This window comes from Gekko japonicus, unplaced genomic scaffold (assembly GCF_001447785.1).
Source record: "Gekko japonicus isolate JY-2015 unplaced genomic scaffold, Gekko_japonicus_V1.1 scaffold14, whole genome shotgun sequence".
NCBI classification, from domain to species: Eukaryota; Metazoa; Chordata; class Lepidosauria; order Squamata; family Gekkonidae; genus Gekko; species Gekko japonicus.
In genome coordinates, this window is record NW_015176452.1 from 2,142,464 (window position 1) to 2,268,632 (window position 126,169).

The following is a 126,169-nucleotide window of genomic DNA, read 5'->3' on the forward strand; positions in this document are numbered from 1 at the left end:
GAACTATTCTTACTGGAACCAAGGATGGCTGTACCTCAGTTTTGATATGCTTGTTAATATTAAAGAATTCTAAAGTAGATTTAGGCTTTTCTATCTGATCCACACTTCTTAAATCACATTGAAAGTAAAACCAATCAAACTGAGAATGAGATATTGGTGTAAGGACATCTCTTCATGTACTTCGAGTCATATCTCATTCCTAGATATGTTAACAGCAAAACCAGTAAAATTTTACGGGAGTGGGTAATATACCTAATTTTTTAATATTAATCTGTATTCCAAATGGACTTTTAGTAGAATTCTTATGTGCCATCCTAAACAGATGACTTCAGTGGACTTAGAAGGGTATAATTCTTCTTAGTATGACACTGTTACTGGTGTTATTTGACCTGCTGAAGAACTGTGACATTTGATATTTCAGCTTAGCTCTTGCAAGTTTCTCTATTTTGTTTTCATTCCAGTAACATTTAGTACATTTGATTACAAAACTCATAGAACAACATACATTTCAAAAGATGTAATGAAATAGATCAGTCCTAATACTGACAGTATGCCATCACCAATATCTCTAAGAGAGTTGGCCAAAGTGCTGGTTAATAGTGTCATCTGTTTCACAAGGACACGAAAGTTAATGTCTCATTTGCACAACTAAGGAAGTAAAAGTGGTAAGTTAATTAGAGTGCTGATATGGTTTCAATTGGCTGCATAGACATTGCTGGTGGTGGCAGTATTATTAGACTTTGTTGATGCTGTTCTAAATAAGAGTTTTGTCACTCAATTGAAGACCTCTTAGTCAATTAATTATATGAGTTTAAACCAATTAATTGATTAATTCACTAATTAAATCTACAACTGTAATCTAAGAATTGTCCCACAATTCATGACGGTGATTTTTGAAAAACACCTCCAGCTTTTGAGCATGTCAGCTACTAGTTGCTTGGCACAGCAGAGCAGCACAAAATGAAATTTCAAAGAAAAGTAAATAAAGAGGCTCTTTTTGGAATGCTCGCAAGGGATTAATTTTCTATTAAAAGGGTGTTCTGCAGGATTTTTAAAAGGGGAGAAACAAATGCTAAGTGTATTTAAAGTTTTACTGTGCCACATTCTCAAAAACTATAGGATGCTGTCTCCAAAGTGCACCTGTTTTCATAACCCTGGCTGCTTCTACATGGGGATTTTTCTGCAAACGGAACTCTGGAAGCCCCTGATTTAAATGGGAGCATTCACACTGTTCATTCAGAGGATGACTTTTGGGCCTCCTGGGGGTTTCTCCTTTAAAGTGGATCAAAGATAAATAATAAGTAATTAATAAGTTCTGTTTGGATAGTTCTATATATCATTTTTTTATGTGAACAATGTTATTGCATTGAGTAGTGTTGTAATGTTGCCTTGACATCTGGGGCTTTGCTGGTTCTTGTTGCACAGCTGTGAATTGGAGCAACAAGAACTGGAAGAGTTTCTGAAAAAGTGACACATCTGGTGTCAGAATGCAGAATGAAGCTATTCACCTGGGTTTTGAAATAGGTCACCAGAATTCCTTAAATATACAGTTCCCATTAAAGCACCCAGATTTTCTTTGTTGTCAGTTGTACTCTATGGTATGGAACTACTGTTTGAAACTGTTGGAATGAAGTCTTTACCATAGACAGGAAACCACAAGTCATACAGTTATACAAATTCTGCTGACCGGCCTACCTCTCTACCAAATATAGCACCTTGACTTGAAAAACAAAACTTCTGTAGCATGACAGCAAGCTATGGAACACATTTGTCAAGGATCTCTGTCAGCAACTGTCTGATCTTGCCCATGGCCACAGTGAACATGAGGGATTAGTAAGAGGGCACCTTTACGTTTGAAGTTTCCGGGAGATTATGAGTAACCTCCTATCACAGGCCATGAGACCTTCCTGCCAAGAATAACAGGAACTACTTAAACCAATGATTTTAATTAACATATGCAGTTTCTGCAGACATTATGCTCTAGTAATCCTTACGATTCCTTTGCCTCATGATGCACAGTACCGAAGGACAGAAGTCGATTTAGAAGGATCAATGGGGTCCAGTTTCCACTCTCAGCCTCTAGGTGGGGATCATCCACCAAAGCCAAAAGCTCAGTTTCAATGCCATGCCAAGGTCAGATGGCAGGGATCCAAAGACCATCCTGGTGCATTTAAAAGCTGCCCAGTGTTGAGTTCCACACCATCACCTGACACCCCCCCCCCCAAGGGAAATCTGTAAAGAAAATTATAACTGGCTAGTAAATCTGTATCAAAATTTGAGCAGCGAAATTAGCACTTTGAATTATGTCAATGTGAAACAACTTGGAACCCTGACCACTCTGATAAATGCCTCGTTAGCTGCAGCTAGTGTATTTCGCTACTGCATTCAGATACTGCAAGGGGTTATTTAGGCAGCCACAAGCATTAAACACAGGACAAAACCGACAGCCTGAGTCTAAATCTGGAATTAAACTAGCCTATCCAAAGCCATGCCAAATATCAGCAACATTGGCCACAAAGTAGATGGCAGACTTGTCACAGCAGGCAGGTGATGTCCGCAGAGACACGAACAAACAAAACTGCACAATTTAGCTTTTCCAAAATAATCTATGCCATAACCAGTCAGCTGTGGTATAGGTTGTATGCTTTCTGTGCTTGTAATCTGGGCTATGGCTTCATTCCTCTTGATCCCCATGTGAAACAGACACCTGCAATGAGGAAGTCCAAAAATGATCAACTGAGACCACTGTGTCAATGGCCTCTGGCAACCTGTAATTCCACAGATTGGCAAACTCATGGAGACAGCAGATTGACAAATTAAAGAGAGTCCAAGATTAGAACTGGATCCATGAGTCAGGGCACTGGCCAAACCACCAGGTCTACCTTCCCAGGAAGGCCATAAAGGACAAGAATCTTGGCCTTCAAAAATTCATAGTTCAGCCATAACAACAGTGTCTTTCCAGTGCACTTAATCATATAATAATGTGTAGTCCTGCTAATTTTAACTCATGAATTTGCCTATCAGCTGAAATTGCCATAAAAAAGAAAACGGTAAATAATAAAAGCTCATTTTCTCATCAACTACACTACAACAACTCTCTCTTTGATGGGAAGTAAAAGAGAGACAGAAATTTATGTTGGATCAGCCCAAGGGAGGTGCTGTAGGTCACTAGCATGGCCCATGTTTTGCTTTCAGGAGGCCTAAAATCCAATCCCTGGCACATAATGCATTGGACTTTTCTTTGCCTCAGACCCTCAAGCACTGCTGATAATATAGAGCCAGATGGACTGATGGAAAGGCAGCTTTATGTAGTCCAGAACACTATTCCCCACAGGGGCAAAACAGATGCCTTTGTGAAGCCAGTAAGCAGGGCAATAGCCCCCTGTCTTAGGCATTTTTTACCCCACCATTCCTTCAAGAAACTCAGAGAAGTATCCATGGTTCTTGCTTCCTCATTTGATTCTCAAGGAAGCCTGTGAGGTAGCTGAGGCTGAAAGAGAGTGACTGGCCCAGTTACCCAGGAATAGGATTGTCAACCTCCAAGTGGTGGCTGGAGATCTCCTGCTATTTCAACTAATCTCCAGCCGACAGAGATCAGTTCACCTGGAGAAAAGGGCTGCTTTCACAGGTAGACTCTCTGGTCTCATACCCCATTGAAGTCCCTCCCCTCCACAAACCCCACCCTCCTCAGGCTCCACCCCCAAAATCTCCAGGTATTTCCCAGCCCAGAGCTGGCAACCTTACCCAGGAAGCAATGTGCGGATTTGAACCCAGGTCTCCCAGATTCTCCTCTCATACATACTCAAACCAATACTCCACATTGGCTCTGTTGGTGCTCCCAAGCACCATACTACTTGTGAAGATAGATATTCTAATTAGCCAGTTTGGTTAATTGCCATTGATAGACAATCATGAATCATCACAGCACATATTCTCAGGCCAGTGGGGGAAAAAATAGATCCAATGTTTGTCCTGTCACATGTATCACGGATTATATTATCCCCGAATCTGTGTCCCCAGTGGGGACCCAAAACAGCTACATTGCTCTCTCCTCCATTTTATCCTCACAATAACCCTGCAAGTTAGGTAAGGTAGAGCAGGTGACTAGCCCAAGATCACTCAGCAAGGTGCCCTGTGGATTTGAACCTGGCTTTCCCAAATGGACCCTGGTCGGCTTCAGGAAGCTCTGCGGGATCCAGTGCCCCCTGGCAGCTCACTAGATGAGCTGGTGGAGGACTGGGAACACCGGCTCTCTGAAGCCGTTGATGAGATTGCCCCTCGGCGCCCTTTATGCCCTCATACCAAAGCAGCACCTTGGTATACCTCGGAACTGCGGAGGATGAAGCGGGAGCTAAGACTGCTAGAGCAAAGGTGGCAGTTGATTATGATCTACTGACCCATTGCCTTGCTGACATAGGAGTTCAGGGGACTGCCTTGCCATGGTTTTCCTCCTTTCTCCATGGTTGGGGACAGAGGGTAGCGCTGGGTGAGAGGACCTCCCTGCAATATCCACTGGAATGTGGAGTTCCGCAGGGGGCAATCCTCTCACCAATGTTATTCAACATCTATATGCACCCCTTTGCCCAGTTGGTCCAGAGGTATGGACTGGGTTGCCATCAATACACAGATGACACCTAGCTCTATCTGTTAATGGAAGGCCATCCATCCTCTGCCCCTGATAATTTGGCCGAGGCTTTGGAGGCTGTGGCTGGATGGCTGCGGCAGAGTCAGTTGAAGCTGAATCCATCAAAGATGGAGGTCCTGTACCTGATTCGGAAGGGAGGGGATATGGGTATCAGGCTCCCCGCACTGGAAGGGGCATCTTGGTGCCGGCCCAGAAGGTGAAGAGACTGGGAGTAACACTGGATGCCTCTCTTTCTATGGAGGCCCAGGTTACTGTAGCTGCCTGATCTGCCTTTTCCCATCTTCGGCAGATTAGGTTGCTGAAACCCTATCTCTTCCCCCAAGACTTGGCTACAGTGACCTATGCAATGGTCACTTCTGGGCTTGACTACTGTAATTCGCTCTACACAGGCTTACCCTTGAGGCTGACACGGAAATTACAGCTGGTGCAAAATGCAGCGGCGTGCCTGCCAACGGCAACGCCTATGTGGGCTCACGTTTGGCAGGTACTCTGCCAATTGCATTGGTTACAAGCCGAGCGGATGGTGAGAATGACCAAGGACGCACTAAAGCGGCTCACCCACGGGGACTGGAACCAATGACTGGTGATCTTTTTGTTCGGTCATCGAGTGACTCCAAGTGCGTCCACTGGCCGCAGCCCCGCAGAACTCTTAATGGGCCGCTGCCTCACAACGGCTGGACTGCCTGCACCCAGACTGAGCCCCAGAGTTGCGCCACATTCCAGTGAGCCAGGAGGCCCCCGGAGGGTTCTTTCCAGGGGACCCCATCTTCATGCGGAACTATTCCAGCAGCCCTGTGTGGATCCCGGCAAGGGTTACCCGAGTCACCAGACCCCTATCGTATGAGGTATTGACGGATGGGGGCCAGCTACTATGCAGACACATTGACCAGCTCTGCCGCCACCTCCTGCTCATGGAGCCAGACCTGTCTTCCGCCGAGGAGGAGGAGGATGGCCTGGAACCACCACCACCACTGCGGCGGACCGAGAACAGCCCCCCAGACAACAGCGTGCAGCTGGATGGCCAGGAAGAGGAAGGTACTGCACTGGCTGCTCTGGACCTCCTGGACTCTGTTCCTGACTTGCAGGACTCCAGGGCGGGTCTTGCTCCACCAAGCATGGCTCCAGAGTTGGGTCAACTCCTGCAGGAGCCCGACATTCGCAGAGGGGACCTTGCAAGCCAGTGTATCTTGAAGACTATGTCTGTTAAGGTGCTTTGGAATTTAGGGGGGGGCTGTTATATACTGGGATTGAATCATCCCTGATTGAATCATCCCAGAGACTGGCTGAGCTTGAAGCAGAAGAACAATAGCCTGTCAGGATTCTGAAAGTAACCAATCTAGTAGTAATGTTATGTAAATAGCCTATCACTGGGAGTGGGGTGTGTTTGGGTGTGGCAATTGCATGCTATTTAACAGAGCTGAGGCTCTGGAGTCTTGTCTTATGCTTGCTGAAATACTGTCCTTATATATAAACATGTTTTTGCATGGCAACATTCTATGCTTGCCAAAATCAGTTGGCTGCCTGAACTGCCCATCGGAAGGTGTGCCTGAGTCCCACCCATGGAGCCAGATCCTGCCAAAACTCCAATCCGAACGGTTTACCTCAGCAGCCGAGCAGCCGTTTGCCTGACCAGTCTTCTTCAGCTGTCAGGAGAAGATCAGCGGTGGAGCAGCCATGGCCGTTTGCCTGTCGACCATTCTTCAGCCCTCGGGAGAGCCTTGTAGCAGGTAGGGCCCATCTCCCCCCCCAGCTGGATTTTGAGGCAAACCGGCAGGGCCTGCCTGGGGAGGTGGGAGGGCCTACCTGGGGTGGCGGGGCCTATCTGGGGGGGAGGCCCATGGCTGGTCTACCTGGGCCGGTGGGGCCTGTCTGGGGGGGGGAGGGGCCCCCCGCTGGCCTACCTGTTTCCCTGAAACCATCCAGCCCTAAACCATCTTGCTGGAAAACATTCCTCAGCCACACTTCTCTACCATAAATGACAACTTTCAAAACTATAGACATTTCACAACACTCATTTCCAAAGACTCCTCCTTCTCATTCCCACGTAACCTACTGAGACTTTCATCATGACCACTCACTTTCAACCCACCTTCCCTTGAGACCTCTGCTCTAACAGGGTGGACAGTGCGACCACAACCACATTGAATGACACGGACATCCAACATAAAACGACTTTGCAGACTGCCCAGTTGTTGACAGTACTCCACAGACCTCTGTGTGCAACATTTTCTGGCCCACATTGTGCTACCTTGGACACCGGCTATTGTGTAACATAAGGTATGTGAGACTTTACTTCCACATTTGTATCTTTCACTTACAGACTGCTAATATTTACTTTACCTCCTTCCAGCCTATGCATTTATTACACATCACATCTTTCTAGAGTACATTGTATTGCTTTCACAACGGGCTTTACTGCCAGTCACTAAAAAAGTAGAACTGATCACTAGGCTTGTGGTCTGTTCATCCATGGAACCCACTATTTAACGCCGGTAGAGTTCCAAATCTGCTTCAAGGTAATAACCTTTAAAGCCTTACACGGCCTGGGACCAACATATCTGAAGGACTGCCTCTTCCCATATATGCCTCAAAGAGCACTATGCTCTGTGGATCAACACCTCCCGTTAGTCCCCGACCCAAAAGACGTCCATCTTGCCTCGGCCCGGGCCGGGGCTTTTTCCACCCTGGCCCCTGCCTGGTGGCACATGCTCCCCATTGAGATCAGGGCCCTGCGGGATCTACTTCAATTCTGCAGAGCCTGCAAGATGGAACTGTTCCACCAGGCCTTTGGCTGAGGTAGTGGACGTCCATATATGGCCTCCCTAAGGTGTTTGGCTATGGCCAGGAACCTCCCACAACCAGAATTTTTTTTGTTATTAGCTGTAACCACCATTTTAATATTTATGATGTTTTAAATTTTAATGTTATTACATTAATATATTTGTATAAATGATATGTTGTTACCCGCCCTGAGCCAACTTCTGGGAAGGGCGGGCTATAAATGTGAATAAATAAATAAATAGTATAACACTAACCACTGGCTAGGAGGAGGAGGAGGAGGAGGAGGAGGAGGAGATTGGATTTATACCCCGCCCTTCACTTGGAGTCTCAGAGCGGCTTACAAACTCCTTTCCCTTCCCCTCCCCACAACAGACACCCTGTGAGGTGGGTGGGGCTGAGAGAACTCTGACACAAACTGCTCTTTTTCAAGGACAGCTGTGCCAGAGCTTGTGACTGACCCAAGGTCACATCAGCAGGTGCAAGTGGAAGAGTGGGGAATCAAACCCAATTCTCCCAGATTAGAGTCCGCACACTTAACAAAGCCTTATGCTTTGATCTATCAAGCTTAGTATTGCTTACTTTGACTGGCTGCTGTTCTCCAGAGTCTCAGCTAAAGGTATGCATCTCATCACCTCCTGTCTGATCTTTTTAGTTGAAGACACTTGGAATTGAACTTTAGGACCTTCTGTATGCAAAGCAGATGTTCTGCCACCGAGCCATGGTCTTCCCCATCTATTTTCTCTTCTCATGGACCGCAGTTGACCTTGGGGACCACACTAACACATCCAAGACCATATATTTGCCAGAAATTCTCCTGTGCAACAGAACTTAACATGCTATGAGTTCTTGTAGTTAAACCTCTGTCTGTCTCTCACTAGCACACCCCAATCTGGGATTTTTCTGTAATAACTAGAGTTTGAACTTTTTTCTCCTGAGGAAGGTTCAGTTTTGGCAACATTTGGGTATCCTTGATCCTGAAGTTAAATGGAGTATAGAAATATGAATACACAATAAGTCTAGTAAGACTATGAATTGTTGCAAGAGGACTGAGCAAAAAGAAAAGAGAAAGTGAGGGGTGGAATACAGAAGAATAGTCTGTCTCTTCAAGGCTAGATTCACTTATTGGGCTATGCATTGAATCTAAAGGGTTCCCATCAGTGTCTACAAAGCTGCAAAGCACTCAGATGGTTTCCTACTTAGTGTGGGTGGTGCAGAGGCACAGACAACGCAGTGAATGGAGAGGTATGTACAGTGCAGCTTTCTCACTCTGAGCTGGTTGATTTTTATGAGGAAGTTCTCCTCAGCTCTGTTTCCTTTCCCTCTCTGCACCATTGAAACAGGAAGCTGAGCGAGCAGTAGCTGCTGCGCGAAACAGAGAGCAAGTTCGGGGATCTCCACACATTGCTGGCTGTGTGGTTATTGTTATTTTAATTTACATTTCATTTTTGTTTTATTTCGTAGTGTTTTTTTTTTTTGTTTTTTTGGCACATAAAGGCATGGATCAGTGCTGGTACCATGGAACTATCACCCGCTCCAGGGCGGAGGACCTGCTGTCTAAAGTGGGCAAGGATGGAAGTTTCCTTGTGCGGGCCAGTGAGTCCATCTCCTCAGCATACGCCCTCTGCTTGCTGTAAGTATGGCTTTTGCCTTCCAATAGACCAAGCTGCCCCTATGCCTTCTTAGCTGCATGAAGAAAGCTACAGGATTTGTAAAAGTGCACTCTGTCCGTATAGGGCACCCATATCCAGTCAAGATTGTGGTGGAGGCAGTGAAAGAAGTTGGATACAAGCCATCTGAAAAGAGTCCCTAAAATGAAGTCTAAAGGGAGACAATAGCAAAAGAATAATTATTCCAAAATTAATAAAATATCATCTTGTTACATCTTACATATGTAAGTGCCATCAAGTTGCAGCCAACTTATGGCGATACCAGCAAGGGGCTTTCAAGGCAAATGAGAAGCAGAGGTGGTTTGCCATTGCCTTCCTCGGTGACGTCCCATCCAAGTACCAACCCTGCTTAGCTGCTGAAATCTGACAAGATTGGGCTATACCATGCCCCTTTCCCTTCCCTATTACATCTTAGCCTGTATTTGTTTCAATCATCCCATTCTTCCATAGGGTCACTAAGGATAAAGGCAATAGGAAGGAACCCACCAGTTTTCTTAGTAAGGGTATATGTGCTAGGAGTGCTTCAGACACAGCAGTTTTCTGACTGCTTCATCAAGCATGCCCACAGGGCAGCTTCTTGTACTTCTGGCATAACTGGGAGAATGTAGAAAATGCTTGATGACCCCCTCTGGAACCTCCTCCTTTATTGGCTGTGGGAAATCAGTGATGAAGACTGTACCACAGCTGTCCTTGTCAGGTGTGTGAATTAGTATGAGCCAGTCGAAGCACAGATTCAGGCCTTCCCCAGATCAAGGTCCTAGCTGTGCTATGCATGTTGAGATAAAGCCCTCAGAAGAATGACTTGTGACACGTTAAAAATGAACACCTTTATTATAGCGTAAGCTTTCATATCAAGAGCTACAGTACATTTCTAGATGCTTAAGATGCCACACTTCTTTTGTTTTTACTGCAACAAACTAAAATGGCTACCCCAGAGGAATACAGCTGAATTACAATTTCACACAAATCTGAAATTTGACAAAATTCAAAAAAGTTTTAATAAAAATTCAATATTGGGTGATACATTTAAAGACATGCACCTTAAGCCTTGTTTATTCATTTTTACAGTTTGTGTTTTCCCATAGTTCATAAATCTAGCATCCGAAATTGGTAATGCTGAAATATTGGTAATGGTGAAAAACATTCTAATTAAGTAAATATGTTCTTGAATTTTACAGTCAAATTTGAATTGGAAAATTTGCTAAGGAATCCCCCACCATACAGTAATTTCAGCTGTACTCTGTAGAAATGTCTAGTTCTGAAAAGAAGATTTTGGGCTGGAGGGGGGGGCTTAGCAGCCCTTTTCCTTGGCAATAGAGTTGCCAGCCTCCAAGTGGGGCCCTAGAGGTCTCCTGGAACTGATCTCCAAATGACACAGATCAATTCCCCTGGAGAAAATGGCAGCTTCAAATGGTGGACACTATGGCATTATGCCCTATCAAGGTCCCTCCCCTCCCCAAACTGTGCCCTCCCCAAATGTCCAGGAATTTCCCAACCCAGAGCTGGCAACCCTTCTTAGCAAACACTTTCCGCAGTATGCCCAAGTAAAACACATTTGAAGAATCAAATAGGAAAAACTGATGTCTCTGCTTTGTTTTGAGAAGCTGTTGAATTAGGGATAAGAAAAAGTCAAGGAGACTTTGAGAGACTGAAGGAATTTAATAGAGGATTAAGATGGTATTATTAGTTTAACAGTCTTAATTCCTGTAAATTGGCCTTTCATTGGGTAAGTGGAGAATAGTCAGGGACTATATAAAAGAACATAAATCTTTCTTAACATTGTGGCATTTCTCTTTGTTACACTCTAAAGATGATCCTCTGATTGTAGCTGTGAGGTGAGGCAAATAAGATGTTTGGAGCATATTAGAACTGAGAGACAGTGACTGCAATCTTGTACACATTTACTTGTGAATACAACTTATTCAACTTAGTGGGATATTTGTTGTTCAGTCGCATAGTCGAGTCCGACTCTTTGCGACCCCATGGACCAGATCACGCCAGGCCTTCCTGTCTTCCACCGTCCTCTGAAGTTTGCTCAATTTCATGTTCGTTGCATCTATGACACTGTCTAACCATCTCATCCTTTGCCGTCCCCGTCTTCTTTGACCTTCAATCTTTCCCAGCATCAGGGTCTTCTCCAGTGAGTGCTCCCTTCCCATTTGGTGGCCAAAGTATTTGAGCTTCAGTTTCATTATCTGGCCTTCCAGGGAGCAGTCAGGGTTGATTTCTTTTAAGATTGACTGATTTGATATTCTTGCAGTCCAAGGGACTCTCAAGAGTCTTCTCCAGCACCATAGTTCAAAAGAATCTATTCTTCGGCGCTCAGCCTTCCTTATAGTCCAACTCTCACAGCCATACATGACTACTGGGAATACCATTGCTATGACCATGCGGACTTTTGTTGGCAGGGTGATGTCTCTACTTTTTATCATGTTGTTTAGGTTCGTCATCGCTTTCCTCCCAAGGAGCAGGCGTCTTTTAATTTCATGGCTGCTGTCACAGTCTGCGGTGATCTGGGATCCCAGGATATACCTCCAAGTAAATATGTGTAAGATCAGGCAGTATACTAGCTAGTGCTAGCGGTGAAAGTTTATGAGCTGGAATGTGAACAAGAAGTCATGTGACGAGGTGAATCAGCAGTTGCTTGGGGACTCTGAAGTAGAATCAGCAGTATTGTTATCTGCTGTAGGAGCTGGTTTGCTTCTGTCACATTATTCTTGTATGTTTGAAAATAAAGCAAATGTTATGAAAACTCTCTAAGGCTCCAGTGGTCTAAAAAGACATTAAACCTTGTATTGTCTCTTTGTGGAATAAAGAAGCAATTAATAGTACCTCATATGTCATCATAATAAAACATCATACCTTGTTAAACTGTGGTAACTAAAATTGTTCCCTTTTAAAAATGCAAGTTGGGCTTCTCAGCTCTGGTTTTGCAACATTAAAACTAGTTTCCTAGTCAAGAGACAAAGAAGACCCAAATCAACATCCATTACAAGCTGAGCTTTGCTTACAAGGAAGGTTGGCCTAAAAATCTAATAAAATAAATAAAGCTCTCAAATATATGGTCTACATACGATCTCTAATGCCTCACAATTTCTTGACATATAAATGATCAAACAGAAGGCCAACTTTAGTTATCTACACTTAAAATTCTTGATCTGTGAGACCTGGCAGTCTAAAAATTAAATTATATCTATACATTCTGTATGGATTTGAAGTCTGGTACTTTTGTGTTTTTTTCTCAATTGAAATGATTTTGAAACAGTTCTAAATGCTATTTTAAGGAACCCGAAGGGAGTGGCTTTTCATACTGATTGAAAAGTGGTACTTCCAGTAGAGATGAAAGTGTCTTTAGGAGAGCAATATTTAATGGGATTGTAGCCTTTGTCATTTTTATTACTGGATAAAACTCATGCATATGGCAGAAGGTAGGTGTTCAGGGATTTGTCTTCATGAAAAGTTGAAATGTAATTGCCCAGAATTGCCCAAGATTTCAGAGATTTCAGAGAAGAGCTCAGTTGGTCCAATCATTTAGCTTTTATCTCGATTCTTTTCTAGGTTCTGATGAGCCAGCTAGGATACTGTCATTTAAGATGATGATGAGAGATATCTTTCATATGCTCTTAACAACAAATGCTTTAAATTGCTCCCTGGAATAGAAGGATTAGCTTTCTTCATGGGCTGGAAAATTAGTTGACTGACTGGTGTAGAATTGCTCTAAGAAAATCTTTTTTATACTGAGTGTTAAGATTTATTTATTTAAAATTTTATATCCCAAGTCTCATCACAGGTTCAAGGTAGCTTACAGAAAAATGGATAAAAAGCAGAGGAATAAGATAAGAAACATGGAGATAGTATTTTAAAGCAAATTAAAAACTCAATGTCCAGTCAAAAACAGCTGACAAACAGGTTACTTACCAAAAGTTCTTCAAAACAATAGGGTTTCACAGTCACTCTGAAATGCCAGCAAAGAGGGTACCTTCTGTGTGTCCATTCTTTAAATTACATAAAGCTAGAACAGCTATCAAAAAAGCATGTGCTCCCTCCAAGAATGTACATATCCAGTTAATACAGGGCATACATATAGGAATACAGGATACCTCCAAGGAAATGGGATGGATTAGGGCCAATAAACTGAAACTCACTCCAGACAAGACTGAAGTGCAGTTGGTCAACATAAAAACAGTTTGAGGATTGTGGAGTCAGCCTGTCTTGGTTGCATTTTTCCTGAACGGGCAGGTTCATAGTTTGGGGATGATGCTGAATCCTGACCTGCACCTAGATTTTGCAAACAGTCCAGAAACTGGAATTGGTACAAAATGCAGCAGCCAGGCTACTGTCAGGGGTGGGATACAGGCACTGTATTACTCCAGTGCTGAAAGATCTGCACTGGCTACCCATCTGTTTCTGGGACCAATTCAAAGTGCTGGTTCTTAGCTTGGGACAAGGGTACTTGAAAGACTGATTCATTTCATACTGTGCTGCCTGCCAGTTAAGATCCTCCTCACAAGCTCTGCTCTGCCCTACCTTCAGAAGTGTGGTAGGTGGAAGGACAGTGCCTTTTCATTGCTGGCGCCTTGCCTGTGAAATACCCTTTCCCTACAACTACTTTCTCTTAGGCACCAGGACAAATGTTTCTGTTTACTGAGGCTTTTAATTAAGGGAGTGACATTTAAACATTGCTTTATAGCCTGTTTTTAGCCTGAGACACGGTTGACCCATTTTATGTTGTTTTGTGTTTTATGATGTTTTATGCCCTGCCTGTGTTTTTGAATGTTGTGTTTTAATAACTTTTATAATGCTCTATTTTTCATAATGTTTTATTTTGCAAGCCACCTTGCACAGGGTATAGAAATTTTCCAAATACATACGTACGTATGTACATACAATTCAATGAAACCGTTAGGCATTGAGTTTGTGGCTTAGGAACAGTGGGAGATGCCCCACATTATTTCCTTTGGTGCAAAAATGTGCAGCAGACATCTATTCTGCCTATTAGCTATTACACTTTTATTCTGCCATTCATCCAAGGAACTGAAGGTGATGTGTATGATTCTCCTCTCTTCCATTTTACTTGTCAGAGACCCTGCTACCCACAATCAAGGAACAAGCCAACCTGACTAACCAGTAGAAATTAAGTATTTCAGTAACAAAGAAGCACTGGTTTTACATTTGGGGTGGAGCTGTGGCTTAATAGCGGACTGCCTGCTTTGTATCTCCAGTTAAAAGGCTCGGGTGATGTGAAAGACCTTTGTCTGAGACCCTGGAGAGCTACTGCCAGACTAGACAATATTGAGCTTGATAGACCAGTGATCTTACTCAGTATATAAGGCAGCTTCATGCATTCATGTCAGTGTTAATGTGCTTTGGCTGTCGCAGCCAAAAATTGACCAACCCAACCCCCGCCCCCCCCGGATGATTCTAAGCTGAAAATATTATACCTTATTTTAAAATTTGATTGTTTCTTTACAGTTAGTTTACTGTAACAACTTTTATTGGTATGGTGAGTGGCTGAAACAAGTAAATTCTAATTGTCTAGTCATTCAGCTTTTAAGATATAATGAGCACTGTGTGAATATAGTCATCCTTGAACAAGCTTACAAGCATAGTATAGGCCAAAATGTGGTTTTGTAACACATAGTCACTTACTGGTAACCCAAAATAGAAGCAACAGTCAAATTTGTAAATAAACATTTTGGTATGATTAGTTTGTCTAGATGGAGAACATTCATAGCAACAAGCTAAATTATTGGAGAAGAACAAGGGCTTATTGTGTTTAACAAAGTATTAATTTTCTTAGCATGATATCAGAGGGAAATAAAAATTTGAATAAAGAACAGATGGGAGATATGCCTGTTTTCCCCCACTCCAGTACCTTCTTGTCTTTAATGGAATCCATGGCAGTTAAACAAGACATACTGGGTTTTAAAAATTGGCATTTAATTAGCCCTTCAGCCTCATGCATGCTGTTAAGATCCATGTGAACATTATCAATGCAGAAGAGAGCCACATTTTAAAATTTTGAGGAATTTCACATTACCCTTTTTAACCCATTTTGAAGCCGCTTTGATCTGTCATGGAGTAAACCGGTATAGGGCTGCCATTTCACACATGGCTTTCCCCTTCCGGTAAAGAGCTGGATCTGAAACGGTTTGCCATTTCAGACTGCACCGCTTTTTCCTACTTTCCCCCCGCCGTTTTTCGCCCACGCGGGCGATCTCCGGCTTTTTTTTTAATGTTCGCTTTATAGCGCTATGGCACTATAACAAAACACTCCAGGCATTCCAATGACATTGATATGCTGCTGCTCCTTTACAGCGCTATAGCGCTATAAAGCAAACATAAAAAAAGCTGGAGATCGCCCATGCAGGCGAAAAACGGCGGGGAAAAAGCGCATCGGAACCGGGAGAGGAAACTGAAGACTACTTGGAAGCGGTTGACAGGTAAAACGCTTCAGCCCTGTTTCCTAAACGGGACAGAAGCGTTTGTGTCTGAAATTACAAATATATTCCGGAAGGGAACCGGTTCTAAAATGGTTCTGTCTGAAATGACAGATCAGAAACCGTTTGGGAACCATTCCTCTTCCAGATTATATCATCTGTCTGAAATTCCTCATAGTTATGTTCCCTGGCAATCCAGTCTTTACATTCAAAATAGAAATGTAGTAAACTTAAAAAGAGATTTAATTCTCCAGTGTAAATATGCCCACAGAAAACTGTGGGAAAGCCCATCATCAAAAGAGCACTGAGATCGGAGATGCTCCATCGTCTGGTAGTTCCAGCCCCCCGAGCTGTGAGGTTGGCCCATACGAGATCTAGGGCGTTTTCGGTGGTGGCTCCTTCCTGGTGGAATGAGCTCCCGGAGGAGATCCAGGCCCTGCGGGACCTGGTGCAGTTCCACAGGGCCTGCAAGACGGAGCTCTTCCACCAGGCCTTTGGGTAGGAGCCGCCGCCACCACCATCGCTACACCACCTCCGCTGTATCGTCCATCTACCAGACCCCATGGAGGCCGATTAGTTTGTTTCTGCTGGGACGCTCTCATTATTAAGATCATAGGTAGCAAATAAGTCGCCGAGCATTTTGTAAATGGTATAGATCGTATAGATTGAAGCACCAGTTTTTATTGTATGTAAAATTATTTTATTGTTTTAGTATTTATATGTTGTTGTTAGCCGCCCTGAGTCACTGGGTAGGGCGGGATAGAAATCTCAAAATAAATAAATAAAAAGTGGAAGTCAGGGCTTTCTCGGTGGCGGCTCCTACCTGGTGGAATGAGCTCCCAGAGGAGATCCAGGCCCTGCGGAACCTTGTACAGTTCCGCAGGGCCTGTAAGACGGAGCTCTTCCACCAGGCATATGAGTAGGGGCCGCCACTACCATCATTACCATCATGCTCCATCTTACCCTGGCCCTGGATGAGGGAACGTCAGCGCCCCCGGAGCAGAACTGCTGAACAGTGTGAAGTACGCCATCTGTGAACATCGAGAGCACTTTAGTTAGTTAATTAATAACTATTAAGAATGTTTTGTATTATATGGATTTTAAATGGTTTTAAATATGTTTTTATATTGGCGTATGCCCTTATGTAAGCCGCCCTGAGCCTGCATTGCGGGGAGGGCGGGGTATAAATTGAATAAAATAAATAATAATAATAAATACAATAGCCCACACCCCATACAATGTCTGTGCCAGAAAACTAAACCACTCGTTTAATTGTCCTTGTAGAGACTGGGTATCTTGGACCTTTCCACTTACTGAACTGAAAATGGCAGTTTGGAAATTAGGATGGAAATTATTCAAAATGTATTTCTGGTGAACAGCAAGCTCTCTCTGATTGGTGTTATTTTCAGCATGGGTTCTCTGTTTTATGTGCTTTATTATGCATGCTCAAAAATATGAAAAGACAGAGATCATATTATGGATGGCATCTTGCTTCTGTGTTTAACAGCTTATTTCATTGCACAGCAATTCCCCAGGGAAAATAGCTATTATGTAAATACAAAGGCACCATAACATATATTGGCTTTTAAAAAAGCATTAATATGTCTTTGAAAACTAACAGAAGAAGAAGAAGAGGAAGAGATTGGAGTTATACTCTGCCCTTCACTACCCAAAGGGGTCTCAGAGTGGCTTACAAACTCCTTTCCCTCCCCCTTCCCACAACAGACACCCTGTGAGGTAGGTGGGGCTGAGAGAGCTCTGACAGAAACTGCTCTTTTTCAAGAACAGCTGTGCCAGAACTATGGCTTGCCCAAGGTCATCCAGCAGGTGCAAGTGGAGAAGTGGGGAATCAAATCCGGTTCTCCCAGATTAGAGTCCGTGCACTTAACCACTAGACCAAACCACTACACTACACCAAGCTTCTTTCAAAATTTCAGCCAATAGATTATGGGGTGTACCTTGTCCCTGCTACCAATTTTGGAGTAGTATTGCCTACTCTGGCTTGATAAATTCATGGAGCTTGGAGAGGGGAGGGTTTAGGGAGGGAGGAACCTAAGTGGGGTATAATGCTATGGAGTCCACTCTTCAAACAGCCATTTTCTCACTGTAGCCTGGAGACCAGTTCTAATTCTTTTTTTTTTTGCCCCCGTGGAGGGGATTTTTATTGCATTTTCTATAAACTACAAACTACAATGAAAAAATAGGGAGGGAACATCTACATCTATGGAGAAAGGAAAGAAAACCACTACTAACTAAAACCCCAAGTATAGGAGATCATTACATCAGCTTTTAAAAGTGTTTGTCTAAAATGCTTACATTACATTGAACATAGTCGATTAAGCTAAATTATTTATCTTTTAAACCATTTTAACTGTTTAAAGAAAACCCCAAGAGCATCATTTATATCACATGCTTTAAGGCACCATTCAGAGTCCTTCAGCCTTCACTTTGCTTTATCTTTTCTAATCCTCAATTGGTATTCTCGTTTACGGGCAGCCGCCCCCTTTTCTGAAGCATAATCCTTGCCGGAAGACACAGAATCCAGTTCACCGCTAGATTTGCTGCCATCTTCTTCTTTAGCATCCTCAGCTGGTTCTCCCAGTTGCAATCTCAGGAACTCACGTGCTTTGGAAACAGAGTCAATGTTTTCTTTTTTGTCCTGCAGTTTGAAAATGACGTCTTCAGGGGTTAACCATCTGTAGGAAATGCTGTTTGTTTGTAAAAAAAAAAAGGATTAAGTCTTTGTACTTCTTCCTCTTCGTCCTTATTACAAATGGAATGTCTTTTAAAATCCTGATGATGTTGCCTCCAATTTTCAAGGGTGTTCCTGTAGTTGCTTTCAGGATAGAATCCCTCACGTGTCTCTTCGAGAATCTAACTACTATCTCGCCAGGCAGATTATTTTTCTTGATATAGACGGAATAGGCCCTATAGACCACATCCATTTCGCTTATAAGGTATTCCACTTTTAAATCTGTAACTGGAGCTAATGCATCGCTCAAAAGTTGTTTTAGATTCTCATCTTTAGATTCAGGGACCCCTTGGAACCGGAGGACCAGGTTAGCCTTCTCCATTTGCAGTTGTAAAAGTTGAGATTCATCTGAAGCTTGCTTCCTTTCCAGCATTTGCATGTTTTTCTTTACTTTTTTAGAGTTGGCATCTATTTCCTTTACTTTTTCAGCTGTTTGCTCCATTTTTTTTTGTAGTTTCAGACAGTTGGAGCTGCTGAGTTGCAAAGTTCTGATTTAGAGTTTTCAGCTGCTGATTAATGTTAGACATCTGGTCCAGTAGAGGGTGCAAAGAGTCCGCCAGAAGTTTAGAGAACTCAGTGGTCTCTTCCGGTCGTGGGCTCATGCGCCCCAGTGCTTTCACTTTTGGCTGTTTGTCTCTCTCCGCTTTTTTCCACGCCATTTTTATAGATTGTTTACTTTTGTCAAAACTTGCTAAAGTCTCTGAAAATCGCTCAATGCCTATCCGCGCTCTGGTAAGGTTCTTAAAACAGATTTCAATGCTTCTAATTCCGTCCCCCCCTTGCTAAATCGCTTTTTAGTTCATGTGTATGGGAGGACGGGGACGACAAAGGATGAGATGGTTAGACAGTGTCATTGATGCAACGAACATGAAATTGAGCCAACTTCAGAGGACGGCAGAAGACAGGAGGGCCTGGCGGGAGCTGGTCCATGGGGTCGCGAAGAGTCGGACTCGACTGTGCGACTGAACAACAATGGGAGGAGCCCCTCCCCGCTCACTTTTCTCACTGTTCTCAGGGGGGGGGCCTTTCTTTTTAATTTGCCGGTGTTTCGCTTTCACTCGACTCACTGTTCGTTGTTGGTCATACGACCTCGCTCAAAATGCATTTTAAACGCTCGATCTCCAACGCTTGTCCTGGTCAGCAGCTCTAGTTCCATTCAGACGCATAGCGGCAGAACCGTTGGGGAAGAAGAGTGCCTCAATTCCCCACCATTGCGCTGGTGAAGAGGCCCCCCTTTAAAAGCCCCATGGCTAGGAGCCTTTCACAAAGGCTCCAGGGGGGGTAACGAACAATCGTCCCCCCCCCGACTGCTAGCGCATAGATCGCACCCCCGGGAGGTCCGGGAGGTGTGTCTGCCAGTGTGTCGCCATAAACTGGCTCTGAGACCTTATTCTGAGAGCACTCCATGCCCCACCTGGACAGTGGCAACCCTAATTTGATGTGTTGCATCATACATTACAAACTCTGTATGTCTCCCATGTGGCCGCTTCAGGGACTTTTGATCAGACATGGTCTGTGAGTTCCATGGTTAGAACTTAATTTCCAGGCATGAATGAGTATGTTTGAGGTCAGGGAAACAGCACGAAGGAGAAGGCTCAAACCACTTCTCCCTGCATGCCACAGTCCCGATCTGAATTAGACTACTGTGTGCCTGGGAATTAATTTCCCAGCACAGAACTCCCAGACCATGTGGGGAGCACAAGAATTTTAAAACACGTGAATGATCCCTTCAAGCGTTCTCTTAAAAAGCCCTTTCCCCACATGCCACTGAGCAGCTGACTTGCTAGTTCAGTTTCAGGGTTTCTTGCTTCAGGGATCCATGTGAATTGTTTCCATTAATCAGGAAGGCCCTGTGAATAGCTTGGTCTTCAAAGGAAAAGTGGGGCACAGAGTTGTTATTAATGAAAGATCTACAATTATGTGGACATGGCCTACGGTGGCTGAGGGGGAAGCACAGGAAGACTGAGGGGGCGGCCTTCATGTAAGAAAGAAATATCAAGTCTGTCTACCTGCCCCTCTATCCCTGAAATAAAATTTTGTTAGTCTTTAAAGTACATAACATGGCTAACCCTCAGGAATGACTTGCCTTCATCAGCTCTTAAGAAAACGTTCACTTTTGCATGTCAGCAGGAGGAAATGATGCAAAAAAAGCTGCATAGATAGATTGAGCAAAGCAAAATCTGACCACAAAAGCATTGCAGTCACAATGGATTATCTCAAGAGTGCTTTACATAACTCAGTAGTACGAATGTGCATTTGTTTATTGATTTATGAAAAAAATGACCTAATTGTTATTATCTTGCTGTTATAATAGGAAAACTAACAATACTTCTTAATATTCTGGAAACTAGCTGTTGGCTTTAGAGAGTTTGAGCTGAGTTCAGACTTAGAACATAAGAACATAAGAGACGCCAATGTTGGATCAGGCCAAAGGCCCATCCAGTCCAACACTCTGTGTCACACAGTGGCCAGAAATACCAGTGCCATCAGGAGGTCCAGCAGTGGGGCCAGGACATTAGAAGCCCTCCCACTGTTGACCCCCCCCAAGCACCAAGAAGACAGAGCATCACTTGCCCCAGAGCCCCTAGCTATACCTTGTGGCTAATAGCCACTGATGGACCTCTGCTCCATATGCTTATCTAATTCCCTTTTGAAGCCATCCATGCTTGTAGCACCCACCACTTCCTGTGGCAGTGAATTCCATGTGTTAATCACTCTTTGGGTGAAGAAGTACTTCCTTTTATCCATTCTAACCCGACCGCTCTGCAGTTTCATGGAGTGCCCACGAGTTCTTGTATTGTGAGAAAGGGAGAAAAGTACCTCTTTCTCTACCTGCTCTTTCCCATGCATAATCTTATAAACCTCGATCATGTCACCCCTCAGTCGTCTTTTCTCCAAGCTAAAGAGCCCTAAGCGCTTTAACCTTTCCTCATAGGGAAAGTGTTCCAACCCTTTTATCATTCGAGTTGCCCTTTTCTGCACTTTTTCCAAAGCTATAATATCCTTTTTAAGGTGTGGTGACCAGAACTGCACACAGTATTCCAAATGAGGTCTCACCATTGATTTATATAGGGGCATTATTATATTGGCTGATCTGTTTTCAATACCCTTCCTAATAATCCCCAGCATAGCATTGGCCTTCTTTATTGCAGTCACACACTGTCTCGACATTTTCAGTGAGTTATCCACTACAACTCCAAGATCTCTCTCTTGCTCAGTCTCTGCCAGTTCAGACCCCATCAATGTGTATTTATATTTAGGATTTTTGGCTCCAATGTGCATCACCTTGCACTTGGCCACATTGAACCCCATTTGCCATGTTGACGCCCACTCGCCCATCCTTGACAGATCCCCTTGGAGTGCCTCACAATCCTCACTGGTTTTCACCACCCTGAACAACTTTGTATCATCCGCAAATTTAGCCACTTCACTGCTTACTCCCATCTCCAGATCATTAATGAACAAGTTAAAAAGCAGTGGACCAAGTACTGATCCCTGCGGTACCCCACTGCTTACCACCCTCCACTGAGAAAATTGCCCACCTAAACTCACTCTCTGTTTTCTATGAACTAGCCAGTTTTTGATCCATAAAAGGACTTGTCCTTCTATCCCATGATTTTTGAGCTTACTTAGGAGCCTTTGATGAGGAACTTTATCAAAAGCTTTCTGGAAGTCAAGGTAAATAATATCTATTGGATCCCCCTTGTCCACATGTTTGTTCACCCCCTCAAAGAACACTAACAGGTTAGTGAGACAAGATCTTCCCTTACAGAAACTGTGCTGAGTCTGCCTCAATAGGTTTTGTTCATCTATGTGCCTACTAATTCTTTCCTTAATAATGGTTTCCACCAATTTACCCGGTATCGACGTCAGACTGACTGGCCTGTAATTTCCCGGATCTCCTCTGGAACCCTTTTTAAAGATGGGAGTGACATTAGCTACCTTCCAATCCTCAGGAATGGAGGCAGATTTTAAGGAAAGATTACATATCTTTGTCAGGAGATCTACAAGTTCACATTTGAGTTCTTTCAGAACTCTCGGATGTATGCCATCTGGGCCTGGTGATTTTTCAGTTTTTAAGTTGTCTATCAGTTTTAGAACCTCCTCTCTCGTCACCTCAATCTGACTCAGGTCTGACTTCATGGGAAGGACACGCACTGTTTTCAGTCCAGAAGATCTGAACCAGATTTTCCCCCCTGATTTTCTATCAGTGACGTGTGGTCTCCCAATGGGTCAAATAGTGCCCCCCCCGGAGCCATTTTGGCTTAGGAAAACGTTATGGGGGTTGGGAAGCTGAAGCCTTTTGTCCCCCTGCATTGTGGTACCTATCCAAATCAGGGTGGTTGGGAAACGATTTCCCTTGCACCTGACATTTGAATCCCCAATCAGCTCACTGGGTGACCTTGGGCTAGTTACTCACTACCTAATGGGATTGTTGTAAGGATAAAAATGAAGGAGGGGAGGATGATGTTGTGAGCTGCACTGCACATTGTGGAGAAAAGTGGGATATAAATATTTGAAAGAAATGAATAATGGAAAGTCAGGTCGGGGGACCCCAAACACTTCATGTTAAAAACTGTACCCCTTAAGATACCATACAGTGTACAGCCAGCCTTTCATAGATGCAGATGCTAAGACTTGGGATGTCATTTCACAAAATGTGGGACTTGTCATGTCTGACCGAGAGTCACCTTCAAAATATTTGGGGGGATTGGCTGTAGAGCACTGCAGCAGGAGGGGATTCAGCCTTCCCTCCCTTATATCCCATGCTGCTTTTGACAGCAAAAAATGGTGGTGCGGAGGCTGTTTGTCCAGCTTCTGGTTCCATATATATGTCCACATGTCCTGGGGTGGTAGAACCTGGAGAGGGTGGGGTTTGGGGAACAGAGGGACTTCAGTGGGGGTAAAATGCTGTAGAGTCCACTTTCCCAAGCAGCCATTTTCTCCCAGGAAACTGACCTCTGTAGTCTCAAGATCAGAGCCAGTTTGGTATAGAGATTAAGAGTGGTAGACTCTAATCTGGAGAACCGGATTTGATTCTCCAATCCTTCACATGCAGCTGCTGTGTGACCTTGGGCAAGCCACAGTTCTCTCAGAGCAGTTCTCTCAGAGCAGTTCTCTCAAGAGCAGTTCTCTCAGCCCCACCTACCTCACAGGGTGTCTGTTGTGAGGAGAAGAAAGGAAGGAGATTGTAAGCCACTCTGAGTGAAGTCGTTGTCATCTTGTATTGTAATTCTGGGAGATCTCCAGGCCTACCTGGTTCTAGTAAATGATTTTGATGGTAGTTATGGTGCCTTTGTCCTGTTTCTAGGCTGAGAATCAGAAAGGGCTTAGGCTACATAATAATTGCAGAGCTATAAAACTTACCTCTGGGGATTGATGGCCAGAAAAAACTGCAGGCTTCTGACAGTGCAGTCCTAACTTCCTAAGTACAGTCCTAACTTCCATTGACTGCAGTGCAAAACTAGCAGAGGACAGGGTTGCTTTACACAAAATTAAAGCAAAATACCCAAACTCACTTCCTGAACATTCATATTTCTTATTTTAATTTCAAGTCTACAGTGCCCATGTTTCACTGACGAAGTAACCACTGCAGCACTGCTGAAAGCAGGGATACACTTGTAACATCTCTATTTTCATTCGAAGAATTACTTGGCAAGCCCCATCTCCTCCATTATTCCACATTGCTGAAGGCTTTTCGCCACTTGGCCGTGTTCACTGTATTTAGCAATAGCTTGTCCTTTGCTGATTTAAAAGCAAAGAGAGTGTTTTTCATCTTCTGATTAAAGGCCCATCAGAAAAACTCATCTTAAAATGGGTTAACAGCCCTACTATATTTTGAACCATGAGGCAGGCATTGTAGAAACTTGGAATATATGGGGAAGTTTACCACCCCAAAAGTAATCGCAATGCCAAATACAAATAAAACAACAATAGAGTTATAACATTACCATAAACTAAATTAGGGAGACTTCATGCATATCGACACACCTGAATATGTTACTGGGACACTTATTTGTTCCTCAGAAGTCTATGGATTATACAAATCCCTGGCATACTGGCTAATCTGATACCCACATCGCACTTTGCACATGGAGCAAAAGGGTTCACTACATAACTCAAATCCACACAACTTTTTAAACAAAAAGAATTCATTATGGAAAACACACAGAAATCAGCAATGCATTAGGAAATAAAAGCATTAGCAGTCCTCACACTATCTGAACCATGCAATCAACATCTTTTGATAGCTTAAAACAAAAATCCAGGACACAGACTCTAGCTGTGCAGCAGTTTTAATTTCCCATTTTACTTTTATTCTGTGCCCAGAGATTGTCACAGCAGCTAAAGCAACAGTATAAAGTCAAGTTGGCAGCAGTTAGTAGTTTCTAAAAAAAGACAAGTGCCAAGGCCCAAGCCAGCCAAAGGAAGCCATACCATCTGTTCTGGAAGCTCTCCTCCTTAATTCTCAGGAATTCACTTCACACTGTCAAATTCCTCCACATAGTGTATATACAGTAGCATGGATAAATGCTAGTGTAAACCTGGCTATACTTGTAAGAAGTAGGGCTGCAGCCAGTGGGAGACTGACCTCTAGGGCTGTCAGCCTCTAAGTGGGGCCTGGAGATCTTGCAGAATTATAACTGATTTCCAACTACAGGGATCAATAAGGCAGCTGCTTTGGAGGGTGGACCCTATGACATTCATTATATCCTCCTGAGGTCCCCTCCTCAAACCCCACTCTCCCCAGGCTCCACCCATAAATCTCCAGGAATTTCCCAACCCAGAATTGGCAATAGGGATGCCAGCCTCCAGGTGGGACCTGGGGATCCCCTGGAATTACAGTCTATCTCCAGACTACAGAGGTCAGTTCCCCTGGAGAAAATGGTTGCTTTGGAGGGTGGACTCTGTCGCATTCTACCCCACTGTGGTCCCTGTCTTCCCCAGGCTCAATTCTCAAGTCTCCAGGAGTTTCCCAACCTGGATCTGGCAACCTTACCCCCCCCATCCCCTGTCAGTGGCCGGGGGGGGGAGACCAGACAACCCTAGCTGGCAACTCTACTTACCTCCTGAAATAAGCCCTGCCAATGATATAATGACATCACCAGCGACTTATTGGCATTAGGCAAAACTCTATGATTTAGCCATAGAGTTTTGTATAATTGCTAGAGCATCACCAGTGTTGCACTGACACCACTTCTGTTTCCACCAGAAGTTATATCAGCACATCAGGACACCAATGCTCCCTCTAAGCTGTGGAGTCTTGTGAACAAAAATTCTACTTTGTGATCTACTGGCATTAAAGTTGTGAGTGAGCGATTTGGCTGCTGTGTAAATTAATTTGCTCTGGAGCCATCCTTCCTGAGCTAAGACAAAAATCTGTGAGCTGGAGGCTAAAAAACTGTGAGCTAGCTCACACTATCTCAGCTTAGAGGGAACACTGCAGGACACTAACATCCATCTTCTGCCGCCCAGCAGAACAGCTGCAGGAAGAGACAGCTGGAGGCAGTTGTTCTCCCACCCCCCCGAAGACATATGGCAACCCTAAGCCAGCCCAGCCGCCATCTTACTATTCATAGCTGCTTGGAAAAGGGCCTATAGATGTTAACAGAGATGTAAGAGAAGAGAAGAAAGGAAATGCTTCTTCTCTTGCTGGTAATGCCTAGTTTAATGGTCCCCCTACACCAGCTAAGGTTAGCAACCTCCAGGTGGGACCTGAGGTTATTCCAAAATTAAAAATGACCTCTAGACCTCAGAGAACAATTCCTTTAAAACTGGTAGCATGCTGGGGTAGGGTTAGTTTGGGATAGTTTCATTACTCAGAAGTAGTTCTTATTAAAGAAAAGGTTGGCAACACCTGGTGTAAAACTAGATGCTATTAGGATGAGAGTGGAAAAACAAAGAGTAGTAGTGGGTTCATATCTCTTGTAAGCATACAGTTAAGTCCTTAGACTCAGTATTAATTATTTTGAAATAAAGTTTCTGTTATAATGACATCTTTCCTTGCACTGGTTCTGCCCAAAGGATCAAAGTCAAGAAGCAGTCCTTTGTCAGTCTTTTGACTGACTGAATAATTAAATCCAAAAATATAATAAAATGGGTGTCTTTTCATCATGGTTATGATAACATGTTGACATGAAATTCTTTTGCTTATCTCTACCACCAGATGGGCCAGAAATACATTTTTAAAAAAACAAGGCTAAGATGTCTTAGGGATATAAATACGAGTCTTCATTGTGCATAAAATGCTTTATCCCACAGATTGTCAACACCGGAATAAAGACGACTGTCAACAGCAGTTTTTCCAGATTTAGCATATCTTCACGTAGAGCAGAAATTTCTAGCCAGCCTAACACCGTCTCTTCCAATTTATTCCAGGCATCGGAACTGTGTGTACACCTACCGGATTCTACCTAATAAAGAAAATAAGCTGGTTATCCAGGTAAGTCACAGTTGAGTATGGAAGCATAGCTTTAAATTATGTAAGTCTTATACAACAGGGGTGTTTGAGAAATGGAGCTCCAGATTCCAGCAGGATTCCTAGCAACGCTATCACAAGCCCTCACATTGGAAACCTATTTAGAGCAGCACTTACCAGGGGCATAGACCTCTGTTTCCCTTGCCTCCTCACAGCCTAGCTCACGCTGGCTCCTTTGGTTTCCCTCATTTGATTGGTTGGTGGTAGCTTTAGACCTTTAATTAAAATGCCACAGGCATATAAAGATGCTGTGCCATAGCTGCTGCTGTACCATAGCTGCTGTTCCAGCTATCCCCTGGAGGGTTCTTTTCTTGGAGATCACAGCCTGTGGTAAAATAAAGGAACCATTTAGGTTCCCAGGGAATCAGGCCAAGTCAAAAGGCTGTATGTTAATCAAGTTAAGGTAACGTGAAATGTGACCAATTAGTTTCAAGTTTGCTTTTTAAAATTATTGAGTTTATGGTTATGCTTGGATAGCTCTTTACCTGTATGCTAGTTGACTGACCTGCTGAATTACAGTACCATGTACAAGGTAAAAATAAAGCCCCTTTCAGGCATTGCAGTTTTGGTGATCCAACTTCATGCAACAGGCATGAAGGCAACTACCTTGATCCTCCCAATACATGCGGTTGCCATTTTGTGCGAATTGAGCAATGTGCTTATTTCGTAGACTTAATATACATGAATCCTTCCTTGACTCAGGTGGAGTGCCGTGGGAGTGGAGGTTTCTCGAACAAGTTAAGATAATGGGAGAGTTAGCTGTGTGTCCAATCCCTGGTGCGAACTGGGCAGCCCATTCAAGCTCAAATTCATTGGTGGTTTAGTTAGGTTGCATGAACCCTTCCAGTAATCTGGATTTCCAATCACATGTACCTGGAGCTACAAAATATGCATTTTCCTCTATTCACACAATATGGTGACTATGCATATAGGGGGGAATCACAGGTAATGTACTCTCCCATTACACAAGGTCAGAACGCTAGTTTGGTGTAGTGATTAAGTGCGCAGACTCTAATCTGGGAGAACCGGGTTTGATTCCCCACTCCTCCACATGCACCTGGCTGGATGACCTTGGGCAAGCCGTAGTTCTGATAAGAACTGTTCTTGAAAAAGAGCAGTTTCTGTCAAGAGCTCTCTCAGCCCCACCTACCTCACAGGGTGTCTGTTGTGGGGAGGGGAAGGGAAAGGCGTTTGTAAACCGCTCTGGGACACCTTTGGGTAGTGAAGGATGGGGTATAAATCCAATCTCTTCTCTTCTTCTTCTAAAAATGTAATGACTGAAAAGGGCAAGCAGGTGACTGAGCTGAAATATATTTCCACAGTATTCCATTGGGGCCAAGGAATTATCTCAAGAGGCAACATCATAACTACTTAACTCATTTGTGTGTTCAGTTTTTTTGGGTTTTTTTTAAAGCTAACTTAAAAACAGTGGGACAGGACAAGTTATTTTCATGGGCTGACCTTGTCAAGGGATCTCAAACATATAAGTGTCAGAGGGTCACAGTTTAGGACTGACTGAACTGTTAACATCCTGTATATATGTTTGGCCTGAAAAATCCTGCCAATCAGAATAATAGTATTTTGTACCAGTTAATTTTATGTGGTTGGTCACACCACTTCAAGCTGTAGCTTTTTCCAGCTAATATTATGTTGTACTTTGGTCTGTGGCTATACCTTGAGGAGTGGAGGAGTAAAACTGTTATCTTACGAGACAATGTGAGCTGTAGTTTCTTGGACAAAGGCAACTCTTTTCAATGATTTGTTCCTTATCCCCCATCTTCACCAGAATAACGTATTGTATTTTAAAAAGTCTATTGTGGCATACAACAACAACAACAATTTATTAGTACGGTCATTGACCAAATACGTAAAATAAATGAAAAGACATCAGCAGGTAAAACAGTAAAATGCATACAGATGCTATCCAGAATATCAAACATTAAAATGTTAGGAATAAAATTAAAATATTATTAGATAATTTAAAAACTCTATTTAAGTATAATATTCACTATCTAACTGCTAATAGCTTGTCTCCGGATGTTGCTGGCCTGCATGGCAAATTTTGCCATGTTTAAAGTAGTTTCCTGCTCTTTGTCAGCCAGCAACTTATCTAGGTAAAATCTTTCATTTCTCCCAGGAAATCGAGAACAAATCGGGGTTATGTAAATATCTCTAATACTTTGATACATTTTACATTCGAACATCACATGTTCCCTCGTTTCTGCCTTCTCCTCTCCACAGATACACAATCTTTCCTCATAAGGTTGTCTTTTGTATTTACCTTCTAAAACTGCAGATGGAAGCATATCAGCTCTGAGCAGGGTAAATGCTCTTCTATAGTCAGGTTTATCTAAGTTTTGTAAATATACCATTGGTATTACCTTATTTTGAGCTGTGGTGGCTCAAGTGGTTAAGACGCTGAACTGCAGGCTGTGGAAGGTCAGTAGTTCAGCAGTTCGAGACCCGGGTACCGCATGAGGGGGTGAGCTCCCGTCTCTAGTTCCAGCTCCTGCCAACCTAGCAGTTCGAAAGCAAGAAATTGCAAGCAGATAAATAGGTACCACTTTGGTGGGACGGTAACAGCGTTCCATGCGCCTTGGTGTTTAGTCATGCTGGCTACATGACCACGGAAATGTCTTCGGACAGCGCTGGCTCTTCGGCTTTGAAACGGAGATGAGCACCGCAACCCTAGAGCCGGATTCGACTGGCTTTCGAGCAAGGGAACCTTTACCTTTTTATTACCTTATTTAGTCCCACCCTTCCTGGCAGATATTGCTTTATCGAATTCAAATCATGTTGCCTTTCAACATACATGATTCTTTGCTTAACAATTTTTTTCACTCGATTATAATCCATATTAATCAGGAATTGCTTAGAAAGTCCGTAATAGCCCAATTTAAATTCTATTCTTTAATCCAGGGTGGCGCTATAGAATCTCTTTATATTAAACCTGTTAATCCAGTGGGATTTGTAAGTATTTTAAACCAATGAAGAATGGCTGCAATCCAAAGGCGTGCTTTTACAGTGACCATACCTGTTCCTATGTGAATAACTGTATTGGGAACACATGAATTAACTTGTAATATATATCTTAAAAATTTGGATTGAATTCTTTCCATAGACTGCATATGGGATTGAGATGCTGTAATACTTAAGGGAGCTCCATATAATAATTGGGCAAGTGGTTTGGCCTTGAAACTCCTAACAGCTGTCATTACATTGGGCAAGAATGTTCAAAGCTCTCTTCAAGCCAATAGGCATCCTAGAAATTATCACTGCGTCATCTGCATACATTTAGAGAGGTATATGTCTGTCAGCCATCTTTGTTGCATGCACCTGTGTCATATGCTTACTTGTTAATCAGCCTTCATTAATGGACATTTTTTCAGATTTGCCTATCTCCATACATTTTATAATCCCACAATGCTATTTTTTCATCCCCTCCTGTCCTTTCTTTTTTAGATTTAGAAAGCCCCAGCAAAGTTTGCTATATGTCATAGAAAAAGCTCATACGGTTTTGGATTATTTAATATTTAAAAATCCCAAGGCAGTAATCCAAGGAACAGCCCAGTGCCTTGTGGAGAAAGAAGTCTATTTAAATCCTGCTTTCAGTTCTCCCCGCTCCTCCAGGTCACCATTTTAGGATATTTATGATAGTGGTAGGGATAGGAGTGATTTGTCAAATCAAAGTTCAGAATGTGGACTGGACTTGTTGGAAAGTAAAATCTTTGGCAATTTGCCACAAAACCCATAAAACCAACCACCTACTAAGCTATTGTGATGCCATAGATGGCCCAAGAGGAGTGCCCAGAATTCTGCCTTCAGTTTATGTGCATGTTGCAGAGATCCAATGAGAGGAAAGTGCAGAAGATGCTACAAAATTACAGTGCTGAGTGACAGCTGTTATTCGGAAGTAGGATACTGTCTTCCCATTGTATTCAGTGAGGTAGGATACAAGCCTATCCGATTAGTAGAAGACAGGAACTGCAGAAGCCAGGATTCAGCAGATGAGCACAGAAGACTACAGACAAGAATGTGAACACACACGTATGTGAACACACAAGGAGACACTTCAGGTGTTTCTAAAAAGGCTGACACACTCTACCAATTTATCATTATATCCTTCTGGCACAAAGACTACCTGGCCTACCTAAAGCCTGCCCAGCCACTCAGATGAACAGAAGTGTCTTTAAGGGGGTAAAAAAAATTGTCTGGTGCTACGTTATTTTGTTAGCAGTATTATGAATTCATTATAAAAGCTTATCCCTGCACCCTCAAAGTAGCAGAAAGGATTGGGTAGGCTCCAGAGACATTAACAGGGGCTGACTGATCAATGACAGTTTAGAGTAATAAGGAGCAATGAGATGGTAAAGAAAGTGTGGAGGATTTTCATGGCAGCACACAGTGATGTGGACCATCTTGTTCAGATGTGACATTTTTGGTGCTCCAACCTTGCATAATGGGAGAATTAGAGACATGTGATCAATGCTCCCTCTTAGTTGTGGAGTCTTGTGAGCAAAAATTCTACTTTGTGAGCGACTGGCATTAAAGTTGTGAGCGAGCAATTTGGCTGCTGCATAAATTAGTTTGCTCTGGAGCCCTCCTTCCTGAGCCAAGACAAAAATGTGTGTGCCAAAGGCTAAAAAACTGTGAGCTAGCTCACACTAACTCAGCTTAGAGGGAACACTGCATGTGATCATCATTTTGTATGAATAGGGCAATGTAAATATCTTCCAGCTTTGGTATGTTTGTTGCAGTCATGTGCTTGCGCACAGTGTAGCTTAAAAAGCCACTTGATTGCCCTGTTCACGCAAAATGGCAACTGTACACAAAAAGAACATTGCACGAAGCACACTGTCCTGATACACAAGGTTGGAATGCCAAAAATGTTATGCCGGAGCAGGGGCTACAGTCTTATTGTCAGTGGCTCCAACTGTCTTTCATTTGCAGTGGATCCAGCCAGATTTTACACTGAAGTCTCACCCAACTCCCCTCTTTGCTAAAGCCCCTGCCCCGGGTGGCTTTTGTGCATGCAGCTCCCATGATCCCCACAGCACATGCTTATTTGATGTTCAAAGGGAACGGCTCCTTTTTTTCACCAGCAGAAAAGCCGTTTGGATCCAGCTCTCTAACTGGGAGCTGAGTAGTGATTATCATGGGGATGTTTCCTTTCTTGTCTGCTTTATTAATTTACTTTAGAGAATGATTTGCAGCCTGATCCCATGCTCCAGTGCACTGCATCATGTTCAGGTGCTATATTTCCAGATGCCTCACCCACTTGCTCTGATTCCCGTTGCATCGACACATACTTGGATATTGTGCTATTGTTACACAGTAGCAAACCTCCTCTTCCTGGATGGTCTTGTCCAGACAGGAAAATGCAGTTGCAAATGATTACTGTAGTACACAGCAGCACAATATGCTATGACATACGGATGCAGCCTGTGTGAGCAAGTCCTACTCTCTCCAGTGCAACAGCAGCAGCCACTGATTTCCAATTGGATTTGCGTCTGCTATTCTGGGAAGAAAAAAGTTCTATATAATCCATCTTCGATGCTTTGCACTTCATTAGTGGATAGAGGAATCAAATGCACTATGCTACATCTTAAGGGTCATAAGAACAGTTCTGTCCCCCTAGTGCCATACTGTGGTAAGAGATAATGGGAAAATATGTTTTTAAATTGCAAGCAGGACAAAGATTCTGGGCTGTGTTCTAGTTGCCGGAGTCAGGAGACTACTTTGGCTGTTTCTGTGCATCCTTCTGCTTGGATCCCAAAGTGTAAAGCAGGGATATCCGGGCTGTTCCTATGCTTGAAGAAGCTGCTTTTTATGTGTAGTGTTATTCACAAGCATTTCATTCAACCAGTCTTCTTTCTGCATCCTCTGAATTCTTGGCAAGGAGAGGTGTGATTTTGCTGTCCTTCAGCACTTACTGACCTCAGTGGATGTCAGGATTGCTGGCTTTGAACAAACCGGTGTTCATTTTGAGCATCTGGTCACTTTCTTCCTGCTCCTACTCTGAGGTCAGGACTCTGTGTAACAGGAAACTGTTGTGCGTAATTCGAAAGCAGGCCAGCAACTGTGACTCACTGCTCGCCAGATGAAGCTCAAACTGTAGGGTACTTTTGTATCCTTATCATGCTGGAAGCTGTCAGCCTGCTGAAGAGCAGATGAGAATTGATAAGTAGGAAGGTGGTTTTCCTGCTGGATCCCCCACTAAATCCAGAAGGAGATCTGTGCTGCATGTTAACAGGGCTACCCCACAAACATCTGTTAAAATGGATCATTGCAAGAAGAAGAGCCATAGGGAGAAGGGTCGTAAAGGACTGCTGTGGGGAGAGGACTGCAGATGAAATCCATGGTCCTTGCATCCAGAGATTATGGGATCTGACCCAGTACAACAAGAGCATTATACAGTTCCTGTCAAATTGCTAGAATAAATTTTGTTGTTTACCCCTTAACAGTAGGCTAGTTAGGGTGTGCTGGCAGAAATTTCCATACAGAGACGGGCACAGCTTCATCTCCACAATACATCCACTATCCCCGTTGCCAAAAAGTACTCACAGGAAATATGACACGGTGCATCCTTTGCATCTGATGTCAGCGAGGAGGCCTGTTGCAGGAAGTACCAAATACATTTGAAGCTGCCGTTCTAGGCAGGGTGTTACAGGCCAGGAAAGAAGCTGGCATGGTTGCTGCTAAACCTGTTTTTGTATGGGATAGAATTACGTTTTGTATGGATTTTGTGAAATATTTTAATCTAGTGTGTCCTCTGTTTTAATATACTATGGGGCTTACTTCAGTATAGTGACCTAAATAGAAAAGAGGGAAATTCATGCTTGAGAGAGCGCATAGATGGCCTCTGTTCTTTTAAATATCTCTTAGGTACTACTTGGCTCTGAGCTCTGTCTTCTAATTGTCTAGAAACCAGGCTTGCCAGGGCTTGGTTGGGAAACACCTGGAGATTTGCGGGGGTGGAGCCTGAGGAGGGCGGGGTTTGTGGAGGGGAGGGACCTTAACATGGTACAATGCCATAGAGTCCATCCTCCACAGCAGCCGTTTTCTGCAGGAGAACTGATCTCATTAGCCCAGATAGTAGTTGTAAATGCTGGGGATCTCCAGGCCCCACCTGGAGGTTGGCTGCCCTACTAGGATCCCTATATAATTATCCTGCATAACACTAACTTTTTGTGGTTCCTGAAAGTAATAATGAAAATGTGCAAGTGTAGCTCCCAGAGCCCCCTGGTTCTAAGCAGGGTGGTATTGTCCATCCGATGCAAATGCTGAGGCTGCTGTAGCCATGGGCAGTAACGACCCAGGCCAGTAGCAGATAGCAATGGCCATGTGGGGAGGGGGGCTGCATGAACAAGAAACTGTGTTTGAATGAGAGTTCACTCACTTAATTGAAAAATATGTACTGCATTATATTGAGTAGGGTTGCCAAATCTCAGATGGGGGAAGCCAAACTGAGAGATCACGGGAAGAGGTGGAAAACTCCAAAAAAACATCCGTGATAAAAATAACGAAGAGTTAATAAAGATAAGTTGCAAAAACATTTACTGAAGTATTTCTGTAGTTCTGTAAGGAATATCCTTCTGTCATCGCTCACACGCTAACAAATACTGCGCAATGGGAACATTTGTTTCGCAATATATACTTTATCTGAGCATGTAGCAATCCCAATCCTGTTATTAGTCAACATGGAATGTTTCCAGCAAGAGTTGATAAGTAGTATTTGATAAGAATTGGGATTGCTACACGCTCAGATAAAGTATATATTGCGAAACGAATGTTCACATTGCGTAGTATTCGTTAGTGTGTGAGCGATGACAGAAGGATATTCCTTACAGGACTTTAGAAATACTTCAGTAAATGTTTTTGCAACTTATCTTTATTATTTTGTTATTTTTATCATGGATGTTGTTTTTGGAGTTAAACCCCAGATGGGAGCTGGAGATCTTCTGGAATTACAGCTGATCTCTGGACCTACAGAGATTAGTTCTCCCAGAGAAAATGGCTGCTTTGGAGGGTGGTATCTATGGCATTATATCCTGCCGAGGTCCCTCCCCTCCTCAAAGCCCACCCTCCCTAGGCTCTACCCCCAAAATTTCCAGGTGTCTCTGAACCAGGAGCTGGCAACCCCAAAACGTGGCTCAGTTCCAAAAATAAAGTGCTTTGTTCTCTGGAGAGCCAGTTTGGGTGTAATGGTTAAGTGTGCGGACTCTAATCTGGGAGAACCGGGTTTGATTCCCCAGTCCTCCACTTGCACCTGCTGATGTGACCTTGGGTCAGTCACAAGCTCTGGCACAGCTGTTCCTGAAAGAGCAGTTTGTGTCAGAGTTCTCCCAGCCCCACCCACCTCACAGGGTGTCTGTTGTGCGGAGGGGGAGGGAAAGGAGTTTGTAAACCGCTCTGAGACGCCAAGTGAAGGGCGGGGTATAAATCCAATCTCCTCTTCTTATTATTATTGTCCTTTGGACTAGAAACTCTCAGCCTCAGTGTTTCCCATCTGTAAACGGACTGTTTTCTAGCATGTCTTTTGAGTGCCTAATTCCTTAATAATTTGCTGTATATATGTAAACTATGACTGTGCTCACCTACTTTTAATTCTTGCTTTGTGCAAGTAATCTGGATTATCATTTAAGGAAATAGTAGATGTGCATGGAATGCCAGCCCCCAGGTGGGCCCTGGAGATCTTCCAGAATTACAGTTGATCTCCAGATTAGAGAGATCAGTTCCCCTGGAGAAAATGGCAGCTTCTGAGGGCCAGCTCTATGATATACGATAGATGAAATTTCCCCCCAAATTCTCTCCTCCACAGGCAGTGCCCCCCAAATTTCCAGGAATTTCCCAGGTGGGAGCTGGCAACCCTAGTTACACTAAAACGAACACAGCATTTTCTGTGGATTCCAAAGGCTTTGCCTCAGACTCAGGGGATATATCCTGTTACAGCTGGGTTCCCTTCCAGTGCACACTGACTCTGGACATATTTCACTGTGGTCTGTGTCTGGGTGTTTCCATGTGGGATCGTTACCCAGGTGGGACACAGCATGCTCCTGCTTTATTGAGGAACTTACACATGACGTTGCGCCCTTTCTGATCATGACTTTTGGGGCTCTCGGGCTTTCCCTTTCAACCTGGAGCAAAGAAGAGCCTCCTTTGCTCCAGCTTCAAAAGGAAACAGTGTACTGTCTGGCTGCAGGCAGAGCCTCCTTGTGAAAGCTCTGCCTGCAGCCAATCCATGGAGGGGGCAGAGCTTAGAACTGGCAGCGCTAAGCTCCAGCATCCCACCTCCCCCCCCCCTTTAGGCCTTTTACAGGCCTTTTTTTGCTCCTTAACAACTGAGCTGCTGCTCAGCTGTTGGGAGGGGGGGATTGCTGGGCTCCAGGAGGACCCAGCAAGATTCTCATCAAGTCAGCACTTTTGTGCCAATGTAACAAGGGTAGAGAGGGACAGCACCAACAGTGAGCACTTCAGGGACAGAGTGTGTGGATGCTGTCCTCACGGGTATTCATCCTGCTGCTTGCACAGTGTGTGTGTGGGGGTACCATTCCATGTGGAACCAGCGTATACATTTACCTGTCCTAGATTTTAATTTTAAAACACCTTGTTTTATTTTGCATATGAAGTCATATGAGGTCATATCACTATTATTGGGTTCAGCCAAGATTAACAATTACATTTCACAATACATTATCAGGAGAATGACTTATACTAGGTAAAAACTTGGAGGGGAGCATGCTTAAGATGCATCCAGCTCATTCCAAGCTGAAGGTGAATGCTCAAAAACAATAGCTGCATGTGGTTGCCAAGGAGTGATCCCTCAGGCAGTCCCCTACTGTCAAACAGATAATCTCAGGAAAGGAAAAGCTGGGGGGGGGGGCGGAGTTGGCTAATAATAGAAAATTCTGAAGGGAGAGGCTAATTAACACCCAAGTTTGTACAAGACAGAATATGTTATATGCTCCTGTAACTGTGTTATCACCAGATTTTAAAAATGACACAAGAAAACTGTAATATGAACACAAATAAAAATGGTCACTGTGAATGAATGACGAAGAAACAGGTACTAGCACTGACTGAGTGGCAGTGTGAAATATTTGCTGTTGCTGTCATGGCTGACACATTGAGGCGTCTCTTCTGAGTGAGAAAGACGGGTTTCAAACATGCTTGTAGAAAGCTAGCCTGTACTAATTTTTAAAACAGTAAAGGATTTGTTAATTTTTCCCAGTCTTCTGGCTGTGAGCCTTGAGCTTGAAGATGCTTAGAATAGAACTTGGGACCTTCTGCATGCAAACCATGTGCTTTACTGCTGCCTGCTCAACCCCAGCCTCCACCTCAAACCCAGACACAATCGCTGGCACCATTCCTCAGCATGCCAATACGGATTGAATCGCCTGATGCCTTTAAAAGCAGCCACAGGAGGCTGCTAAATTAATCAAGCAGCTGATGCAGTAGTACCTATTTCTTTTCATCTTCAGCCACAAAGATTATAACAGCTTTGGAGAAAGGATATATACTGTGGTGATCGAGTGAGAGTTAGGCATGCTTCTGCTTCCCCAGTCAAATCAGCAGTTCTCCCTAGTTATTTATAAATAAAATTACAGACATTAGGAGGTGGGACGGCAGAACTCCTGCATTACAATTTCTGTTCTCTCCTGATTGCAAGGATCCCTGGTTGGAGAACTTGCACGTAAGGTTCCAAGCATATCAACCATGGCCACCAGACCTGACATTCACATCCAGAGAAAGCCTGTGTATTTCCTCACTTTTGCTAGAAAGGAAAAATAGCAGTTCAGGCTTAAGCAGAGTTAGACCATTCTGAATCCACTGACTTCAGTGGACTTTGAGGGTGTAGCTTTGCTTAGGATTGCACTGAAAGCATCTTATTTATCTTTTTGTTAGTTCATAATTGCAACCATACAATTTTAACTATTTTACTTCATTTATACCTCATTTATACTTCATTTCTCCCCAGTAATGGCTCAAACTGGCAAACATCATTCTCTTCTCCTCTTTTTTTATCCTCCCAACAACCATGTGAGGTAGGTTAGGCTGACAGTGTATGAGGAAGAAAAAGAGTTAGTTTTCATACTCTGCTTTTCTCGATCCCAAGGAGTTTCAGCGTGGGTGACCATTGCCTTCCTCTCCTCTCCTCACAACAGTCACCTTGTGACGTAGGTGGGGCTGAGAGAGTTCTGAGGGAACTGTGACTAGCCCAAGGTCACACCTTTATGTGGAGGAGTGGGGAATCAAACCCTTGTTCTCCAGATTAGAGACTGCTACTCCTAGCCACTACACCACACTGGCTTTCATGCCCGGCCCAAAGTCACCCAGAGTGCTTCTGTAGCAGAGTGGGAATCTGACCTAGGATCCTAGTCTGACATACCACACCAGGTCTTACTGGAAGGCTATCATTGCATTTATAAAAAGAACTTTTTTTTTCATTCCTCATAATTCACCTTGAGTGTATATTTTCAGGGGAAAGGGGTGTAGAAATTCTGTTTCTGGGGGATCACTGCCAAGTGTAGCTAGGTGAACCACCCAGGGGGCTAGATAACAAGGAGGACAATATTTTTTTAAAAAAGTAAAAAGACCAAGGAGGACAATGTTTATGTACCTTAATAGCTGTGAAAATATGTTGTTTGGTTTCATTCTTTTTCTGATTCTGGTAGCAGAGGGTGAAAAAACGCCAGTACCTGGCTGTGACTGGGAAGATAAATACCTATTTTGGTGACTTACCATAGGGATTCCTTGCCTCTGCTTCCCTTTCATTCAGATGGTGGATTTGTATGGAGATACACAGCTGCTTCCTAACCTGTTTTGTCATATACTGGAGTGTTTTTCTCCTGAAAATGTTGTTATATATCTAAAGAAGAGACAAAACAATAATTTAACTGGAGTCTCGTCATTTGTTAAGAACTGTAGTTTCCTCATCTTTTATTTGTGAAGCCAGAGTTGGCTTGCTTTGGATAATATGGGCATCATATTTCCACACATTTAACTTTCAAGAACAGCTAAACCTGAATACAAGTAATGAACACAGTTTGCTCTCAGCCCCCTAAAATGCCTCATATTCTTCCTCTCATGCTCATTCAGTTTACTTTCCCTTCCACCCGCAAAACTGTATTAAAAATAGTCTGAACTTATGGTTGGTTTGTATTTTGGGAATCAGCTCTTTTTCTCAGCTGTGAATCCTATCTAAGGTCACATTGCTAGGATATGCTCCTAGAACTGCTTAGCATAACATTATATGTAAGGTTTTAAATATTTTCAAATGCTTTGGAAATGGAGTGATTAATTTCTTAGATAGTTGTTCTTAACTGATTGGACATAATGGAAGTGGCAATAGTTGCATTTATTTGAGTAAGAATGTTTAGGATGTTTGTGTTATAAAGCTCTTTAGGGCATTCGAGGTCAGGTTTTTTAAATAGCTGAGTCTTCATCAGATAATTGAATTGGATTAGCCTCTGATCTTTTGGAGATTGGCTTTACTTCTTGTCAACAGCAGGGAAGGTGACAATCTGTGTCTGGACTGTCCCACTTGAGACTGGGCATGCAGGGACTTTTATGCATGGCAGAACAATCCATCTACCATCTAAAATGGTACCATCCAGGCAAAAGTTATCACTTCATCTGCCGCTTCTCAGAACTCGGTCATGGAGTTTGAGGATATATAGGATTTTTTTCTAGAATGTTTATTAGATAACCTGTTGTTTATTTATAATAAAGCCTATATAGATATATTAACATGAATACTGCTCTCAGTTTTTCAGGTGTGAGAAGGTGAATTTCAGGGTAGCATATTCATCTTTTGAGTGTCTTGCCATACACCCCCCCTCTTCTTCTGATGGTGCAATGGCTGAACTTATCCACCACAACAATGGGACTGATCCATTCTGTAGATTTCTCTGTCTTGATTATCACCTCTAATTTTGCCATATGTTTCTGTTCCTTTTTTAACCTTATTCTTTAGCACCACTGGAATGTTTCAAGAGACATTAATCACAGGTACCATATGTGGTACTTGTGGATTTATTCTATATAGACCATTGCAGGTCAGGCATTGCAATACATCTTCTGCTACTCCTTGCTGGTTTTCAGAGAGTTCAAAGATCCTATTGGGCATGTGTGGCTTGAAACCCATATTGAGCACATGTGGTTTGCACATGGTCTTTAAAGAGGCCTGTGAATGAGCAGAGAAGGATGATTAGCTGCCCCCAAATCTGCCTAAGCCCAGTGCCTCCCCTGCCCTCATTGCTAAGTTGGCCATGCATCCCTCTGATTTTTGTCACCAGTGTTTTCTCTTTTAGTAATTGAGTGCTGAGACTTGGTTCTGTATTTAGTGTTTTATAAGATTGTAAAGACTTTGCCATTTGTGCCCCTTGCAGTGATAACTCAGTGGCTTGGAAGACATGTGTGGCTATTTGACTTGCCACATGTGACTTTTCTGTGCACCATTCCCCAGTGTGGCATCTGCCCTATGTTCCAGGAAAGTAAGTGAAATATACTGGGTTTGAGACACGTATAGTGATCAGCTCATAGTTTATTTGTGATTTCAGTTCAACACAAGACAACTCTAGCAGGACCGAAGTCCTGCTTAAATCCATACACAACACCACACACACCCCACACACACTACCCATGATAGGCTATTTACAGTGCGACTCTTGATCTATAGGTTCCAACCAAGATCCTAGCTATCTATTGTTCTAGGTTTCAAGGTTGCTCAGTCAATGCCGGGCCCAGGACATAACACCAAACAAGGCCATTGTCTGGTGGTTAGCAGGTAGTTCCACCTTGAAATGGCAGTCAACAGAGGTTGGCAAGCTGTGAGCCTCCCTGTTTCAAATTTATTATTACTATTATTCATATTATTACTGCTATTATTCTTCTAGGGCCTATTGTTAGTTTTAGGTCTTTAGCCTTAACCGTAAAAAATACCTAGTCTTCCTATATTATTGTTGATCTCATTCTCAAATCTAACCCATTTCTGTTCTCTTTCCTCTCCTAACTCTAGTAGTGATTTAAGTTGGAATGCATCATAATAATTATTTAGATCTGAATCTCTTTAATCTTATTCTGTACCTTAGGGTTATATTTTTCCATTTATTTATTTTTTTTGTAAATTATCTAATTCCTGAAGTTTGGGTTGTCTTTTCTATACCATTCTTTTTTTAATGTTCTTTTCTTTCTTTATACAATATCCTCTTATTACCGCCTTGGCAGCATCCCATAATATATTAGTAGGTACCGTCCCTCTGTTTTCTTTAAAGTATAAACTTATCTGTTTCTCCATGTATTTTCTATCTTCTGCTTTAATCATTATTAAATTATTATATCTCCATGTTCTTTTTGTGTTAACTTGTTTTATTTCAAGTTCAATACTTATTGGTGTGTGGTCCAGTATCCAAATTGGATGCGTTTTAATGTCTTTTATAACCATATTTTTTTCTAGGATTATATAGTCTATGCAGGATGGTGTTGTGTGTCTACTAGATGTGTGTAGGCCTCGGTTGTATGCCTATAAACTCATGCGCTTCTTTCAATCCCCATTCCTCTAGTTTAATATTTTTTATCTTTTGTAATGTCAATATTTAAATCTCCTGTTATAATTATTTCTCCTTCCGAGAATTGTTGGATCTTCTTAAAAATCTTAGTTAAAAATTTATTTTGCTTTTTATTTGCTGCGTAGATGTTTACTATTGTATACCATTTTCCTTCCAATTTAAATTTCACTATTAGGTATCTACCTTCCTTATCTATTAACTTCCCGACAACTTCAGCTTGAAACTTCTTGTGGATCAAAACTGCCACGCCTCTAACCTTGGAGTTACTTCTGGCTTCTGCTAGGACCTGCCACCTTGGGTCATTTAGTAATGGTTTTCTGTCGTGTGTTTTTTTATGTGTCTCCTGCAAACACATCAAGTCTATCCTTTGTTCTCTAGCCATTTTGGATATCCTATACCTCTTGAGATTTGACATTAAACCGTTTACATTCAGTGAAAGTACTCTTATTGTCCTGTCCATTTCCCATCTTGTTTTGAGTCTTGGGCCTCCCTGGCTGGGGATGTTTAATATCATTCATTAGATAAACCCCTCCCTTCCCTCCCCCTCCCTGTGGTTGAGACAGAATTTGGGATGAAAACTTCATCTCGTCTCTCCACCTTCTAGAGTGCACACACCCCTTCCCTCTCCTTGACTTTTACACTTAGTAATTTAGCTCATTCAGCATTTGTATACTTCCCTTTTATGTAGTTTCCTCATGTGAGTCTGTCCTTGGTCTTTTCTTGGGTCTTTCTGAGCCTCCTTCTCCACAGTCATCTGTTGTTCCTAATCCTTCCCCTAGTTCCTGGTCTCTAAGATCATCTGTGTTTATTCTTAGTTGCTTGCAGAGTTCCATTGCCTCCATGGGGTTTTGTGCTATGAGCCTCTTTCCTTCCTTAAACCCTAGTATCGTGGAGGGATAGCCCCACAAAAATTTCACATTATTGGCGTAAAGTCTTTGGCCAAAGGGTCTCATTTAATTTTTCTTCTTTATAGTCTCCTGACAAAAGTCTTCCCTCACCCAGACCTTTTTCCCTCTAAAAGTCAGGTCTTTTCTCTTTTTTAATGTTTTATAAACTTGTTGCAGTTTTTCCCTGTTGAATTTAACAATAACATCTCTGGGGGTTCCTCCCCCCCCTTCTCTGCAGTCTATGAGCTCTTTCTATCTCTTCCGGTTTCACCTTTATTCCATTTTCTTCTATCCACACTCCCAGCGTCTCTTCCAAAGTCTTATTACCTACTTCTTCCGATATCCCTGCCAGAATTAATTTAGCTCTTATATTCCGGTCTGAGAGATCAGTAAGTTGGTTGGTTAATTGTTCTATCTTTTGTTTATTTTTTGAGCCTGCTCCTTAGCAGCGGTTGCAGTGTGTTTTATTTCTCTAATTTCCTCTGTGATTTCTGTAATCTTCTCATTAACTGCTTTAATCTCTTCTCTCAATTTTTCCTGAGATGCGATTACCTTGTTTTCAAACGCAGACAGCTGTTCGGATAACTCTCAAATGTTTTTTGCCATTGTCTAATGAGGGTTGTTCGTCAGTCCTGGGCATTTCCTCTTTAAGAAATACTAAATAATTGCTCTCCTACTGCACTTTGAAGCTTGAGCCCTGCTTCTTCTGCTTCGTCTGTTCATCCTCTACTGACCCTGTCCTCCCCCCCCAAAGATAAGACTATTTACATTATTTTGAGCTATAAAGATAGTTGTTCCTCGGAGAGGTCTGGGCTTGCAGCCGGCTTACTCAGCGCATGCGTACATCTCGAATGTCCCTTCATGTTGTTCACATTTCCAACATATACATTTATACATTATACATTTATACATTCTGGCCATTTTCTCTGGAGACATATACCAACAGTACATCATCTTGCCAGCCTACAGGTGGGGCCTGGAGATCTTCTGGAATTACAACTGATCTCCAGACTACAGTGTTCAGTTCCCCTGGAGAAAATGGCTGCTGTAGAAAGTAGACTGTGTGACGTTATTACCCTGCTGAGGACCCTGTCTAAACCCTGCCCTCTCCAGGTTGCACCCCAAATTTTCATGAATTTCCCCACCTGGAGTTGGGAATCCTGCTTCTCATTCTCTTCCCAGCATGAAGCAGAGTAGCCTTGGCCCTTGGCCATTCACTTTCACCTGAACTTCAGGCCTCATGCTAGGAGCTCAAGATAACAATAAGGGAAGTAAAAGGCACACAAGTTTTGTCCTGCAGAAGCATGCTCTGAGCCTTCCAGCAGTTCTGATTTGAAGTTTCCTTTCAGAATATTCATGGCCCATCCGGCAGTGGGAAGCCTGAGCGGCTCGTCTTTCCATCTCTGCCTTCTTGTTCATTCCGTAGCATGGGACGGAGCAGGCTCCTGCAGCTGCTGGCCAGATCAAAGCAACTGTGCTCTGCAGAAAAGAGACAAGTGCTTCATCATTTGTCCCCTGCAGAACTCTTCCAGCATTTAACTGGCCAGTAGTACTGTCAGCTTCAGACTACCACACATTTGCAAGGTGCACTGGAGGGCTTTGGATTTGGTAGTTTCTCAAGCCATTTGACCTGAGCCTGGGTGATGACGAGTGAAGAGAAAATTATCCCATTAGAAATTAGGATAATTACATCATTAATATAAGATAAAGATATCTTCACAGCACAAGACATCTTCTCCATGGTGAAGGTGTAGCTGGAAGCCATTTTTGTAGTTGGCTTTGCCTCCTGTGGCAGCCATTTTTGTAGTTGGCTCTGCCTCCTGCGGCAACCAGTTCTGTGGTTGCATTGCATCCACCACCCTGTATCAGAATTCCACTCCTTTTATTATAGTTTTGCTGGATATTGCAACACTGTAATGTTAAAAAGTTAAACATTGTTAATAAAAAAAGAATTCCACTTCTCGTGACAGTGGCAAGCCTTCTCGTACTCTATAAAGCAATATGGACATTGATAGTGCTATATAAAATGACAATGACTATCATCTTCTTCTGGGCTGGGAATCAATCTCCTCAGCAGGGCCAAAGGGGAGTGGGAGTCCCGTTTGTACTGAGCTTGAGGTCAAAGGAGGCCTCAGATTTAGACACTTGTTAATTTTGTAGCAATTGATAAGTTCCACAACTTTTTAATGTGTGTCATGTGCCACTGTTTCTTCATTTTTATTATGGCTAGGGGCCTCAAAAGCTAGAAGTGGCCCAGGCTTCTCTGGACCTCTGAGAAGGCCTGTTCCCTAGTAGGGGTTGACCTACCAAGTGTCTGCTAAGGATTGTCAAAGAATCATTCTCTCCCACATTCCATTCAGATTTAGTAGTGCATCTATCAAGGAGCACTGACAAAATGTGGCATGTACAACTCTTCTCATGAGCCAAGAGAGAAGGGGTGACTGGGTAGTGGAGGACAAAGAAGACTTCAATTACAAGGATGTTTAAACTGAGAAGACTGAGGAACAAAATATTTGTCCTGCCATATAAGAGGATTTTAGAAGGCAGTCACAGGCATGTAGAAAAGAAGGTTAGTTTATGAGGAGCTGGAAACTGCAAGGAGGGTTGGCAATGGGCTTTTGGTAGGTAAGATGTGGTGAGTTGACACACTGGGGTTGGATAGCTGAGATCCTCTCAAATACCTTTACTGATTACTTCCTTCCCCTATCACAACTAGTGATTTGTAGGTGAAATTTATTATGGAAGTCTTCTGGGAATCTGGTGGGTAGGGGTTTTAGCTAACCCATATAAATTTGAACATCCTGTACTATATGAAGCTAAATGCAAAACTGAAGTAATTTCATTAATATTGTTTACAGTGAACCTGATCTTTATTCTACTGATTCAGCAAGTATAATGTACTAAACTATGAAGTAGGGCTTAGGTAGGGCTTACATTTTCAACATGATAACTCAGTAGTCTAAAAAAAGAAGAAGAAGAGAGTGTCTTCTAAAACTTAAACAGGCACCTTGTAAAATTGTGGTCTTCATCAGCTAAAGAAAGGGACTGTCATGGACTTCAGCCAGAATCTCAACTTGCTTTCTGTGGTTGTGCATTTTTCACTTCTGCTTACATTGCTTGTTTCCATTTATGTTCCTCTTTTAAAAGAAAGAATGAGAACCCATGTAGATTCAGTTACTATTGCTTTCTGCTTAGATCTTGCCATACTTCAGATCAGGATTAAAATAGAAGTCGAAATTTTGGTTGGGAGGGCCAATGAATGTAACAGCAAAAGGTAGCTTGCACCAGAAAATAATTAATTAAGTTGCTGCATTTGAGGAAAGGAAGAATTGTGCCAGGGAGCCCAAGGCTCTCGTGTTTTTACATGTTTGTTTGACATCACAACCGAAGTGTAGGTTTTGTGATAATGTGACAAATGCTGTTAATTGTTTGTCTGCAGTTATATCAATAGTTTTGGTACTATGCTTTCTCATTCTCTGGAACAATGTAGAGTTCTAGCAATGGGTTTGGCTGGAGTGATATTTTATTGGCATAATACAGTTATTACTAATAAAGAGAAAGGACAGCTTCAAAAGTAGTAAAGAGCATTCAATATAGGAGTTACGTCCTACAAAGAGAATAGAATCATGTATTTTAAAATGCTGTGTTATAAAGGCTAGAGTTAGCTGCTGCTGATTTTTTTTTAAAGTCCACTTATTACTAACAGAATTATGGACTTCTGAGACCAATATGCTGATATCTGTCAGTCCATGCAGGATAATAGACCATTAGTATTTCAGTGCTTATGAATGCATTGGGGCTTTTTTACTAATAAAGTCACAACATAAGATAAATAGGAAGTGAACATCATATGATAACCTATTATAGAGTTTTAAACCCCTCAAGGGAATACTGTCAAAATGTTATTGTTAAAAAGCAATTTAAATCTGAAATAAGTTCACAAAGAGTTGGTTGATGACTATGAACTGGTACTTTCAGAAGAAATGTGGTGTGTTACTTCTACATATGAAAGTAGATATTGAACATCTACTAAACTGAGGTCCCTGCCACACGGGACGGCTGAAACGCGGCTAATCAGAGCCGCACCGAACTTGAGATGCCGCGGCGGGATCCCACGGATCCCCTCAGCTGCGGTGCATCGCTCCCCGGCACGATCAGATGACCGGGAGCAAGAGTCCTATGGGAGGGGGAGGCTGCCGAACTGCGCATGCTCGAGCATGCACAGTACGGCTGGGGGCCAAGATGCGGCGGCGCAAGGACGCGCTACCCAATCCCACGGCCCACCTTGAGCCACTTCAAGGGATACAACCACCTAGGTAGGTGGTGTTTTTTTGCTGCGCGGTATCGGCGTTTGGGACGAAACAGGGACGGGCAGGCAACGATTCCCAGATGTTGTCATGGGATCGCGCCCGTTTGCTCTGCCCCCGTTCCGTCCCCCTCCCGGCCCAAAACGCCTCGTATGAACAGGGCCTGAGAGAGACTAATTTAGATGGTACCTAATGCCTGCAAAATTAAGCAAGTTCAGTAGAATGTATGCAAATGCATACTGGATACATACAGATCCATCTGCTGATGATTTTCTTACGTGATGGGGACATGTAAGGATCAAAGACTAATCAATCAATTAATTAAAGAAAATATATAGCCCTCCTGTCTGTTATTAAAATAACACTCAAAATTGCTTATAACAATAAAAACAAATAAAAGATTAAAACAATAAAAGTAAGAAATGAAAACGTGTCAGCAGAAGCCAAAAATCACCACAAAAACAATTTTAAAAACTGACATTACCTTGTACAGCATCCACAAGATAAAAGAACAGGTAGTAAGAACAACAGCTAGAAGAATCAACATGTAAATCAGGGTGAACAGAAATTTCAACCTAGTTGAAATCAGGAATATATTTTGGTATATATTATCATTATCTGTATTAAGTTTTCTAGTTGGTTATCTAAAACATAGTGAGAATATGAAGTTGTTGCTAATTTAAATGCAGGGATCTGATTGGGAGATGGGAGGAACAATGGGCTGAAGCGGTAGCTCTTGTGAAAGGAAATCAGTTGAAGGATGTTGCATAGAAAGAAAGATTATTGCACAATAGTCATGTTCTATTACTTATGTTATGATTGCCTAGTAGACAGGATGGCTAAGCAGAATTTCCATTTTCAGAGGCAATTGAATACCAGTTGCTGTGTAAAAACTAAAGGGCATCTATGCCCTGCTTCTGTGCCTTCTAGGAAAGGGCATCTGGTTAAGCACTGTGTGTAACAGGATGCTGGATTAGATGGATTTTGGGCATGATCCAGCACAGCTGAATCCCAGCAACCTATCCCATCCTTTTAAATAGCTGATACTATGCTCCTCAGCTCTCTGGGCTGAAAAGAGAACCTGGCTTCTATCTATTGCCCTTTTCAGTTCTTACATTTTTTACACTTCTACCTTTTATATCCCCTTGCCGTTTTGTGTGAACACGGCAGTGCAGATATTTTCCAGCTTTGGTATGCAGATTAGAAACTCGGGTTTTCTGTGAGTACATATTTGTGCATACTGAAGCTAGAAAATACATGCATTACTACATGAGTAGCATGCTCTACTGTTACTTGAGGAAGTAGCATCAGAAATGTAACAAATGAAAAGGGCTTATGTCTCCTTGTTTTAAAGGTCCAGAACGAAAAAGAAGTGCAACACTCTTTCAAATTCAGACAGAATCTGCAAGCCTGCAATGTCCTTGAATGGGAAAGGCCATTGCGGAGCTAGAAAATCTACATTTTCCAGTTTTGCAATGTTCCAATTTGGGCATTGATTACTAAATGTTGTTCTTAAATGTTGTTTTTAAAATCTGTGATGCTCTTTGTAGGTTTTTATCCATTTTTATCGCTTTGAATACTTTGAAGCAGAGAATACATTTGGTACATTTATATAATAACTAGATTTGAATCCAGAAGCACTTGAGTAGCACCTTAGAGACTTAGAGCTTTCAAGAGCATGCACCCCAGAAATCTTGTTGGTCTCAAAGGTGCTGCTGGACTTGAATCTAACTGTTCTACTGCTGACCAACACAGCCACCCTCCGAAATTATATTACTAAAATAAATGAATTGTGGGAAGAGATTCTGCAATGCAGCCATGGTCATTCTGACTCGGGGTGGGGGAATACATGACTGTGGCTGCCACTAGTTTGCTTGCCTGGGAACAATTCTTATTTGGTCAAAAGAAGTAACACATTGTACTCCACATACAGATCCAAATGAGCAGTTGGCAAGGCAAAAACACTTATCTGTGGGACAAGCACAGCAAAGCAGTGGAAAGCAGTAATGCGCACTTAGTTTGTAGTGTGTAGGCCAGAGGGCCACTGCACTCGCATGGTAATTATGAATGCACAGCTGCTTTGCGTGGGTAGCAGTCCACTGTAAGTCTGGAAAGCTGATTTTTCTTGGTATGACTTCTGACTCATTCTCATTCCTGCAAAAACAGTGTTGGGAATATTCGCCAGCAATGTTTGATGTGTGTACTTTGTGGGATACTTTCAGGCATCTGAGGGTGTTCCAGTGCAGTATTTCAACAACTTGGAAGAACTGATTGAGTTTTACAAAAAAGAGAATATGGGCCTGGTCCGGAGCCTCAAATACCCAGTCCAACGGGAAGAGGATGAAGCAACAGATGACCCGGAGGAATATGTGGGTAAGGAATCAAAAACATGGATTCATGTATCATGTTCTGCTCTTAACCATCATTTTATTTGAAGCATTTTTATCCCACACTTTTGACCAAAGTTCACAGGATGGCTTACAATATAAAACAATAAACAGTAACATCTGGCAGCAATAAAATACAAATAACATTCACAATTAGGAGTCTTTGTAGAAAAGGAAAAGGAAAACATTAATGAAGCAGGCCTGAGGCTGAGATTAGCTGGAAAGAACATGTTCAAATTGTCTGGAGGGTAAGTAGTAAGTGCTAAGACTCTACCTATTGCCATGCCTCTGAAAAGATTGTCTTTTAAAAATCACAAGCCCTTCATGGAAGAAGTAGGTGCCACATCACTGAAGAAGTTGCTGAACCCATCATTGGGGTTTGAAAATAATGTCCCCCCTTCAGTTTGTACACAGTCAGTTTGTTCTGTGCTTGACATTGATTCTCTGGTTTGACATTTGTCCTCTTTTACTTGCAGTGCCATATTAGCACTGGATTCTGATGGGCACTCTGTGATTGCACTGGTACTGCTGGGCACTCTGTATATTGTACTGGTTCTGCTGGCCTAGCAAAAATGCCCTCCCTTGCTTGGATTGTGATTGAGCTGGCATTGCCACATTGGCACTGAATTCTGCTGGGCACTCTGTGATTGCACTGGTACTGCAGGGCACTCTGTACACTGTACTAGTTTTGCTGGGCTTGCAAAAATGTCTCCTTTGCTTGGATTGTGATTGAGCTGGCATTGCCACATTGGCACTGGGTTCTTTTGGGCACTACTACATTGCACTGGTTCTGTTGAACTTGCAAAAATGCCCCTCAAATCTTCAGTTTCTAGTACTGCAGAGATTCTCTGGTTTGACCTTAGTCCTTTTGGGTTTGCACTGTCACAGTGGCACTGGTTGTACTGGTCACATTGCATTGGTCTTGCTGGGCTTTAAAAATTTTTCCCCACCTTCAGTTTCTACTGCAGAGATTCGCTGGGAGTTTGATTCTGTTCTGCTGGACTTCTGTTGCCCTTGCTTTTTTGGCTGGTTGTTTTTCATCCATTGGAAACAATGATAGATGGGGGAACCTTAGTTGAGGCAGACCTCATAAATCCAATCCTCACCAAACGTGGAGGGCAGGTAGAGGACAGCCAGCCAGAGATGCCCTGTGAATTTGGTCTCTAGTACACCAGGAACTTTGATTGTGTTCTGCTTGGCTTCTATTGCTCTTGCTTTTTTGGGTTTTTTTTCCTTCCATTGGAAACAATGGAGGATGGGGAAAACTTCAGGGGCTGTAACTCAGACCCCATAAATCCAATCCTCACCAAACGTGGAGGGCAGGTAAAGGAGAGTCAGCTGGAGATCCCCTGTGAGGCAGGTGTCTCTAGCACATCAGGGGGTCATTTGACCACATCACGAACCTCACAAACTGAACCAGTTCATTTGGAACCTAAAAGTTCATGACAGTTTGTGGCTCATGAGCCAGGTATGCCACGAACCATGAACTGCGTTTTCCTGGTTCATGCCCATCCCTACATAGGATATTCATAACCATGGATCACCTTGTTTGTTTGTTCTTAAGGCTCTGAAGGAGCAATGGGGAGGAGAAGTCTTGAATTGGATTGGGACTGGAACACCAGAGTTAATTAAACTTGCCCTGCTATTAGTTACAACTGAGTAAAAAGACATGTATAATAATCTGCCTTGAGTAGGTCTGGAGAGGCAGCTATGAATCTTATAAATAAATAAATAATACAGGGCTCTTTAAAATATTGAAAAGGTCAGATGATCAGATCAATGTGTAGTTTCACTATAGGATATCAGCTTTATAGTGCTTGTTTTTCAGAAGCATCAAGAAGGGAAGATAATACTATGGTTGTTGTATACATATCTCATTTGGTCAAAAATTATAAATCCATATACACCTAGCAGCATGTTCAAAACCTGCCATAAGACACAGACACTTTACACTTTGGCTGTTAAATTTGTAGACATAAGAAGTGCCCTGCTGGATCTGACCAGTGCTCCATCTAGCCCAGCATCCTCTCACACAATGGCAAACTAGTTACTAAGGAGGACCAACAGCAGGGCATAGAGTCCAAGGCATTCTCTTGTTGCCTCATGGCATTGGTATTCAGAGCTATACTGCTTCTGAATGTGGAGGATATAGGGTTTTTTTTCTACTGCTTGGGGGATGGGATTGCAGTGCTTGGGGGATGGGATATTAATTCATTCCAAAATGTACTTTATGCAGACCTTTGAAATAACACGCCTTTAACTCACCTCCAAAAAACATAAAGCCTTTACAAAAATGCATAAAAAGAGAGACTTACAGTGCTCCTGGGTTATTTTTTTCTTCACTTTTGTGGTAGACTTTGTTTCTGCACGACCTACGTTACCACCACGTAGTATTTCAGTAGCGCCTCTGGTGACTGAAGCAAAAGAAGATCCTTCTCCAAATGGAAAAGTAGAAGTGAGCAAGCCATCCCTTTCTGAGACATTGCTCCAGCGATTACAGCACCAGGACATCAGCAGGTGAGCTCTAGCAACTCATTATGCTAGGCAGGAAAGGGTAACAGAAAAATAATGTAAACACACACACAAACACACAAGATGTCTTTATAAAGTACTGATCACCCTCTGAGGGTGAAACAGAGAAATATATTTGAGGGAACATTAGGCTGCATACAGACAAATGCAGGGCTTGTTTTCTGGGGGAATGGACCGGAACAGAATTCCGGAACCTCTTTGACAAAATTCTTTTTAAAATGTTTAAAAGTTCATATTGAATGGTGATCTCATCTGCCAAGGGAGGACTGCAAGAATCATCATCATATATCATCACCATCATCACCATCATCACCATCATCACCATCATCATCATTTCTATATCTATTAGCAACATATGGCCCCCATCTGTGGATATCCAAATCTGTGGGTTGGGGCCACATCAATTTTCCTGTAAATTTGGAGGACCCCTCCAGGTTTGCAGAAAAATATGAAATATGAAAATAAAATAAAGGGATTTATATCTCCTCCCAAAAGAAAACAGTATTGTGTATGCATGCACAGAAAACACACTTGCCATTAGAACTGGTGGCGGCTGCCACAGGGCCGGGCCATTGTGGTGGCAGCCACTCTGGACCTAGCCACAGTGGCTGGAAATGCCAGGAGCCTCTCCAGGCCCGACCACAGTGGCAGAGGATGCCAGTACCTCTCCAGGCACAACTGCAGCAGTGGACTCCTGGAGGCTGTCTGGGCCTGGCAGTGGTGACACCGGCATCCGGGAGGCTCTCTAGGCCTGAAGCAGCTCCCACACTCCACTGCTGCTACAGCCAGGCCTAGAAGCCTGAAGTGGCTTCCTGACACAGCAGCAGCTGCAACTGGTAAAGTAAGGAGGGAGGACAGAGGGGGATGGAAGGGAATATTGACAAAAGGAGGAGGATAGAATGGACGTTTATGAAAGCCTATGAGATGGCAGTCAAAACCGCGAATGGCCACGATTGCGTCTGCTAGCTCATGCCAGGCTCAATTGTTTAGAACGATTTGGACTTTGACAGATTTGCCACAGGGCAAACCCAATGTTAGGGAATTGGATATTGACTGTGAGGCTTTTGCGAGCTATTTTGCAGATAAGGTCTTGTTGCTCCGCCGCGACCGCCCCACCTCAGTTGAAACAGTGAGTGAACTCGAGGCTCCATGCACGTCTTCTAGTCCAATTCTGGATTATTTCAGTCCACTCAATCTTCAGGAAATTGACAGATTGCTCTCGACAGTACACCCAACCACGTGCAGCCTTGATCCGTGCCCTTCATGGCTAATTAAAGCTGGCCGTGAGGGGTTCTGAGGTGCCCTCAGGGATATTATTAACAAGTCCCTCTCTGAGGGATTGTTCCCAGGGGCACTCAAGGAAGCGATGGTCTGTCCTCTCTTGAAAAAAACAAATCTGGATCCAGCTGAATTGGCAAACTATTGGCCGGTTTCCAATTTGCCCTATTTGGGCAAATTAATTGAGAGGGCGGTGGCGATACAATTGCAGAGCTTTATGGATGACATTTCCATGCTAAACCCATTTCAGTCCGACTTCTGCTTGGGCTACGGGATGGAGACGGTACTGGTCGCCCTCACAGACAACCTCCGGAGGCATCTGGATCAGGGCAGGATGGCAGTGTTGTTGTTGTTGGACCTGTCAGCAGCGTTCGACATGGTCGACCATCAGCTACTGATCCACTGCCTCGCCAACATGGGGGTACAGGGGCTTGCCTTGCAATGGCTTATCTCCTTTCTCCACAATCGGAGACAAAAGGTGGCACTTGGGGATCAGATGTCCCGAAGGCACCCGCTTATTTGCAGAGTGCCCCAAGGGGCACTGCTTGCCCTGATGTTATTCAACATCTATATGCGCCCCCTTGTCCAGATTGCCTGGAGGCATGGGCTTGGGTGCCACCAATATGCGGATGACACCCAGCTGTATCTGTTGTTGGGCGGCCAGTCCAACTCTACCCCGGAAGATCTGGACCAGGTGCTGCAGGACGTGGCTGGCTGGCTTAGACTGAGTCGACTGAAACTGAATCCGACGAGAATGGAGGTCCCGTGCCTGAGTCGGAGTGGACTGGGGGTAGGGATCCCATTGCTGGCCTTCGATGGGGCATCATTGATGCCAGTGCCAAGGGTCAGGAGTCTAGGAGTGCTCCTGGATGCCACCCATGTTTGGGTTTTAATGTGTTTTTAACCCTTATTGTAAGCCACCCTGAGCCTGCCTGTGGCGGGGAGGGCGGGATAAAAATAAATAAATAAATAAATAAATAAATAAATAAGAGTGGTTTACAATCCTTTTCCCTCCCCCTCCCCTCACCCTGGTGAGGTAGATGGGGCTGAGAGCTCTTTCAAGAACTGCTCTTTCCAGAACAGCTCTGAGAGAACCATGACTGACCCAAAGTCATGCCAGCAGCTGCATGTGGAGGCGTGGGGAATCAAACCTGGTTCTCCCAGATAAGAGTCCGCACTCCTAACCACTACACCAAACTGGCCAGGCCTCATTGCTGCTGTTGCACAGGAAGTGACCATCTGGGGCCCAATGCCATCAGTATGCTGATAACATACATCTCTATCCAGCAAAAATCCAAGGAGGCAGTATAAGCACTAAACTGGTGCCTGGAGACAGTGAAAGACTGGATGAGTGTAAATAAATAGCAATTTAATCCAAGCTCTCCTTCTTGTCTCATAGAAATGGTATGAGAGCGAAAGCTGCACTGGGCAAAGGTAATCAGAGGTTGCAGGCACCTGCATTAGCCCAAAGCAAAATACTGCCATGGGTGGGTGGGGGACTGATCTGAAATAGATGTTTCACCTGTTCTGGATACATTCTCTACCCGAAGCTTTTTCTCTCATAGCATTTCTATGAGACGAGGAGGATAGCCTGATAAAATTATCTTCCTGTGCATATATAAAGGAAGAGGACGCCAGCCACACTCATGACTGTATTACGTACACAGAATCAGAACATCTGTTCTGTGTAATAACAGGGTGGGACATGGGGTTATATTGTAGATGACAGTTAAATTATCTTGCTAGGAGTTCTCTCAGGAAAGGGTTAGGTGGGCTGGTTTTGTGTGGGTTACAGACAGGAAGAAGGCCTTCCCCCTCCCCCCCCCCGTAGAAGGAGTTACTCATAATACAATAATGGTGAAAACAAAGAACACAAAGGAGATCTGGTGCTGCATTAAATGGCTACATGAATCAGGAAGTCCCTGGTTCAGATCTTGCTTCCGTCATGAACTTACAAGGTGGCATTAGGCCTGCTACTATGTCAGCCTCAGCCCCTGCATCTGCAATACAGGAATGGCAACGCTGACCAACCTTACAGGGTTGTTTTAAGGATTATAAAGAGGTTATGTATATTAAATGTTTTTGAATACTTGTGTTATATAAATGATGCTGTGTTTGTTGTTGATATAGAGAGGCGTGCATTTCTCAAAGATACCAGAAGAGTGAGCTTATTCCTGCCAGCACTGTGTTCTCTAGCCCACATCTCTCTCCTATTCAGTGTTGAAAATGCTAATGTTAGATACAGTATATACAAATATGTCCTTGACCACATTGAACGAGACAGTTTGCTCCATCTGTCAGATAGATTGAGAACCTGATAGTCTTCCAAGCTATTTCTTTCTTTTGCAGTGTTCCGGAAGAACATCTGAAACTCATTCAGGATTATCTGCAAGTTCATATCACCAATGATCTTGAGGCAGTACAACTAGGCTCAGGAAATCTCCCTCAGCTGAAGAAACTGCTCGCAGTACTATGCAAAGGACTCTTCAGGTAAACATGAGTTAGTCTGGAGGCATAATTTGATTTGGACATAATTTGTGAACTATTTATTTGTGTATGTACGGCCTTGTCTATATTACTAGTTTTTGCGAGTAAACCTGACAACCTTACTGTTTGCTGCCAGATATTGTTTTGTTTTGTTTTTTTAAAAAAACCCATAAAGCTCTCTTTGTTTCAGCATCTGGAGATATTTCTCTTTGCTTAAACACATTCAAAGAAATTAAAGATCTACTCAAGTTCTCTTTCTACCAGTTTTTGAAACTCTATACCCTCCAAGCATTATGCATGGGAGAGGGGACCCCTGTATGTTCCAGGAATTCTCACTTACTAGCCAAGATCTAAATTCATGTTTGTAAAGACTAGGCTCTACAGCTAGTGACTTATAAAAACAGTGGGAAATTATTTCATGCTCGGTCGTATGCACTGATCAGGAACAGCTCATCCATCTAGCTATACTCTTATTTTTATGTTTTTCTCCTTTTTTTTACCAGTGAAGTGTCTCGAACTCTTCCTTCTCTGGAATCCATACAGAAGGTATTTGACCAGCAACTGCCCCCTGGTATCCTTCGACATTCTCAGGTATGGTCTGTTGGAAGTTGGCAATATGTCATTGAATCAGAGTGACTGAATCAAACTATCAGTGGATGCAGGGGTGGTCTTCGGGATTCTGGGGCCCTGCACAAAAGTTCAGAATGGGGCCCCATAATCACTGCCATCCCACCACTGCCCCCCTCCACCAGGGCCAAGCAAGGGATGGCCCTCACTCCATGTGAGGTGGGTGGGAGCCACTGCTGCTACTACTGCTGGAAGCCAGCTGCCCATGCCCCAGACAGGGTAGGTGCAAGCAGCCACCACTGCAAGCCTGCTGCCCAAACCTTGACAGGCAGGCACAATTGGCGGCAGGAGCTTGTTGTTTTTCTTCTCCCCCCCCCTTCAGGGAGTAGGGTTGTCAGTGGTTGGAGCCCCTCCCAGCATGAGGCCCGGGGCAACTGCCCTTTTGCTAAGACCACCCCCAGAGTGGATGTGGGGAGTTGCTTAACACCTGGGGGCATCCTATAGAATGTACATTTTCAGTTAGCATCTTTCCAGCTTGTTTTTTGACTCCTGCATAAGGACCACATGTGATACAGTCATCTGAGTTATACCACTATGTTTGCCCTCCTTTCCCTCAGCTGCTTAGGGGAAAGGCAGCAAGGTTCTTCAGAGCTTTTGTTAGTGATCCAAGACTGCAAGTTTGTCTTGCATATGGTTAAACATTTCTGAGTGTATAGTTTCCCATCCCCTTTGTCTTCTGCTGGCCTGTCTTTCCTCCATCAACTCACATAAACCAGGTACCTTCTGATAGAGGCCTTGAAAGACCTGCCTGTCTTCCAAGACTATAAATGCCACTATTTCAGTTTCTCTGCATGGATCAGCCCTGGACCCATAATTACCAAACTGCCTTTCCATCACTCGACAGATTCCTTTGACCAATGCATCAAGTTTGAAATGTGTTGTTTTAAAATGTAACTCTTCAGCATGTTCTGTTAAATTCTGGATTTCAGTGCTTCTGATTACAGATCACTGGCTGAGATAATAGAAGGTGTGCTCATATTGACTACCCTTTCTGACATTCATGCATGCAGCATAATTCCAAGCTTCCATGGGGTGGGGGGAAGGTGTCCATTTCATTGGTACTTACACTTTTGTTTTTCTCTGCCATTCTTGCCAGCCGTGTTCTGAAGCCAACCGCTCAAAACTTGGCCAGTTGACCTGCTTGCTCTCTTCCATTGAAGACACGGTATAATGACCTTAATAGACATATCATGCGCCATCTTTATCTTCTAATGGCTTTACTTGCACATTTTTTTCAATCTTTCCTTCCCCCCCTTCTTCTATTTTCTTTAATGGTAATACTCAGTGAAGGAGATAAATGGGGACCAAAAAAAAAAAGCAAAAAACCCTTTTAAAAGTCACAGAAACACCTGCTGTGAAATTTACTAAAAAGTGTCACTTCTTCTTTCATGTGTTTGTCAGGAACTAAGAACTCCCACAGTCCACTCCCACATCTAGACTCCTTCCTTTCTAACAACGTGCAGGCCAAATTCTCAAGCATCTCTCTTCACAACTGTTGAATTATTTATCAGCCTTTTCTGTCTTAGAGCCATTTCTTGTTTACTAATAAGCCTGTAGTGTAAATACATGGCAAACTCGTTAGTATCTTTGATTATTTTTGTAATGTGTATCATGATAATTTTTTTGTTATAGATTGCAACCATTGAGACTATGACTTAAAGGAAAAGACTGGCATGATGGGAAATAGGTATTTTAAAGAATCTCTCCCCATCCAAAATGGCCAGCCCCAAGCTGTTTTCACCAGTACCCATAAGATTGCCACCCATTCTAAAGTATCCACTTCAGCTCTTTCCCAAAAACTAAATCTCAAGCTCTTGTGGCTGTAAAGGCTGAAGAAATTAAATGGGCAGAAAATAAACTGAGCAAAACCCTGTCAGGACTAGGCCACACTGATGTTTTGCACTTTTTAAAGTTTTGCATAATTTACAAAGGAAATAAAGGTCAGTCACGGTCCAAAAGCCTGGGAATGGTCCAAAAGGAGAGCCCTGCCCAATCATCATGATGTTGGTGCTCTTGATACAGGCGGTCACCACCTTGGTACATGTAAATGTGTACTCTCAAACATTTAAGTTTCTGGGTACCCAAGCAGGAGAATTTGCACATTGCCCTATCTGAACGAAGTGGTGGCCATACTTATCAAGATGCTCATGAAGAGGACAGCAAGTCTAGCGGCAAGTTGGACTCTGGATGTTCCGGAGAGGACTCTCTATCTGAAAAGGGGGAAGCTGCCCCAAAAAGTCCTTACAAGCTACGGGAAAGACGGGGGGGAAAGAAGTAAAGGCTGAAGGACTCTGAATGGTGCCTTGGAAGATGATGAAAAGGGATGATTTGGGGGCAGTGTCTTTAGACAGTGAAGTTGTAAGAGTTTTACAAAGAAAAAGTATTATTGATTTTTGACTCAGTTTGTTATATGCTTAAAAGAAGGGAAGTTTTTACTGTAACTAAGCCAATGAAGATCTCCTTCCTTGGGTTTTTAGGTAGTTGTGGGTATCTTTTCTTTATCCTGTATATGTAGTCCCCCTTCCTGTTTTTCTGTAGTAGTTTTTTGTAATTTGTAAAAATAATAAAAAATCCCCTCTGGGGGCTTAAAAAAAAGAGATGCTCATGAAATGTGTGATGTCTCCTTACACACAGTTGGATTGCCACATTTGTAACATATGAAAAAGACTGAGGCCAGAATAGGAATCTGAAGAGGCACAAGGAAGCAAAGCCCAGAAGATAGCTGTGGTCAAGCAGAGACCAAAGCCTGACCCACCAACATTTATAGCTAGTCCCATCTATGGGGATTAATGGGCTACCAGAGGGTGGGGTTATGGTGGAGCCTTGGGAAAGCTGCCTCTTCTCTATCCATTTTCTAACAACTTGGCTCACTATGGGAGGGCTAGCATGTCAAAATGTTCTTGTTTGAGGCTGGCTGGCTAATATTACATACATTCCTGCTGTTGCTGTCTGGGAATACTGGATTATAGCAGAACAAGAAGAGACAGATGACGGTACTGCTTCCCTAACCCACTCCTTGCCACCAATCTGTGCAATGGAGCCGTGTGAATAGCTCAGATATTAAACTGCAGACAAAACATACTGAAGACAGCATGAGAGAGGCATTCTTTAGCCTCTGTTGGACATATTTTGCAAGGTTTTGTATTAGTTCAAAAACCAGTGTGACCAGAATAGAAGCATGTGTTTTCATCCCAGGCCAATGATGCCTCTTTCAGTCTGCCTTATCTGTCACCTCTCTCTAAATATCCCAGAATGGAGCAATAGGAAGCTATGACTAAAATTGAGATGCTTATTTGTCCTGCATGATCCATATTTATCCATTGTCTAAATCTTGAATTATCTCCTTCGACTGAAGATCAGGATTACCAAACAGTAATTTGGGTACTTGCATTTTTACAGGTGAAGACATTATTAATTGAAGGGCCTGAGGCAACCCATCGGCGTTCACTTATCCCTCCTGTAACTTTTGAGGTAAATGTGGCAGTAGTTTAATTTTTATAAATAGCATTTTTTTGTATTTTAGCAATAGTTTAATTTGTATTCAGAGTGCCATAAATGTGTATAATATATTTGGGATCTGTAGATACCATGCTGTCATTCAACAAAAAAGAGAAATAATAAATCTGGGGTTGGATCTGACATTCTGTCAATGTAGAAACTGCCCAATCCCTAGCAGCCTCCTGTGCCAACCGAAGGCACCTTCTAAGGGCAACATTCAGCCAGTGCTAAATGTCAGGGGATCCTGCAGAATGGGGGGAGGTGAGTTGCAGTGAGGAGGGCAGCTTGGGAGGGATCACCTTCTTTCCCTGTTTTGTGAGCAAACCCTCTGTTTGCACATGACTCTGCTCACAGAAAAGAAATAAAAGGTGATTCCCTGCCAGATTCCCTTTCTCACTGCTGCGCACTCAGCCCTCAGTGCCCTGTTTCCTAACCCCCAGCAGTGGTGTTTGGGTAGACACCAGAGGGTGCTGGGAGAAGGGAAGCTGATAAAAAATAATTACTTCCATTAAGTTGCTATGTTGATATAACTTTGCATTCAGCCCCTAATTCTAATAAACATTTGTCATCTACTGGCTCCCGAGAAGAGATTTCTATATATATACTCTTTTCCTCCTTATATCTTATATTGTATTTTTGAGAAGGGTTTTAAATGTTGTAAGGAACCACGAGCGCCAATCTGGGCTGAAAAACGGGTTATAATTTTAGGATAAAAGATAATAATCCAATATTCAACCAACCTTACCTTCAGAGTGCTGTAGGCTATCACAGAAGAAGTTGGAAATATGCATATCTGCTTATGATAATGTAATGTTTTGTTTTAAATGATTTCCCTGGTATGTGAACTATAACTTATAAATAATGTGTCCCTATTCTAACAGGTAAAAGCAGACTATCTTGGGATTTCTTCTAAGATACATCTTAAGGTTGATGTTGAGATGGGAAAACTCATTATCAAGAAAGCTAAGGATGGGCCTGAAGACAAGTTCTATAACCACAAGAAAAGTAAGGTGCTGGACTCACCAGTCATGGGCTGACCTCACTGGTATCCATTGTGGCTGTGGCTTGGTGGTTTGCATGCAGAAAGTCCCAGGTTCAGTTCTTAGCATCCCCAGGTCAAGGATCTCAGGTAGCAGCTTTCACTGCTTGAGACCTTGGACAGCTGTTGCCAGTCAGAGTAGAAAATGCTGGGCTAGATGAATCAATGATCTGGAGATCAACACTGTGAGAATGTTTTCTCAGCAATGTTTCAGGCATGTTGTTTTGCTTATGCAGTTAGAAGGGACAAGAAGAGACCCACGATACTCGTGGGGGGGGGAGCTCCACGAGGAGGAGGAGGAAGCAGCTGCAGGTGAGCCTTCTCCCCCCCCCCTGGCACCAACAGCGAGGCCCGCGCAGCTCCCAGCCGCCAGGCACGCCAAGCCTTCTCCCCCACCCCCAGCACCAACGGCAAGGCCTGCACGACTCCCAGCTGCCGGGCATGCCAAGCCTTCTCTCCCCCCCCCCCGGCGGCGGCGAGGGCGAGACAGTTGCCAGGGCGTTCTCTGCGCATATGCAGGGAACACTCTTTTACTTTGGGGGGGGGATTTAAGTATCCCCCGTATACTTTTTTCAACTTTTTAGATTTTTCTGCACCCCTGGAACTGTTCCAAGTGTGCTGGAAAATATCTCTACCCCCCTAGGTGCCCCCTCTGTGTGGATTTAGATATCCACATGGAGGAGGCAACTTGGCTATTAGATGTATAGATGGAAATGCATACAGTATCATGTGCGACAACCACTCTTGTGCTTATTTTGCTACGGGCACACATATTGGGCATCCACTGCCAACTGCAGCTTTCCAGTATCCGTGCATATCTATTTGATCACACATATTAAAATAGATATGAGTTGTATTTGTATATTATAACATACATCGGTATAGACCTCTGAAAATAGAATGTAACATGTGAAGCAGCCTCAGAATCAGTTTCCATGTTTGGCCTCATTAATCAGTTATAGGTGGTTGCTTTGACTAAGTGCCTCCAAGGAGAGAAGCTGGTCTTGATATAAGGTAGCTACACCAGATAGGCACAAAAATGGACTAATCATACCAATACAGGAAAAAACACCATCCTGCACTACACAAGAGTTAGTCTAGAGAAGAAATGCATTTTTCTACTTTGGCAGCTGCTTCATCACAGAGGGGAGAAGGAGGCAGGAGGCATTCTGAGGCTACATCTGCAAGGTGGCAGTTCTCCGTTGTGAATTCATTGTGGCTGCAAATGCAAAGGCAGCAAGATGGCCTTTGCATCCACGAACCACCAGAGGGCTTTTGCCAGCATTCATTCATTTGTTTGTTTGTTTTTAAAGCCTCTGGTAGGGGAGGAAATGACAGCTGCGTTACAGCAATAAAATCCTGGCATTTGTGGACCGGAGGTGCGGAAATGTGCACCTTCCCATTCATACAGTGTAGAAATCTGCTTGGACTACAGATATTTCAGGAAAGATCACATCAAAACACATTTGGGAAAGACTGGACTAAAATGAAGGAGCCTTGGAAACTGGATGAGGAAAGGATGGCATCCTGTGGATAGTCCAAATGAACCTGCTCCAGTCTGAGAAGCGAAGCAGAGTAGAACAGCTGTACAGATGCAATCCCTCTGTGTGTGTGTGGGGGGGGAATGTTCCAGCTGCAAGCATTACAGGGTTGCCCCTATCTGTTAGATTCAGATTTCCTGGTTTTGGAACCAGGAAAACTATATTGGAACTCCTGGGGGACAGTCTCCAGGTGATGTGAACACATAATTTTCCTTAGTCCAAAAATAATTTGAGATGCAGCAGTATCCCTGTTTCTTAGTTTCATTTTGCTTTTCATGTGAGGATTGACAGCAACTTACTTAAGGATATGTAGTGCACAAACCAACTTGTGAGTGAGCAATACTTTATAGGAAGCTGTAACAATGATGTATGTACTCAGGCCTATTTCAGGGTATACTTGTATTCACTCATGCTTCTTCTACACTTTTAAATAAAATAGGGAAGTAGGAACTGCAAATAAGGAACTGGGAGCCAACTTATTCTCCTGTGGTTCAGACCAATGTTGTCCACTCCCACCTTGCAGACAGCCACAACATCACTGATTAGAAATAACTTTAGGCAGCTAACCAGTTCCTCTACTCTATAACTGCACTGTGTGAAAGCAGTCTTATCTGCAAGGCAGCTCTGAAATGAGATGAACGTATATCTAGGGCACGTCCAGCCTATGATACGCATCTATATCTGTGGCTTCATCCTGCACAGGTCAGCTACCCAGTCCTATTTTTCACAACTGAGTCAAGATCTGTCTCCAATTCATAGTCTTTCTTCAGCAGCTCAAAGTACTTAATTTTTAATATGTTGTTGAAAGGCTTTCGCGGCTGGAGTTTATTAGTTGTTGTAGATTTTCCGGGCTGTATGGCCGTGGTCTTGGCATTGTAGTACCTGACGTTTTGCCAGCAGCTGTGACTGGCATCTTTCTGTGTTTTACCTCTGAGGATGCCAGTCACAGCTGCTGGTGAAATGTCAGGTACTACAATGCCAAGACCACGGCCATAAAGCCCAATAAATCCACAACAACTATTTCATTTTTCTTTCTCTATCTGAAGTCTCCACTTTGTTTCTTTGACAGAGCATATATTTACCAAGAACAACAGGGAGGCCCAGGCGACATACAGTGACATGTCTACATCACTGCCCACATGACCCGGAAGTGATGTCATAACATCTGGGATGTTGGGGCAACGCTCTGGTATTTGGGCAAAAACTCTATGGTAAATTTGGATTCTACCATTGAGATTTTTCCCAAATACCAGAGTATCACCCCAACATCCCGGATGTGATGATGTGACTTTCAGGTCACATGGACAGTGACGTAGACATGTCTCTGCATGTCAGGTAGTTCTCCCTCTTTTGGGGGGTAGGTTCCCCCTCCACTGGCCATCTGATCGGTGACAGGGAGGTGGGACCTGGCAGCGGGAATCCCTGCCTCCACTAGGGAGTCCGGCAACCCTAGCCCTACCAGAAGCCCTGGGCTCTGGCAACTACCCCATATCAGGGTACATTGATACTAACCCTGAAGTTATTTCCTGAACTGAAGAATTTCAAGTCTTCCTTTAAGGTAACAGTTTGGGTCTGCCAATCATTTTCTCCCCCCCCCTTCTCATGGCAGACTTCCATTTCCCCCCTCATACTGTTCCTAGGGGTTTCTTGTCCTCTGTAAGCCAAATCTATAAGTATTTTAGACTGTAGCAGGAGGGAGGAGGCAGAGAATTTCACTGAAGGAAACCATTCCATCAGAAGAAATTTTCAACAGGATCCAATCTTTTGTCTTTCCTGTTTTTTCTCCATGATTTTCATGTTTTGCCATACTGAATACTGTTTATATACATTGAAAAATTTAAACTTTTGCAATTTTTGTGAAGCTTTGAAAAGAAATTTTAAAAGTTTTTTAAAAACAAAAAAACTCTTCAAAATGAGCCATTAGAAGTTTTTTTCTAATTGTTTTAACTTCACTGATGTGTTGCACACGTGCACAGAAATAAGACAGCATTTTTTTAAAAAAAAAGTAAAATGCACTTGAGTAAAGAGAATATATGTGGATGATTTAAATTATATTGAGCAGGGCCTTGTTTTAAACTGTCATCCATATACTTCTATAAACAAAGAACAAAGAAGCAGTGACATAGTGCTGCAACAGTGCATGGAGGGATAGGTCAAGTTAATGCCTTCATACCATAGCAACAGAATGAGAGTGATTAGGGGTGGAGCAACAGACTATTAGGAAGCTGGACACAGTTGCATATATTGCAGGACTTCAGCATACATTTAAGAAAAGATCAAACTTCCTCACAGTGCCCACGTGATAAGGTGGTCATCTGTATTCACCCAAGCTTAGCTGAGAAGGCATTCTTTTCTCAGTTAGGTTACTGGCAATAGTTGCTGACTGAGAAATTTTCCCTCACTCTTTTCAAACAGTGTTGCCAGTGCGTATGGAAAAAAAATTATTTTCAGCACTGGTTTATCTTTCATCTCCTTCTCAGGAACAAGAGGTTAAACTGTGGTCACCTTAGGAAAAAAAGGGAGGACAGAATTATTTTGGGAAATCCATAGAGACTGGATGAATCCCAAGCATAGCAGCAAGAGTTTTTCTTATTCGATCTTGCTTACATTAACCCTGCTTTCATGCTATAAATATCACTCAGGGTGGAAGCTCCCTTTCTGAATATACCTGCATTTTATTTCTGCTGAATTTATGCCTCCATTTTGCAACACCTCTCCTCAAGACAGTTTCATAAATAGGTCATGTAACATGAGGCGAAGGCAGAATTACAAAGAAAAGCTTTTACAACACTATCATTTCCTGCTTTAGTAGTATGGTACTCCTGAACCTCTTTTGTTCTAGACAATTTCTTTTCTGAAGAAAACTAATATTAAATAGTCTTTCCCTTACTAAGAAATACTCCAAAATGCACACCCCACAGGACCCATTTGTCAACAGCTGTTGCATAAAATGTGCTGAGGGAGTGAAAAGGGAGCTGAAATCCATGCAAGGACTACCCACAGTTTCACTTTCTTCTTATAAGGAAGAGCTAATTTTAAGTGAAATGGCAACATCTTTGTCTCTTGACTCAGAACCAATTGTGAAAGATAAAAATGGAAGCGTTTCTGAAAGTCTACTCATGCAGGGAGAGTGGTTGGAAGAGATCCCTCCAAAGTGGCCCAGTGTTGTTTTGTTAAATAACATCTTCGGGATAGGCATTCCATTTACAGGGTTTTGTCTTGGGCTGGATTACAAATGCTCTAATATGATTATGCCCTGACCCCCAGGCTAGCCTGACCTTGTCAGAAGGGCTCAAAAGCTAAGCAGGGTGAGCCCTAGACAGTATTTGAATGGGAGACCAATAAGGAATACCAGGGTAGCTACTAGGGTTGCCAGGTCAGATTTTTCTGCTGGCAGAGGGTGGGAGGGAGCCTTCTGGGAGTGGAGGGGTGACATTGCCACACGCAACACTGTCAGCATGATGACATCATGCAGAAATGACATCATCATGCTGAGAACACTGCATGGTGATGCTCTAGCATTTTGGCCCAAACTCTATGGTTACCATAGAATTTTGGTAAAATGCTATAGTGTCACAGTGCAACTACCCTGGCATGATGACATCACTTCCTAGTAATGTCATCATGCTGACGATGTTGACCTGTGACATACCTGTTCAGGGGTGGGGCTTCCCACACTGGCCAGCTGGCTGGCAGCGAGCTGGAGCCCCGGCAAATGGGGGAACCCCCACCTGGACCAGAGGCTACACAGAGACAGGCAATGGCAAACCACCTCTGAATATCTCTTGACTTGAAAACCCTACAGGGTCACTATAAATTGGCTGTGACTTGACAGCAAAAAACCCACAAACCCTTATTAGAGAAGGATCATCTTGTTGCTGTGTCTGGGAAATACATTTCTCCAGATTGCATTAAGTTAAAAATGTGATCCACTGGAGAAGGAAATGGCAACTCACTCCAGTATCTTTGCCAAGAAAACCCCATGGACAGTAACAAAAGGCTAAAAGATATGGGGAGCCAGGAATGTCACGGATTAAGGCAGGGATGGGGAGACTGTAGCTCTCTCCCAGCTTGCCCTTCCTGGGTTCTCGGTCCTACACCAATCACGGACTAGGGAGCAGGGGAGAGTGGCTATCTTCATTTGGGAGGCTTACTCCTTCGGGGCGCTTCCGCCATTGGAGATCACTGGCATTGAGTGTGTCGGCCTGGTGTGGGAGGCCGAGGAGAGTTTGGTGATTTGGCTGGTGTACTGACCATCTAACGCACCAGCCAATAGCCTGCCGTCCCTGATGGAGGCCATATTAGGCTGGGCACTGGAACACCCTAGGCTATTAGTCTTAGATTATTTCAACCTTTCTGGTTTTCACCACCCTAAACAACTTCGTATCATCCGCAAATTTAGCCACTCCACTTAACTGCTTACTCCCAATTCCAAATAATTAATGAACAAGTTAAAAAGCAGTGGTCCAAGGACTGATCCCTGCGGTACCCCACTGCTTACCACCCTCCACTGAGAAAATTGCCCATTTCTACTCACTCTCTGTTTTCTATTAATTAGCCGGTTTTTGATCCACAAAAGGATTTGTCCTTTTATCCCATGATTTTTGAGCTTACTTAGGAGCTTTTGATGAGGAACTTTATCAAAAGCTTTCTGGAAGTCAAGGTAAACAATATCTATTGGGTCCCCCTTGTCCACATGTTTGTTCACCCCCTCAAAGAACACTAACAGGTTAGTGAGACAAGATCTTCCCTTACAGAACCCATGCTGAGTCTGCCTCAATAGGTTTTGTTCATCTATGTGCCTATTAATTCTTTCCTTAATAATGGTTTCCACCAATTTACCCGGTATCGACGTCAGACTGACTGGCCTGTAATTTCCCGGATCTCCTCTGGAACCCTTTTTAAAGATGGGAGTGACATTAGCTACCTTCCAATCCTCAGGAATGGAGGCAGATTTTAAGGAAAGATTACATATCTTTGTCAGGAGATCCACAAGTTCACATTTGAGTTCTTTCAGAACTCTCGGATGTATGCCATCTGGGCCTGGTGATTTATCAGTTTTTAAGTTGTCTATCAGTTTTAGGACCTCCTCTCTCATCACCTCAATCTGACTCAGGTCTTCCAACACCCCTCCTGAAATCAGTGGTTCTGGAGTGGGCAAGCACTTCTCATCTTCCACAGTGAAGACGGAGGCAAAAAATGCATTTAGCTTCTCAGCCATTTCCCTATCATCCTTCAATACTCCTTTTACCCCTTGGTCGTCCAAGGGCCCCACTGCCTCCCTGGCTGGTTTCCTGTTTCTAATGTATTTGAAGAAAGTTTTATTGTTGGTTTTTACGTTTTTTGCTATATGCTCCTCATATTCCCTTTTTGCCTGCCTGACCTCAGACTTGCATTTTATTTGCCATAACCTGTGTTCCGTTTTATCAGCCTCACTGTGACTAGCTTTCCACTGCTTAAAGGAATTCTTTTTACTTTTTACAGCCTCCATTACTCTGTTTGTTAACCATGCAGGCTTTTTCCTATACCTGTTTGTGCCTTTCCTAACCTGCGGAATATATATTTTTTGAGCTTCTAGGATCGTAGTTTTAAATAGATCCCAAGCTTCCCCAATTGTTTTGACCCTTTCTACTTTTCCTTTCAGTTTCCTCCCCACGTGTCCCCTCATATCAGAGAAATTACCCCTTTTAAAGTTAAAAATGGTTGTGTGAGTCTTTTTGGCCAATTCTCTATTTGTACAAATGATGAACTCAACAACATTATGATCACTGTTTCCAAGCGGTGCAATCACTTTTACATCTCTCACCAGGTCTTGAGTGTTACTTAGGACCAAATCAAGGATCGCCTCTCCCCTGGTAGGTTCCGTGACCATCTGCTCCATAGCACAGTCATTTAGAGTGTCTAGAAACTCAATCTCTTTTTCCCGACTAGAACACATATTGACCCAATCAATGTGTGGGTAGTTAAAATCACCTATTATTACACAGTGTTTTTGTCTAGTTGCTATCTTTAAGGCATTCATCATTTTATAATCCTCCTCTATCTTTTGATCTGGTGGGCGATAACAAACTCCCAGTGTTAAGTTTCCTTTTGGCCCCCCTATTTCAACCCATAGAACTTCCAGAAGCGAATCCAATTCACTTAGCCTCTCAATCTTTCTAGACTTTATACCCTCTCTGACATACAGAGCTACCCCACCTCCAACCCTTCCCCCCCTATCCTTCCGATATAATATATAACCGGGAATCACTGTGTCCCACTGATTTTCCTCATCCCACCAAGTTTCAGAAATACCCACAATGTCTATTTTTCCCTCCGACACCAAGCACTCCAACTCCCCGATTTTACCTCGGACACTTCTAGCATTTGTATAGAAACAGCTGTAATTTCCCTTACAAGTTAAGCCTGCATCCTTCCTCTTGCTATCTCGAGTCGTTGTCCGGCAGTCCATGTCACTCCATTTCTCTTATCTCCCCCCCCCTTTAATGGCTTCCCGCAATGTTCCTCCCTGCCCTCTCTTTCATTGTTCTGTTTTCCTTTCCCAGTTTTCATTTTAAATTTCAAGGTAACAATATCTCAATACAAACATTTCAAACCTTTATCTATTTCTGCCCTTAATAGTTATCAAAAGAAAGTAAGCTATGTTTTACATGAGTTGGCCTAGTTTTGTTGTGTTCCTACCATTTGACTTTGTGAGAAATCCTGTGCAGCTATCAAAATGTTCAGGAACACAGAGCGGGTGGGAACCAAAGTACCACAAGTGGAGGCCCATTCATAGAAAGAAAATTTCCCAGTGTCCCATTTTGGTTGCCTTCTGCATTCTTGAAGTATAATGCCTGGGGAATACCACCAGGCACAGGATGAAAGTCTGCAGAGGGAGGAGGTAACTGGTGAAAATTGTCCCCTCCCCCTCCAGTGGAAACGTATTTTTTCTGGCAGAAAATGTATTTTAGATACATACCAGGACGGAACACATTTGCTTTGTCAGAACAAGGTCCGTATTGTCTACTTGGACTGGCAGCCGCTCTCCGGGGTCTCAGGTAGAGGCCTTTCACATTACCTGCTACCTGATCCTTTTTTAAAACTGAAGATGCCAGGGACTGAACTTGAGATCTTCTTTATGCCAAACAAATGCTCTGCCACTGAGCCAAAGCCACTTCCCTTCCCACAGCCTTCTCCTCTTCCACCACCCAGTGTATAGAAAGAGTACACCTGATGGCAGAATCATACACATTCTATTAGGTATTCTCTAGAGAAATTGACTCAGACCTTATAATTATTGCACCCTTTCTCTTCCAATTTGCTGTTGAGGTATTTAGATTCACTGTTGTCGAGTCTGACGCTTCACGAACCCATGGACCATATCATGCCAGGCCCTCCTGTCCTCCGCCATCCTCCAGAGTTAAATTTACTGTACTGCACTTTAAAAGCAACACGTGCATACACATTTAATCTTAACAAGTAAAGCCAGCCTGTCATGCCAGAAATACCAGACCTACCCTGGAAATCAGCACAGTCTAAACTATGATTCTGTAAACGTGAAGCATAATCATTCTCAAATTTCTCTTTCATTTCTGTACTGTGGCTGTAGGTTCCCAAGCTAATATATGTATATGCTGGTCCTTCCATGTGCTGTTATGGGACATGATATGATATACTTTGGATCCAGCTGGCTTTTGTCCATGCATGTGCCGTGATCTCCTGCATACTCTTTTTGGTGCTCCCCATCCATCCTCCCTTTTCCGTAAGTGGAGAAGCTGGTTGATTCCACATAATGCGTTGGATCCAGAGCAAAATCTCTGCTTGTGCTAGAGCTCTTACGGAAGTGGTAACACAAGAAAAGATTGTGGCAGCCACTTTCACAAAGTCAAAGGTATATATCCCCACTTGTGTTTCCGCTTGTGCAAGATCTTGTGCAGTTTATGGAAACCATAATAAATATGAAGGAAAGTGCTAGGCATTGCACAAGATCTAGCACAAGCGGTAATACACTAAGTCTATTTATGTTTCCACTTGTACATTGATAGATCCAACCTAATACCTGGTGATTTTGGTCAACTTGAAAAGTAGGACTAAATTGTAGACACTTTAAATGAAAAACATAGATCAGATGATCAAATAGTTGGTGCTTCACTGCTGTAATAAACAAATGGCTGTTAATTGTTTTTGTGTGTCATTTAATTGACATTAAATACCATAGTTTGTTCCATGCAAACTTTGGTGACTGCCTTATCCCTCTCTATCTGAATATCTGTGCTGACCAACACTGAAACAAAGTAATATTTAAACTGGGTACACGGAGGAGTGCTTTGGATCAACCTGTGACACATATCTTTTGATCTTGTAAATTCATCATGAACTGACTCCAAAATATCTAATCCGATTAGGGCTGCTTTATTGGACTTCAGAAGTGAGATAACCACAGATATTTTATTTGAAACCTCCACATTAAACCTGCAGCTTTAATTGTCCATGTGATCATGATCTTGAAGTTTCTTTCTCTCTCTCTCTCTCTGGCCTCTTTCCTGGAGTGCTCTTTACATGAGTTCGAAAATGGCAAAGCCCTTTCGTCCTTCTGTAAAATGATTCAGATGCTTTTGGTTAGCATCACTAATACAGTTTAAATAAATGAATGCATTGAAGAATCCCCGAACTTTCAATTAGCTATCTTTCTGGTCCCAAATTGACTTCTGACTTTTGAGGGAACTTTGTAACCTCAAATCAGTTCAAGAACTAGAATTCTAGTACTGTCAGTCTGGTTATGATCACCACTCGTTTTGGTTGGAATCTATCTAGTGCTACAGGATGATTTTCCTGTGGCATCAAGGCTGATCCGTTGTTCTTTCTTAAACATCTACTTCTGCTTCATTGACTATGCTAACGCCTTTGATTGTGTGGATCACAACAAACTATGGCAAGTCCTTAAAGAGATGGGAATACCAGACCACCTCACATGTCTCTTGAGAAACCTGTATAAGTGTCAAGAAACGACAGTTAGAACCGGATATGGAACAACTGATTGGTTCAGCTTAGGAAAAGTCATGGAAGCAGTGACAGACTTCACGTTCCTGGGATCCAAGATCACTGCAGACGGTGACTGCAGCCATGAAATTAAAAGACACCTGCTCCTTGGGAGGAAAGCTATGGCAAACCTAGACAGCATATTAAAAAGTAGAGACATCACCCTGCCAACAAAAGTCCATATGGTCAAAGCAATGGTATTCCCAGTAGTAATCTATGGCTGCGAGAGTTGTACCATAAGGAAGGCTGAGCACTGAAGAATAGATTATTTCGAATTATGGTGCTGGAGAAAACACTTGAGAGTCCCTTGGACTACAAGGAGATCAAATCAGTCAATCCTAAAAGAAATCAACCCTGACTGTTCCCTGGAATGCCATATACTGAAGCAGAAGCTCAAATACTTTGGCCACCAAATGAGAAGGGAGCACTCACTGGAGAAGACCCTGATGCTGGGAAAGATTGAAGGTAAAAGAAGAAGGAGACGACAAAGGATGAGATGGTTAGACAATGTTATTAATGCAATGAACATGAAGTTGAGCACACTCCGGAAGACAACAGAGGACAGGAGGGCTTGGTGTGATGTGGTCCATGGGGTCACAAAGAGTCAGACTCGCCTGTGCGACTGAACAACAACAACAAAAACACAAGGTCAAAAAGTAGTGGCCTGAGGTAGACAACTAATATGCTCAATAAATCATAGCATTAATTCAGCCTCATTGTTTTAAGCAAGTGATTATAGAAATTTGTAGGGCTGCCATATAGTACTGCTGCAGCAACAGCAGAAACTACAATTTGTAAAATACTCCTGTTATGCAACTTTTATAAGGGTTTAATACTAGCCAAACTAACAACTGTGCCTTTCCTCAAAATCAGTGTTATAAATATTGACAGCATTGTTATTGGAGGAGTTCATGAACAGGACAGGCAATAAATCTGAATGAAAGAATGAACTGTAGCGGATTCTACCTCACATCATCAGAAAGATACCTGTTCTGATAATTGAACGATTTCCTGGTTCATTTAATATTTTCTCCCTATGGTGAAGGAAGCGATAAGTAAACCTGAGTACCAGTCTTCTCCCCACTCCACCAACAAGGACATGTCACCTGAAGGTTACATAATATTTTAGAGTGAAGAGTTATATGAAGAATAAGAAGATGGATAAACAAAGATGTTAAAACTTGAGGCAACACCAGCAATGACAAAAATTAGACATAATGGCTGTCAGTTTATTTTATTCTATTAAGTTAATAATTTCTGGCTCCACCTTCTCAGGTAACAATATTGGGAACAATAGGCGCTCAAAATGTTCTCCATGCTTGTAACTTATTGACTGGGTACAGAAATCTATGTCTTTCAGCACATATTTCCTAAGAAATTAGCAACTATTTATAAGTAAAATTTTTGCTACTAATGTGGTCATCTAGAGGCTACCTTGCTAGATGCCTGCCTGTGTTGTTTTGTTTCTAATTGCTGGGAGCCTGGGAGAGATATGGTAGGATATGAATCGGTTTTTGAGCTGAAATGCAGTAGTTTATTAATTCTCCCTTCTGCCAGTTTTGGAGATGTAGACATCAGTACTGTACCTAATAACCAAGTTGACATTTATTAATCAGGGAATCTTTCGTACCCTCATATCACGATGAGGAAAAGGCAAAGTGACACGTAGACATTCTGAGCAGTAGAAGTCAGGAGTTCTTCTGGGCTTGCTTCTCCAAAGTTTAATGAGCAGAAACTGTTCTAGAAACAGGGAGGCTGCAGCCAAAACAGGCTTACACCTCCAGGCTCAGTCTTGAGTTGCTGTCAAGTTGCTGTCAATGGAGTTCATGAGTCTTACAAAGTTTTATATATATAGATATTTGTAAACACTGGTCCTTACAGATTCAAAATCTGTGCCACCAAAAGTGGTGTCCTCTCACCTCTGCTTAGTTCTACAGCTCATCAAGTCTCAGAAGTTTCCCAACAAGCTGGTGATTGTCCTGGAGACAGAAAAAGAGAAAACACACAGAAAAGAATATGTATTTGCTGACTCCAAGGTAAATTCCCCACAATATAAACCACAATATCATTGTATTACAGGATAAACAAAGGGCCAGTTCCCCAAGCCTCTGATTTGGTTACCCTTCCAAGTTTTATTAGAGCTTAGAGGGCATGTGACAATATATTCCAAGATGTTAGTTTCTGAAGAGAAATTTGGGCATCCTTGTGAGGCCATTTTAAAATGTGATGCCAGCAGGAGAAAAGATAACCTGTGCAACTTTGCCCTTGATTTCATTTAAGCAAAGCCACTTCATGGACAGAGCAGCTGGATATGCAACGCCAACATGCTAGAGATGGGTGATACACTGGAAGGCTAATGTTTTGTGGACAGCCTCTTGCACCATTGCTGCTTACCTGCGCACTAGGCCCAGTTTAACAAGATGCTGAACACGGGTCACAGTCTCAGAGACTTCTGTCCTGCCAGTGTCACATTTAAATCAGATCTATTTTTGTGCTTTTGCATGAACTTAAGAGATTTTAAAAAATATTTTCAAGTGCTGTATGAAAGTGAAGTAGGAATATATTCAGGGAACATCTTGTAAACTCAAAAGAGTCCACTCTTGACAAAGACCACAGCTATAGCACAATCACAGTACTTGTTCTGTTGATCTACAATGACAGGGACAAGGAAAGTGGCAGGTTAGGTCATTCATTGTAATGGATTAAAGAAGGTAAAGGCAAGCTTCAGCTCTGAAGATATTTAACAAATAATTTTTCAGCAATTTTCATTCTTGGCATTGCTAAAGAAACTATCTGCAGAAGAAAGACTACAGCTGATCTATACCTAAACATTTCCATATTTAGCCTATTCCCTAGGTTCAGAGTAAACAGAAAATTCAAATGGCAAACACACGGGGGGAAACTGTCAAAAATGCGTCTGTAACATTTGAAAGCCTCCACCATGGTTTGACTGGCTTATATGGAGAAGTTTCACACCAACATTTCATAAGCATAGTTACATAGCATTCCACTATCCTTTACGTAACAAGCAGGGATAAAGACATTTGCTTATTAGCACCTTCATTTCCTTTCCTTTGTTCCTCTCTTTTCAGAAGAGAGAAGGCTTCTGCCAGCTTCTGCAGCAAATGAAGAATAAGCATTCTGAACAACCAGAGCCTGACATGATCACCGTCTTCATTGGGACCTGGAACATGGGTATAACTGTCCACCATGTGCCCAAGACTTGCTGTTCCAGTTTCTCCAACTTTGATCTCAATGGATTGGATCCAGGTTACATTTTCTGCTCACCAAGGCCCTTCAGTCAGTGGAAATTACCACACCCCTTCCATTAGTGGAAAATTTAATCTGGATCCAACCCAATGAGCTTTTTACAGCAAAAGAGAAAGATGGGAGAATAGACATCTCTCTGGATCAGACTTTCAAAGTTGTTGTGAAAAGGCCCATTTGCACTGCTCCCCTCTAATGGTATGATTTCTGTGCAACTTCACATGCATTTAAAGACTTGCATGATTTAATGAGCGTATAATGCTTCAATCTTCATAAGGAAATTGATAAGGACATTTTATTTTATTTATCTGTATTTATTATTAGGGCATTTCTTGGCCGCTTGTCTCTCCAAAGGGACCTGAAGTGGCTTGTGGGAATTTCCAAAACACAGCACCACCAATTTACACAGTACAGTTCAAATAGATGTAAGAAAGAAAGAAAACAAACACATCATGGGCGAGTCCTGTTTCACGGGGCTGGCTAAGATTGCCTGCCATAGACTAACCGCCAAGGGCAAACAGCTCTTTGGCTTGCTCCCCGAAGAACCATCAGATAGGCAGATTCATCTAGAATTCTGATTCCCCTCCTGAAACCTTTTGTGTTTTAAAAGCAGAGTGATTGAAAACTCAACATGGACAGCTTCATGTCACTGCGTTACATAAAAGCTGCCCCACCAGCATCTCTTAGAGGCACAGGAGCTTCCTTCAAGAAAGGAGATCGGTCAGGAGACCTGTCCATTAGGTTTCTGTCTCTCAGGAGATTAAATGTGGACAGGTATCAGTAACTCTTGCCCACAACAAATGTTATTTCTACGCATCTAGGATTCTGCACATGCTAACCCATTTGAAGTAGGTTATCTTCAGAGTTGATGTAAAATGTAATGAGTTCATTTTGGTTTTGGTTTGCCAATCCAGGTGATGCTCCTCCTCCGAAGAAGATCACCTCCTGGTTTCTCTCCAAGGGGCAGGGAAAAACTCGAGATGACACAGCTGACTATATTCCACATGACATCTATGTAATTGGCACACAGGAGGACTCCCTCGGAGACAGGGAATGGCAAGAGATCCTAAGACAATCCTTACAGGCGATTACCAGCATCAGCTTTAAAGTGGTAAGGAAATGTTTCTGCTGATGCTTAAAGCTCAAAGCAAAATACATATAGTCAGGGGTCATTTCGTAGAAAAAGAGCTAGGGGAACTCATTAGCATAACTCATTAGCATATGCCACACCCCCTGACATCAGGGGCCCGGCGGTGGACCTGCAAGGCCAGCGGGAGTGCGAGGAAGCCCCGCCAAGGCCCTCCCTGACCCCAGGCAGGCAGGGGTGGGGAGAGGCGGGGAGGAAGCAACTTACCCTCCCTCTTCTCCTGCCTCCTCCTGGCTGAATGAGGGCTGGAAGTGGGGTGGCCGGAAGCAGGGGGCGGGGCTTCGTCATGTGCCCCGCCCCCTGTACCTCACCCGGGGGAACTGCGTTCCCCCCCGAAATGACCTCTGCATATAGTAAACAGTTCTTGAAAGAAGATGTAGATGTTGTTTCTGAGAGATACAGTGCATACCAAATAAATTATGCACAGTTAGTATGGGCAACTATATTATGCACAGTTAATATGGGCAACTTCTTATACCAGTAGTAACTGACAATGGTAATGGTCAATGTTGCGGATACCATCCATTTTTATAGTATTAAAATGCTGTTTCAGTATCATGGAGATACGCAGTTCTTCACACGGATCAACTTAGTTCCACTTATTAGAGTGTACAGTGAATAGAAGACCAGGAAACATCCTGCACACGTACACATACAGAGTTTCTATTCAGTAGTTTCTTTATGCTTGAAATCGTAAAATGAGAAATGGAACATTTAAACATTGTAATCCTGAGAGTGAACTAAACTGGACTGGATTAGACATTTTCAGTCAGAAAATTACAAAGTATTTCACTCAGGGAATGACAAACACAGAAGAAATATAGTTGTGCTAATAGTGATGTGAGATGTAGCACGGGCAGTCAGGGGCTATAATGCAAAATCTAACCGAATAATATCAGTCAGACTTCATGGAAAGCCTAAATATAACCATCATTCAAGTTTATACCCCAAGTACAGATGCTGATGAAGAAGAAATTGAAAGCTTTTATGCAAGTGGCCAGGAAATTGTTTATCATACACCTAAACCAGATGTGCTGATAATCATAGGTGAATGGTATGCAAAAGTAGGAAGCAAAACAGAATTGAATATTGTTGGAAGATTTGGTCTAGGAGCATGAAATGAAACAGGAGAGTGAGTCATAGAATTCTGTGAAGACAACAGTTTATTCATTGCAAATACATGTTTCAGGCAACCAAACAGATGGTTGTATATGTGGACATTGCCGGATGGGCAATATAGAAATCAAATAGATTACATAATCAGAAGCAGAAGATGGAGAAATTCTATTCTCTCCATTAAAACAAGACCAGGAGCCAATTGTGGTATAGACCAGTGTTTAAGCTGAGTTAGTGTGAGCTAGCTCGCAGTTTTTTACCCTCCTGCTCACATATATTTGTCTTAGCTCAGGAAGGATGGCTCCAGAGCAAACTAATTTATGCAGTAGCCAAATCACCAGTTCACAACTTTAATGCCGGTAGCTCACAAAGTAGAATTTTTGCTCACAGGACTCCACAGCTTAAAGGGAGCATTGGTACAGACTGAATTGTAAATATTGAAAATTAGAATAAAGCTGAGAAAAACACCAAGCATTCATAGTGCCACAATACAATCTAAGCAACATTTCTGAGGAGTTTAAAGACCATGTAAAGAAACGATTTGCATTGCTAGTTCAAGTGAACATAAAGCAGAAGAGCTATGGGTTGAAACCAGATATATTATCAAGGAAGAATGTGCAAAGACTATTCCTATAGCCAAAAGAATTGAAAAGCCTCAATGGATGACTGATGTAACTCTTAAAATTGCTAAAGATAGATGAGAAGCAAGAGTAAAACGTGATAGAAACAGAATCAAAAGCCTAAATGCAGTGTTCCAGCAACTTGCACATAGAGACAAATAAAACTATTATAATCAGTAAAGATATAGAAGAGAACAACAAAAAGGGAAGAACAAGAGATCTTTCCCACAAAATCCAAGAGATCAAAGGGAAATTTAAAGCACAGTTAGGCATGCTGAAAGATCAGTGTGAAAATATGTTAACTGAACAGGACAAAATAAAGAAGAGATGGGAACAATACACTGAAGAAATATACAAAAGAGATGAAAGAATGGCAGATACCTTCCAAGAAGAATCTTTTGAAGAAGAAACTACAGTTTTAGAAAGTGAAATGAAAGCTGCATTGAGAGTAGCCAAAAAAAGGAGTCCATCAAAATCTTAACAAGATTGTGCCAACAAACATGGAAAACAAAACAGACTGGAAACCCTCAATTACATTCCAATTCCGAATAAAGGAGACATGAAAGACTGCAGCAGCTATCAGACCACTGCATTAATTTCTCACATGAGTAAAGTGATGCTCAAAATCTTACAGCAAAGACTGTTACCATGTATGGAATGAGAAATGCCAGATGTTCAAGCTGGATTCAGAAAAGGAAGAGGCACTAGAGATCATATTGTAAATTTATGTTGGTTACTGGAGCATATGAGAGGATTTCAGAAGACAATCAGCTTGTGTTTCATAGATTAAAGCATGGATCATGAAAAGCTATGGTTAGTTTTAAAAGAAATGGGTATGCCATGGCATCTGATTGTTCTGATGCACAACCTATACTCTGGACAAGAGGCCACTGTTAGGACGGAATATGGAGAAACAGAACGGTTTTCAATTGACAAAGGTGTTGGACAAGGATGTATTTTATCCTCCTATCTCTTCAATCTATATGTAGAACATATCAAAAGGAAAGATCAATTGGATTTAGCTGAAGGTGGAGTGAAAACTGGTGGAAGGAACATTAGCAATTTGAGATACGCAGATGACACCACATTACTGGCAAAAAAAAGACTTGAAACAACTACTGCTGAAGGTTAAAGAAGAAAGTGGCAAAGCAAGACTAAAACTGAACTCCAAGAAGACAAAAGTAATGACTAATGGGAAATTACAAAACTTTAAGGTTAACAATAAAGAAACTGAAATTGTCCAAGATTTTCTATTCCTTGGCTACATCATCAACCAAAAGGGAAACTGCAACCAAGAAATCAGAAGGAGATAGAGACTGGGAAGGGCAGCCGAGGAGCTAGATAAGATTTTTAAGTGTAAGGATGTGTCCGTGGCAACCAAGATCAAGTTAATTCATGCCATGTTATTCCCTATTACTATGTATGTGTGTAAAAGCTAGACAATGAAGAAAGCTGACAGGGAGAAAGTGCATTTGAAATGTGGCATGGAGCAAACTTTTACAGATACCGTGGACCACCAAAAAGACAAGTGGGTTCTAGATCAAACCAAGCCTAAACTCCTCCTAGAAGGTAAAATGGCTAAACTGAGGCTATTGTATTTTGGGCACATTAAGAGAAGACAAGAGTCACTGGAAAAGATAATAATGCTAGGAAAAGTTGAAGGCAGCAGGAAAAGAGGAACACTTAACATGAGATGGATGGACTCAATCAAGGAACCCACGGACTTCAGTTTGGAAGACCTGAGCAAGGACAGGACGTTTTAGAGAATGTTAATTCATAGGGTCACCATAAGTCAAAAGCAACTTGACGGCACTTAATATACAGACACAGAGTTTGTTTGTGTACACAAATAAATGTCAGTAGACATTTGAGGGATACATTCCTAAAATGAGAATATTTATAACTAGAGACATATTGTGGATTTAGTATAGGACTAGGACTCTACTTGCTATAGTGCATATGTCATTAGCTAAGCTATATCATAGCTCAGCCATGTGGAAGTACATGACAGCTGATTTCCTGTTTCCTGATCAGATAGCAATCCATACCCTCTGGAACATCAGGATTGTCGTCCTGGCCAAACCAGAACATGAGAATCGCATAAGCCACCTCTGCATAGACAATGTGAAGACAGGAATTGCAAACAGATTGGGTAAGGTTTGGACCAAACATATCTGCCAGATGGTCCCATCACAATCTCTGGGTATAACAGATACCAAAACATCCCCATTGACCACTTCGCAACTATGGAACCCCCTCTCTTTGGAGATGCATGGGAGCCCAAGCATTTTTTGAACATTGTTCTGTTTGGGCTTCTTCAGCAAGCTCACTGAACAATAGAGCACTCCTAAGTAGAACTACACCCTTCTACATTGCTTGAGCTCAGTGGGCTTTTATGGGCTGATTCACGTTTTACAGAGAATGCACAGGCCGGGTCTGGAGTCCCTACCCTGTGTAGCAGTCAAATGTGAGTTGCAGGTTTTTCTCAGTTCCTGCATGATGCATAATGCCTGATTTGGACTGGGACCATGACACACACTGGGAAGGGGCTTTAGTGCCTCCCCTTCATTTCCCTTACCTCAAAACTTCTTAGGAGGGTGTTATTTAGTCCATGGGGAAACACGTGTATCCTGGGTTTCCCCAGAGGGCCAAATGGCACTCCCTGAGGTCGCAAACACATCACAGGGAGGGGGATGATGGACTTATTCCACACATGCCATGGTCCCAGTCCTAATGAGGCACTGCACACAGGGGACATGAGATGGATATGAGATGAACATGTAGCTCTGGTCTTCCTGTAACACAGGGTGGCAGAACTGGCCTATCATTGAAAACAGAGGTTCTCTGTCTACTAATAAAGCCTCAACAGGAAGGACAGATAGCAAAGGGAAATTTAGCTTTAACTTCTTCTTTCTAAGTTTCTTGAAGAAAATCTTCCATAGTACTCTGCATTACATATGTTAATTTCTCCTGTTCTGAATCTCTCTCCTCCGCATCCTCCACTCTACTTAAGAAGTGTTTTGTTCTTTATTATCCTAGCCTGGGGGTGGATTGATTTCTTGATATCTTTGCGTTTTGTTTTGTTCCCCCCCCCAGGCAATAAAGGAGCTGTGGGGGTGTCATTCATGTTTAATGGAACCTCCTTTGGTTTTGTGAACAGCCATTTGACTTCAGGAAGTGAAAAGAAGCACAGGTAAGGATAACAGTTGCCTTTCTGAGGACCATGGGGCAGAGCTGTCTTGTTGCCTTTTTTATCAGTACATCTTCAGTTCTGATGACTGATCTTAGCCTGGGTTGCATCAGTGCTTAGTTCTTGTGGCCATTGCTTACACACCAAGGGAAATGCCGATTGCCACTTTGGGGTCAGAAAGCAATTTTTCTCCAGGACAGTTTGGCTGGGGATCCTGGAGGATTTTTGCCAACTTCTGGGCATGGAACAGGGGTCACTGGGGGTGCAGGGGGAGGTATCCGTGAATTTCCTGGTTCATGCAAGGGGTTGGACTAGGTGACCCTGGAGGTCCCTTCCAACTCTATGATTCTATGACCTTAAACCTGCCTTAAGTGTATTGGTCAAGAGAGGAATGCTAGAGCTGGTACCCAGCATCTTTCCACTGGTATCTGCAACCTCTCTCTCTCACACACACACATACACAACTTATTTGGGCAGCTTGATAAATTGGCAGCTATCATTATAAAATCTCTCTATTGTTAAAACAGAATATCTTTTAAAAAGGTTGCCATTGTTCGGTAACTAACATTCCAGGAGAACAATAGCAGAGGGGCTTGAATTTTATTTTTGTATTGTTTGGTTGGCTGTTAGATTCATAATCTTCTCTGTCCTGTGGGCTTCAGAAATGGAAATCACATACAGTTGTCAGTGTAAAACACAGGAAATGAGCGTTGTGTAAAAGCACAGTTCTTTTCCCCATGTGTCACAATTTAGCTTCCTGAAGCAGCAAAGAATTCCCATGGCAACACATACCCCAGGGTCTTTCTTCCGTCCCCCATGCATGGTTGTTGCTTTCAGGATGCTGTCTACTGGGTACTATGTTGTTCTTTTATATTACATGTGTGCCCATTTTCCCCACAGACATAATTTAATGCAGTATCTCTAAGTAAAAATAAAATTCCTGATTTCTTCTCCTTTTGCCATCATATGGCACACCATGTATTCCAAGCAGAATATACATGCAAATAAATGTGTGCGCACACACTCACACATACATATACATGTGCAGTATATTTTTGGTTGCCACTTTTGATCCACTCAAACAAAAATCAAGGACAGTCTTGCTGTTCCAAGAATATTGGATTGTGTAGAGATGATATCTTTTCAGATACTTTGGAACAATATTACAGACCTGTCACAGATTAAGGGGCAAACATTCAGTGTGTGTGCGTGTGTGCATGTGCGTGAGTGGGTGCATGCTGCTATGGGCTTAAAGTTTTGTATAAATGTAAGCTGTGTTAGAGGTACATATGAGGGGAAAAGCTAGGGTTGCTTCCACACTGAGGTTTTCTTCTGCTTTGGCTTCCAAACTTGAGTGCGGGGGGGGGGCGGGGGAGCACCCACACAACATCATGCTCTAATAGTTCTCCATTCATCTTCTCAGTATGATCTTTCCCAAACCTGCTTTTTTGCAATCATTTTGAGAAGAGCACAGTCCAAACATGTTGTCTCACTGTCTGGACACGAAAGTCCTGCCTGCATTGACACCATTTATCCTTTTGTCCGAAGGGAATATTTTGCAGGTTAAAAACCATAATTACAACGCAGAGCTCAGCATCTGGGGTCTGCATCGGTCGCCATCTTGGGTCTTATCCTTTTGTCAATGCTTCATGCTACCATTATCTCTCTTACTATAGCAATTACCATTTTTAAAGCCCTCAAAAAGCCCTCTGATGACACAGAGAGAGAAAATGGTAATTTATGGAGCAGAAACTCTTACTGTAGAAGCTCTGATGCCTCTGCATCCTCTCATGTCAATTCAGTCTGGCTCCTAGCTACACAATTAGCATTACTGCTGTTGATTATGTACAGATGTTGTGGGTACCTGTTATATAGTACTCACGCTGAATATCACATGAATATATGTCAAGAGCAGTTTTTAAGTTTATCATTTTATACACACACACACAAACATACATACACACACACACACACACATATTTTACAGTGAAGGTAGTGTATACATCTCATTGTAGAAATATTTAGGTTGCCATTTAAATGATTTTTAAGATGACATGGCTCCCATCTCTCCCAGCCATTTCAAAAATGCTTTTTAATGTTTTTTTTCTGTATACATTGTTATTTAGCAATGTGTGCTTTCTTCTTTCTGCACATCAGTTAATTTCTTTTAATTTCCTAAAGAATGAAACCGAGTAGACCAGAAGCTGCCTGCCATCTGGTCTAGTCACCATCTCATCAGGCTGTTGATTTGTATAGGGTAAAGTCAGGGGAGCGGTTGTCCTTCAGGATTAGGAAAAAGGAAAACAGAATGAGTAGGCAACTCCATCCTGTAGCCAGTCTTTTCCTCTTCTCCTTTACATACAATTCCCAAGGTACCAATGTTGGATTAAGCAGAACTAAGGGATAAGTCACTGCAGAAACCTTTATAGGTCTGTCCATCACCTTTGCGAGGCCAGGGCTGCAGCTCGATACAGGACAGGAGCAGAAAGATCTTTCCTGATCATGAATCATGACCTGAATTATGAATCATCACCTAATTCTCTCCATCCCACCACACATATACACTGTCTTTAAGTACCTGTTTCTGCTGCTGCTATTTGGTGAGAGATTACATAAGAAGGTAAGAAGCATTCCTTTAAGCACTGGAAGGCTAGTCCAAGTGAGGTAAATAAAAGTGAGCACAGGCTTTGGCAAATAAAATGCAAGTCTGTGATCAGACAGGCAAAAAGGGACAATGAGGAACATATTGCAAAAAAACATAAAGACCAACAATTAAAATTTCTTCAAAAATTTGTAGCAGAAAGCCAGCCAGGGAGGCAGTGGGGCCATTGGATGACCAAGGGGTAAAAGGATTGCTAAAGGATGATAGGGAAATGGCAGAAAAATTGAATGCATTTTTTGCCTCTGTCTTCACTATGAGAGATGGGAAGTACTTACCCACTCCAGAACCACCAATTTCAGCAGGGGTGTCAAAAGACCTTAGTCGGATTGAGTTGATGAGAGGTCCTATGACTGATGGACAAATTAAAAACTGACAAATCACCAGGCCCAGATGGCATACATTCAAGAGTTCTGAAAAAACTCAAATGTGAACTTGTGGATCTCCTGACAAAAATATACAATCTATCATTAAAATCTGCCTCCATTCCCAAGGACTGGAGGGTAGCTAATGTAACCCCTATCTTTAAAAAAAGTTCCAGAGGAGATCCAGGAAATTACAGGCCGATAAGTCTAATGTCGATACCAGCTAAGTTAGTGGAATCCATTATTAAAGATAGAATTACATTAATGAACAAAATCTATTGAGGAAGAATCAGCATGGATTATGTAAGAGAAGATCTTGTCTCACTAATCATTTAGAATTCTTTGAGGGGGTGAACAAACATGTGGATAAGGGTGACCTGGTAGATGTTGTTTACCTAGACTTCCAGAAAGTTTTTGATAAAGTTCCTCATCAAAGGCTCCTAAGTAAACTCCTCAGTCATGGGGTAAGAGAACAAGTCCTCTGGTGGTTTAAAAACTGGTTAATTAACAAGAAACAGAGAGTGAGTATCACAGAGGAAGGTGGTAAGCACCGGAGTATTGCAGGGCTTGGTATGAGGTCTGGTGCTTTTTAACTTGTTCATTAATGGGAGTAAGCAGTGAAATGGTTAAATTTGAGGATGACACTAAGTTGTTCAGGGCGGCAAGAACCAGGGAGGACTGTGAGGCACTCCAGAGGGATCTGTCAATGCTGGGCAAGTGGGTCTCAATGCAACAAATGAGGTTCAAAGTAGGCAAGTGCGAAGCAATGCACATTGGAGCCAAAAATCCTAACTATAAATATACGTTGATGGAGTCCAAACTGGCGGTAGCTGACCAGGAGAGAGATCTTGGAGTCATGGTAGATAACTCACTGAAAAGGTCGAATCAGTGTCCGACTGCAATAAAAACGGCAAATGCCATGCTGGGGATTATTAGGAAGGGGATTGAAAACAAATCAGCCAGTATCATAATTGCCCCTGTATATCTATCTATGGTGCTGCCTCATTTGGAATATTGTGTACAGTTCTGGTCACCACACCTCAAAAAAGATATTGTAGCATTGGAACAGGTGCAGAAAAGGACAACTAAAATGATTAAGGGGATAGAATACCTTCCCTGTGAAGAAAGGTTAGAGGTTAGGACTATTTAGCTTGGAGAAATGACGATTGAGGGGTGCCATGATAGAGGTTTACAAACTTATACCCATGTATAAGATAGAGAAGGCAGAGAAAGAAATACTTTTCTCCATTTCTCACAATACAAGAACTTAATCAGCAGTAACCTTAGAACAGATAAAAGGAAGTACAAAGAGTAATTAACACATGGAATTCACTGCCATAAGAAGTGGTGGGGAGGGGCGGCTACAATTTAGATGGAACACTATGTCTTGGGCAGTGATCCTCTGTATTTTTGGTGCTTGGAGGGCAACAGTGGAAGGGCTTCTAGAGTTATAGCCCTGCTGGTGGACCTCCTGATAGCACCTGAGTTTTGGCCACTGTGTGACACAGAGTGTTTGACTGGATGGGCCATTGGCCTGATGCAACATGGCTTCTCTTATGTTCTTATTAGAATCATGGAATCATAGAGTTGGGAGGGACCCCCAGGGTCATCTAGTCCAACACCCTGCACAATGCAGGAAATTCACAAATACCTTCCCCCCACACACACACACGCCCCCAGTGACCCCTGCTCAGTGCCCAGAAGGGGGGGGAAGCCCTCCAGGATACCTGGCTAAATTGGCCTGGAGGAAATTGCTTCCTGACTCCAAAGTGGCAATCAGCATTTCCCTGGGCATGTAAGAAAGGGCCACGAGAACATATCCTTATTACAGTAAAACAGCATACTGAACATCTTTCCTTTTGTTATTAGGCGAAACCAGAACTACACAAGTATTCTGCGCTTTCTGCAACTGGGAGATAAGAAGCTCAGTCCATTTAACATCACTCACCGCTTTACTCACCTCTTCTGGATGGGAGACCTCAACTACCGCTTAGAGTTGCCTCCAATGGTTAGAAGACCTCTTTGGTTTCCCTAATCCTTTATATATAATTCCCTTATGTGTTGACCATTTCCAGCTCTCCCATTGGCTGTGCTGTGCGCTCCATCAGCCATTGGCCCATCAACTGCCACTCAAGAGTAATCACATGCCATTGGCTGGGTGCTGGGTCTGCTCCTTTTCCCTACCCACTGCCACCTCAGCCACTGTTCCCTGTCAGAATAACTGCCAAAACAGCTGTCTCTCCTGACGAAGACACTTCTCCTGCTTGGCTCCTGTGGAACTAACTTTTCCCTCAGTGGCTGTTGCTAGGCAACCAAGCTTGGTTCTGTCAATAAAAAGGCAAAGCCAGGAAGCCCTTTCCAGGCCTTTGTGGGGATCTCATTGGGGGCAGTCCTGACTAGGGTTGCCAGCTCCAGGTTGGGAAATTCCCGGAGATTTTGTGCTGAAGTTTATGGAAGCCAGGGTTTGGGGAGGGGAGAGGCATCAGCTGAATAGAATGCCATAGAGTCCACCCTCCAAAGCAGTTATTTTCTCCAAGGGGAGAGAGATATCTGTTATCTGGAGTTCAGTTGTGATACCAGGCGATACCACAGCCAGTGTGGCATAGCAGTTAGCGCTTCAGAGCAGGTCTGCCAGACCCAGGTTCTTGCTGTGGAAGCTGAGTGGGTGATTTTGAACCAGTCACAGAGATAGGGGATAGGGTTGCCAACTCCAGGTTGGGAAATTCCTGGAGATTTGAGGGGTGGAGGCTGGACAGGGTGAGGTTTGAGGAGGGGTGGGACCTCAGACAGCTACAATGCCATAGACTCCACCCTCCAAACCAGCCATTTCCTCTTGGGGAACCACTGTCACCAATCTCCAGGTGAGGGCTGGAGATCAATCAGAATTACAATTGCTGTCCAGGAGGGAGGGGGGAGGAGATGGAAAGCTAAAGCCAGAGGGGCAGATAAAGGTAGGTTGGTGGTTGGCTGGGAGATATAATGAGAAAATAATAAATAAATAAATAAATAAGGAGATAGGGTTGCCAACTCCAGGTTGGGAAATTCCTGGAGATTTGAGGCATGGAATCTGGAGAGGATGGGGTTTGAGGAGGGTTGGGACCTCAGGTATAATGCTATAGTCTCCACCCTCCAAACCAGCCATTTCCTCCTGGGGAACCACTGCTGCCAATCTCCAGATCAGGGCTGGAGATCACTCAGAATTACAGATGCTCTTCAGATGGCAGAGGTCAGTTCCCCTGGAGAAAACGGTGGACTCTATGTCATTATACAGTGTTGAGGTCACCACAACAAATTGACACTGAGTGCCCAAGGCCAGGGCACCTGCCCAGAGCTTCTTTCTAGAGCTTGTTGTATTTATTTTCACAACAGGCCTTATTCCTAGTAAGCAAAAATAGTGTTTATATAGAGCTTTACTTGAATGTACAGAGTGTTTCACATACATTGTCTTGGTAATCATTACAACAACCTTGTAAGTCATTCCACTATCATTAGCCTCAGTATGGCAAAGGTAAGGATGGAGGCTGAGAGGCTGCTGACATTTTGTTGAGTTCATGGCTGAGGTAGGATTTGGACCAAGACCATTCTGACTCACAACTTTCTTTGTCAAACCTCATAAATAAAGTGTAGAAATGAGTTGGATCACTTAAAGTGACAAAGAAAGCCATGTGGAGGACTTGAGAGATCAAGGTTCACCAACAAGCCTTGGACTAGATTATCACAATTCTTTGGGAACAAAACAAAATATCCCTCCATAGCAACTGTGAATGCATACTAAGAACAGATTGTGAATGCATTCAGAATGAACATTCTCTGAAGAATGCTGATTACTAAGCTGTTTGTTATGTCAGCATGGTATAGTGGTTAGAATGTCAGACTAGTATCAGGGAGATCAAGGTTCAAATCCTGACTCTGTCATGCAACTCACTGGGTTACCATAGGCCAGTGGTGGCGAACCTATGGCACAGGTGCCAGAGGTGGCACTCAGAGCCCTCTCTGTGGGCACGCGTGCCATCGCCTCAGCCAGGCGCAGACCATCATTAAAGTGTCGAATTCTCTGCCAAATAATTTTAAGTAAATGAAAGCATTTGGGATTGCTTTCCTTACTTTGTTTGGATCATCTTAAGTTAATATATGAGTTGTTTTTTTCTAAAGTAACGCCTCAGTATTCAGGTTAAATTGCCGTGTTGGCACTTTGCGCTAAATAAGTGGGTTTTGGGTCGCAGTTTGGGCACTCGGTCTCTAAAAGGTTCGCCATCACTGCCATAGGCCAATCACTCTCTCTCTCTAGCCAGGCTCACAGGGTTGTTGTGAGGATAAAATGGAGGGGGGGAGAACAAAGTTTTAAGAGGGTTTGGCTCCCTATTGGGGAGAAAAACACCATATTACTATATAGATAGCACTGTTCTTTCCTAACCTAGTGAGAACTGACACGGTGCAAAATAGACAACAAAAGAACTGTGGAGTTAGTGCAAATACCTGTGTGTGTGTGTGTGTTTTGTTTAGGAAAAAAGAAGGGGGGAAATTTTAATGGGCTGCTCCTGTGCAAACTTGCTCCAGGATAAACTCATTGTTTTAACTGGGCTTAGACTGGCATGACTCCACATAAAATTGCACCACAAAACACCTAAAGGTGCTTTTCCACTTGATTATTTTTGGGTTCTGTATTTTGCTGTAATGCTGCTAGTGGCATAGCCATTCCAAAAGCACTGGGGATATTATTACTGATGCTATACTAGCTCTGATCCTGCAGTAACACAAGAGTCTTCCCTCACATAATACCTCAAGGGTAAGAGTTTGAGGTGCAACTTTGGTCCAGCAAAAACAGTCCTCCTAAAAAAAAAAATTTTTAAAGGAGGGAAGTGTGCTGTCTTTCAAAGAAGTGAAGGAACATACAGCCTCCCACCTCGTAACAATAATTAAAATAAAGAAGTAGTAAGAATCATTTGCAGAATAGAAGGGCATTTCTTTTAGAGACCAACTTGCATTTTCTCTGCCTCTGATAGAGACCTGGCTATGTCTGCTACTGCTGAAATTGAAGCAAGCAAGTGTAGAGAAGCCTAAAGGAAATTATTGTTCTTGGGAGCAGTTTCCAAAGGAGGCTGAGGATGATTAAGGATTTTCTGGAACCATAAACCCAACAGGAAATAAATGGAGAATAGTGAGAACTGACATGGTGCAAAATAGACAACAAAAGAACTGTGGAGTTAGTGCAAATACCTCTGTGTGTGTGTGTGTGTGTGTGTGTGTGTGTGTGTGTGTTTTGTTTAGGAAAAAAGAGGGGGGGGGATTTTAATGGGCTGCTCCTGTGCAGACTTACTTCAGGATAAACTCATTGTTTTAACTGGGCTTAGACTGGCATGACTCCACATAAAATTGCACCACAAAACACCTAAAGGTGCTTTTCCACTTGATTATTTTTGGGTTCTGTATTTTGCTGTAATGCTGCTAGTGTCATATCCCACTGTAATAAATAAGTCTAACATGTTTGCAACAGAAGAAGTGAGAAGTGTTTGGAGCTAAGAGCAGGTTTTCATGGCCACAGATGCTAGATTGTGGTTTATTAATGGGGGAGGAAGAAAGAGAAGAGAGTGGGACATCTGACATTATGATATTTCCCTGTTATCAGGAAGCAGAGAATATCATCCAGAGGATTAAACAACAGCAGTACCCAGAGCTGCTGAGTTATGACCAACTCCTCATGGAGAGGAAGGATCAAAAGGTGTTTCTCCAGTTTGGTAAGATTATTAATTCTACCAGTAACCCTGCAGTCATCCACTTCTACTCCTTTTCTCTTCTTTTCTGTGGCTATTCAAAAACACTCTTGAAAAGGGGTGATCACTGAGAATTGGTGCATATGTTATGGTCGATTTAAATTGCTCTGTAAAGCAGCTGTCTCTGTGTGGTAAACCATTCATATGTGTAGCTATGAAGGTTTTTGGTTTTGTGGCAGCAGGATCTGTGGCATAAAGGAGATTGCTTGATCCCTGTGGTAAGAGCGTATGCTGGCAACCAGCTATACAGTAGTGCCTGCACTGTGGAGCAGTTTAGAATGTGATGACTGTCCTCTGAATACTATCAGCTCTAGATTTTAGGCCATCAATGATTTTAAAAAAATAACAAGTCATCTCTCTGTTTCAGAGGAGGAAGAAATAAATTTTGCTCCAACATATCGCTTTGAAAGGAACACCCGGGAGAATTATGTCTACACCAAGCAAAAAGCAACAGGAGTATGACATATTTTATGACCTATTGTGATGTTTCAAATGGTTTCTATTGCCAGGACTGTTTCTTTGAACAAATAATAAAATAGGGGGGAAATCATAAAATAGGGAGCAAGCTGGTGATTTTCCTGGCAACAGAGATCTTCCTTCTAACAGAGTGATGCATTCTTGATGTTGATTCTCTTTTTGTTTGTAGATGAAATACAATTTGCCATCCTGGTGTGATCGAGTACTCTGGAAATCATATCCCCTGGTACATGTGGTGTGTCAGTCTTATGGTGGGTAGATAACAGATTGAAAATACTGGTGAAGCTGGTTTAAACGGAAATGAATCAGAGGAGCAGAATCTGTAGAACCTGCTTTCACTGCCAAGTTCTTAATAACGGATACATAAACCATTATATTTGGAGCAGCATTGTCTGAAAGGTCTACACAATATTTTGGTTCCCAGCAGTGCCTAACTGATAAAAAGAGAGGTTCTGGGGCTTCAGACAGAATACTCAGCAACATTCTTCTTTTGTCAGTAATCAGGGCAGAGCATGTGCAGCATGTGCTTTTCAGGCAGAAGATTCCAGGTTCAGTCCCCATATTCTCCAAGTAAAAATTGATCCACTTGCAAAGGACAGCTGCCTGACACCCTGGAGAGCTGGTGCCAGTCAGAGTAGAAAGTACTGGGCAAGGAAGGCCAATGGGATGATTTAGTAAAAGTCAGCTTCATGTGTTTCATATTTCAAAGGCTGAACCTAACATTCAAAATGCCCTTGCTATGATCAGGCCCTTATCCAGACATTGCTGTTAGAACATCTGCTTCTAAGGTAGAAGAGCCCAAATATCCATGGCAGATTACTTGTATGGCTATCCTATCTTCCGTGAATCAAAAGCCATGTAGCATTGCAAGTCCAAAGCACCTGTCTCTCCTCTCCATATGAAATTATTTGGATTGTGGCTCTTTAAATCCATCCAGTCATCAGGGTCCCTTGACAAAATTCCCTTGGGCCTTGTGTTTTGATAACAGGACAGACAGTTACATTGTTGTTGTTGGGTCAAGAACAATGACCCTTAGAACTGATGGCTTTTCCTCTCTGGTTGTCAGGATGCACCAGTGACGTCATGACAAGTGACCACAGTCCTGTCTTTGCCACATTTGAAGTTGCAGTCACGTCTCAATTTGTCTCAAAGAATGGTCAGTTAATGCTGCGGTATTGTGTGGTTTTACGTCATACTTATGAAGGGATACATGGGGTATACGTTGAAAGAAGAAACTAGTTCACTTTGGCTGCTATCACACGTGCCTTTAGATCTGACATAGGTGTGAATGCCTGATGGATCTAAAGGGGCAACATCTGGGAAGCGTCTCACAGTCGTCAGCAACCTATGTTGCCCTGCCACAGAAGCAGAGTTAAAAGACACCAGGGAAAGTCCGGGTCTAACAGGTTCTGATGGGCCATGGAAGGACTTTCCCCGTCTGATCGCGCAAGCACGCTCTCATGCCGTCGGGATGGTCTGATCATGCCATCCTGGCTCGGTGCTGTTTCCCCCTCCCTCTTTGCAGTATGCACATAATCGCATACTCCATAGGGGGCCCTCGGTGCGGAGATGTGATTCTTCATTTATGCGCATGGGAAACAAACAGCCAAAAAAACCCCGACTCACCCGCAGTTGCATCTGATCACACAGTGACGGGCTGAGCCCACAGCTGCAAAGGGATGTGTGATCTTGCAACTGTGTGTCAAATTCCTCTGGAGGAAACATCCTCGCTTCCCCTCTGCTTCAACTGGTGCATGTGACCGCAGCCGGTCAAATCTTTCTGTAAATGTCTTTTACCTGAACAAGTGTCCTCTCTTCTTCTAGAAGCCAAGTACACAGATTCCCTTGGACAGATTGAATTCATGCGCTGCAGTGCCACTCTTAAGACAAAGTCACAAACAAAATTCTACATTGAGTTCCACTCCAGCTGCCTAGAAAGTATGATATCTCCCCTTGTTTTGTTCTTTGTTGTGTAGAAGGTCATAATCTTGTTTGGGTTATTTAGAAGAGTGACCTATTTAGCGGAGGGACGTATTATGTCTCTATTTTTTCCATATTTGTGGTGTTTACTTGACATATGACAGAAAGCCCTTCTATATTTACAAGCATTTTACTGAATGATTTTTCAGTGTCAGATCTAAGGGCTCAGTTGTTATTCAAATAAATACTGTGTTAAAATCACCAGGAGAGAGGCTGTGGTTCAGTGGCAGAGCATCTGCTTGGCATGTAGGAGGTCCCAGGTTCAATCCCCAGCATCTCCAGTTAAAAGGATCAGGTTAGGAGGTGATGTGAAAGACCTCAGCCTGAGACCCTGGAGAGGCACTGCTGGTCTGAGTAGACAATACTGACTTTGATGGACCAAGGGTATGATTCCGTATAAGACAGCTTGATGTGATGTGTTCACTTCACTTATCATTATCTTTAAGGAATATTCTAAGTGTACACCTATAATACTGCATTTGGAAGTAACAAAAATGTATCTGTGGACTTGTATAGGCAAGCGTGTCAGGCGGGGAGCTAAAAGTAGCCACAGACCTTGCCACTCTGGGAGGCTTTGGCTAATTCTCTATCTGTACAACACAGAATTATTGTGGGGCTAAAAACAGAGGATGCCCTGCATAATTTCCTGGTTTCTTAGAAGAAAATTTAGGGTAAAAATGTCATAAATATATTTTAAAAGGTTGTGCTTAGATATTTGAACATAGGTATGCACATACCATGCTCCATGATGACATAAAGGCTTAAGGATAATGCATCCCACTGGGGAGTCATCTCCAGCCCTGCCCCTTCCTCTGTACTGCATTAAAGCAAGACACAGTATCTAGTAAGATAGGCTATACGCAGCTGGCAGAGTTACAATGCAATCCTAAACAGTGTTACACCCTTCTAAGCTGATTGACTTCAATGGATTTAGAAGCGTATGGGTGATTTTTTTTTAAAAAAACAGGATTGTGTAGACGCAGGGGAAATCGTGCGAAGCTGCGGGGCAAAATGCAGCCGCACAGCAGCTTGTGTGAAATTGACACATACCATAGGGGCAAAGAGAAGAGTGAGCGCGGAGCAGCGCTTTTATTTATTTATTTTATTTATTATTTAGATTTTTATCCCGCCCTCCCCGTAGGCTCAGGGCGGCTCAGGGCACTTGTGGGAAATCATACTATAATTCTCTTTAGGACTGCGCTGTTCTGCCATGCTAGTTGGGACATCCTAGGTCAGCCCATAACACCAGCATAGCGCCACACCTTATATTTTCTGTTACAGCAGCTCATGTCCAGTTCCCACAAAGATCTCCCAGATGGCCTGATCTCTTTTGTTTGTGTCCATAATGCATAACCCATGATTTTGCACAAGACAATTCCACCCCAATTAAGGAGGTTTCTAGTGGCCTAGAAAATCAATTCATTATTATTATGAAAAACCTTTAACATTCCCCTTTCACCATGATCACATGGAAACTCAGGGGAAAAAGAGTAGCCATGTACTCACAGGGTCAGCCCATACCTTCCTTTTTCTTCCCCCTTTGTGCTGAACATCTTAAAATCTTGAGCAGCACAGGTTAATTGAATTGTGAACTGGAGTCAGTCAAACTAAGGTCTTGGAAGACCAGGAATCAATACCATTGGAAGAATCTGGTCATTGTCTTAGGGCAGTTCTGGAACAAGACTGTATATTGGTGCTGTAAATAATATTCCTGAATTTCTGGGTTTGAGATGTGTCTATGACATGAAAGACATGCCCAAAGTGTACTGATTGTGCTGTCCTCCTGTCACGGGGCCAGACCTGAAAGAGAAGTAACATGATTCTACTGTATTCTTCCCATTTTTTTCATCCCGCTGAGTTCGATTAACCCAGCCCCAAAAAACATTTTTTGGTGGGGACTATATATAGATTTGCATACATTTCTATGGAAACCATGTGTTAAAATCTTAAATTAGAATTTCAGAAAATGTGCTATCTTGAGTGGTGTAGGAAAAGCTGTCATGTTCTCCTTATCCCCTTGTCCATGAATGCACAGAGCTTCCTAATGCTGTTCTAATTTGGGATGAAATAATAAAAAAAAGATGGCCCAGAAAGGCCATTAGCAAAGGTACTATGTTTACTCAGGGTCATATCCTTTAAATTCTCAGGTGCTTTCCATTCTGTTGTCCAGAACAAGGAATAATTAGCAACCTTCCTTGACTGCAAGCTTTTTTGTTTGTTTACTTTTTATAAATGCATTTCTCAGCTGGCAAATTATTTTCTTCTCTAACACTCTTGCAGGCTTCGTGAAGAGCCAGGAGGGAGAAAATGAGGAAGGAAATGAAGGAGAACTGGTGGTAAAGTTTGTAGGCCTTCCTAAGGTAGCTGAGAGTATATTTTTTTACTTATTTTAACAAAATCCTATCTGTAACTTTGCTGTGCAGCAAATCTGTATTTTTAAAAATTCTATTAAAATTATGATGATATAGCACACCAGTTTACATATCTAGAATTACAAATCTAAAAAAGGGGGAAAGCAATTATTTGTAAACTGAGTACAGATTTCCAGAACTGTGTATAAAAGCTAAATTAGGACTCATCCATAAGATTGGAGTAAACATGCCTCCAACTAAAATTAATTTTAATTTGCATGATCTGTACAGGAGTCTCTGTTAGTTTGATATCCTATCCCTGGGAGACAGGATTTAGTTGGGGGGAATTATTTCTTGAACATTTTTGTCCATGTCGATTTCACTTCCCTGCTATAGAACAGCAGGGAAGTGAAACTGACAAGGTTCTTCTTTTACTGGAGAGAGACACCACAGCAACAGAGAAGTAGGTACATAATGCTTTAAAAATCTATTCATAAAGAATAGAAAGGTCCATAAAATGTAGCTTTTCTGGGTGTTGGCAATTTTAAAAAGTTTAAGCTGCTACACAAACACACTCCCTCTGTTTGAGTGCTGCAGTAGGAAAGTACTCTGTACCTAAGGAATGGCATGGGGAGTCTTTATTAAAGGCTTTGTAAAGATGCACAATAAACACACAAGCACATACGGAGGAGGAATTACGTCACTAGTTACAGACATTGTCAAAAGGTGCTTATGACATTCCCATATCTACATATCTCTGCAGTTATCACAACAGCAGGGGAGTGCTTTTGTAGGCTGTGGGTAAAAAAATCAAAATTTTCAAGCAACAACAATTTGTGGTTTGTTTGCTGTGAGAAAGCAGTTTACCCACAACATGAGTGTTATTTTGAGGGGAAACAACCCACAGTGTAAATCAAAAGATCACAGGGTCCTTATTTTGGGAGATGCTTGTCCTTGTAGATAGTTTATTGAATGCCCTGTCAAAGTTCTGCTGAAAGACCTCCACATCCTTATAGTACATGAGCATATGGGTAATTAAAAAGCTTGGAAGAACATGTTGAAATGACTCTCCAGCTGGTGTCCTTAAAGGGATTTTAAACTAAGTATTGCTGTAGTAGCCTCTCAGTTGGCTTTATATGGTGAGTTACATTCCAGACAACAAGCATGAGAAGGAACAAGACCTACTGGCTGGCTGTCCTTCTACTTAACAGGATGATGTTGGCGGTCTCTGATGGATACACCTGTCTAAAGTCTCCTCAGTTCTTCAGCTGTTCTTTTATCTCACCTGCAATCCAACCTTCACATCCATTCAGAGCTATACTTCTACATATATTGCCATCCTAAGCTCTTCTAAGGGTTATATCCCTTCTGCTGAGTCTTCCTTCAAAAACAGACTGGCATACAAGACGCTAAATATATTTAAACATTATATCAGTTATATTATTGATCTCAAAGGGTGCCTGCTCAAGAATATAACTGATATAATGTTTGAATATATTTAGCGTCTTGTATGCCAGTCTTTTTTTTTTTTTTTACATGTTTAGTCATCTAGGACTGGATTCTACACTATAGTCTGGAGTCTTCCTTCAAGGCAGAAAGACTTTCACCAATGGAGAATGACTTCTTTTGAGGGAGAAAGGCTTTCTCTGATGGATAAGAGTATTTTATTTGTTGAAGTAAGTCTCTCTAATTGTTGGAGGAAGACTTGATAGAAGGGAGTCACAAGATTCAAATAAGCTGAAGGGAGTTATAGGATCCAGCCCTATGTCCATTGAAGTCAATGGGCTTAGAAGGGTGTATCTCTACTTAGGCTGGCACTGCAAAAAATTCTAACCCATTAGCTCATGTGCTCTGATGCTAAGGGTTAGAGATTGCCATTGACTATGCTGTTCTGCTCTTAAGAATCTCTGGCTGCCATTGACTACTGAACAGATAAATGGTACCTGGAAAGTAGAACCGGAAGAATCAAGGATTTGGAAACTAAGATTCAAAGGAGGAATCATCCAGAAGAAAGACTTGAACAGGAGAAGGCCAGAAAGACAAGTGGAAAGAATACTAGAAAGCAGAAAGGGGAGTGAGGATAAGTGTACATAGTCAAGAGTTGCAGAGATTAGTATGAATTTGAAATTACCATCCAAATCTTGGTTATGGGCTTCTGATGACCAGTAGTGCTATTATGGATACTTATCAATGAAAATGTTAGTGCATGGAATGGAAAATGGAGTGGATGACGAAGCAGTAAAAAAAGTACTTTGTGTCAGTTGGAGGTTTTTGATATAATGAATCACCTGGCTTTTAATCAGCAAATCAATGTTGTGCTTATTACAAAATCTTCAGCATATATGCCTGACAGCTAGTGTTGTGTAACAGCTAAGAAGGTGAGATGGGAAAGAGGAAGCCCCTGTACAAAAACTGACTTACCTTACAGGATTGTTTTAAGGTTCATTTAAGTAATACGTAGGAAACACGTTGAACACGCTAAAGCATTTTAAATACTAAATGTTATTATTTTTGAGGATACTGAAGGAACTGTGAGAACATATCATTTTGACCAGATTCACTCAGGCTCAGATCTCCTTTCTACCATGAAACTTCGTATCACTCCGACAAGCCTGCTCCACAAGGTTGTTATAAGAAGAAACTAGTGGGAGGGAATCCTATGTATGCTGCCCTGAGTTTGCTAGAAGAAGGGTGGAATAAAAATGAAGTAGAAAATGTAGAGTCAGTTTGGTAAAGTGTGCAGACTGTTATCTGGGAGAACCGGGTTTGATTCCCCACTTCTCCACTTGCACCTGGCTGGATGACCTTGGGCAAGCCGTAGCTCTGATAAGAGCTGTTCTTGAAAAAGAGCAGTTTCCGTCAGAGCTCTCTCGGCCCCCCTACCTCACAGGGTGTCTTTTGTGGGGGGTGGAAGGGAAAGGAGTTTGTAAGCCGCTCTGAGACTCCTTTGGGTAGTGAAGAGTGGGGTATAAATCCAATCTCTTCTTCTCTTCTTCTCTTCTTCTCTTCTTCTTCTTCTTCTTCTGTGTAGTAAGTTATTACTGATTATTAGAAAATGTATTAGTGGAGCAAACAAAATGATTAATAATTACTTGAAACAAAACCTATATTTAAATTGTTTTCATATCTTATTACAGTAATACAGGAGAGCCAACATAGCTTAAAAATAAATAAGCTTGTCCCTCAGTTTTACCCCCATCAATTAAACTGTGTTCATTCTGTTGTACAGAGTTACAAAGAATGATACAGTTAAGAAAGAGTTAATGTTTTGAGGAGAGGTCATTTGCCTCCTGGTGGGGTCTGGGAAAAAGAAGCTGTGTTGTGGCTGTTGTTTCTGGAGTAATTGACGTTAGGGCCTCTAGGCTAAGGTTTGCCAGGTCCCCCTGGGTCGAGTTACCAGATACAGGTTGGGAAATTCCTGGGGATTTGGGGATGGAGTCTGGGGAGTGATACCGGAACTCCTTCTAAGGATGGTTCCGAAGGCCCAACTCTGTCTTATGTATGGCAGTGGGCGTGCGTGAGTAATTTACCCGTGTATCCAGAGGGCAGATTTCAGAACAAACGCTCCTATTTCCCAGGAATTGAGACAACACATTAGGTTTAATGAGTAATTGTTGTCTTTACTAAGTATTTATCAAACACACGAAAAACAGATACATTCACAGATTCACTCAAGTTTCTTTAGTTCACAGTAGATACGAAAGCAATCAGTAAAGAAAATAATGACTTCAACAAACAATGAGGGAGAACACAGAAGGATAACGCTTATACTTATCTGAGTTCCAGTTGAGAAGAACTCTCCTCAGTAGAATAAACGGGAACAACAAAGTACTACTTTAGGGATTCTAAAAACACACAGAATGGTCCAGCCAAACACGTGCGGGTTCTCCGGTCGCGACTCCAGAGAACTCTTAAGGATCACCTGCAGTAGACTTAAGTTGCAAAGGTGAAGGTATATAGGAAGGATGGGTTAACCTAACAGAGAAACAAAGGCTGTGTTTCTCTTTTTAAAACCTAGTTTTGGGGGTTGGCATAAGGCCAATCTACACCTGAAATCCATCCCCTTTTCTATACCTATAGGTTGACGGGTTGTGACGCGGTACCTAGAGGGGAGTGGGGCGATATTCAAATTCTAAGCCTAACTTCAATGGAGAGCCATGTGGCAAGGTGTCAAAGTTGTATTCCCATGGCAACCTTTGACTTGCAGATGGTGCCTGGTCCAGGAAGGCAATAACGGATGCGCTCCCTTTTGTGATTCCAAACCAGATATGTGGGGTTATGTGTTATTCCAGCAGATCTGTAATGGCGAGAGACCTGTTGTTTTTCCAAGTCTCCAAAGACTGAGCATAATGGCGATGGTCTTCTTTGTCCTCAAGCATGTCGGGAGGGTTTTGGGTATGCACGTGTCCATTAGCATAGGCAGCACAAGCCTTGTGCACAGCAGCTTCCAGGTGCAAACAGGATGGCATAGCAAGCAAATCCAAGACACAGCAATTCCCATATTCCACAAACACAAATGCAAAGACATTTTACAGACAATATAGCATCAGCATAAAGAATAGATAATACATTTAAAGCACACATGGTAACAGGAGGACAGGGACCTCAGCAGGGTACAGTGCCACAGTGGGGTAAATCCACTCTCCAAAGCATCCACTTTCTTCAGGGAAAATAAACTCTGTGGTCTGGAGATGAGCTGTAAATCCAGGGGATCCCCAGGTCCCACCTGGAGGCTGGCATCCCTATGTCTAGGCCTAAATTGTATAGATGTAAATAAAACCTGTTGTGTTCCCAAGAAATTGGCTAAGATCGGTTCTTTGTGTAACCTGCAGGATCTCCTTAAGTTCCCATTATAATTGCCACCTAAAGTACACTGCTCTAGAAAAAGCCATGACTACCTGTGCTGTTTGTGTTTATGCAACAGCTGAATGAAAGGGGGGGGAGAACGGCAATAATATAATGAAATACTACAGTAACAATACTACTTATCTGTTGTGGCTGCTGCTACCACCACCGCAAATCACCCACGAACTGCTTTTGATGTTCATTAGTTTTTGCTCATAGAAGTGCAGTTCAAATTCATTTGAAATCATTCATGTCGAAAAGAATTGTACCCCTAGTAAAGGCAGACAAAAATATGCTTGCTCGGATCCTGGATTTTCATCTTACCTTTGACTGAGGGCCACTTTACACATCATGTTTTTAGTCATACACTTGATTTATCTGCACACCTAAAAATATAATGTGAAAATGTATATCCAACAAGTACAGATCTGACTGCAGTTCCCTGCCAATGGCAAGACCAGGTTTCAGTTGTTCTGTCAATACTTCTGTCAATACTCCCTTGCTCGAAAGCCAGTCGAACCTGACTCTAGGGTTGCAGTGCTCATCTCCGTTTCAAAGCCGAAGAGCCAGCGCTGTCCGAAGACGTTTCCGTGGTCATGTGGCCGGCATGACTAAACACCAAGGTGCACGTAACGCTGAGTACAAGTCATTAAACAAAAATTATATCAGAATTCAGCTTCGAAAGGGCCCTTAGGCTAAAATTGTACATACTTTCTCAGGAGTAAATTACTGGAATACAGTAGGCCTTTCTCCTATGTAAACTTACTATCCTACCTTACATTTGCAAGGAAAAGGTACTGCTTCTCTACTTTTACTAATTTTACTGAACTCTTTGGGCTTTTCCTTGCAGCTGACTCCAATTATTTCAGACCCAGAGTACCTACTGGACCAACACATTCTGATCAGCATTAAGTCATCAGATAGCGATGAATCGTACGGTGAGCCCTTATCCCAGAGGCTTGTGCATGAGTCAACTTCTACTTGCAGTTAAATCACTGACAGCGTGGGGGAGAATGACAGCAGAAAGCTTGAGTGACAGCTATGGTGCTCTCTTTTTGCTATAAAAATGCATTTCAGCACGTGTTGTAAGAGGTGACTTTATGTACTCATGAGGGGCTATGACTTTTTGTACTAGGTGCTTTTCCTTGTATGTTTATCTACCCACTCCCCCCCCCCAATCCAAGCTGCTTAATGTAAATGCATTTTGTAGGGATTGGTATCCTTCTCTATAGTTTGTTTAGACTTGTAAATACTTCTTCATCTATGGGCTACAGAGAAATCCACTGTCACGTTTTCAACAGGTCCACTACACCGTAGTCCCAGCAGGTGCAATCCCCCCTGGAAGCTGTCTTGTGCAACAGTCATTGATCCTACTGGATCAGAACAAATGTCCATCGGCCAGATGCTTCTTGGAAACCTACAAGCAGGGAAATTATTCAGAAAGACACAAAAGTTGAAATTGACAATTGCTTCCTGTCCTTTTTCAGGGTGCCTTAGTCCTGTTTGCTTAGAGAGATGAGACCAATGTGCTGCCAGCTGCTAGTTTATCGGAATCCATTTCCTCCTTGTTTCCTAGGAGAAGGCTGTATTGCCCTTCGGAGCGGAGCTACAGAATCCCCAGTCCGTATCGAAACTATGCTAACACATCATGGGGAGAAGACAGGAATCTTCCAAGGAGAATTCAAGCTACAAACTTCCCAAGGCAAACAGAGAGAGAAACTCTATGGTAAGGCAATGGCTCTAACACAATCTACTTCTTGGTCAGGAAAGGTTGAGTATGATGCATGAAAAAGAGCTTGTTTTGTTTTCCTAGCAGCATTCTGGAGGAGATCCAGCCAAAAGTGATGATGCAGGAGAGTGCTATGAGTGCCAGTTTGAAAAACTGGCCTCATCATTTCTATCACAGAGTCCTTGTATGATCCTAAGCAAAGTACTTGTGTTTGTTGTTCACCCAGAGCATCATCCTCAGGGTATGCCCCCCCCATCCCAAAGTAAACTGGCAGAGGGAGCAAGTTGTCAACAGGAAATGGAAGAGGTGAATGCTGGCACCTCCTTGAAAATGGGGTGGTGCAAGCAAGGAATGTGGGGCTGAGGGGAAGGTATGCAGAATGCTGGGAGGTCTGGCTGTTCTCCATGTTAATATCCCTCAGCCTCAGTGTCACATCTGGAACTTGTCAGTAAATTGTGTGGGTTGCCATGTTGAACCAGGGCTGATTTTGTAGGACTGAACAGCTCAGGAGAAGAATGTAGTCTCCAGAAGCAAGATCTTGGCTTCCTAGGGCTTAGTTGTAGTCACTGTTCAGAGGTGCCACATCAGTGTTGTGCATTTGGGCTTTTCCACACTGGGTTTTGATGCCGCGTGGCTTCTTAACTGCATTGGGTTTTCTACTCCCCTAAAGACAATGTCTTTTGCCAGTCCCTCCCAGTTTTTCTTCAAGTTAAGGAGCCAAGCTGTATCAAAAACCCAGTGTGGAAAAGCCCAGTTGTCTCAGGGTCAAACTACATGATACATTTTGTCACAAGTTGGGCATGAGTCCCCTGGACCCAACCCACTTTCATCTCAGTCACACAGTGACTACAAGGAACGCTGCTTTTAAATTTTGCAGGAGCCAATTTGACTCAGGGCAGTGGTGCAGGGGATGGACTCAGAGGGGCTCCTGCCCTCCACGCCACACCTTTTTCCTGAGCAGAAGTAGCCTCAGTGAGGAGTTATTTGCATAACTTTGGAGTTGCACTTGGAGTGTTCTGAGCACACACAGCTCCAAAGTTATGCAGATCACTCCCCTGGAGCTGTTTCAGTTTATAGAAACAGCATGGGGGACTGGGAGCTCCTTCCTCTTGGGTCAGTCACAAGCTCTGGCACAGCTGGTCCTGAAAGAGCAGTTTGTGTCAGAGTTCTCTCAGCCCCACCCACCTCACAGGGTGTTCGTTGTGGGGAGGGGAAGGGAAAGTAGTTTGTAAGCCGCTCTGAGACTCCAAGTGAAGGGCGGGGTATAAATCCAATCTCCTCCTCCTCCTCCTCCTCCTCCTCCTCCTCCCCCTCCCCCTCCTCCTCTCTTCTTCTTCTTCTTCTTCTTCTTCTTCTTCTTCTTCTTCTTCTTCTTCTTCTTCTTCTTCCTCCTCCTCCCATGCCACAGTTCTGAGTCAAATTGGCTCCTGCGGGTTTTAAATGCAACATTCCTTGCAGCTGCTGTGTGACTGTGGTGAAAGTGAGTCAGGCCCAGGGAACCCAGACCCAACTTATTAAAAAACATGGTTTTTAGAGAAGCTGGAGAAAGGACACAGAGAAGCTGGACACAGTAGCCACTGGGTGGCTCCCAGCAGCCTTCTGTGTTTGCCTAGAAACTAAGGTGGCCTGTCTATCTATTTAGTCTTTTCCAGCACATACCTCAGAAACTCAGGAGAAGGCAAAGCAGCTATGCCTAGGTCAAGAAGCAGCCATGCACCCCAGCCTCACCTCTCCTGAGCCAGAACAGGAACGAGAGGGGGTGGGGATGCATGAGTGTGTCTGTTGCCCTCAGATGCAGTAACAGAGAGAGAATATAGCTGAATGAAAGGGGTGCTCAGTATAGAAATCATTGTGGGCAGCTGGTAATCATTGCAGCCCTGAAGCCCCCATCTATAAAGTGAGGGAAATTTTATACACTATAAGATCCAGAGGTGTGGCTGTGTTAGGTGGTTGCAGCAAAAATAAATGGGAGTCTAGTGGCGTCGTAATGTCTAACCAGAATTTACTCCAGCATATGCTTTCATGGTGATTCGACCAAGTGGGGCTCTAGTCTGCCAAATCATATGTTGAAATAAAACCCTGTTCCTCATTCATTCTTCAAACAGAAGGCCCCTGTTTATCCACACATTATATTTGCTCTGCTCAGAGATCATCTTCATGCAGGAGATGATGCCTATGTCCATCAAGATAATGTACGAAGAGTAGCAGGTCTGTTTAATTATTGCATACATAGCTGAAAAACCACATAATGAGATGCATGTATAGGAGCGAGAGAGGGGTGTTTTCCCTACACGTAGATGATCTTTTTGTATATGATATTTAATGCATGAAACAGGCCTTCCTATTTTGGAGATCACAAAAAAGGGCTCTGATACTAAAAAGGATAAGTATTTTTAAAAGACTGTAAGAATATTTAATGGTGGTTTCTGTACTCCGAAAGTATTTTTCTCCTCTGTGATTCTGTTTGAAACTTACAAGACATGCATAGAATCCAATTATAACTTTCCCTTCCTGCTTCAAGGCATATGAACAGAGAAAGAGAGCCCTCTACCTGATTGTCAGTAATATAGACTTCAGCAGAATTTACTTCCACTTGTAGTATTACAAAACTGGGAGGCAGCTCTCTCTTTTTCCCCAATCAAATCTATTGAAAATGGGCAATGAAGAGTGTACTCAGTACACAGCAGGCTCCAAAATTCAAATATAAGAACGTAAGAAGAGCCCTGCAGGGTCAGACCAGTGGTTCATTTAGTCCAGCATCCTGTCTAACACAGTGGCCAGCCACTCTTTGGTGTAGTGGTTAAGTGCGTGGACTCTAATCTGGGAGAACCGGGTTTGATTTTCCACTCCTCCACTTGCACCTGACTGGATGACCTTGGGCAAGCCGTAGTTCTGATAAGAGCTGTTCTTGAAAAAGAGCCATTTCTGTCAAGAGCTCTCTCAGCCCCACCTACCTCACAGGGTGTCTGTTGTGGGGAGGGAAGGGAAAGGGGTTTGTAAGCTGCTCTGAGACACCTTTGGGTAGTGAAGGGCGGGGGTATAAATCCAATCTCCTCCTCTTCTTCTTCTTCTTCTGGTGCCCTATGGCAGGGCATAGAGGCCACGGCCTTCCCCTTATGTTGCCTCCTGGTGCTGGTATTCAGAGGTTCCCTTTAGTCACCATTGCTAGTAGCCATTGATAGACCTCTCCTCCATGAAACAATAACAAATGCTGTTGTCACTGTTAATATTATTCATTGATAATTTCTGCAGGAGGAATATTATGTTCTATTTATTCTGGATAAGGACGTACCTCTTTATCTTTCTATTAAAAAAGAAAAATTGTGGGCATCCTTAAGGACCTGCTGTTATTTATCTATATTGAATATTCAATCTTTATCACCCAGGCCTGGGCTACTCCAGCCAGATTTCTTCTGTGGTCACTGAGAGATCAGCAGGATGGGCAGCAAATTTGAGTTTCACTTTGTCTCTCTTCCCTTCCTAACTGAGGTGGTCGCTCTGCCCCCCCCCCCCGAAAAGTGAGGAACAGTCCTGCCCTAGTTCAGGCCTCATTGTACTGCGCTTCAGGCACCCCTGGACCAACTCGTGTCACCTGTAACATTGGGGAGCAAACAATCCAAGTGCTGCAGGGCTGGATTTGGTTCACAAGTGTGGTGCAGGGGGAGGGGGGTTCAGCCATCCCTCTCATACCATTTCCCCAGAACAAAAATGGCCATGAGGGGACCCGCTTGCCCCACTGTGGGGCTCCATGTGTACTGACTGCAGTGTTGCAGTGGTAGGTCTTGAGTATCACATACAATTACACCATCATTTGTAAATAGTGTTGAAATGTGGAGATGTAGCACACATTTTAAGAAATGTCTAACCATAAACTGATAAACCTGTAATCCATAATCCAAAGCATTCTCTCTCTCCTCTCTCTCTCTCTCTCGTACATTTTTGCTTCAGATTTTGTGAAGATTGAGCGGGATGAGTCTGCTGGACAGAAAACAGTGAGAGGCATGTGTAGTGTAGACCATGGCAAAGAGTGGGAGCCCACAAATAGGTATGTTGGGAAGCAGCTGATTTCATGAGATTGAATTGTTGACTGGTGGTGACTAGCCTTCAGGCAGATGTGCATCTGTCAGAAGTAGAAAGAACTGGAGAATAAAGATCTGGGAAACTTGTTTCTAAATAAATGGTTTCTGTTGTGTCCGCTGACTGCCACCAGAGGCCAGCGCACACTCCTGAGCTTGAGTCCTAGACAACAATGGGGACTAGGATCCTAGTCCCTCCACTGGGGGACCAATGGGACTGTGGCGGGAGATTCAACCCCGCCAATGGGACCCAGGGGTGGGTCCCTGGTTATGTATATAGTTGGCCTGCCGGCCATTGTTCTTTGTCTTTGTTGTGTACGAGTAAAGCTATGCTGATCACTGCATCAGTCTCCATGCTTTCTTCATGCGTCTAACCCACTACACTTCAGTTTCTAAACAAATAGATAGAATTTACTAATCTTCTCTTCACTTCAAGGAGCTGTTCCTCGAACAGGAGATCTAGTCACCTGGTAGCCAGAGAAGCAGCTGCTCTTGCTCGCTCTCGAGGAACCATAACAGCGTCTCTGGATGAGGGCAAAGAAGATCTCTCACGGTAACCTCATGATTTCACCTTCATACACCTATGTAGCCACTGAACACTTCTTTCAGGCTGGGTCTATCTGGATGCACTCATCCTACCATTCCTTCCCATGTATAGGCTATTGATATATTTTTATCCCATAAAACAATTCACGAGGGCATATTCATACACCTTCAAGAAGAGTTAGGGTGATTAATAGTTAACAGATTTAGAGCAGACATGCAATAGGGATAAATAGACACTGACATGAGGATAAGTGAGTGCTGTTAAAGGGGGGGCATATTGTAATTTATTATTATATTCGGAGAAGCTGCAATTATTATATTTGGATTTCCTCCCAGAGGTACCACAAGGTCTTGGGCCATCCATAGCCACCTGTCTTATTTATTTGTTTGTTCCTGAGTTTCCTTAATAAGCTGTTTTAAGTTTCCTTCCTGGAAAGAAGAACAGCAAACTTCCAGGCAGGCAGGAGTGGGCTAAATTACCATGGCCACTTGACTTTAAACCAGGTTTCCTGAGGCACAAGTTGTTATTGCGCTTTTCTAAGCATAAGATCCCTTCCATTAAAAAACATTGTTGGTACAAGGAAGGAACTCTACATAAAGGATACATTCATGAAGGAAGTTGTCTTCCTTTCCCTCTGTTTCCTAGTATATGAGTATGGCCTAGTATATGAGTATGGCCCTGTGATACCAAAATTGCCCTTTTGCCAAAAAGTTACAGACAAAATTTAAATGACCAATGAAAAATGTACTCACAGACTGGTGGAACAGTCTTGGAAACAGGATAAGCTACCTAATTTGGTGATCTGAATTCATAACATTTGGTTTCTCATGCGAACGGGAAAAAATTACTTCCTCTAGAAATATGTAGAAATGGAACGTGATTGCTCAGGAAAAATGTATCAAAATAATATATAGCATATATGGTGTAAAGGAACAAGATTAAACCTAAAGAGAATGTTAGAGAAGCAATTTTACACTGTATATAAGTATTGTAATGAGTTATTGTGACTGGCATTTTAAAAATCTGGTCTACCCTACAGGGATATTGCAAAGAATACTATGATAACATTTTTGAAGGACATTGAAATTTGGACATGCTATACAAATGCTAATTATTTTTACCTTCAGGTTTTTCCACACTTAGGTTTGTCCTATCTCTCCCTTTCTAATGGTTGACGGTGCCCATCTAGTGCCTTCCAGCCTCTTCCAGCCTGTGCCTCATCCCAAAGGTGGCAGTCAGTGGGGCTAGGATTACAGACCCCTCTCCGTCACTGGTGCTGTGCAATGCCAGGTCCATAAATAATAAGACCTCAGTCCTCTGGGACTTCCTGCTGGAACAAAATGTGCACCTTGTGTGCATGACTGAGACCTGGGTGCGGGATGGGGAGACTGTAGCGCTCTCCCAAATGGCTCCACCTGGGTTCTCGGTCCTCCACCAGTCACGGACTAAGGGCCGGGGGGGGGGAGTGGCTCTGTTCATCCGGGAGGCTTACTCCTTCACGGCGCTCCCACTGTTGTGGCTCACAGGCATAGAGTGTGCTGGCTTTGTGTGGGAAGCCGGGGAGAGTTTGGCTGTCTGGTTAGTGTACCGACTGCCCATCGCACCGGCTGACAGTCTGTCATCCCTGGTCAAGGCCATGTTGGGCTGGGCTTTGGAGCACCCCCGACTGATAGTCCTGGGTGACTTCAACGTCCATGCTGACGATGCAACCTCTTCGCAGGCGGTAGACCAGGCATCGTCCATGGCAGCTCTAGGACTCTCCCAATATGTAACGCCCCCCACCCACAGAGCCAGTCACACGCTTGATTTGATCTTCGTGGCGGGGGTTACAGTGGACCGGATTACTGCTATGGCAGTACCATGGTCAGACCACCCCAACCTTGTTTGGGTGGCGAGCATATTTTAGCTCGCCCGTGGAGCCAAATGGACCCTTTGCAGCTTCAAATGGCTCTTCGAGAACCTATGCCCCCTGGCAGTTCACTGAATGAGCTAGTTGAGGATTGGCATGGCTGACTCTCAGCAGCCATCAACGAGATCGCTCCCCGACACCCTCTGTGCCTTTACCCAGGAGCTGCAGCTGATGAAGCGAAGGCTTAGACGACTAGAGAGACAGTGGCAGCGTGCCTGCGATGAAGCAACAAGAGCACCTCATAGGACGTTTATGAGATCCTATGAGATGGAAGTCAAAGCTGTGAAAAGGGAATTTACGCGGCCACAGTTGCGTCTGCTAGCTCACACCCGGCCCAATTGTTTAGAACTATTCGGTCGCTAACAGTTCTGCCTCAGGGCAGACCAAATGCTAGGGAACTGGATATCAGCTGTGAGGCTTTTGCGAGCTATTTTGCAGATAAAGTCTTGTCGCTCCACCATGATCTTCCCACCACAGTTGGAACAGTGAGCGAACTCGAGACTCCATGCGCGTCTTCTGGTCCGATATTGGATTATTTCAGTCTACTCAGCCTAGAGAAAGTTGACAGACTGCTCTCAACGGTACGCCCAACCACATGCAGCCCCTTCATGGCTAATTAAAGCTGGTCGTGAGGGGTTTCGAGGTGCACTTATGGATATTATCAACAAGTCCCTCATTGAGGGACTATTCCCAGGGGCACTCAAAGATGCGATGGTCCACCCTCTCCTGAAAAAACCATTTTTGGATTGGCCGAATTGGCGAACTATTGGCCCGTTTCAAATTTGCCCTATTTGGGCAAATTAATCGAGAGAGCAGTGGTGATACAGTTGCAGAGCTTTATGGATGACACTTCCATGCTAGACCCCTTTCAGTCCAGCTTTTGCCCAGGCCATGGGATTAAGATGGCACTGGTCGCCTCCCAGACGACCTCTGAAGGCATCTGGATTGGGGTGGGACAGCGGTGTTGTTGTTGTTGGACCTGTTGGCGGCGTTCGACACGGTTGACCATCAGTTACTGATCCACCGCCTCACTGACACTGGGATTCAGGGGCTTGCCTTGCAATGGCTTGTCTCCTTTCTCCAAGGCCGGTGACAAAGGGTGGCGCTAGGGGATCAGACGGCCTGGAGGCACTCGCTGATCTGCAGGGTCCCTCAAGGGGCAATACTATCCCCGATGTTATTCAAAATCTACATGCGCCCCCTTGCCCAGATTGCCTGGAGGCATAGACTAGGGTGTCACCAATATGCAAATGACACCCAGCTATATCTGTTGTTGGGCAGCCAGTCCAACTCTACCCCAGAAGATCTGGACCGGGCACTGCAGGACGTGGCAGGCTGGCTTAGACTGAGTCGATTGAAATTGAATCCGATGAAGACGGAGGTCCTGTGCCTGAGTCAGAGTGGATTGGGGATAGGGATCCCACTACCAATTTTCAATGGGGCGCCACTGGTGCCAGCGCCGAGGGTCAGGAGTTTGGGAGTGCTCCTGGATGCCGCCTTAACAATGGAAGCCCAGGTAGCAACCACTGTCAAAGCAGCCTTTTACCATCTCCGGCTGATCAGGCAGTTGGTTCCCTTCCTCGAATGAAATGACCTGGCAACAGTGATCCACGCTATGGTCACCTCGAGATTAGACTACTGTAATGCTCTCTACATGGGGCTGCCCTTGCCCCAAATCCGGAAGCTGCATCTGGTGCAAAATGTGGCAGCCGGGCTGCTGATGGGCCTCTCAATTCGAGAGCACATCTGGCCTGTGCTGAAGGCATTGCACTGGCTGCCAATAGCATACCGGTGCTGGTATTAACCTTTAAAGCCCTATATGATTGGGGGGCTGCCTACCTGAGGGACCACCTTTCCCCATATGTCCCCCAGAGAGCACTGAGGTCAGGGTCACAAAATCGCCTGACTCTCCCGGGCCCGAAAGACGCCAGACTGGCTTCGACCAGGGACAGGGCCTTTTCAGTGGCGGCTCCATACTGGTGGAATGAGCTCCCAAAAGACATCAGGGCCCTGCGGAACCTTCTACAGTTCCTCAGGGCCTGTAAAATGGAGCTCTTCCACCAGGTTTTCGATTAGGAGCTGCCACTGACATATCGGTAACATCTGAACTGTTAACAACTGAACAGCCGAGGCCCTCATACTAAGAACAGTAAGAACAGCTAGCGGTACCTGCATACCTACACCATACCACCTAAAACTGCTCTGAGACACCGCCACTATCTATACCTACAGCACTTTATATATAAATCTGATTATTGTTCGAATTTTAAATCGTTGCAATGTTGATGCATCTATGTTTTTATTGTATTTAATCTATTGTATTTTAGCCTGTTGTGAGCCGCCCTGAGCCTGCCATGCGGGGAGGGTGGAATAGAAATCAAAAATAATAAATAAATAAATAAATAATCATATTCAAAATTATGGCAGAGCCATTAGCTAATCTTGTGTGAAAGGGCAGTGGTCTCTTGCCACTGAATCATCAGTTGGCAAAAGTGGCAGACTGCTTGCTTTCACTTCCTGTGTACGATTCTGATTTCTCCCCCCGCAAATTAGCATTGTTTTGGTGAGTTTTAATGATAATTGTGCTGCTTCCGTATCCGTTTTAATGCTTTTATATATCTATTTGATTTTATGTATTACTGTGTATTTTATTATTCCCCTTGGAAATGTTCTATAGTGGCTGGTCGCTTGACCGTATTAATAAACTTGACTTTACTTGACTTGATTTCTCTCCCCATTACCACTTTCACCTCTACAGTGCAACAGCCACAGATGTCAGCAATCCAAACTACTTACGGATGGCTGCTGCCTCTCAGCAATTCTCCGCAACCGGCCAGCTTAAACAGATCCCATCACCTGACCAGTCGCCTGTCCTTTGGAATTATGACCCACAAACCAAAGACACCACTTCTCTGATGGGACTGGAGTCTCCCACCATGCCTTCCAACTTATCACCCCAGTCACCGAGACCACCTGCTCAGATTGTAACTCATCGAAATCCAGGATCCAGGAATCAAGACCACCAGCTGTGAGTTTTCTCATATCTGTAGTCTTCTCCTGTTTCACCTGCTTATCAGTACAGACTGGAATTGGAATGATCGCTGAGTTATAGGTGCTGGGAGAACTTACAGTTGCCTTTCAGCTGCAGAGCCGGACACTATTAAACCAGATGCCCCCTGCACCACTGTCATGTTGGTTCAAGGCGGAAGGTCTTGAGGGAAAACCAGAGACAGGGAAGACTCTGCTTCCCCAGACTCCCAGAACCCAGTCCTTTTGCACCTGAGCGATCTGGGAATGACACAGGATCTCTTAAAAATATTAACTTTATTTGGGAAACAGAGGAAGGAGAGAGGTTGTGTATAACTACTTGTGTGGGAAGAGAGGAGTGGAAAAGGATTTCAGACACCCAGGAAGATGCAAAACAGAGTTAAAATAAAAAGTGAGTTAATGCAACCTCGGTAAACTGGTTCCCTAGCTCAATAGCTTACAGTTCTTCATAGGTCTCGAGCTATGTTGGCCTGGCATGGGCTTATTCCACAAGGCACTCTTCTTCCCTTGCTTGCACCTGGAAAAAGGCCTTAGTAACCCTCCCCTCAGACTTTTATCAATTTTGTTATAGTCACATTTCCTTGCATGGACAGGTCCTGTATTCCTGCTCTGGCTGGGGCTGAGCCACTCAGCTTTTGAAGGACAAACCCTGTTCTTTTTTCTGTGGGGCTTTGTGATCCACAGTCCTGTTCCCACTGTAGAGATGCTGCCTGCAGGCCTAGCCTAGTCTTGCAGCTTAATTAGAAACAGGAAAATCATGGGCACCAGGATGGGTCTCATGACAACCCACTGATGGACCTCCTGATGGCACCTGGTATTTTTGGCCACTGTGTGACAGAGTGTTGGACTAGATGGGCCATTGGCCTGATCCAACACTGGCTTCTCTTATGTTCTTATGTTCTTATTCTTGCTTTAGCTGTGGGGCATGCAGAATACCCAGCTCTCAGCAACCAAGCTCAAGGGATTTTATTTATTTCTAGCACCTTAATGATAGGTAACTGGTTTTAACGCTACTGCTGTTGTCACTGTGTATGTAGCCACCTGTTCCCATTTTTTAAAAAAATCAGTATTCTCATCTGCTTCCATCACAGCCATTTATTTAACGTGGTCTTGCTCCACCTTTAGTTGCTGTCCCTTTAACCATTGCAGATATGCTGAGGTAAGGAAAAGTGTGGTAGAACCATTGCTGCCAGAAGAAATGTACCCCAAACCAGAGATGATTGACAACCCACTGTACGATTACACAAAATCCAAGGACAAACTGGTGTCTAAGAGAGAGCAGGAAGTGATCAAGGCTCCACGAAAAGAACTCCCATCTACTCCTGATCAGAGCTTTACCAAACTGCAAGAGGTGGACACCAGCAAAGTTTCTAACAAGCAACAATCCTCTCCTCCTTTCATAGTCCCCGCACCCCGATTTCGTTCTTATACCTGTTCTGCCCAGTCAGAGGAAAAGACTGCCCTGAATGAAAAGACTCAGATCAAGCAGAAGCCCTATGCCAATGTAGATGCTCTGGTGCCAGTGAAGAAACCTGTCAAACCCTCAAGGTCTGAAGTAGGGCACAGCAAACCACCTCTTCCATCCAAGAGCCCAATGGTGCTTGAAATGCTGAACCCCAAAAACCGAGATTATCGTGAGAGTTCAGAATTATCACACCTCAGAAAACACCAAAATGAAGAAGAAACTGTCAGCATAACGGTGGTGCCGGTAGGTTGCTCAGTTTCATTTTAGTGTTAGGCAGAATGATGTTGTATGCCTTTATACCCACTCGGGGCACCCAAGGTGGTTAACCATCAAAGGTCATAAAAAGGAGCTACAGTCATCAAAAATGAATCAAAGGTTTCCCAGAATAAAAATGTGTCTAATCTCCCATGGAAGGCCTGGGAAAAGGAGCTGCCTGGTCTGCTGAAGACTCTGTCAATCATGGGTTCCTGCTAACCTAAGGTCATATCATGCAGGTTCCCATAGAGAGATCCTGTCCATTGATCTCATGGCTTAGAGAGGTCAGAATGATTGATCCCAAGCCATTGCTGGCTGCACCTCCAGCTAGCTCACACTAACTCAGCTCAGAGGGAACATTGGTCAGCACATATAATACCTATCCTACGGTAGCTGCACTGGCTCCCAATTAGTTTCTGGGGCCAATTCAAAGTGTTGGTACTTACCTTTAAAGCCCTAAGCAGCCTGGGGCCTTCATACCTTCAGGACTGCCTCTCCTGGCATGATCCTTCCTGTCTTCTCCAATCTTTATCTCAGAGTTTATTGAAGGTCCCTGGTCCATGAACTGCCCACCTTGTATCAACAAGGGCAAGGGCCTTCTCAGTAGTGGCCCCCATCCTGTGGAACCAGCTGCCTGAAGAGGTGCATGCCTTGCGGGACCTCCATAGGTTACGCAGGGCATGCAAGGCTGCTCTTTTTCAGGCGGCCTTTGGGTGACTGTGATCCACCAGGCCGCTGGCATACTTCAGCTGTGTCCTCACCATCCCTGCATCCTACTCTGCTTGATAGTGGATAGATTTTGATTTTTAATAGATTCTATTTTTTTAAATTTAATTTAATTGATTTTAATTTTTAACCGTTTTAGATTTTAAAGATTATAGTTTTTATTGGTTATTGTATATGCTGTTAGCTGCTCCAAGTCCCTTTCAGGGGAGAGGGAGGGGGATATAAATGTGATAAATAAATAAATTGAGGTCTCTTGGAATTACCACTGATTTCCAGACTATAGAGATCAGTTTCCCCTGGAGAAAAGGGCTGCTTCAGATGGTGGACTCTATCCCACTGAGGTCCCTCTCCTGCCCAAACCCCATCCTTCCCAGGCTTCACCCCCGAATCTCCAGGAATCTCCCAACCTAGAGCTGGCAGCTCCAGGGCTCAGGAAACAGACTAGAAGCCAGGGCAGTCAGGAAAACAGGGGTTGTTCGTGTTATTTGCAGCAAATTAGGCTGAGGCACTTTGAACCAGCTGAAATGACCAGACTATCTTTTATTATTATTATTTCTTTTTTAAAAAACCAGAAAAAATAACAAAGGAAAAAACTCAAAATCCAGCGATGGATGGATGGATGGATGGAAGGAAGGAGCCCAGTGAAATAAGTAAATCTGAGCCCAGTGAAATAAATAAATAAACCTAGACCTCAGCTGAGAAAATGACAACTCATAATCAAAGTCTATCAAGTCCAGACCATGCTCATGGGCAGCCGCCCCATGTCCAGCATTTTACATGAGTGTATCTTCTGCATATATAGCAGTCTGGTCCAAAGATGAGCAAATTACAGGCCTGCAGAAACTTTTCATCTCACCTCTGAAGTACTTTGTTAGCAGCATCACCTAATGCACTGCAGCATTAACCAAAGGACTGATGCTCCTGAGAAAACACTAAGTAGTTTGAGAACCAAGTACTGTCAAAAGCCATTAAAAGTGGGGGAAGTGGGGGATAGGGGCACATCTGGGTCTCTGCCCACAACAAATAGTAGCCTTTGGATGTAAATGCAGGCAAGATACAGTAGTGGTGCAGGGCAGCCAGTGCCAGTGTCAGGAAGCGATGGTTCACAACTTGGAGTCCTCAAAACTGCATGGGGACACAGGTGTGGTCCTCAGGCCAAATTTTTTTTGTCCATGCCATTCTAATCTCTGGTTATCTCCACCACTAGGGCCCAAATAGATATGAGGCACCTTGCCACAAACCACAATTAAATGAATGCAGAAACACTGAAGCAAAACAGTCATTTTATTGTGGCTCGAGGCAAGGTGCTTCCTCTAGAAATGGTCCCCTCCTTCTCCTACAAAGCAGTTATTGCTTTTTTGAGGGAAGCTACATCTGGGTGGAAAACAAGATTTATTTATTTGACTTCATTTATATTCTGCCTTTCTCCCCAATGGGGACCCAAGGTGGCTTATGTCATTCTCCTATCCTCCATTTTCGCTTCCATGGCAGAGTGCGGCTTTGAACCTGATCTTCCAGATCCCAGCCCTACATTTTAACTCTGCACCACACTGGCTCTTTTTAGAGGGCCAAATTAGTTGTGGTGGGTGTCGTTGGAGCTGCACAAGGTTGCTACCATCATTTTAAAGTTATCTAAAAATGCCAGGAGGGCGTGATCATCATCAGGCCTGCAGCACAACTCTCTCCCCCCCCCCGCCCCCAAGATTAAGTGCCAAAACAGTCATGGGAGGGGAGGCACGGGAGGGGGGGAAAGAGGACTTCAGCCTGCCACATCCTGATCAGGGCCTTGCAGCAATTTTAAATCACCTCAAATGGTGGCGGCGGCCACAAGGGCACCATTGCATCTAGTTTGGCCCTAAGATAGTTTAAGATGTGCACTGCTTGCCTTTGAACCCCTATAATATTTCTCTTGCAAAGCAGCTTAAGAGTGGGTGTGATTTTTATTTTTATTTCTGTCTTTGCAGTCAATACGAACATCAAAGATGAGATCCTTGGAAGAGTCCTGAAAGGAATCAGACCTTTCCCAGAGTCTGTGTTATTTCCTGGCATGGCCTGGTGCACAAAGCACTGGATTTTTAACATGTAAAAGAGAGAATCTCTATGTATCCACACACATCTTTTGAGATACAAGACTACTTTGGACCAACAGTCATCAGGCTACCATTAGACTTTTATGTTCCAACTTTGGCAGGTCTTCTGAGATCAAGGAGGTTGTCTCACGAGAGGTACAGATATTGGAATGCAAAAGATAATAGTATAGGAACATCCAAAGACTGCTCTGGACTCACAAATTGTAAGATACCACATTTCCAGACTTGAGTGAAAGAGCCAACTGCTCGGTCAACCATCTAGACAGTGGAAAAGCCTACTCCATTGCCTTTTTCCTGACTGACAAAGAGAGAGAGGAAGAGCAAAGAATGCAGGCATTTTGAACATGCACAATCTTATAACTTCAACGGGAATGGGGCAGGAGGAGTATGGATTTTCTGCAGGAATAAAAATATGTCCTTTGGGCCACAGGTCTATTGATTATCATTGCCACTGTCCCACTCCCCAACTAGTATTATATTTCCTTTATTGGTAACATGAATCAGGATGAAAGGGGCCTCCCTTAGGTACAGAAAGATTCTTATATAGGACAAGGCCAGTGATCTCAGTGATCTGGTCTGTCCTCCCGTATTTACTTATTCATTCAGGAAAATGTGGAGGTTTATTTATCATCTTCAAGCAGAAATGAGAAATAAATAGAAACAACCACTAAATGTTAGCTATTCCAGACTTTTCTAAAGGCAATTCCTCTGTCAATCAGAAAGTCTCTCTGGTTGGTTAGTAGCAAGATACATGTTAGCTTTATTCACATCAGCTATACTGTTACATTTGTCTTTATTTTTATTTCCATCTATGACTGTTAGATACAGCTTTGCCATAAAATTGTGTCGTTTATATCATCTTTACTGCTTTTCCATGTATGTTGCAAAAATTAAAATGGCAATAATTCCTTATCAAAACTATGACTGCATCCTCATGAGGATTATGAAAACACACCCCACCATGGCAACAGGAAACAGTGCGGGAATGGGCAGGAATGGCATCCATTTTCTCCAACATAAAAGTGGGGAAAATGGGAGCCGGACAAGTTGTGCACAGATTGAGCCTGATCCACATAGCAAGGAGTCTCCATTTGGCATTAATTGATGCTGCAAATGCAGAAGCATGCACACTGGCAATGGAGCTTCCATATGGGAGTTTATTGCACACTTTCTCCCATCAGCTGCCATTTCCCTGCATCTTTTCCCCACTGCACCACCTGAGGACTTAAAAAAAATCAGCAATTGCTATAGTGCCTAAGTGTTATAGTGCTATTGCAATTATCAATTTTCTTTTCAAAGTCTGAAAATGCCCTCCAGTGGCACAGGGGGGGGGGGGGGAGGAAGCCATGGCCTTCAGTCTGCAGTTTGTAAGTCCTCACACAAGACTGTTTTGGAGGTCATTAATTCATAGGGTCACCGTAAGTCAGAAGCGACTTGAGAGCAAATAACAACAGCTGCCAGCTAATAGAAGAATTGTGCCAATATGGGTGGGACCCTTGAAAATGTACACTTTCCAAAAAGATTGGAGAAATTGGATAGGGAATGGATGATTGGAGCATGTTTAAAGCATGACATAGTGTGGGTGCTCCACCCCACCCCCCAATTCACTCTAGTTGGAATGCCAAAGTGGAGGAAAACCTCCATGTGGAAGCAGCAGTTGTCTGGATACTGTCTGCTTCCTGCTGTCCATGTGGGGGAAATTTCTATGCGGAAACACCAGATAAAATAAATGATTCTCTGTTGTGAGTTCAAGAAGATAAGGTGAGATGGAAATGTTTACATCAAATAAATCAAGTCATTATCAGCTATCTGCTTTTCTGTGGTTAGTTCAGCACAAACTTTGAGCACTGTATTGCTGACACCCCAAATCAAGATCATCCCTTGCCTCCCTGAGCCCTGGGGTGGTGGCCTTGGACTCGTAGGGGCAAATTCCACCTCTCGCGTGTGATGTCCGAACACGCAAGAGGTCATTCTGGCTCCCCCAGCTCTCGAGAGGGGCTCTTAAAAAAGTTATGGCCGCCGTTGCTGTTTTCGGTGGCAGCTGCGACGCCCACACGGGGCGGAGGGGCGGGGTAACGTTCCCTTGCCTCCCTGAGCCCCGGGGTGGTGGCCTTGGACTCGTAGGGGCAAATTCCACCTTTCGCGTGTGATGTCCGAACACGCAAGAGGTCATTCTGACTCTCCCAGCTCTCGGGAGGGGCTCTTTAAAAAGTTATGGCCGCTGTTGCTGTTCTCGGTGGCAGCTGCGACGCCCGCGCGAGGGGGAGGGGCGGGGTAACGTTCCCTTGCCTCCCTGAACCCTGGGGTGGTGGCCTTGGACTCATAAGGGCAAATTCCACCTCTCGCGTGTGATGTCCGAACACGCGAGAGGTCATTCTGGCTCCCCCAGCTCTCGGGTGGGGCTCTTTAAAAAGTTATCGCCGCTGTCGCTGTTCTCGGGGGCAGCTGCGATGCCCGCGTGGGGGGAGGGGAGGGGCAAACCTTCCCTTGCTTCCCTGAGCCCCAGGGCGGTGGCCTTGGACTCGTAGGGGCAAATTCCACCTCTCGCATGTGATTATAGAGATCTCAATATTCAACAATATTAGCTAGATTTATAATTGGGTTTTATTGTCCATGCCCATGAGTCTCCATTTCATCCTCACAACAACCCTGTGGGGTAGGTTAGGTAGAGAAGGGGAGATTTGGCCCATGGTCACTCAGCCAGCAGAGTGAGAATACAAACCTGGGTCTCCCCACATCAATCTGCAACTCTGACCACTGTGCAGTGCTGTCTCTACTGATCTGTAATGTTCCAGAGGTGTTGTAATGTAATACTCAGTTTCTCAAACGAGTGTATGCCTGTCTGTTGGTTCACTTAGGAGTCTTGATCCTGGTTGTGTGGTGGGCTAGTTGTGGCAAATGGTAGGGAAGCTCAGTATTTCTGTATACAGTTGTAGGGGCTTTATTGCAATGTGGTATGGCGTGATATTATGTTCTTATTCCAGTGTGGGGTGTGTGTGGGGCGATGGAAGCTGAGTGATATGGTCTCTCCAAGTGATTGCCAGAAGTGAGATGCGTCCTGGTCTTGTGTCTTACAGATAATCTTACAAATAGTCCTTTGCATTTATATCATGCTTTCAACTTTAAATGGATCATAATGCTGATTGTGTGAACTTAGGCAAATCACGAGAGGTAGAGCAGGAAGGGTTGCATCAGTGCTTAGTTCTTGTGGCCTTTTCTTACACGCCCAGGGAAATGCTGATCGCCACTTTGGGGCCAGGAAGCAATTTTTCTCCAGGCAAGTTTGGCCCCCAGTGATCCTGGAGGTTTTTTTTTTACCATATTCTGGGCATGGAACAGGGGTCACTGGGGTGTGTGGGGGATATTGGTGAATTTCCTGCACTGTGTAGGGGGTTGGACTAGATGACCCTGGAGGTCCCTTCCCACTCTATGAGTCTATGATTCTATAATTCACCCAGGCTGGCTGTGGACACGCCAGCACCCCTGTCAGGCAGAAGCACCTGAGATCCTCCCCCTCCCCTTTTCCTTCGCCCAACTTGGAGGCGAAGGGAAGGGAGAGGGGGGAAGGAATGGATCCCAGGTGCTTCTGCCTGTCAGAGGGGCTGGTGCACACTTCCGGTGATGTCAGGGGGTGTGGCATATGCTAATAAGTTATGCTAATGAGCCCCTGCAGCTCTTTTTCTATGAAATGACCTCTGCCTATATTTCACTATGCTTGTAGGAACGTTGCCATTCTTAACAGTGACTTTGTTACTGCCTCTATAGCTCTGCAATAAAGTATAACCTTTCTGATAAGTGTGTGCTCAGTTGTTGGCTGCGAAACCTGACAGTGGGCTGTTTAGAATCTCTCCTACACTCATTAGCACTCCCTCCTTCACACTTGTCAATACAACTTAAGACAATGGATATGCTATTTTTTTATATACTCTTTTGTTGTTGTTCAGTTGCACTATCGAGTTCAACTCTTTGCAACCCCATGGACCGCATCACCCAGGCTGTCTTCCTGTCTTCCGTCGTCCTCCGGAGTTTGCTTAATTTCATGTTTGTTGCTTCGATGACACTGTCTAACCATCTCATCCTTTGCTGTCCCCTTCCTATTTTACCTTCAATCTTTCCGAGCATCAGGGTCTTCTCCAGTGAGTGCTCCCTTCTCATTTGGTGGCCAAAGTATTTGAACTTCATTTTCATTATCTGGCCTTCCAGGGAACAGTCAGGGTTGATTTCTTTTAGGATTGACTGATTTGATCTTCTTGCAGTCCAAGGGACTCTCAAGAATCTTCTCCAGCACCATAATTCGGAAGCATCTGTTCTTCAGTGCTCAGCCTTCCTTATGGTCTAACCCTCGCAGCCGTACATTACTACTGGGAATAACATCGCTTTGACCATACGGACTTTTGTTGGCAGGGTGATGTCTCTACTTTTTATTATGCTGTCTAGTTTGCCATAGCTTTCCTCCCAAGGAGCAGGTGTCTTTAAATTTCATGGCTGCAGTCACCATCTGCAGTGATTTTAGATCCCAGGAACATGACTTCTGTCACAGCTTCCATGACTTCCCCTTCTATTTACCAAGGAGTGATGGGGCTGGATGCCATGATCTTAGTTTTTTTGATGTTGAGTTTCAAGCCAACTTTTGTGCTCTCCTCTTTCACCTTGAGCAAGAGGCTCTTGAGGTCCTCTTCACTTTCTGCCATTATCATCTGTATATCTGAGGTTGTTAATGTTTTTCCCAGCAATCTTAATTCTGGCTTGTGATTCATCCAGGCTGGCATTTTGCATGATGTACACTGCATATAAATTAAATAAGCAAGGTGACAATATACGTCCTTGTCGTACTCTTTTTCCTATGCTAAACCAATCAGTTGTTCCATATCTGGTTCTAACTGTCGCATCTTGACCCTTATACAGGTTTCTCAGGAGACATGTGAGGTGGTCTGGTACTCCCATCTCTTTAAGGACTTGCCATAGTTTGTTGTGATCCACACAATCAAAGGCTTTAGTGTAGTCAATGAAGCAGAAGTAGGTGTTTTTCTGGTACTCCCATGCTTTCTCTATAATCCAGCGAATGTTGGCAATTTACAAAAAGAAGAAACCAAGCAGATTAACTCTGTAGAGCTTGGGAGCAAAGGCGTTCCTGACATTTGGGGGAAATTTAGAGACCCCACAGTTTACAAAAAGTCAGCTCTAAATTCTGGAGGAAACAAAAAAAGAACAACTGCTTTCCCCAGAAACGATTATCATAGGGATCATATAGGGTTGCCAGCCTCCAGGTGGTGACTGGAGATCTCCTGGAATGATAACTGAGCTGGAGAAAATGGCTGCTTTGAAGGTGGGCATACATGGCATCCTACCCAACAGAGGTCCCTCCCCACCCCAAACCCCAGACTCCTCAGACTCCACCTTAGATTGCCAACTCCAAGTTGGGAAATTTCTGGAGGTTTTGGGGTGGAGCTTGAAGAGTGTAATGTTTGGAGAGTGACCTCAGTTGAATATAATTCGTTTTGTCAACCTCCAGATTGAGCTGAGAGATCTCCTGGAATTACAACTGCTCTCCAGACAACAGAAATCAGTTCCCCTTGAGATAATGGCAGCTTTGGGGAGTGGACTCCAGGGCATCATACCTTGCTGAGGTCCCTTCTCTCCCAAATTCCATCCTCCACAGGCTCCGCCCCTCAAATCTCCAGGTATTTCCCAACCTGGAGTTGGGAGCCCTAGGGATAAGACCACACAGTCCACCCTCCAAAACATCTATTTCCTCCAGGAGAGCTGATTGTTGTAGTCTGGAGATCAGTTGTAATTCTGCCTGGAGGTTGGCAACCCTAGAATCATACCCTATAACATGTGAAGCCTGCCGTACAGCATATAAGCCCTTGCTTTTGTTACAAAGCACAAACACTTATTTCTCTAGCTGCAAAAGCTGTGAAGTTCAGTGCTACAGCCACAAATGATAAGTCCCCAAGGTGACCACTAAAGGGGCCAATCCTGGAGACATATCCAAGGGAAATCTGTTTAGATGACACAAGTTAGAAAGAAACATAGACCCAAACTATATGCTGTGCAAGAGATCCAGCATTGATTTTCCTACTTATTTATTAATTAAAATGTTTATTTCCCACCTTTCCTTTGGCTTTTCTTATTTAAAAAATTGAAATGCAGCTACTGTACGCATACTCCCTCTAAGCCATAGAGTCTTGTGAGCAAAAATTCTACTTTGTGAGTGACTGGCATTAAAGTTATGAGTGAGCAATTTGGCTGCTGCATAAATTAGTTTGCTCTGGAGCCCTCCTTCCTGAGCTACGACAAAAATGTGTGAGCCGGAGGCTAAAAATCTGTGAGCTAGCTCACACTAATTCACCTTAAGAGGGAACACTAGCTTTTCGTGAGGGGTACTAATTTGTTCAAAGTAGAAGGAAGGGTTGTGCATTTAGCATTTCCCTCTATACTCAAAATTGCAGGTACCCCCTATGTGGTTTGCCCTCGGGTTGCCAGCTCTGGCTTGGGAAATTTCTGGAAATTTGGGGGTGGAGCCTGAAGAGGGCAGGGTTTGGTGAGGGGATGAGCCTCAGTGAGGTGCAATGTCATCAAGTCCATCTCTAAAGCAGCTGTTTTCTCCAGCGGTACTGATCTCTGTCGTCTAGGGATCACTAGTAATTCTGGGAGATCTCCGAACCCTGCCTGGTGGTCGGCAACCCTACTTGTGGGAGAAAAATCTAGGAACCTGTATTTCTTCCATGGAGCAAACAGCAGGTGGGAGAAGGTGAGTGGGAAATGACGTGGGAAAGGGTTTTATACACATACACACGAAACAAACTGGCAGATTCTGAAACAACACTTCAGTTAAAAAAAACACACGGGAGATCAGTCACAGGTCTCCTGGGAAATGTGTTGGTAACTTGGTATCAGAGATACAATATCCATTAATTGAAGGATTTAGCTCTGTCGAGTGTTGTTTTAATGCTCTGAAGAGGAAAAAATGGTTTAAAATCCTGTTTTTCCATATGAAAGAAAAATTATGGATCATAATTACTCATTCAGTTTCCTTTTTCCTGATTGGCATTAGAACCCCTTGAATGCAACAAAAGATCCCCAATATAGAGCACATCAAGGCTGCCTCTTTCAGACTGAAAGGTCATATTTGAGTGTGAGGAGGCATTCCTCCAAGGCTCAGACATGCTGCTCGTGCCACACAGCCCATTTATTCTAGCCATTTCCCTGCTAAATTACCATGAGTGCTCATAAGCAGCTCGTTTCCTACAGATACGTTTCCCAACTTTAGCCCAGTTCTTAAAATAGCTGTGTTCTTTCAGTGTGCTAATTTCCATGGAGATCCAGCTGTCAGGAGTGCTTGAAGGTTTCAGCTCCAGTTTATAACACGCAGAATACCATGGCACCGGGGGGGGGCGTGCAGGGGGAGCATGGCTCTTTCCTCCCCAACAGAGATCTCTTTCAGAGCTTTACCTGTAATTCCCGGGTCAATCCTCCGGAATGCAGGCCAGTGAGATTGGTTTTGCCACTGACATGGTTCTTGCCACAGGCAAACTGGCCTACCCAATTTCTCTATGACATGCAATTTTATGGCTACGTCTGTGTTATGACGTCACTCGGAGGCCACAAATAAAGAAAACTGTACCTGTTCAATAATGGTCCCTTCCAGGTAACAGCTACCCAAACGTCTGGTTCCACTAGGGTTGCCAACTCCAGGTAGGGGAATTCCTGGGGATTTGGGGGTGGAACCTGGGGAGGGCAGGAGTGGGGGAGGGACCTACAGGGCCATGCAGTCCATCCTCCAAAGCAGCCATTTCTCTGTTGTCTGGAGATAGTTGTACTCCCAGGAGATCTCCAGGCCCTACCTAGAGATTGGCAACCCTAGGCTCAGCAGTGTGCAGTGCACAAATGAGAGAGCAGGAAATGGTTGCCAACCTATGGGGGCCTGGAGATCTCTTAGAATTACAACTATCTCCAGACTATGAAGATCAGTTAGACCTATCTCAACACTGGCCAAGAATTACATGGAGTGTAGGATGTAGAGTTCCCAACTCTGGGTTTGGAAATTCCTAGATATTTGGGGGTAAATCCTGAGGAGGATGGGGTTCAGGGAGGGACCTCAGCAGCATATAGTGCCATAGAGTCTACCCTCTAAAGCAGCCATTTTCTCCAGGGGGACTGATTTCTGTAGTCTGGAGATAAATTGTAATCCCAGGACCGCTTCAAGCCCCACCTGGAGGCTGGCAACCCTGACAGGTTGTCATGGTATGTGCGCAACACTGGGTAGTGCTGCTTCCACATAGATGGAGCATACTGCATCCTTGCCATGACACTAGCAGCAGATGCTATGAGAGCAGATGGGAATGGTACTGCCACACCCCATCTCTGTAGCACTTCCTCCTGCCACTGACACCTCACCTCACCTCACCTCCAGGGGTCATTTCCTGTGGGAGCGCACAGGAGCAGAGCTCCGGCAGTAAAGAGCCCAGGGGGCGGGCACATGCAACAAGCCTCAGTCGGGCCACAAGGAGCAAGAAGCAGCCAGGTAAGTTGCAGAGCCCCCCCCCCCAATAGCTAACAATTCAAAACAGTCCAGTGGAGCCTGAGCGGTGGGTATTTCCTTCTGACACACTTCCGGTGATGTCAGGGGATGTGGCATATGCAAATAAGTTATGATAATGAGCTCCTGCACCTCTTTTTCTATGAAACGACCCCTGCTCACCTCTACCTCTTTTGGCAATGTTAACTGACAGCGCCCAACCGACCACCAGCTGTGTTTTTTCCATGCCCTTACCGGAAAGAGAGAGAACTGCAGCTGCTGGGCATTTTATCCCCCACCCCAATTGCTCTGGAACTTTTGATTAAATTAGCTGCCGGCCCTCCCAAAAAAGTCCTTAGCTATACCGCTTGTTAAACATTGGATTCAAGATGCATTGCAGTGAATCAGCTCTACTTTATTAAGTTATTTCAGGAACAAGACTAAAACCCCAGAGTAACAGCCCTGTCTAAATAGCATGCAAAACCCACACCCAAACACACCCCACTCCCAATAACATTAGTTTCTCCTTGGTCACCTCCAGAGTCCTGGTGGGCGATTGTTCTGGATCTGCAAGCTCAGCCTGTTTCTGGTAGACAGTCCTGGAATGCTCCAGCCCTAATACATAACACCACTTGATGTAGAATCCATGAAACATTATTGTCAAATCTCCAATAAAATACTCAGTTTCTCTTTCTAGGACCCCAGGCAATTATTCAGATCTCGGAAGCTAAGCAGGGTCAGCCCAGGTCAGTATTTGGATGGGAGACCACCAAGGAATACGAGAGCTGCAAGGCAGAGGCAGGCGATGGCAAACCACCTCGGAAAGTCTCTTGCCTTGAAAACCCTACAGGGTAGCCATAAGTCAGGTGTACAGCAACAAAAAGGTGATTATTCATAATAATAGTTGAGTATAAAATAATTATTTACAGCTTCTTTTTTAATTTAATTTTTTATTATATATTCAGAATATTAACATATACAACAATTTCTATAATAAACATTAAAGAGTAAGTAATTTGTAAGTACATGTTTTTTTGAGTAAATTTGCATTAAGCATAGTGGAGAATAATTGAAACATTGTACATTAAAAACATTAACACAAGTATATAGCTTGAGAATACCATACAATCAAGAGTAACTGTTACAAGTGATTATGTAGAGATTTTTTTTGATGTTCTACTTAAAAAGTTTTAAATGACCTTGCTACCAGAAAACCCTGATCCAGTTGCGACTTAGCAATGTTTTATGATATGGGTTTTCAGAACCATTTCAAGTATTCTTTCCAAGATGGGGGTACGGTATGTATTTTTCCTCCGATAGATAAGACAGAATTGGAAACCACTTTACACTGAACGTCTTGGATGAGTTATTTTTCATGTAAGTACCAGTTTTGTCAGTTATACTCTCGAGGACATATTGGTCCCATAACTTTCTGAACCAGGTGTGGATATCAGGGATATTCTTGTCTTTCCACATTGAAGCTATAGAGACTCTTGCAGCGTACAGCATTGTTTCTAGCGTATTTTTATTGTGATGTTGCTTGATCTGATTCGGCCACAACTCTAATAATAGACTTTCAGGATTGAGTGTTAGGTCAATATCTAAGATCTGTTTTATTTTATTTATTACTTCTATCCAAAAGGATTTCATTTTTGTACATTGCCACCAGCAATGTGCAAATGATCCCAGTACACCACAGCCTTTCCAACATTTTGGTGAGTATGTAGACGACATATGTGAGATAGTTTGAGGTGTTTACCATCTTGTTATGATTTTAAGTTTTTGGATTTCAACTGCATATGAGTGAGGTTTGTTTTCGGTAGACCTCGAGATTTCTGTCCAGTTTGTTTCATCTAGTTTTTTTGAGCAGTCTTTCTGCCAAGCTTTCTGATATGTTAGTGTTTTAGATTAATTGTCTTTGAGCAGTAATTTATATAGAGCTGAAATCATACCTTTGTTTTGGAGACTGTAATTTTTAAGAATGACTTCAAATTCTGTTAGAGGTTTTGATATAACGTCTTTTATTTTTTATTTACAGCTTCTAAAGCATATAAAGATCCCATTAATGAGGAGCTTGACATGACTTAAGAAAGAGTAGTATCACATTTGTTCAGTACTACTGGTATACAAGCATTATTGTGTTTGCATATGATGGGGAAATTATTTGTTGGGTTGTTATTTTGTTTGTATTGGTCTTATTGTTATTGATTCCTTTTTTATAGAGCTATAATGCCTCATATGCTTCATTATAGCCTGCTGATTCTTATATCTATTAGTCAACTTTATGCTTATAGCAAAAACTCATTTATCCATGTATCTGAATGAACCGCAGAATATTGACTGTTGGACTTGTACTCATATACCACCTATACTTAACAGGGAATTCTCCTGTTGCCTATACCCCTAAATGTTTCTCTCTTTACAGGAGGGCCACACCCCTTTTATAAACCCTGGGGTACAAATGAAACTTGGGCTGGTAGCCATCAAGGTGTGTTTGAATGGATTCATGTTATACCAAAAATAGGGGAGTGGTGTTGGCTTTGCAATGGGGCTGGTCCAAAGGCAGGACAAAGCACATATATGAATTATGTGGTCAAATATGGGGTGTGGGGTCATGATAAGTGCGTAATGGGAGACTCAGGATTCTCGTGGTATTTGCTGCCTTACGATGACCTTATGATATTGCATTCACAAAGTCAGATCTGTACACCTGTGAAATTGTTTGAGGGAGTCATATATAATTGCTCTGGGACTGGATATGAGTTGCCCCTGCCATTTTGGTGGTTATTATTCCCATTTTCCAGACACCTACATGAATACCTGTGAATCTCCACTCCCTGCTCTTTTGGACATCACTGGGTATGTGGAGGGCTCTTTTTGTAGAAAAAGCCCAGCAGGAACTCATTAGCATAATAGGCCATGCCCAACAGCAGAAACTCATTAGCATATTAGGCCACACCCCTGACAGCACAGCTCATTAGCACATTAGGCCGCACCCCCGTGTTACCAGAAGTGTGGTTATCCAGCCACACCCACCTTTTGCTTGTTATTCTGTTTACCTTGTTTGTTGTCAAAAC

At 43.3% G+C, this 126,169-nt stretch overlaps 1 protein-coding gene across 1 annotated transcript; it reads left to right on the forward strand.

Moving 5' to 3' along the window:
* The first annotated feature begins 8,922 nt into the window (after positions 1-8,922).
* Positions 8,923-115,160, forward strand: INPP5D (inositol polyphosphate-5-phosphatase D). Its single transcript, XM_015426822.1, has 28 exons — positions 8,923-9,056; positions 26,665-26,728; positions 48,751-48,901; positions 51,270-51,432; positions 55,075-55,215; positions 55,716-55,803; positions 56,936-57,004; positions 59,239-59,310; positions 60,219-60,342; positions 72,868-72,974; positions 74,031-74,133; positions 75,120-75,316; positions 79,123-79,240; positions 80,185-80,281; positions 85,172-85,310; positions 88,929-89,037; positions 89,441-89,529; positions 89,720-89,801; positions 90,617-90,706; positions 91,375-91,488; positions 93,811-93,890; positions 99,577-99,664; positions 100,303-100,452; positions 104,404-104,500; positions 104,968-105,084; positions 109,746-110,015; positions 111,185-111,743; positions 114,446-115,160. The coding sequence occupies exons 1-28, from the start codon at positions 8,923-8,925 to the stop codon at positions 114,485-114,487; spliced, it is 3,654 nt and encodes a 1,217-aa protein (XP_015282308.1). The 3' UTR covers positions 114,488-115,160.
* The last annotated feature ends 11,009 nt before the right edge of the window (positions 115,161-126,169 follow it).

Bases quoted from the DNA above. Each gene is read 5' to 3' on its own strand.
- INPP5D (XM_015426822.1), top strand. From the start codon at position 8,923: ATGGATCAGTGCTGGTACCATGGAACTATCACCCGCTCCAGGGCGGAG. The intron at 100,453-104,403 runs GTAAGGCAATGG...TTTTTGCTTCAG, and splicing joins ACAGAGAGAGAAACTCTATG to ATTTTGTGAAGATTGAGCGG. The intron at 104,501-104,967 runs GTATGTTGGGAA...CTTCACTTCAAG, and splicing joins GAGTGGGAGCCCACAAATAG to GAGCTGTTCCTCGAACAGGA.